This window comes from Rattus norvegicus, chromosome 1 (genome assembly GCF_021556685.1).
Source record: "Rattus norvegicus strain SHRSP/BbbUtx chromosome 1, alternate assembly SHRSP_T2T, whole genome shotgun sequence".
In the NCBI taxonomy this organism is placed as follows: domain Eukaryota; kingdom Metazoa; phylum Chordata; class Mammalia; order Rodentia; family Muridae; genus Rattus; species Rattus norvegicus.
The window spans coordinates 60,032,383-60,176,561 of NC_141534.1; the positions used below are offsets into that span (position 1 = coordinate 60,032,383).

General features: G+C 43.9%; 3 pseudogenes across 1 annotated transcript; all 3 read left to right on the top strand.

Annotated features, from left to right (window-relative positions):
* Window positions 1-6,261: 6,261 nt before the first annotated feature.
* Window positions 6,262-93,065, top strand: LOC148007050 (sperm motility kinase Y pseudogene; annotated as a pseudogene).
* Window positions 93,066-93,879: 814 nt separating this feature from the next.
* Window positions 93,880-98,019, top strand: LOC134485020 (sperm motility kinase Y-like; annotated as a pseudogene). Its single transcript, XR_015646144.1, has 4 exons — window positions 93,880-94,793; window positions 95,255-95,349; window positions 96,956-97,089; window positions 97,206-98,019. The product of XR_015646144.1 is annotated as a sperm motility kinase Y-like, transcript variant X1 (transcript).
* Window positions 98,020-105,414: 7,395 nt separating this feature from the next.
* LOC148007051 (sperm motility kinase Y pseudogene) lies at window positions 105,415-105,987 on the top strand (annotated as a pseudogene).
* The last annotated feature ends 38,192 nt before the right edge of the window (window positions 105,988-144,179 follow it).

The window sequence follows — 144,179 nt, forward strand, 5'->3', positions numbered from 1 at the left end:
ACACTGCACCAGCCTCAGGGATCCTGTCCCATTTTGCCCACCATGCTGCACTTTCCTGAGAGTACCTACTAACTGTCCCAAGGTGGCATTTTTCAAAATCTAATTCAAAGATCTTGCAAGTCAGAACCCATTGTCTTTGGTAACACCAAGTAGATATTTGCAGGGCTTCCTCACCTACACTTAATCAATCCCTTCTCTCAGTTGTCCATGTGGAAGCAAAGAAACTAGCAGCAGAACATGGATTATTCATCCAGGATATCAGCACCCCAAGAATTCTCATGAGATGGGCTGCTGTGACTGTGATACAGGGGTGGCAGGGAGGCTTTGACACTGAACAAGCCCAGAGTGCTGACCCTGCTCACATGTGTGCCAGCATCTTAGCCTACCTCTAGATGTCCTAAACTCTGAGAGGAAGAAGGAGATCTTCCTACATAGAAGCTGTTCTCTGAATCTGTGCTGGCCAAGGTCAAGCCAGAGTGTTTGAACATGCCAGTTCCAGCCCCTGAGTGTTCTCTGCCTGCCTGGTGTTTTGTTGTGCTTTACGTATGGCACGGTGAAGATGTGGTCCATACTAGGAATATCTTTGTAGACAACTGCCCTGGGTTCCCATGCTAAAATTCAATTAGGGACTGACAGGGACCTAAATACCAACAAGACAGTGCCAAGACCATGAGTTCCAAAATCAAGAGCAAATGGGGCCTTGATGTTATCCTGTGCTGATCTGACAGGAGTCAGCACACACAATTCTCCTGCACATCCAGTGCCCCTTGGAAAAATCCTCTGTCAAGGGCAGGTGATGCCTCATGAGAATGAACTGTCAGCGTAGGACAAGACACTTGGGACTACTGTCCTGAACTCACCAGTCTCAGAAGAATGGGCTTTGAAAAGTTTTCAGAACACAGGACATGGGTGTGTAAGCAAGTGCAGATAATCCTTGGGAAACACATAGTTCCTGAGGAGGTTCTGAGAGCTGTTGGATCCAATCCTGGAAAAGGCAGCATTGTGTTCAGGGGGGTAAGAAAGCATGAGCCTGCTGATGTTTTCACAGTATTGCATGGGAACAGTAACAATGCCCTTAGGAGCAGGATGTCCTAGCACTCTCAGATCAAGCAGACAGCCTAGAGCCTATTAGGCCCATATCCCAAGAGAATGCCGCTCATGTGTGTAGCTTCTATAGCCAGGAAGCTGAAGCAGGGAACATCGACATTGTCTCAGTTAGTGGTTTACTGCTGAGAACAGACACACCATAACCAATGAAGCTCTTATGAGGACAACATTAATGGACACAGGATTGCAGGTTCAGAGACTCAGTCCAGTATCATCAAGCTGGGAGCATGGCAGCATCCAGGCAGTCATGGTGCCAGAGTCAGTGAGAGGTCTACATATTCATCTGAAGACTGCTTGGGGAAGATTGGCTTGCATGTGGATAGGAAAATGGTTTTAAAGCCCATGCCCACAGTGACACACCTACTTTAACAAGACCACGCCTCCTAATATTGCCACTCCCTGAGCTAAGCATATACAAACCATCATAGACATCTTGCAGGAGGGTGGTACTGTTCTATCAGAGAAGAGCCTCTGCTCCCGTTAATAGACTGAGGTCAACCCTGGATAGGGCCCAGAGCCCTCCACGCATCCTGGGACTCAGGGAGGCATCCTATGAAAGAGCTTTTTCCTTGAAGGACACATGGGTGTTAAGGCCTCCCTTCCAGCCATGCCGTAGGGAGTGTCCAATGCTAAACTCTGTCTCTTTGCAGAAGTGAAACAATAAAAATTCACCCTTCACAGTACAGTGAGTAGCAAAAATGGTGAAAGTTGTAAATAGAACCAATTAGTACCTGAGCATGAGGATTGGTTTTATATGAAATGTGGGTGGGTGCAGTGCAGTATCCTCCTGCATGTACCTACATGTTCAGTAACTACCCTGTTCGATGCTGCTTTACACAGAACCATCTGGAATCCATTCACTGAGGGACTCCATCCCTGGACTGGAAGCTACAGGTGGGACTTTTGTATCCAGGTCTCCCAGCCCTGGGACAGGGATGCATAGATAAAGTGGAGAGAAGCAGACTGGAATGGTGCAGAGGTTATCCTGCCAACAACCCCAAGCCCCCAGCTGCATGACAATGTAGAATAGCGAGCAGTTTCCCAGACAGCCTCACTCCCCATAGACAGACTTCTTCCAGTCCCTCCTTATGCCAAGGGAAAGAAAAGCAAAAAAAGCAGGAGCACGGAAAGAAAAATGGCTCTACTCCCAGGAGCCAAGGACAAGCCCCCTCCCATCCTCTGATCTGACCCCATAACCATCCACAGCCAAGGCCTGGGCTCATCTCTAGAGGCACAGGGACCCAGGCAGATGAGCCCTTGAATCACAATCGGCTCCTCAAAAGCATCCTATGGGTGTCAGTCCTGAGTCCATGAATCGGAGGTGCTCTGCACAGCTATTCAGAGAAGCCTTCTCTTGATCTCTGTCAAAGATCTCTGTGTTGGATGTCAGAGGAGAGTGTCCACCCAGTATCAGTCCTGGGACTGTGGCCCTCTAATATGTTAGCCCATGTGAACCTCCCCACAGAGCACCACCTCTCCTTGTGCAACTCCTCCTTGATCGCCTTCTATAGGAAGATATTTAGAGTCCCTTGCACGAGGCAGGGAAAATGGCACACAGCTGAGGGTGGTAGACAAAGCTGGGAACACATCAAATATTGAGTTGGTGTGAGGCTCCCTAAGCCATGCTTGGGCCGGTCTGTGCCAGCGATCCCATAAGTCCCTTTGATTCTCCCCATGTACACAGCAAGAACCAATTGCCAGGCCTACCCTCTGCCCAGAGCAAAGGGAGATTGGGACTTGGATTCCAACCTTGGCCATTATTGTAATACCTGACCATGTAACCCTTGCTCCCTTTGGGGCTCGAACAGTCCCCCTCAAATGTAGACAGCAATGTCTAGATGGTGTTCACAGCTTTTCTTGCCTGAAACTGTGCTGTGTTTAATACTACAAACCAGGAAGTAGAGACTTGAACTTGAGATCACTGACTCGGGCTAGGGAGGACTCCAGGGCACCTGAGCTCAGCTGCAAAGGCAGAAGCTGAACCACAGTGAGCAGAGGTGGCACATTTTCCTGTTTCTTTCCTTTTCTGCTCTCAGGCCTTTCAATGAACTCCACAGATGAGGATCTTTCCTCCCAGGCTGAGTGTCTGCAGCCATGAGGGTCCTCTCCAGGGGATTCAAAACCCCAGAAGAGTCTTCAGAAGGAAAGCGCTACACACTGCTCTGCCCCCAGCACTCTGAAAAACAGAGACTCTTTCTGGGCTTGGGCCAGTCAGTGCTCAATAGTTAGCTTCTGGCTGCACTGGCTGCTCACAAATAACACAGCTGCCTGGGTCCTGTGACCTGGCTCTCACAGACTGTGATTGAGAATTTATTTCAACTGTGTCAGCAGAGCCACTCTGTTCCTTCTGGTCCCAGTTTGCACAGAGCTCCTTGTCCTCATACACGCCTGTTCCATCACTGGACCTTAATATTTAAAGTGAGCCCTACACTCAGGATGTACTTGGTTTTCTATACATCATGCCAACCTCTGTGTGAGAGGAAGTGTCTGCATGTGTATGCATACCCCCTTATGTGCCTAGGTGTCCATGCATACCACTACCCCATGTCCTGTCAGGGGCCATCCTCTGGACAGGTCCTCACGCCTGCATGTCAGACCACCTGTCTTCAAGCCCCAAATCCTCCCCACTGCACAGATGCTGAGCTTGTGGGCTTTGCTGATCCATCCAACATTGATGGGGGTTTTGGGTATTCAAACTCAAGTCCTCACCCTTGGGAGGCAAGTGCTCTGCCTATCCCTGCAGCTTTGTCTCAGGTGTTTGATGATAACCTAGAGCCTTTCTGAGGATTTATGAGAACAGTGTCACCTTGATGGGTCAGTTTAGAAACTCAGCTTTGTCTTTTTTCATTTTTTAAAATCTGTACCATCAGTTTGAGGCTAATCATTCAGAATTCAAAGAAAAAGTGACACAGCGAGCATAGACATGAGGACTTTAAAGCAGGAGGCACAGCAAATATTCAAAACAGAGAACTGAGGAGAGGTAAACATCTTACAGGCTTTGATTTCTAAAAGCCTAAAGTCTCTCCATAGCCCACAGAAGCCAGTGCCTTGAAGCCCTTCCCAACCATGTCATGACAGGTCCTATTGTGACCTCATGAGGAGCGACTGTGAGGAGGTCCTGCCAACAGATGTTAAGCTGTAGCCAGGCCTGGATTTCTTTGAGTGCTTTGAGAGGAGGTGTGGAGTGGAGCCCTCTGGGACTTGGTTGTATCTAGTGAGCTGTGTGTGGTTGTATCGGATTTTACTGTACTGTGTATATGTGTATGTGTCTATGTGTGTAGGATGATGTGTGTTGACAGATTTGCTTGTGTGTGACTGTGTGTACACTTTCGCCCGTGTTTGTCAGTATATGTAGGAGTGTGTGAGTTTTCAGGTTTGTTTGTTTGTATGTGTTTGTATGTGTGTACGTTTTCTTGTGCATGTGTGTGTCCCTGTGTGTATGTTTGTGTGTGTATGTGATGTGCGTTTTTATTGGTGTGCTTGTGTGGAGTATGTGTGTACCTGTTCATATGTGATTGGGTTTTGTGTGAATCTGGGTGTTTGTAAGAGTTTGTCTGTGTGAGTATAAGTACACTTTTGTGTATTTCTGTGTGTGCTTCTGTGTGTGCCTATGTGTGTGTGTGGGTGTGTGTGTGTACACACGTTCCCATCCCCTTTTGCCCCTTCTTGTATCTATATTACCTTCACCTCAGTGCAAGAGAGTGTAGAGGCCAGAAGTCAGCCCGGGCTCCTGTTCCTAAGGTAGGTCATCAACCTCATTTTCAAGACAGGCTCTCTCACTGGCCTGCTGCTGCCCAAGTACCTGTGTTGGCTGACCAGTGGCTCCCAGGATTTTGATATGCCAACCCCATAATATCAGATTAAAGGCCTATGTAGACGGCTGCCTGCTCATTTATGGTTTGATTTTTTTTTTCTGTGTTTAAGAGATAGAATTAGGCCATATATTCTCAAGACCACTGGCCATTTCCTTATTGTGGTTTTGATCTTTCTTTCTTTCTTTCTTTCTTTCTTCCTTTCTTTCTTTCTTTCTTTCTTCCTTTCTTTCTTTCTTTATTATGGATTGCTGGTTTCATTTTTTGGTGGTGGTTTTTATGTTCTCACATGCTATATTACTGCTTTGATTATATACATTTGTGCAGTCGGATGATTCACTCTATCTCCATTTTCAATGTCCTGCGGTTTCATCCTTTTACATTATTCCTGTTTCTCTATTTATTGAGTACAAGCAATCATTGGCTTAGTCTTGATACAAATTTGCCCTTTGTGACACTTTGACTCCCCAGCCTTTGCTTAAGGTTTACTGTTCACTGATATTTAACTGCCTTATTCCTTGTGGTTGGTTAATTTTAATTTTCAGTATTTTGCTCTGGAGAGTTGTGGAGATTTGTGGATCACTAGGTCCTGAAATTCAATGGAGTTTCCCTTAAGTGTTGGCTTTTTACATTTCTTTGTTTTGTCTTATACTAATTGTTTCTCCTCTCGTTTCTTTCATCTGACCTTTTTCTTCAAACTACATCCATTCACAGTATTGATCAGCTTTGGCTGCACAATCCTATTGTAGTATGACAATTTTTATTTTCATCATTGCATTTAGTATGTGTGTGCTCTTGGCTTTCTCTTTTGGGTTTGGTTATTTGGGTGGCTTTTACTTATGATTCTTCATATTTTCCCCCTTTTCATAATTTTATTCTATTTTTCTAGTCTAGTCTTTTCTTTGTTTTTATTTTTTTCTTTTTGTTTCGTTTGTTTCTTTTAGGTTCCACATGTGTAATTTTAGTTCCTGAATTGCTCCATCTTTTTCATTATTTGATTCCATTTTTTTTTGTTATTTTTAGGTAGCATTAGTACTGATAAAATGCCTACAGAGATTGAGAAGGAGTTATCCCCTCCTAGGCCCGATCCCAGTATCTCTCAGGAGGGAACCTTTCATTCCCAATATAAAGTACTGAAGACTATTGGAAAAGGAAGCCATGCCAAGTCCTCCTGGCCCACCACCAGCTCACAGGAACCCCAGTGGCGGTCAAAGTTCTCCGAAAGAACAAGCAGTGGTTCCGGCCAGCCATGACAGAAGCAAACATAATGAGAAAGATCAACCACCCCAACATTGTTTCTCTCTTACAAGTCATTGAAAACAAAACTAGAATATACCTCATAATGCAGCTGGTGGAAGGCCAACAACTCTACCAGTACATCAGAGAGTCAGGGCACATAGAGGAGGATGAGGCCCGGCAAATATTTGAACAGATATTACCAGCAGTGAGCTACTGCCATGGAAAGGGGATTGTTCACCGAGACCTGAAAGTGGACAATATAATGATCGATAAAAACAAAAAGGTCAAAGTCATCGACTTTCAGCTAAGCACCGAAACACAACCTGGACATATGCTAAACCAGCACTGCGGTGCGTAATCTTTTGGTTCCCCGTAACTCTTCCTTGGACTTCTGTATGACGGGATGAAGAATGACATGTGGACAATAGGAGTGGTCTTGTATTATATGGTAGTGGGAAAGCTTCCATTTGATTCAGTGATCATCCAAGAATTACAAAAACAAGTTGTTGCAGGGGTGTATCCTGCCCCCTGTGGGGTTTCAGAAGACCTGGAGAACCTCCTTAGTCAATTACTAACAGTAAATCCAATGTATAGACCAACAGCCAGTGAGGTGATGAAACACGCCTGGTTCAAAGAACACGGGAAGGGGTTCACAGGTCGTTGTGAAGAACTGCTTCCCCTCAGGCCAGACCCTGAAATTTTGGGTGCGAGGAAATGCATGGGATTTCAAGCCTCTGCAATAAAATACTCCCTAATAAAAAGAAAATATAATGAGGAAATGGCAACTTATTACTTCCTACAACAGCAGGCCCTCCCGGGGTATGACTGCACAGCCCAGGCACAGCAAGTGAGTCCCATTGCAGCCCCATTTCCTAGCCTTGATCCTGCAGGTGCTTTTAGATTACAAAGAAAGAGGAGTGGAAGCCTGCCAGTCCTTGACACCTTGCAGGTGTCATTCTCCCACGGTCAAGTATCAAAGTATGGCCAGAATGCTCATCCAAAAGGAGGAAGAAGGTCAACTGTGCCTGGTCCTCTCAGGGCACTACCACTATCACAAATGTGCCATGAGTGTCCCATGCATTCAAACAACAAGCATCTTCAGAGAGAAGAGTAGCAACAAGGAAATAAAAGAAGATAATCTACTCTCCCACAGAGCCCCATTAGAGGATAAGCCCATCTCCAGCAGGGTCCGGCACAGAGGTTTTAAGGTGTGGACCAGGAATATAGCAAATGCCCTGATTAATCTTTGTTGCTGCTTGCCAAGGAGAAAGAAACCTCGCCTGGGGCAGAACAGCATCTCACCCGAGAAATGAGCCACAGGGAGAGTCCAGAGAACAAGCAGCAGGCATAGCCCAGGTATCTTTGTGCTTTGTCCTTTCCAGTTTGCTCTATACTCCTCCTTCCTCTTGACTCTGGTTTCCATTTTCCCCACAATTCTTACCTTGTATCTTCTCTAAGTTCTTTATGAGGTTTCCCCAACGCCAAGCCTCCTGCCTCTTCTTGATTTCTCCTCTTCCCAGCAGGGACCCAATATGAATGATGAGTTCCCCACTCTACAGATTTGTCTTGTTGACCCATCCCTTCAGATGGACTCCATCCCCCCCTTAGGCCAATAGCTCCCACAGGGTGAGGACTAGAGGTTCATGGGATCTTGGACTCTTCCATGGGCTACTGGTCCTAGCACATGTGGTCATCAATTCCAAGTGCTGCAGAACAGAGTCTTATCTTTTCAAATGTGACGTCCCATTCCATTAAGCCTTAAAATTAATAACAAGGTTTGTCATTGAATAAGTATCAACAACCTAGTTTGTGGGTTATTGTTGATGGTCAGAATCCTGGATGCATGCATAGTTTTTTGCATACTGATTTTTTTTGTTCCTAAGGCCTACTGATTGGTAACATTTCTAAATGATTTCTTTCAAAAATCTTAACTGAGAAGTAGAAGAGAAGAAGTAATAAAATAATAAAGCAATCAACGCTCCAAATGGTAATCTAAGTATTCTACCTCATATTTTTTTTTGCTTAGAGTAAATTCTTTTTTTCTTTCACAGTGCCATCTTGAAATTCTGTCATATCCTGTGTATAAACAGGTGGTGATTTCAGACACATGGCCAATGAAAAGACACCAGCAGAAGCTACAGCACCAACAGGAGTAACAGCAATAGCACCAGCAGCATTAGCAGTAGCAGAAGGAGGAAGAGGAAGAAGAGGAGGAGGAGGAAGAGGAGGAGGAGGAGGAGGAGGATGAGGAGGAGGCAGAGCAGGAGGAGGAGGCAGAGCAGGAGGAGGAGGAGAAAAATCTGGAGGAGAAGGAATAGGAAAAGTGGAATATGAGGAGAAGAAGGAGGAGGAGAAGGAGGAGAAGGAGGAGGAGGAGGAGTAGAAGGAGGAGTAGGCAGACCAGGAGGAGGAGGCAGAGCAGGAGGAAGAGGAGAAAAATCTGGAGGAGAAGGAATAGGAAAAGTGGAATAGGAGGAGAAGAAGGAGGAGGAGAAGGAGGAGGAGGGGTAGGAGGAGGAGGAACAGGAGGAGGACTTTGTTTCCCTGTCCTGGGATAATTGCTGAATGACTTCTTTTGGAGACAGATACTATGCTGAGCAATGTTTATGAAACAAATTATCAGAATATTAACCATTCATAGAAGACATGTCAATATTCCTGAAGAGGATCACCCCTGGAAGACAGAGTTAGATGGCAGTGCAAGCTGTGCGGAAAGTCCTTAATGAGGACGACTTTCTCAAAGCTGATGATGTAATAGTTCTGAAGGAGCATTTTGTGGGAGTCAGGGTCCCATCTACCTCTGTCTGGGCACACAGAGCTCCTGGCCTTGCATCCTGCCTGAGAGGTGACCTGGATTATTGGCTTCCCTGGTCCACACAGGGTCCTGGATTGCTTGGTTGCCCCTCATTCCTGGTCTACCCTGTGCCCCATGGTGTTTGCAGCTTCTATGGGCTGAATTTAATCAGTGATTCACTGGAGCTGGATCTGAACCCAAACCACAGGGAAGCCCTGGTCACTGAGGACAATAAGAGCAACAGACAAGATCTCCTCCACTGCTTCTCTCTCTGCTCCACAAGGCAAGGCAGCTCTCACACAGGAGGCATCCAGCCTAACTCCCAGCAGGGAGAGTGTGAGATGTCTGTGGATGAGCCCACATTACAGTACGATTCTGTGGGAAGACATCTGGTAGCTTCTGGTGCAGCTGCAGCAGTCAGGACACATGGAACTACAGTGGAGGTGAGCTATAGGACCAGGTAGCAAAGAGTCTGATCTGGCCAATGCTGATCTGAATCCCTGGGTGCTCAGGGCTACACTGAATGCCAGTCATGGGCATGCAACGTGTCACTAACACTGTGTGTGACCACATTGTGAAAGTCTTGTCCAGAAAAAAAAAGTGGTCTTGAGCACTGAGTTTCAGTCCCGACTCATGGGGTACAGGATAGCAGATTGACCTGAGTATGAAATCGCATGAGTATGCCCTCTGGCTGCTCCCTGGGCTCAGGATAGATGGGCCCTGAGAAGGCACCATTCATGGGTCTGCAGGAGTAGGGGAGGTCTTGGCATTCATGAGGCACTCCTAACCCTTACTTGAGCCACTCTGGGGAGGAGATGGCATCATTTGTGAGATGGGCTTATGTGGGACACTATGCTTCGATGTATGGCACAGACAGCTCCCGTCCTCCTTGCTGACAGTTCAGATCCTCAGCTGGCCTCATCTCAGACAGTCCCATGAGGAGTGGTGTTTGGTTCCTGCTTCACAGTTAGGGCAGGAAAACACCTAGGATACGATGGGCCACTGCAGTGAGTACGGGCCATGTGCCTGTCTTGTCCTTGCTTACTTGTTTTTTCCTCTTCCTCCTCCTCCTCCCCCTCCTTCTTCTCTTCCTCTTCTTCTTCCTCCTCTTCCTCCTCCTCCTCTTCCTCCTCTTCCTCCTCCTCCTCCTCCTCCTCCTCCTCCTCCTCCTCCTCCTCCTCCTCCTCCTCCTTCTCCTCCTCTTCCTCCACCTAATTTCAGGAACCACCCAGAGACCTTCACAGGAGTGTAGTTCATGCTAATCAGAATGCAGGGCTGGAGATCAAATTCTGGGTAAGGTCTCCATCCAGCCCTGGTTGCTCCCCCACACACCCTGCCTACCTGAGATTTCCACATTGTGTTCTCAGGGTCGTGGAGAATCCTCTACAGTTAGCCCTGCTGATACAGCCAGTTTCTTGGGAACACTGGGTTTAGCAGGAGTCCTCTCCATCAGGCTCAGAACCTTAGAGTGAGTGAGAGGGCTTCCTGAGTGGCACACTAGAACCAGAAAGGTGTAGAGCCCTCCAGTGGTAGTCATGTAGTACTGCAGGAGTTTATTTCCTGATTTCTTCACCTCTACCTTGTTCTAAAGCCTATTCAGGGACCCCTAGGGACCTAAGAAACTTGACTTTGGACCCCCATAGCGCAACAGAGAGACTAAAGCAGCAGCCCTGTGAAACTTCTGCAGAGGACAGTGTGGGCTCTGTGTTGTAGAGTGGCTGTGGAGTGGCATGAAGGCTGACTGACCAGCCAGTCACAGAGAGCTAGGGACAGTTAGATTCTTGGAGGAGGGAGCATGAGCGGCAGACACAGCAGAGTTGAGGCCTTCAGAGGAGCCAGCTCATTTAATAGAGAAGCATATGCCCTCACAAAAGCCTGTCAGCTTAAGACACTGCACTGAAGACCTGACCCAGTAACATGCCTCATTTACACATCACCTACCTGTGCCTTGTGTATGGTCCTCAGGTTAGATCCTAAGTCCATCATGACTTAAAAGCAGAAGTTTGCACATCACGCAATGTGGAGGCTACTCTCAGCTGATGGGACCCACGCAGTCTGTGGACAAGTTTGCTTAAGTGAAAGTTGGCCGTCCTTGAACTCTCGGGTCTTCCAGGGTAGTGTGTGTTGACCACATGCAGAGTCATTCCTAAAGACATAAGTGCCAAAATTCAACAATAGGGAGAGAATCCTGTACTGGATGGAATCACTCGGCTCAGTGTGGACACAAAGATATCCTATGCCATGGCATGGAGGCTCCCAAGAACTTCTAGGATGAATGTGAGGCACACAAGAGCCCACAGTGCAGCCTGGGAGAACATTAAAGTATCTGGAATTATCAGGGACCCTAAGGTATGTTGGGCAGGATATGGAGCTGATGCATGCTGGAGAAGGTGTCATGAAGGGACATGGGCAGTAGAGGGAGGTCTATGACTGCAAGGCCTGCCTAGGCTCCAATAATCCAAACTGGGTACTGCAGAATTTCCGAGATCACAGCTCTGCAGTTACCCTTCTCATGTCCTGGTTTTCACTACTGCACCCAACACAAAGCCTCCCTTGCAGTATGTCTCAGATCCATTTGAGACTCTGCAAATCAGACATCTTTGTACGGAATGGAAAAGAACCCTTACTGCACAACTCAGGTTGTGGAGGCTGGTCCATCCTGTCTGACAGTGTTTCTGAGGCACTGGTATAGGGCTGTTTGGGGTCTCCTCTCCTCACCTTAGCCAAGGAGGTCCAGGGTCATCAAGCAGGTACAGTCCTGGGCTCTGATATGGTTCATGGTATGTTATCTACTCATGGAGCCCTCAAGATTTCTTTACTGCCCAGGCTCCAAAGAAGTATTTGATGTACCTTTACTTGGATGAGAGGAGACTTGAATGTCACTGCTGCTCACAGGTTCTTGGAGGTGAGCCCAATAGTGGATGCATTTTTGTGAGTCATATCTGCACCTCCTCCTAACATCTGTTAGAGTAGATAAAGTCTGTCTGGCTGGGTGGGGCAGTACCTCCTCATCTAGGCCTTCTTGTGTGCATCTTGACCTCGGCCAGAACATGTGGAGTTGGGACAACCATTCTGGATGTCAGCTGATGCAATGCCTCACACAGAGGTGCCGGCAGAACTGAGGGTTCTATTCCCTGGACATTGTGACACGAAACAGACTGGGAACAGTGGGAAGAGGAGGGTCCACAAGGCTAGCTCAGACTCCAATCTCTAAAGATCAGATTTCATCTTTCATACAAAATCTGGTGAACTAGCCCAGTACAAGACTCATATTACCTTCCATTAGAAAACCTTTGGGAACAAAAACCCTATTGTAAAGTGGTGTCTGTGCCAACTGTGGGTGCCTGGCATCAGTCAGGTCTGGTGTCAGGATAGGCCCATCCACAGACATACACAGGAACACACACACACACACACACACACACACACACACACACACACACACACACATCATTTCATGCAAGCCTACACCCCCCCCCAATCACCTGCTATCTTGGGATGTGTCCAGGCTGCCTCAACTTAGCTTCTTCCCACCACATATGTCCCTAAATTGTGTGAACCAGGGGTGGTCACTCCCCTTGCTGGGTTCCCTATTCCTCAAGTTCAGGTGAGGTCACTCTGCTCCTCCTGATCCTTTCCTGGTCTAGAGCTTGTCACCTGACCCTGTGGTTCACAAGTGCTCCCAAGGAAGAAATAATCCATGTCTCCATGTTTACGTGGTTGCCCATACTGCTGATTCCTGGCAGGAGTCATGTGTGGATGGGTACTTGACAGGGTCTTGGTCCTTAGTTTGTCAGTGTCTCCATGAACACAGCATTCCTGTGAGACCAAAGCACTCCAGACACAGCTTGGGATATGCTGAGTGGCATGGCAGAGTATGCCCATGAAGAGCAGGCAGGCCCAGCATGGCCACAGAACAGCCATGGATGTGCCTGTCTGCCTTTCCCACCAGAGCATGACCTGCTGTAACAGGTGCTTGTCATTATCTTGGGGAACACAGCAGTGAGAACCCTGTTGGGGCTTCTGGTCTCCATGGAGCAGGCAGGGGCCTTGTGCTCACTTGTCCCTCACTAGTCCCCTTGGCCCAGGGATTGTGGTTTTCAGGACTCCCAGAAGCATCAGAGGCCAGCACAAGTCATCCTTAGTGTGTGCAGCAGCTACAGGTGCATGCAGGTCAGGACCTGTGCCCTGTGTCTTCAGAGACAAGAAGGAGCCAAGAGTATTGGCTGACCCTGAGAAGCCACTTGGGTCTCATAAAGATTCTATTTATGTCCTTCCTCTGGGCCTGTGGAGACATTGTAGGGAACTATACCAATTTCCTTGGATGCCAGGCTGTGCAGAACTGCAGACTGTGGTCACAATCCATAGGGAATGGACAGGACAATTACAGGCCACGCTCTGCCATGCCTCTGCCTAAAAGTGTGAATCAGGGGTCAGGGTATGGGCATAAGGAGGAGCCCACACAGATTCGAGTCTCCTTCCAATATTCATCTGTGGGCTGGGTAAAGAAAGCCAGCACAAAATCACAGTAACTTTATATGATTGTCTTTTAAAAGAAACATCAAAGATAACAGGTGTAAATCATGAAAATGGCATCTGTGTGTGCGTCGACAGCTGTTTGCATGGAGAGTGTGTACCCACACTCCAAGCACAGACTACAGGCATGGGGAGTGTCTGTCTACACTTGGAGCAGAGCATACATGCTATCAAACACACAATAAAGGCCATCATGCCCAGGCCCTGGGTATATAAGCCACTGAAAGCCTCTCACTCCTCAGTGGGGTCTGATGTCCAATACCTTAGAGACATCTGCAGACTGTGCTGCCAGAACATGAAGAGCCATGAGAGTCTCCCCCGGAAACTCTGTAGTCTTGCTGGAAATGCAAGAGGAAAGCCCAGCCTCTAGGCCAACGTGTAGCATAGTTCATACAAGTATCACTGACACACAAACATGTTGAAGACAACATGGCAGGGCCTGGCAGAGCTGTAACTTGGCCAAAGGTGGAGTGTCTGGGACAAATGAACAATCATGGCTGTGGTAGCTCCCTAAAGCCTGGATTTATGCCCCCTCTATTATGAGGTCTCTGAAGAAGACAAACGGATGGACTCCTAGAGCATCCTGTTGATTAGCTTGCTGTTCAGATGTGGGATGTGGTCACAGTGCTCTGACAAGGCCACAAGAACATCCATGGGAGTGGAAACTAGCCTAGGTGTGTCCTACTGTGCCCAGGGATCTGCACTCTGGCTTATGGTGTGGAGGCTCAGGGTGCAATGGGTCAAGGTGTGGCATAAGGAGGAGCCCACGCAGCATAGCATGTGAGTCCTTGAACTCACTGCATTTAAGTCCTGGGGTGAGTCTCATGTGGTCAAACTCTGCATGACTCAGGTGACTGACATCTTACCTGCTGTGATTGACATCACCGGCTTTTACAATGTGGGTGTAGCCTTAAGAGCCATGTTATATACTTGTCAACTGGAAAACAGAACTTGTGTTTCACTTAGGATGGATGTGTGTCCTTCCAAAGTGTGAGTGTACCATACTTTTGTTTTCTTCCCTCCCTCTCCACTTCCAAAGTCTGGAAGGCCTCCTTGATGTGGGCTCTAGACCGCCAACGCTCACTGCAATGATCACTTGGGTTTGCCATGAATGAACTTCTGTACTGGGAACTGACCTGGCACAGGGCTAGGCTTCCCTTCCTTGCTGACCGAGCAGAAACCTGTGACAATCAAGTGACACCTGAAAGAGTTCCTGTGCACCAAGTTGGGGTGCAGTTCTCTGAGTTGCATGCCTCTGTGGATGAGTCCCACAAACGCCAAGGCACTGGTGACAGGCCTGGAAAAGGACAGCATAAGTCACAGGAGACCCCATGTTGATCTGGCAAGGGATAAGCACTCTTTGCTATGATTAACCTTATCTTGCTCATGGACAGACAATTCTCATGTGAACCAAGTGTGCTAAGTTTAAGAAAATGGTCTGGGGCTGGAGAGCAGGCTCAGTGGTTCAGAGCCTAGCTTGAAAAGCACTTTCAAAGGTCCTGAGTTTGATTCCAGTCACCATATTATGGATACTAACTAACTATAATCAGTTCTGATGCCCTCTTTGGACACACAGATGTACATGCAGATAGACCACTCAAATAATTGAATCTTAAAAGAAAGGAACAAAGGAATGAAAGAAGGAAGAAAAGAAAGTTAAAGAATGAAAGAAAGGAAGGAAAGTATGAAAGAACGAAAAATCAAGAAAGGCAGAGAGAGAGAGAGAGAGAGAGAGAGAGAGAGAGAGAGAGAGAGAAAGGAAGGAAGAATGAAAGAAAGAGAGAGAGAGATAGAAAGGAGAAGAAAAGAAAGGAGGAAGCAAGCAAGCTGGTCAGCTGTAGAGAAATGGGCCTGTAATACCAGACAATCAAGACACACAGTAGGAAGGGGGATCAGAAGTTCAAGGCTGGCCTGGTCTACAGCATGAGTTCAAGGTCACCATGGACAACTTAGTCACACCCTTTTTCTAAAGGTGAGGAGGGCTAAGGCTACTAACTCAGTGGTAGAGTACTCGTGGGGAAAGCAGACTGCTGTCCATTGATACCTCTCCTTCCTTGCTCTGAAATACACAATGGTATTAGAAGAGTCAAAGGTTCTTGGCCTAGTATCCACTATTCTATTTGCTACATCGTTAAGGGTGCAGTTTTTGGTATTTTGGTCAGGGATCAAATCTATGAAATAAAACTTAAGCAATACTCTTATTGCTGTCAGAGTGGCAGGTGGATGATAAATGCTTGACCACCTGCATCAGTACAAAGCTGGTTCCTTGGACTCCCTGCAAACACATCACTGCTAACTGTATGCCCTGTGTAGGCTTTTCCAGCACTGTACATAGCTTGAAATCCTTCCCTGCTATGGACCCTTGAGTGGGCATCCTGCCTCTCTCAGTCTCAGAATGGAGCACCTGGTCACCTCTAGGCTCACAGTTCAGGGACCTCTTCCATCCCATGGTGAACAAGACTGGCACGGCTGCACACACCTTGAAAAAAGAATATTTTGGCAACCCTTAATGAAAAAGATGGTTCTTACTTTCCATTATGGCATTCTATAAAATACGGGTATTTCCTGGTACAATTACACATGTCATTGATTGTGTGTGTGCGTATGTTTTTGGAGGTTGGAGGGGGATAATTCATTTCTCTAAGCCCCTTCCTCAATGCGAGGTGAAAAACATTGACTCTCATACAGACTTTTAATAATTACACAGTTATTTACATATTTTTAAGATTTGTTTATTTTTCCAACTTTTTTTAGCGCTCTCTCTCTCTCTCTCTCTCTCTCTCTCTCTCTGTGTGTGTGTGTGTGTGGGTATGTGTGTGTAATTAGATATAATACTCAGGGTCAGTACATCCTACACTTGAGCTACCCTATAATTTTTTATGTTTTAAACAGCTTTATTATGATATCTTTGACATATAAAGCTGATATGTGCTAGAGGTGAGCATATTGATGTTCTTAAAGACATGTTCTTTCTCAGATACAGAACGCAAGCTGGCTAAAATCCTTGCTGCTCTTGCAGATTAACCTTGTCATGCACTGAAGCAATGGGGCGCATACTAAGCACACTCCCTGAGATGCCTCCTAGGTCGGTAGCACTGGCTCCATCCCAGGCACAGCTGGAGTGGGCAGCTGTAAGGTTGAGGACCTGCATTTAGGACACTGGGCCCCAGGAGCACCTTACCTGCAGGTCATCCTTTGTACCTCTGAATGTCACTCCTGGGTTCTCACTGCCTGGCACTTAACCATAGACACCACTGTAGAACTGTCTAAGGCCAGAAGGGCAAAAACATTGTTGTTATAAATTTCTACTATGTAAACGTCAAATGTTGAGCTTCTTGAACAGTATTCTGAAATGAACCTGGGAGAAACACAAGAAATATGGTCTGAAGTCTCTTCTGGAACTGCCACTCCAGCATATTCTTCCACAGGCAGTCACTCTCCTCTGCACTACCGTCCCCCTTGTTTTGCAGCTCATGGATCTCCTTGCTTAGCATATCCACAAGGTGCATTTGCTGTTGCTTCTCCAGCTTCTCCCTGGCATCTTGTTTCCATGGGTCTGGAGACAGACTCCCCAGAGGACAACTCCTCTTTACTGATAGTTATGAACTGCAGATCCCTGTGCTCAATAGTGGGGGGCTGCTGCGGGGACTACAACACCAGAATGACTGTTTCTTGGGGCCTCTGCAGTGTGGAAGGTTTTCCTGGTTTGGTCGGTGTGGTCAAAGATGAGAAGGAAGCAGGTTCAGGGAATGAGAGTGCATCTGTCACCCATTCCTCTCCTGCTCCCTGTGCTTCCTCTCTGCTTCCTTGTCCAGGCAGGCCTTCTATATCTCAGACCACCGCTGCTGCTCCTCACTCTCTTTTGCTAGCCAGCAGCCACCTGAACAGACTGGGATCCTGCCTTGTTTGCAGAAGGTGGTGGGAGGGGCAAATCCACTAAAATGCCGCCAAAATCTGGTGTAGTGGACCTGTGGTAGAGGAGGTGGTGGAGGGAGGTCTGTTCATATGGGCTGGGAGACAGTGACAGTGGTGGGCAGCACCTCTGCTGGGGTTTCCCAATGGCCAGGACCACTCTTAGTCAGAGTGGAAGCAGGGGTAACTGACTTGGAGGAAGGGTTCAGGTGCTCCTGTCTGGATGTCATAGATTACAATGAGGAGCTCTGGATCCACATATTACTGTCACACTAGAGACCCTTGCCAGCCTCTACTCAATGGAGCTCAAGTAGGTAAAACTCTTCCTGAAGTTCTTCCTTGGAAGAGGTAAGAGGCTGAGAAAAGAAAAGAGGAAGCTCTACTACTTCAGGGACTCACCAGAGATGTTAGCAAAATTTCATGCATGTTTCTTCCTCACAGAGGAGGTAACAAAAACTGGGGAATGGGTGAATAACCAGACCTGACACTGCTTTATGGCTCACCTGCCAAGTAGCCAGCTGTTCCTGTGTCTATGAAGGAATAAAAAGATTTTTCTATACACTGATGCATGCTGTTTGTGGCACTGTCACTCCTGCAATTTAGCTCCTAACCAGGTCTAGGTTGAGGGGTCTGTTCTTGTGAAATGTAAAGAAATAAACAATCAGATGCTTGAAACTGCATAAAAGGCATACTTTTTCCTCAGGGATCTGTTTTACAATCTTTTAAAAAGCATTCAAGGGGGTTGAAACCCCGAAAGGAGCTTTGCCATTTCAGGAAAGGGCGATGGAGGGAAGATTTGTATGGTGGGTTACTGGGAAGACAGGAAGGGCTAATATTGGATTATAAAGGAAATAAATAAACGGTTTTCTAAAAAGCATGTATTTTAAATGCTGTGCTAAAAATGTAATGTTGACCCTATGCTTTCAATAAAAAACATTTCACATTTTCTTATTTACTCATTTATACTAATTCTCATTTTCCAGATTCATTAATTTAGTATTAGTTTACTTGAGTAGCGTAATAAAAATAAAACTTCAGTGAACAAAATTCAGGAATGATAGTTAATGTAATTTGTTGAGAACTGTATCAAAGAAGTCAGATATTTCACAAGTAAGAAAGTGTTCCAGCTCATCTCAGACCTCAGTGCAGAGGTCTCCAGTGGAGACAGATGTTAGCTGCTGTTCTAGTGGTATATGCACACTTCTCTCCAGGAATAGGAGGCTGATCTATTAGAAATAGTGTTAAAAACCTAAGTGTCACATTAAATGACAAGTAAATAAACATAACAATGTTCCTTTAAATGCAGGAGCCATGTCATACCCATCATACACTGAGGGCAGGATGTTTAGCACTGAGCCAGAGACAAAGATGAACCAGAAGTTGGCTTCACGCACCCCTACAAGTCTCCTGACACCACAGACCAGGATAAGGACTTTCTCCAGGACCAGATGAGATCTGTGCTAGAGACATGAGAGTAAATACGTGAAGCCTTTTGGAGGTTGGAGCCTTTTGGAGGTTGAAGCCTTTTGGAGGTTGGGGTCCCTATTCAGGATATTCCATCCTCACTACTTTGTTAGCCAGCCTTTTAAGTGTAAAAATGATCTCCACTACCTTGGAAACCTGACACTTTTTTGAAGACACATTTACAGTGCATTTTGATCTATAAGGTCAAGGGGTTTTCAAGTAAAATCCTAATTTTGGACTAATTTGAGACCTCTATGAAAACAACAATGATCGAAGTACAATGTGCCTCACTGGCTTCTGGGTTACAAGGTGACTTAGAGAGTGCCTCCTCTTGTCACATTGGGGCTGAAAAGGTGATCTGCTCTGTTTTTCATCAGCCTGTCTTTACCAGGCAGATTCGTTGGATCACTGTGCTCTGTCCAAGGCTTTTGAGGACTCTCTGGGGAGCCGTTTTGAGCTGAATTATTATAGAGCTCAAAACCTTTACTCTTCCACCTATCGATGATGGACAATGCCATCGTCTGCTACACATGTGGCTGGAGCCATGGATCCCTCCATGTGTACTCATTAGTTGATAGTTTGCTACCTGGTAGTTCTGGTGGGTTTTGGTTGGTTGATATTGTTGTTCTTCCTGTGGGGTTGCAAACCCCTTCAGCACCTTCAGTCCTTTCTCTAACTCCTCCATTGGGGTCCCCCTATTCAGTGCAATGGTTACATGCAAGCATCCTTATTCCAGAGCAGTGAGATGGGAATGGGTGGGTGGGAGCGGGAGCATCCACATAGAAGCAGAGGCAGGGGGTTGGGAGAGCATGGGACGGGGATAACGTTTGAAATGTGAATACATAAAATATCCAAGAAAAATAAAACTTACAAAAACTTCACCCTGTGCTCTGGGTTTACCTGAGCCATAATGATCTGAAACTGAAACCAAAGCCAATTCATTCATTCTCTCCCTCTCACTGGTTCTAAGACTTGAAGAGCTTCAAAGTATGCATCTAAAATTCTTATATTTAATAACTGCTCTTGGTACAATAGGGTGATCTTTATATACATTCTTTGACTAGCGTAAAAATGCAAAACCAACCAAGCAATCAGAAGAACATAGCCCAGGGTCTCACTATATATTTGAGGCTCAGACAGGGGCACCGGAAACTAACAGAAATCTGCCTCTTTCTGCATTCTTAGAGCTGGCATTAAATGCACATGCCACCACAAGTAGCTTTATATGAACATTTTCAAAAGCTTTTACATATATTGTGTCTAGAAAAACATTTCATTTAATTAGTAAGTATCTATGGGGGAAACAACTTATTTTTTTCTCAACACCTGAATAGTAATTTGTAAATAACAAAGTAACCTTTTTTAGAGTATTTTTTAAAAAGTACTCAACTTCTCTTCTCTCACCTGATAACACACATATTATTATCCATCAGAATGACAGCATCACATGGTGCTGTCACCTGGTGTGATTATCCACACCTGTTCATAGTTTAGTCTTCCTGTCTGCTCACCTGGGACTCATTCGTTACCCACGTCCCTCTTTGTGTTTGTAAATGGTGTTCTGCTTTAACATGCCAACACATGGTCTAGCCAGGATTGTTTCCTGTTCTACGCTTTAGTAAAGAGGATTCTAGGCTGTCAGATACTGATACTGTTGTTGATACTCTAGCTACAAAGGTCAGGGCTAGGGTGTGCAGGTTCCACAGCTGAGTCAGGGTCAGAAGAGTGTTCACAATACTGCACCTAACAGACTGTGAATATATCTAGGAAACTGTACCATCCGATCTGATCTGAATCATGATCCAGAAGTATTTCTCAGCATCATGCACTCAGTCTCAACTAACTTCTTCCTTGAAGAGCTGAGCAAGAGCTGTGGTAGGAGCTACTACATGGGACTTTTAGGGCCTCTCTTTATAAAAATAATTTATGTGTATGAGTGTTTGCCCAGCATGTGTGCACATGAATGTTTGACTGGTGTCCAAAGAACTTAGAAGAAGGTTTCAAATCCCCTGAAATTAGGGGCAATTGTGAGCTAACACTGGTGTTGTAAAATTCTGAACCATCTTTCTAGTCCCAGATTTTGATAACTTTTAGGAGGAGCCATATCTCAATACAGGATTACTATATGTTGGCTAACCTGGCTTGAGTCACTAGCTCTTACCTCTCTGCACCATGGAGGACAATGTCTGGGTAAGAAAGGTGGACAGGCAGTGAGAGAGGATGCCTTGATTTGCAACTTCCAGGGTAACCATGTAACTGGTACTAGTCATGAGTTCAGCTGCCTTAGGTAGAAAAGAAACAGCGGTCACTGTCACAGTAGAGTCTATGTTCAGAATACTTGTGCTTTGGTTCCTCAACCCGGTTGCTGTGTGGGAAATAAACTAGGCTTTCAGAAGATTATATGCTGTCCACATCACTTATGATAATTAATTATAAAACAGGTAAATATATTCTATTCTATAACATTAACATTAAGATATTTAAACATTTTACAAGCTCTAAGTATATGTGTACATATTTATATAATTATTTAAGGAAATACTCTAAAGAATATACATTCTTATGAGTGAACACAAATGAGATTCATGTGCTCTAACAACTAGGATTATAGGGGAAGATGAGTAAACACAAAGAGCTTTTACATCACTTCTTTTTGAATTCAAATTTCAAAATAAAAAGCAAAATATCACTTCAATACACTAAGACTAACCAATCAGCTTTAAAGTAACCAATTAGTCATACCTTTCCTGAGAAAGTCCAACCAGACTAAATCCATCCACAATGACGAGTTGGTCATGGGCACCTAGTTGTCCAACCTGAGCCACCAGAAGGATGCAGGAGTAGGGAGAAAAGAAAAAAGGCAGCGTCAATGCACATCAGCATTCCTCACACCACACAGTCAGTACACAGCAGCATTCCTCACACCACACAGTCAGTGCACAACAGCATTCCTCACACCACACAGTCAGTGCACAGCAGCATTCCTCACACCCTTGCTGATTTCCCTCTAGGACTAAATAGGAATAGAAGTGAACACAACTTAGACACATTGTTCTCCTCATCTTCCAATGGCCTAGTGTCTCCCTATGATCATAAGGCTAGTCACAGAAGAAGCAGAAGTACCATTGGGCATGCCCATCTTTTCAGGACACTCCCGACAACACCCACAGTGAACAAAGCATACATACACTCCAGAAGTATCCTGTGCCTTCACTCAACAATCAGCCACACTTAGAAGAGCTGTAGCAACGAGAAAACAGAGGACGACCTACTTTCCTGCTGTCTCTCAGCAGAGAGCAGGACATCCCCAGCTAGGGATTTCCCAGAGGCATTAAAGGATGAACCAATTCCAATGGGGAAATTCACTGATGAAGTTGTGTTGCTGTTTTCCTTCAAGAATGAAACCTTACAAGGGGGTGGGGGAAGAGTTTTCTCCCAGAAATGAGGACCAAGGAGATTGTCCAGAGAACACGCAGATGGCAAAACCCAAGTGCCTTTGTACTTTGTCCTTCCCAGTTTGCTCTGTGCTCATTCTTCCTCTGGCTCTGTTTTCCAGTTCCCCATAATTCTTACCTTCTTATATCCTCTAAGTATTTTATGATTCTTCCCCCAACCCAACCATCTCCCTCTTCTGGATTTCTTCTCTTCCCAGCAAGGACTCAATATGACTGCTGTGTAGCCCACTCTAGAGCGTGGTGCAGCTGAATGCATCCATTCACCTGAAGTTTATCACACTCTAAAAACACCAGCTTCCATAAAGTGAGGTGGAGAGTGGTATGAGCTCATGAAGGCTTCCATAGGTTACTGGTCCTAGCACACACGGCATTTATCACAAGAGCTATAGAACAAATTCTTATGCTTTCAAAAGTAACATCTCATTTCATTCAGCCTGAAATCTAATAACCAGCAATGACTTTGAAAAATTGAAATTACAGTTGCTGCAACAGTGCAGATCCTGTGAAGAGGTAGGTCCTGCGACAGTGGAGGCACTGAAATAGTGCCGGTTCTGTGACAGTGAAGGTCCTTTGAAAGTTTAGGCACTGAGATCGTGGCGGTCAATCTACTTACAGGGGAGCTGCTGCACAATTGAAGGTTCTGCTACAGTGGAGGTCCTGCAAAATTGGAATTGATGATACAGGGGTATTCCTGTCACTGTAGAGATCCTGTGGCAGTGAAGTTGAAGCATCATGGGAGATCTTGCTTCAGTTGATGTCCTGAAACACTGTAGTTGCTATGGGTGGTGCTACGACAGTGGAATTCCTGGGATAGTGGAGGTGATAGGACAGTGGGTGTCCTTAGACAGTTGTAGTGCTCCTACAGTGGAAGTCCTGTGACAGTGGAGGTCCCGCAATAGTAGTGTTGCTTGGACAGTCCAGTTCTTGGACAAAGGAGGTCCTGTAACACTTGAGATGCTGAGACTCTTGAGTTCCTGAACAGTAGAAGTGCTATGATAGTTGAAGTTCTGAGACACTTGTGGTCCTGTAACAGTGGAGTTGACACACAGACAGTGGACTTCCTGAGGTAGTGGTGGTGCTTAAACAGTGGATGTCCTGTGACAGAGGAGGTCCTGCAATAGAGGAAGAACAATATATGCTGGCTGATGACCCAGAGCTTCCAGAAAATAGACCACCAACCAATATATATCAGAGGATGGCATTATTTGAAACCAATGGGATGGAAGGCCCTTGGTCCTGTGGAGATGTGATGCTCGAATGTAGGAGGAGGCTGGAGTGGTGGGTTTCGAAAAGTTGGGTGAGTTTAGGAGCAGCATGATAGTGGCAAAATGGAGGGAGGAGGGAGAAGATTTAGGAGTGGGCATTTGTAGATTGGCACCTAGGACGTGGGACATCATTTGAGATGTTAAAAACAGTGGAAATGATAAGCTTTACATTGTCTGACCCAAACCTAAGGGATACTACATAAGGAACACAAAAACCTACAGGTGGTCACCAACAATCAGATAAAATTTGGCATTATGCGCTCTACTCCAAAGAAACTATTCCAAGAACACTGTTTTTTGTTTTTTCAAACAAAGTTTAAAACTCTTAACTGTACTCTCAAATCTGCCCTAATTTGCATAAATTGGTCAAAACTGTTGGCTTTGTAAATACTTCTATCTTGTCCCAATAGTCACATGCTGGTCATCCCAACAACATGATACTTGTCAAGGTGGGAGACAATCAACATGGGATCCTTGTTCCAACTGGGCCATGCAGACCCTGAGCTCACATTCAGTTTCTCATACACACCCACACACACACACACACACACACACACACACACACACACACACACAGAGAGAGAGAGAGAGAGAGAGAGAGAGAGAGAGAGAGAGAGAGAGAGAGAGAAGAGAGTGCTTATCATCTACTTTCTAAGGCATATTGTGTGCTCTTCGCGTTGAGCACAGAGACTTGCACATGTAAACCAGTCTTGTACACCTAGGAACATTTTCTGTTCCGTATTTTCTCTTTTCTATCCAGTTTTTAGGATATCTTTAAAAGCAAGTAGGGCATTGTCCTACCATGAAATCTTGGACGTAAAGGTACATTTTAATACAAATCTTACATGTCACTTACAGATGACTCTAGTAGGAAGTACATTAAGTTTAGAATCATTCAATCAGAAACCCTTAATGTGTATACACCATTCTCAATGCCTTCACTTAACCTCATGTTTGGACCACTGTTCCTAGCTGGAGATTCCTGTTTATCTCCCAGAATAAAAGGGAGGCTCCAGGCTCAAGTGGAACAGCAGATTCAAGGTGGGACTGTTGGGTGACATTACAGTGAACATCAGGGGCTGTCCCATGGAGGGAGGACGTGGCCCTTTCTTTCCTCCTGGGGAAGCAGTATCTACATTGTCCTGAGCAGGGAAGGATCCTCTCATTCTAGCAGATATTCTGGATGACACAAGGAATGTGAATAGATTATGAGATCACTTTACCACATTTCTTTCTGAGGCAGAGACCCTTGCGACCCTTGGCTCAGGAGTAACAGTTCCAGATAGCAAGGTGAGGTCAGTGTGGGCCCTGTGTTGACCTATGAATAGTTATTTATGTTAATCACCAAATCTTTAAAACTTACAGCATGTGAGAGAAAAGTCTCCCAGGAGTCTCAGCTAAAACTAATCAGTGAGTTTTTAAGAACAAGAACAACTAGGAAATTTAAATCCATGTGATTGCTACAAATAAAGCAAGACACTGTCACTAGGTCACCTTTGTGTAATGGCCCTGACGACATACACAACTTAAGATGTGAAGTGCTCAGCTAGCGTGCTTCATGGCATGAACCCAAGACACAGTTTCTCTGTGTCTCATCTCCTCTGAAGCATGGTCCACAAACAATGGCAACAAACCTTCTCTTCCTCAGAGTTCAAAGTTACCTTTACTGTTAGTGATAGTTTCCACAGTTAACTAACCTCTACTGGATAGACAGGTTTGACTAACCTTCTCTGAGCTTCTCCAAACCATGTACACATGATACATCCCTCTGCACATGAGGCCTGTTCCTCTCAGGCCTGCTGTTCTCCTTCCCAGATTAGAAACTGGATACCTTTCAAGCCTACATTCTTAAGTCATCTATCAACTTTGGGTACATGATAAGCACAACATGACATTGGGTGCCAAATAACACTTTCCTACCTGACAATGAATATGGTCCAGGGGTACCAAACATAGAAACTGGTCAGGTAAGGTCAGGTAACCCCCATACTATCTCCATGTGGAGATGAAGATTGACACACCTTCCCAAGCACACGTTCTCAGCTGTCTCAACCCACATAGCAATCATTTGCTGAGCTTCCTTACGCCCAGTGACTGATGAGAGTACATGAGAAGATGCCTGATTTCTGGAAAGCCCTGGGCCCCATGACCCACAGTAGCAGCAGCTTCTGATCACAGGTGATTTCAGGAACTGAAAATGCCTAATGTTCCTGTGTTGATTTGAAGATGCTCAGCCCAGGGAGTGGGACTATTTGCAGATGAGCCCTCATTGGATAGGTGTAGCCTTGATTGAGGAAGTGTGTCACTGTAGATGTGACCCTTATGTTCCTTGTTATAGCTGCATGAAAATCAGTTTTCTAGTAGCAGCCTTGAGATGATGATGTAGAACACCCAGCTCCTCCTGTACCATATCTGCCTAGATGGTGCCATGCTTCCACCTTGATGATAATGAACCAAACTACTGAACTTGTAAACCAAACCCAAAGCAGTGTTCTTCTTATAAGATTTGCATTGGTCATGGTGTCTGTTAATAGCAGGAAAACACTAAGTAAGTCACTTTCTACCACAGATTACGAGGTTAATTGAGTGATGTCTTCACCCGAGGAGACATGGCCCCTTATTAAGGTTCTAATCTCCTAAGTAATTGCAGGCTCTCTTCTGGCCTAGGCATTCACTATAATATTAATCTTCCCAGTGTCCTTTTCTCTGTAAACTATACATTTTGCATTTCTATTTGCCCCATTTGCTCTTTTTCATTGAAGACCTATAACCTCAATATAACAGAGGCCATACTGGGCTCTCTTCAAATTTTCATCGAAGAAATTTGTTTATTACTTTTTAATTTAGCCTCAGGTGGTTTTTACGATGTGGGCAGAAGGAAGCCACATTTTTGTAAAAGCATCATAGAAATTATCCCAGACCAGTTACAAATATTATTGCCTTCTGAATCCCCTTGTCCTGGGCTTCCACATTCTGAATAGGTCTTGGCATTCCTGACTCCCAAGCTCCTGCCAGTATACCCCATTAAAATCTTCTTAGAGCACTGGGCCAGGGTTCTAGTTCAAAGTTCTGAATTCTTGCATATTTTCCAAAACAAGTAACAAGCACAAACTGGCATGGTCAGGTATCACACAGCTCTATTACATCACCTTCTGCATTAGTTAACTTTGTATTTCTGTGACAGAAATGCCATGAGCACAGCAAATTATAAAACATGAAGGCGATTAGTGATCCTATTTCACAGACCACCTGTTACCATAGGTTAAGTTCCATGACTACAGGGCACAGTGGAAGGAGCAGGAAGCAAAGGACTCACATCTGGAATCACAAGTACAAAGCAGAGAGTGCACAGGGAGTGGTGCAGAGCACTAAAACCTCAAAGCCCAGCCCCACTGGCATTCTTTCTCCAGCAAGGGCACACCTCCTGAGTTTTCCCAAACAGAGTCACCAACTGGGAAAGGAGTACTCAAATGCCCGAGACAGTGGAGGATAGCTCATGCAAAATGTCATGATGATTCAGGAATTCGAATCAGTAACAGAGAGAACCTTCACTCTGGGTCAATGTGTGTTGCTGCAAAGCCAGCAAGCTGCTTTCCCTCCTCTTGAACATAAGATGTGGATTATGTAAAAATGTAAACAAGCATCTCCATGGAAAATCAACAGCCCTGTTAATCTGGTCATACTTATAGGATAAGTCCAGCGGTGCTGGATATTGAAATCAGAGAAGAAGCCAACACAAACTCAAACCCTTTAGTCTAATGGAATAAACATATGACAGAAGCCAAAATGGGTAACGATATGGAGCAAATGCTCACTCACTCAGCAGATAAAATTACACCTAGCCCTTACTCACAGACCTACTTCATAAACAGTGTACATTCTGCTGGTACCTACTCAACACAATCCTAAATGCTGCAATCAAACCAAATGCTTTCTTACTTTGTTGAGTATGACTTAAAAACACTAAAGTACTCTGAAGGAGGTGAATGGAATGTTCCCAGGGCCTGGGGAGGTCAGCTAAGGGAGTACAGATTAACAAAGCAACACAACCCAATTTCCCCACCAGCAAGAAGAAACCGGCCTGATGTCAGTTGCCAATTCCTGAGGGTTTAAGAGAAGCCTACAGACTGGAAGGACTGAGGTAGGTGAGGTTAAAATACAGTTACACTGAATGACTGAATGCTGGAAAGTGCTGTGTGTGTGTGTGTGTGTGTGTGTGTGTGTGTGTGTGTGCGTGTGTGTGTGTGTGTGTGTGTGTGTGTGTTCCATGCATGTGTTTCTGTGTGAGTGTGGTTGGGTTGTTGCTGTTGTGTGCTTAATTTGAGACAGAGTGTCACCACAAACTGAAGCTGTCCTAAAACTCACCCTGTACACAAGGGTGGTTTGGACAGTAAAGAGACCTTCTCTCTCCTGACAGGAGGATTAATGATGTGTAGCACAAGCTTTGTGTGAATGTAAATTTCAAAATCTGAAGATTTTATAAACCTCCTTTGGCTTGCTTTAAAAATGCTGGTGATTACAGCAATACATGGTACACTGAGGACAGAACAGAATATACAGTGTGAGCTTTTGAGATGGTTCAGAGGTGAAAGGAATAGCTGATGATCTGAGTTTAGTTCCAGAGGCACTATTAATAATCAAACACAAATGTAGCCGACTTTTATCCTGTGAAAAAATCAGTCAGGGCATCCAGTCAGAGTTTAAAGTATTTTTGGTGTTGTGATGCTACACAATCATAAGACTGATTCCTGTGGAACAGGCTAGTGAAGCAGACAGTAATCAACAGGACACGAGAAAACCTACAGAGCAGGAACTAGAGAGAAAGCTCAGGATTTCAGAGCATTGGCTGCATTTGCAGAGGACCTTCACTTGTTTTTCAACACTTCCAAGTCAGCTCACAGTCATGTGCAACTCAAGATCTAGAATATCTTACCCTCTTCGGGTTTTGTGGGCACTACATAACACACACAGTGCACATATACTCATGTACACCCTTTTTGGATGACCATAATCCAACACAGCAGAGATAGAGCTCGCCACCCTCAAGCCTGCCAATTTGAAGGAGGAAGCCTTCTTGTTAAAAGCACTGGAGAACAGCAGGCACAAGGACACCTGACTCACACATTCCACCCGAGATCTTGAGATGGAAGCCACACATAACTCTGGCCTTCTCACTGAAGAGAGGTCATTTTTGGTAAGGAGCTTTCATCTGATCCTGTTTTCCTCTTGGATCCCATTACAGAAAAGCATTTGTGTTTGTCCAAGTCTGCACAGGTTCCCAGCACCCTTCCTAGTCATGTCTGACAAATCCATATGGAAACCACTGTGTAACTGGAGTCCTAGTCTATAGCATCTCTCTCCTTCATGCTACCCTCCTTTTATAATGGAGATTTCATAGGAAATCATATTCTTTGTGTACTTACAAATCCCATGTTGTTTACATGTGGCTAAGGTTTCTTCCTCAGCATGCATGCCTGGAGACAAGGCTGGATGCAGGTATTCTGTAGACAAGGCAAGATGCAGCTGCTCTGGAAGCCATAGGACACCAGCATCACAGCTGTAGTTCAGTGCATGCATGGCATGCATTCACAAAGACTGTAGCCCCAAGGTCAGGTACATCCACAAGGTACTAAGGAGAGGGACCTGATTGCTACTGTTGATGTTGCATTTCCTCTTTGTTCTGACTATTTTAACTGGAATTGCCCCCACACAGCAAAATTCCTAAGATATCTGACAGCCACACACAGATGCACATCCAGGTAAAATACAAATGCATGTGAAATAAAAATAAATAATTTTAAACTGGTGAGAGAGAGAGAGAGAGAGAGAGAGAGAGAGAGAGAGAGAGAGAATGGTGTTTATAAAAGAGAAACTTACCCTCAAAATCTATTTACTGTCCTGAAACTTCTTTCTCATGCGCAGAGGAACATAGACATGAAATTCTTTCTCTCTACACTTCTCAGTGTGTGCTGGGGTACTCTAGATTACTGGTTATTTGGTGAAATGTTGAGAGGTTTAGAAAGATGAACATCATGTTGCAAGTCAGTGGTCTTTAGTCCCTCGTGAGTTCCGGGATTTCAGCTGAGGATCTCTTGCAATGGGTTCTGTATCCAGAGTTATAATCATGAGCTGTGGAACTTCATTTTCTACTTGGATACAGGGCCCCAGTGTAGTCATCTGTTACTTCCCCAACCCATGAGCATGACCCAGGCCCAGTCACAAGTCAGAATTGGGTCCTCAGAGATGCCACTAGGAATGTATGTAGACAAAAGTAAGAAGTCTGGGGAGGGTAAGGAGGAAGAGTGTCAGGTTGAAGCCTGTTTCAAATTCAGAATAGCAGAGTATGTATTTCAGTTAACTGCTTTCATATTTCCATAGTCGGTGCAATATTAGGATTTGTTAGATTAGATCTTTGAGCCATAGAGCTAACACCACTGAAGCCAAAAATTTATACAGACAGGCTATCAGGAGTGTCACCCATGTTTACTCTCTCTGCTTCCAGAAGAGGTACAGACACATATTTCCTCACTCATGGTGAGTACAGCACAAAGGAAACCAGTGCATGCTCCTTACACCCCTGAGGACTTCCCAGGGTAGGGGTCCCCAACACACTGGGATCTGACAGTGAAAGTGTCTGTGATTTGACTAGGGCACTAGGGACTACTTACATCACTTTTCCAGGGATGGCACTGCAGAGATCAGACAGTAGTTAAACTTGAAAGCTCATCACATTCAACTTCTTCCTGTGCTCCTAACACACCTGATCCCCACACCCTAAGAACTGGCATCCCTTTAAGCTGCTGCTGTACTTTCACACCCTGCCTCCCGGGACTCTGGACTCTTCTTCCTGATGCTCTGCTCCCAACTGCCTTACACCTAGCATTTTACTCCTTTCTTTTTATTTCTTGTTCCCATATCCTGCATGTGTTCTGAGTGGGTCAGCTATGCAGCTATGGGTAGGATCATGAAATATGTGGCTACACACACACACACACACACACACACACACACACACACACACACACACACACCAGGTACCAATTTAAGACAAGGCAGACTGTTTATCTTCAGGGGATGCAATGCCTTCAAGAATTGGGACCCTGAAAAAAGAGCACTACACTTCAAAACAAAAATCCAAGGAAAATAAACAACTGGAGTGTCAGTGGAGGTTCTGTAAGAAGAGTGTCATAAGAGCCTGTGAGAAGATGAAGGGTACACTGAACACCAAGCCAAACTGGAAACGTCTGCATCTGAACTGTGCAGCATCCACCCTGCAGTGTGGCATGCTGTGGGGGTGTCTGAGAAACCATATCTCATCACCTGAGTTTGCACGTATTTAGACCAAGTCTTTGGGTGTTGGAGGTGACTACTATATCTATAGATTAATTAAAATTAATATGGATGAATTCATCATGCATAAACAGTACAACAAAGTTGTCTAGACCCAACTGTTGGATGTATCATTAATGGATTATTCCTTAAATACTTCTGAGCACGAGGATGAAAAATTTAGGATTAATCTCAGTTCCACTAGTGGATGACTCACCAAATGTGCACCACACTGGAGGGGACCAACCATCAAAGGAAAGCTACGGTTCTTTTAATCTTTTGCAACTGCAGTAGCCTATGCAAAGCAAATACTCACATGTGTCTCATCAGTCAATCAGTCCACAGGACAGAGATTACCTATGCCAATCTCAGGGACAGAACAGCATTTTCTGTTTCCAGTTCAACTACCTTTTTTTCTTTAACCTGCAGCCAGGATCCAAAAAAATGCATCAAAACAGCATTTACCTGCTCACACTGAAACACCATTAATGAACAGAGAACAAGAAATGGTAGAAACAGTCTCAGCAAGGAGAAAGTCAACAGTCAGGTTGTGAAGACTCCATCACATACTACAGAGACAAGACAAGTCGGCCTCAGCAAGGCCCGGCCAGCTACCCACACACCCCATGGCTCTGAGCCCATCAGCAACAGACCTGAGGACTACCAGGGAAGCAAGCTTGACACTCGAGACTCTTTTATCTTTCGGTCAGTAAGGTGCCGTGGAAAGTAGCTGGGAAGCAGAGTTTACAGAGAAAGTCATAGAAACATTTCAGCATTAAAAATCAAAATCTGATCCCTTCAAAGCCAGGTGTGCATGTGTGTGTGTGTGTGTGTGTGTGTGTGTGTGTGTGTGTGTGTGTGTGTGTGTGTGTAGGGGCTCATAAGACATAGGTGGTTTGGAAAATCAAGCAGAGGAAGGATTTATTGAGAAGCTGAGATGGTGGGCAATGAAGGGTGGATGTTGTAAGGAAGCTAGAGCATGGTGGGATTTTATAAGCCAAAGAAGTGAAATTCGTATTTAATTCCCTTAGACAACTGGTCCAGGTGCAGTGTTCCTGATGGTGGCTCAGTGCTCCAGCTGTGGATTCAGGGAACTCAGAACATCATACTGAAAATAATCTCTCAGACTACAGAGTCAAATTCCTGCTGGTGCTCCAGTCCCATCAGAGAAGAAAGTAAGTCCCTCCTCCTATGGATCCTCTCATTTTTGTCATTCTCGCCTGCAGGAGATTCAGTCCTTCCTCTGAGGGGGCTACTCATACCTGCAGGTGATTTAGACCCTCTTGAAGGGAATTCTGTCTCCAGATTGGGACGCGGACCCTCCTGTTAGAGAATTAACTCTCTACATCTTCTCACAGAGTATGTGTGACTACCTGGAGACAGCATTATCTGCACTTCTAAACTCTGATTGGTAAAGAGAACCCACGATATGAGTTTGAAAACCTCTGAGTTATATACTGAGTAATGAAAACCTCTGAGTTCTATAATATTGATTTCTAAATTCATTCAGTTGATTATGAAAATCTCTGCAATATTTTGATGAAATTTACTTACTTCCTAGATTTCAAACAATAATAGAAGCTATAGTTAAAAGTTTAGTGTGTGTTTGGCCAAATTATTTACAAAATATTTTTGATTTTTATAAAAGTTGGTGTACGACATAGAAATTTTCCCCTATTTTGTTTTGTTTACTGCTAGGATATAGAAATGCTTTATTTCTGCTGACAGAGCTTATATTCATTGGTCTTGTATAACTCACTGTTCAGTGCTAAACTTTAGCAGATTCCTTAGGGTCTCTGCCATTTATAACAGGATTCCATCTACAAGTCGACTGCCTTGTTCTTCGTTTCTCATGGGATGCCTTTTGTTCAGTTTTCCCCCGTAAATGACAGAGCTATACTGTGAGAAAAATGATGGACAGCAGTGCCAGAAAGACCTGGGACACATTTACAAAGTCTGGTCCAATTAGAATGGGGCATGATGAGATAGTTCTGTTATGTTTGCTCTGACCCTATGAGTCTCTCTTCACTACCTTCACTTGGACAAGTTGTAACCCAATTAATATGGTGAAGGATGAAGTCCCTGACACTCAGTAGGTGACACTTAAAGACAGTGCCTCCCAGGTGATCCATTCAAGGAAACCTGAAAGGTGGGCTCTCTTGTAATGACATTGGTGTCCTTATGAAAGGAACCCTAAAGTCACAGACACTTGAAGGGTGTAGACAATGACCACAGGGCACCAAGAGGAACCAGCTACCTACAAACGGAGGAGAACTGGAGCCAACTCTTGGACCCCAGTCCTCCAAACGGAAGCCAACAGAAACCTCTGCTCAGTTCTGCCTGCAGCCCACAAACACTAGAGTGTGAATTCTTGGTGCCCTAGAGCCTGAAACTCGCTGCCTTAACCCCAGCTCTGTCTTGGGGTGGATGGAAGTCTTTTCTATCTTGGGGTGGATGGAAGTCTATCTCTCAAGGTGAGATAAAGTGGTCCTGAGTTAGGTGCCAAGGTACAGTCCCGGGGGAAGCTTCTCGATAGCTAAGCTGGAGCTTGAAGCAGGCAGAGCTGTGCTCTCCTTAAGGAACTTGCCACTTGTTGCTAGAACAGAGGTTTCTTCTTTCAATGTACACTTAGGCAAATTTGCAAAGATCCAAAATGCTGGCTGTGGCTCTCACCAGTTTCCTTGGAGTATGCCCACAGAGTTCCTTGTCTGCTACTGCCAATCCAAGCCTTGTCTTTTAAGGGGCTGCTCATGCCGTCATCTGACTTCTCTGGTCAGGAAGCACACCTGCTAAAAACTGAATTTTAGGAGGCAGATCAGATGAGAGAAAGGACTGAAAGAGATTGAAGGGGCTCGAGACCCCATATGAACAACAATGCCAAGCAACCAGAGCTTCCAGGGACTAAGCCACTTCCCAAAGACTAAACATGGACTGACCCTGGGCTCCAACCTCATAGGTAGCAATGAGTAGCCTAGTAAGAGCACCAGTGGAAAGGGAAGCCCTTGGTCCTGCCAAGACTCTACCCTCTAGTGAATGTGATTGTTGGGGGGAGGGCGGTAATGGGGGAGGATGGGGAGAGGAACACCCATAGAGAAGGGGAGTGGGAGGGATTAGGGGGATGTTGGCTCAGAAACTGGGAAAGTGAATAACAATCGAAATGTAAATAAGAAATACTCAAGTTAATAAAAAAAAAAAAAGACATAGTGACAGGAGGAACTGCATCCTGAACTTTTGTGTAGGAATTTTGGCTTGGACTGATCAAGTATCAGAAAGACCATGAATTCCCTATGGCCAAATTAGCTGGGGCTATGTTTATACCAAGAGAGCTCCTTGAAATACCTGATCTGCATTTTGCGCTCCCTTTTACAAGCAACTACTCAGTTGAATGTAAGTGACTACATCCAGGTTACTTAGCTGGCTGCTAAGTGTAAATCTACTTTTACCTGTATTTAAACATACGGTTCACATGCCATTAAATGGAAAAGCCCCAGTGGTATTAGTTATAAAGGTGCTCACATAATAAGTTTTTGCCAAGAAATTTTCAGTAATTTATGTAAAAATCTATATGGAGAATGCAGTATAGTACAGTCAAATCACAGGCTTCATAATCCTATATTTAAAGTTTGATATGATTACAAAAATTAAAGCAGGACTATTTTAAATATTCTATTATATTTAATTTAGAATTAATCTGTTTTTCGATGCACCAATCAGCCATAATGTAGGTTAGCTTGTTTCCTAAGTCATGTGTTTTAAGAGGCGTATCAGTCTACCAGTTGAATTTGAAACACCTTTGACAGGATTGTATTATTTAGGTACCAGGAATATTAAAGAAGATGAAAAGAATAGGAAAGTTAAATTGATTTAGTAAGCATTAAGTTTTATGGATGCATAACAGCTTAAATCTTGATGAGATATGTGTGAGAAAACTAGTAGGGGGAGCATAAGTAAAGGAATGATCCTATCACTGCCTCTAAACCATAAAATGCATTCCTACAGTTATCTGAACTCCATTGACTATGGAAATCATGGTGACCCAAAAAAAAAAAAAAAAAAAGAGGCAGATCAGATCATTTTTCTTTCTGATTATGTTCACAGCATAGTCTTCTTTATTTGTTTGTTTGTCTGTTTTTGGTTTTTAATTTTTTATTAGATACATTTCTTTACCTACACTTCAAATGTCATTCCCCTTCCCGGTTTCCTGTTCATAAATCTTAGGTGGGGCTTCTGTAAGGTTCAGACTCTCTGCTTGGGAGCCATTACCACACATGATGTTTATATTTTTGTTCACTTTTATCAATCTATTTGTTCTGCAGTGTGCTCTAAGAGGGCAATGAGTAGGGTTACATCCCAAATCCTACTCAGTATGGAGTCTGCTGATGTTCAGCATAAGGAGGTGCCAAGTCAGGGGACCTTGATGTGCTGATGCAGCAAATGAGAGTCCACAGAGGCCCCAAGCGGGAGATGGAGGAAGGAGCCATAAGGACAGTTGGGAAAAACAGGTCAACTTCCCTAAGATTCAGGAAAGAAGCAGTTGGTCTCCATCCCGAGGGAACTCAAGCTAAGACTCACAAAATAGTGCTACTAAGCCAACCCAAATTCTCTTATTTTTCCCAAATCCCTGAGAGCAGAAAGGAGTGGTTTCAAACTCCATGGGCTCCCGTCATACTCACTGGAATTCGATGCTGAAACTGCCATAATCTCTGTTCTGAAAAATCCCCTCAGGAACTAATGAAGGGCGTGGCTAAATACGAGAGGAGGTGCGGGTATTGTTCATTGGCCACTCATGCGCATGACCTCTATGCCCGTACACTGAAGTTTTCCAGGCTACCTTTCAGGATCCTTCGCATTTGCAGTGCTTGTAAAATACAAATCAATTTACTGTGGCATCGAATACCCATCTCACCTAGAGGCATCACTTTCCCAGCCCACTGGCGATCCTGCCCCCTGAGACTTGTAATGGAGGAGGCCCTTCCCCTTCCTCTCTACCATCTCAGGAGAGTCTACCACACAGACAATGTCTTACAGGGTCCTTCAATCAGGCCCCGCAGGTTCTGTGTTCATCTCACACTTTAACATTTATCCACACCTGTGGTCTGATGATGTCTCCTGATCCCCCAGCCTTTCCTGTATGTGACTGCCTGGGATCACAGGGTGAGTAGGGGCAGTACTATCTACATACTGTTTAAAACGTTTAGGCAATCTCAAGACTGGCACTTACCTCCCAGCGCTGTGAGTGAACAGGTTGAAAAAAAGTCTTATACAAACAAATCACTTGACACTTTAGGAGATGAAAATTTCTTCTGCCAAGTCAATCAACCACCCTATTCTGATTAATTGTATAATAAATTCATGAGTATAACTGTTTCTGAAATCACTTTATTACCTGGGAATGGGCAAAGGAAGACTCATGTAGGATTTGGCAGAAAATAAAGTGGTACAGAGACCAGGGGCCACAGTAGGCCTGAGCCACAAATCCCACACAGGACAGGGAGCACAAGAAGACATGGTCCTGGGTCAGCACCAAATCTAGTTTCTAAGGGATGTCTCTACAGAATTTTTAAAATAAAGTAAATTAAACTATACAAATCCAAACACTAATCCCAATATATAAGTTCTGTTCTTCCACAAAAGTTCCCCACAATCTTTTTAAACCCTCAAACATGCTTCCCCTTTCTTAAAGTTCCTTTGCATTATTTATAGGACACTGCTGAGTGTCATAGGCTACAGGTAACAGTACTCAAAGTCATTCCCTGTTCATCTGAACTTTACATCCTTTGACCAGCAACTTCCCAACTCCATCCTTACATTTCACCCAAACCCTGAGATTTGGACACTGTCCTGCTCCCCGTGCTAAAGCACAGTAGTCATGAGGGTGAGGGGACACAACATCCCACTGACCCTTCAGCCTGCTGGAACTGATCAGTGTATCTTGTGCCATGATAATAAAACATACCTTCCTTCCATCAGTACTGAGTGGCCACTTACATTTGAAACGTGAATGGCCAGAAGACCTTTAAGGCAATGGGCTTATCAGTGCGTAGTTTGGGGAGTCCAGGCCTTAGGAAAACATTTCCCAACAGTAGTGTACGCTATTCAATGTGCTCTTGCAACACTTATTCACATCTGACCTCACTGTCCAGGGATGGCCAAGTCTACTTCACTACAGGTCTCACAAACACACATGCAGTGTTTTCAGATGCTTGCAGGTTCTTGAGTGCATCTGTCTTCCCATAGACTAGGGACAGCAGGTACCTGCTCACCTTCGGGAGGTATTTTTATGCTATCGAAGGCTGCCCATGTGCTGCAGACACAAGGAGAATGCACTTCCTGGGCAAGACAATTGTGCAAATCCTTCATCAGCTCTCTGGGACATTCTATTCTCTTACAGAGGAAAAAGCAAAGACACGCTTTCAAATAGGAAATTCGATAAACGTAAAAAATACTAATGGTTGTATTTCAACAATTGATCGAACAGCTCTTATTAAAAAGAATTTTTAGGTTTCAAATGCTTCCGTTTTATTTAAAATTGTGATTATTTCCCTGAGGCACAGATTTCTATGGAACAGAAAGTTCTTCTGAAACCATATTAGAGATTCTGAAAAAGAAAATGTGTTGAAATCATAAAGTCACCTTTCACACAAAATAAGCAAACTGAGGCCTTTCTCCCATAGCTCAACTGAGGAATGAGGATGCAAAATTCAGGAATTAAAATTAAATAAATCTGTTACGCTGAGAAAGAGATGCAGACTCAACTGACACAAGTGTTCTTATAGCACTTAAGTCACAGCAGACACAGCAACACGCTTCTTCCTTTCCTGACAGTGTTTATAAATCTCTTTACTAAATTTACAACTTCTGAGATAGCTCTGCTTGACAGCCACCCATGAGCTCCCATTTATCTCGGACGTCTTTGTTCCTACCTGCAAGAATGCTGTGTAATGCTGTGAGAGTTCTAGAGCCTTTGGAACCTCTGAAGTATTAGTTAACTCTCTAACAGAACTGTCACCTTTGCTTTCCACCAATGATTAGTATTCTGGTGATTTGAATTGATAAAAATAAAATCCCTAGCATCAAATCTGAAGCCTTTCTCTAGAATTTTGGAAATTAAATTATGAATTAGATATTCAATCTCAAACATTTACATTGGATCAGGAGGCTCACATTTTAGATGAATGATGTGTTGTGCGCCTTACATAAAAAACTACTTGTAGCCCACTCATGTAAATTAAAGAACGTACAGGCAACATTTCACCTGCCCCAAGAGACCTGTCTCCTGCATACAGGGTCCCCAATGACACAGGAATGCCCTAGGCTGAGAGACCTGTCTCCTGCAGACAAGGTCCATTATGACACAGTAGTGCTCTGAAATTATCGGCTATCACTGTCTGGTAGGAAAATGGAGTTTGGAGAAAGAACAGAAAGATAATGTCTAGGCCTACTGCCCTTGGAATGACAATGGAAAAGGTAGGGTAGAGGAAACACCCTGTCATGTTTAAAGCCCTTCATTCTGCCCTCTGGGTCCAAGAGTGCCAAAGCTAACAAGAACGGGTAACTTCACCTTAGTCAGATCACTAAGAACTAGGCAGGATTTTTCTTGGTAAAGTAAGACAAAATTTCTTGGATGTGGAACATCTCTCAATTGCAACCATTTCAGAAAAAGAAATTAAACATCACTTAGAAGTACATTTGTTCCTTCCTCTTCAGGCCCACCCCACAAATCCACTGCCAAGGTCAGACCTGCTTGAGTACAGGTGACCTCTCTCTTCTCACTTAGTGTTCAGTTCATTCTCAAACTCTGTTACTTTACGAGAAGCTTCCACTTTGTCAGACACATCATGACTTTTTGAGAAGATGTGTGGACGCTCTTTAAACATCAGGTTTTCATGATCTCCAGAACTGCCAGATAAGTGTGCATCTTGGCTGGACAAGAGCAGAACACAAAAGATTATACATAAAAATACAACTAACTAGCCTAACTAAATTTTCATCTAAATTTTAATGTTTCAGTGAGAGCTGTTCATTTTTGCACATTATTTCAGTTATTTTATGTATTCTGGCTGAAACAAACTATACCTACTCTAGGGTCTGAGCAGAACTTTAAAATCCAATCTTTGCTCATCAACTAAATGTCAGTTCAAAGAAAAGGGCAGGATTTGTGGAATAACCCTATAACCAACCTGGCCAAAAAGGTATGAGTACAACTTAAAATATATCAAAAGAGTAATAAACCAAGAAAGAATTCCATGCAGAAAAGGGGCAAAATAAACTCTTGACTGTGACTTTCAAAAATAAATATGTGCACTACTGATGGCTCAGTGATCAACTGATGATTACATAAATGCTGGGAAGAACAGGCAGCCAGCTTAGCCATTGAGAGACTCTCTTTCATTGAGCAAGGGAGAGTAATTAGAGGATAATTTCCGTCAACCTCAGGGCAAGCCTCCACACGCACCTATGTACACAGATGTATATGGTGGTCCAACATAGCCACACTTATAAGGGAGAAAGAAAATAACAAAGTGAGGGTGCTCAATTTCATTAAGCATCAGAATTTAAATGTTTTGGCCATGTAAACCTGCTTAACTATGGGGGTAGTTTAAAAGTACACCATTTCCACAAACTTTTCCCCTTTATAATACTGAGAGCTAGAACAACCCTGATTAATGTAATTCAGTGTTACAAGGGCAGAGGACATATAACCTGAATGAATGTCCATACACACACACACACACACACACACACACACACACACACACACACATATATATATATATATATATATATATATATATATATATATATATATGTATTTGGTCATACACATTCATACTTACATAAATATATAACCATATACAACAAACAGCCAATACCAAACAAAAAGTAGAGAAACTTGAAGCAATCCCACCAAAATCAGGAACAAGGCAAGCCTGCCCACTCTGCCCCTATCTATACAATATATTACGAGAGTTTATAGACAGAGCAATAGGAGAACAAAAAGAGATCAAAGGGATACACATTGGGAAGGAGGAAGTTAAGATATCACTATTGGTGGATGAAATGGTAGTATAAACATGTGACCAGAAAAAATTGTACCAGAACTCCTCCAGCTGATAAACAACTTAAGCAGAGTGCCTGGATAGAAAATTCACTCTACCAAATCAGCTGTCTTCCCCTACTCAAAAAAATAATGGGCTGAGAAAAATTAGGGAAACAGCACCCTTCACATTAGTCACATATAATATAAAATACCTCAGCGTGACTCTAACCAAGCAAGTGAAACATCTGTACAACAGGGACAAGTCTCCGATGAAAGAAATTGGAGAAGACCCCAGAAGATGGAAAGATCTCCCATGCTCTTGGATCAGCGGGATAAAGAGAGTAAAATGGCCATCTTACCAAAAGTTGTCTATAGATTCAATTCAATCCCCGTCAAAATTCCAACTCACTTCCTCATAGAGTTAGAGCAATTCTCAAATTCATCTAGAATGACAAAAAAACACAGGATAGGGCAAATATTCTCAACAATAAAAGAAATTCTGGGAGATCAGCATTCCTGACTTCAACCTGTACTACAGAGTAATAATTTTAAAAAACAAACAGTTATTGGTACAGGGACAGGAAAGTAGATCAAAGTAATACAATGTACAACCCAGAAAATAACCCTACACATGGATGGGAACTTAATCTGTGACAAAGAAGCCAAATCCATCTGGCTTAAAAAAAACAGCATTTTCAACCAAAGGTGTTGGTTGAACTGTCGGTGAGCATGAAAAGAGTGCAAATTTACCTATTCTCAACTCTTGTACAATGTTCAAGTCCAAGTGGATCAAGAACCTCCATATAAAACCAGACATGCTGAATATAATAGAAGAGACCGTGGGAAAGAGCCTCAAACACATTGGCACAGGGGAAAATTTCTGACTAGAATGCCAATGGCTTATGTTCTAAAATCACCATTCGACAAATGGGACCTCATAAAATTGAAAAGTATCTGTACGGCAAAGGTCTTAATCATTAGGAGAAAATGGCAATCCAGAGATTGGGAAAAGATCTCTACTGATCCTACATTTGATAGAGAGCTAATATAAAAAATACACAAAAATTCAGAAGTTAGTCTCCAAAAATCCAAAAACAATATTTTTCAAACGGTGTACAGAGCTAAACAAAGAATTCTCAACTAAGGAGCCTTGAAAGGATGAGAAGCACTTAAAGAAGTGTTCAACATCCTTCCTCTTAAGGGAAGTGTAAATCAAAATGACCCTCACAATCCACAGCACAGCAATGACTAAGATCAAAACCACAGGTGACAGGAAATGCTGGCAAGGATGTGGAGAAAGAGCAACACTCTTCTACTGCTGGTAGAACTGCAAGCTGGTAAAATCACTTTAGAAATCAATTCAGTGCTTCCTCAGAAAACTAAAAATAGTTCTACATGAACAACTAGCTATAACACTACTAGACATAAATCCTCAAAGATGTTTCAACATATAACAAGGCCCCATGCTCCCTTATGTTTATATAAGCCTTATTTATACTATCTAGACGTTGTAACCAATCCACATGTACCTCAATGGAAGCATGGATATAGAAATTGAGATGCATTTGCACATTAGAGTACTACCAAGTTAGTATAAACAATGACTTCACGAAATTACAGGGAAATGAATAGATCTAAAATATATAAACTTGAGAGAGGTAACCCAGACACAAGCTGTGTACAAACTCATAAGTTGTTATTACCCCCAAAAGCTCAATATGCCACAATAAACCTCACAAACCATATGGAGCTTAAGAAGAAGGAAGACCGGGTTGGGGATTTAGCTCAGTGGTAGAGCCCTTGCCTAGGAAGCATAAGGCCCTGGGTTCGGTTCGGTCCCCAGCTCCGAAAAAAAAAAAAAAAGAAGAAGGAAGACCAAAGTGTGGATGTTCATTCCCACATAGTACAGGGAACAAAATAATCACAGGAGGTAGAGCAAGGCAGGGACCTGTGAGCAAGAGAGTAGTGGTAGATACATATGCAGGGTTTTGGGGAGGACAGGATCAGGTGATAGAAAAGACATGAGCGAATTAGAGTTTCAGGAAATTGATTAAAAGTATGTAGCAGTGGGGAATGATGAACTGGGTGTAGCCACTACAAAGTCCCAGATGTTAGGGTAGTGAGAGTCCCCCAGGATGCAAAAGGTTGACTTTATCTGACGTATGCAACAAGGGGGACCTGCAATCTGTATAGACACCTCCACTAGATAGACACAGCCCCACATAGGCAAAGGGGCCACACAATCATCCTAAATTTTTTTTTCTTTTTCTTCTTTTTCGGAGCTGGGGACCGAACTCAGGGCCTTGCACTTGCTAGGCAAGTGCTCTACCACTGAGCTAAAACCCCAACTCCTCATTTCAAATTTTTAACCTAGGTATGTTCAAGTCCAAAGAAAAGACAACAATAAAAAAATAGAACAGACACTGAAGGAAAGGCCATACCTTTCCTTCAGTGCTCCACTTAGGATTCCATCCCATGAGCAGATACCAAACTGAGACACTATTACTGATGTCAAGATGTGCTTACTGACAGAAGCCTGCTATTGCTATTCCCTGAGAGGTTGTACCAGCACTTGACCCTTACAGCTGTAGATAATTACAGCCAACAATCAGACTGTGCCTGGGGAACCCACTGGAAGAGCTAGGTGAAGGACTGAAGGACCTGAGGGAATTCAGCCCCATAAGAAAAACATTATCAGGTTAGTGGACACACAGAGCTCCGAAGAACAAAGCAAAAACTAAAGAATACACATGGAGGGAACCATGGCTCCAGATACATGGCTTTCACTGACATCAATGGGAGAGGAGGCCCCTGGTCCTGTGGAGGTTTGATATGCCAGCATAGGGGAATGTTAGAGTGGTCAGGCGGGAGTAGGGGAGAGAGTGGAGGAGCTCCCTCATAGACGCCAAGCTGAGGGGCATGGGGAGGATGGAATGGGTGATTGCGGAGGGGCAACAAGGAAGTGGATATCATTTGAAATTAAATGAATAAATTGATTAAGTTTAAAAAATCTCATGATCATCTCAGTAGATTCTGAAAAGGCCTTTGGCAAAACGTGACAGTCCATCATGTGAAACTTACACAGAGAGAAGGATACAGAAGAATACATGAACACAAAGTAATATACAGCAGTCCACTAGCCAATGTCAAACTAAATAGAGAGAAACTTAAAATAATTCCCATAAACTCTGGGGCAGGGCGTGGCTGGCCACCCTCCCCCTAACATTTCAATATAGTTCTTGAAGTTCAGGCTAGAGGAATAAGACAACTAAATGTGAAAAACGAGATATGCATTGGAAGGGAAGAAGATATCATATTGGCATTTGTGATGATATCATAGTATGTACAAGAGCCCCCAAAAATTCTATCACAGAACTCCTATATTTGATAAATACCTTCAGTAAAGTAGGTGGATACAACATTAACTAAAAAAAATCAGTACCATTCTTTTAAACAAACAATGAAGGGGCTGACAAATAAATTAGGGAAACATTGCTCTTTACAATAGCAACAAATAATATAAATGTCTTAGTGTAACTCTAAGAAAGTGAAAGATCTGTATGACAAAAATTTTAAATCTCTGAAAAAAAGCAATTGAAAGATATCAGAAACTGAATGCAATACCCATTAAAATACCAAAACAAGTCTTTACAAACCTTAACAGTGAAATTCTCAACTTCAAGTGAAAGATTTAATAAACCCAAGAAAGCTAAAACATTCCCGAACAATAACAGAATTTCGGGAGGAATCACCATCTCTGATTTACTGCTGTCCTACAGAGCTATAGCAATAAAACTACAGTATTGGTATAGGAACAGGCAGGCTGATCAATAAAATGAAATCCAAGACCCTGAAATAAACCCACACAAGTATAGATGCTTATTGTCAATAAAGTGGGCAAAATCATATGACAAAAAATAAGAAAGCATCTTGAACAGGTGGTGCTGGTCTAATTGGATATAGGCATAGGGAAGAATGCAATGAGCCTTATCTATAAACCTGTGCAAAACACATGTCCAAGTGGATCAAAGACCTCAAAATAAAACCTTATACATCAAATCTGATACAAGAAAAAGTGAGAAATAGGCTTGAGCACATTGGTACAGGAGACAACTTCCTGAGCAGAACACCAATGGCGCTCAGATATTGAGATCAACAATTAATAAATGAAACTTGATGAAACTGAAAAGCTTCTGTAAGTAAAACAAAACACTTAATAGAAATGTCTGCATACAGGTTGGAAGAGGATCTTCACCAACCCTATAGTGCACAAAAGGCTAATGTTAAAATTACATAAATAACAATTGAAACTACAAGAGACCAAATATCCTAACCTAATAATGTGGTGCAGAGATAAATTCATCAGCAGAACTTTGAATGGCCAAGAGCCACTTAAAGAACTGGTCACCATCCTTGGTCCTCAGGTATATCCAAATCAAAAGCACCCTGGGATTCCAACTTATGTGCATCAGTATGGATAAAATAAAAATCTAAAGTGACATCCAGCACATGGTGATGAGGATGTGGAATAGTGGGAACACTCCTCCATTGCTGCTTGGATTGAAAACTTGTACATCCATTTTCGAAATCATATTGGCAGTTTCTCAGAAAACTGGGAATCAGTTTTCATCTGGACTTAGCAAAACAACCCTGGGACACATAATCAAATGGTGACCCACCATCCCACAAGGACACTTGATGAACTATTTTAATAGTGGTTTTACCTGTAATGTCCAAGAACTGAAAACAACCTGTATGTCCCCCTACTGAAGAATGGATACAGGAAATATTGTATATCTACACAATGGAATACTCGTCAGCTATTAAGAATAAATACATTATGAATTTTGTAAGCAAATGGATGAACTTCAGAATGTTATCCTGAGTGAGGTAACCCAGAACCACAGAAAAATGTATGTCATTTATGAGTGGACATTAACCATAAAGTGCAGGATAACAGGTTGATAGGCATGAAGGAAGAAGGAGGACCTGAGTGAGGAGGTGTGGATCTCACAAGAAGGAGAAACAAAATAGTCTAAGAAGGATGAAATGATGGAACAGGGTAAGAGAAGAGGCAGGAAAGGAGATGGAAATGCTGGTCAGGTCTAGGGAGAGGGGTTTGGAAGAGGGCTAGGAGTGAGATTACAAATTGTCTGGGCAGGAGTGTCCAGGGATCTCTGGTGACTTGCTGGATGCCTGGTAAGGGAGAGGATGGGGGAGTCTACGGGGTGACTCTAGCTTAGATTCCTACTGGAGCAGAAGATGGAAATGGCCACCTCCTGTAGCAAGAAAGAACTTCTAGAAGAGGAAGAGGACATCAATGCACTCACAACACCTTCAACTCAAAATCTGTTTTGCCAATAAGTGTGCAGGGATAAAGGTAAAGCAGATATTGAGGGACCAACCAATCAATGACTGCCCCAAAGTGAGATCCATCTCATGTGACAGAGACAACCTCTGACAGTACTTACGTTACTCTGATTTACTTGCAGACAGAAAAGTAGCACACCTGTCTCTGGAGAGGCTTCACTCAGCAGCTAAAGGCCACAGTCAGTCCTCAGATGGAGCTTGGGAAGTCTTGTGGAAGAGTGGGGGAGAGTGGTGAGCAGACTAGAGGGGTTAAAAACACTTCAAGAAGTCCCCTATAGTCAGATACCTTGGACCATGGAGTATGCTAGAGCCTGGGCAACCAACCCCAGGGCCAGGTGTAGCTATCTGCAGTTGGTCTCCATGTGGGTCATCTGACAAGTAGATCCAGGACTGTTACAGTCTCTCTTGCCTGCCATGGGAACCCTTCCCCATACCTGGGCAGCCTGATTGTAAATCTGTGGGACAGGGGGTGCTTCATACTGTTGGGAGTAGATGCCCCAGGGCGGGGTGGTACCGAGGGAGTCTGCCCTTCTACAAAGAGAAGGGAGAGCATTATGATGAGAAGGATTTGTAAGGTGGCACTGGGAAAGGAGGAGGGAGAGTGGCTGGGATCAGGATGTAACCTAAATAAAGAATACAGTACTGGAATTAAGAAAGTTAGACTGGAAATTGGAAAGATTGCTCAGTGTTAAGAGAACTGATTGCTCTTCCAGAAGTCCTGAGTTCAAATGCCAGCAACCACATTGTGGCTCACAAATATCTCTGATGAGATTTGATGCCCTCTCTGGTATTTCTAAAGACAGCGACATTGTATATATGTATACAGACACACACACACACACACACACACACACACACACACACACACACACACACACACACACACACATATATATATATATCAAATGAATAAATGAATAAACAAACAAACGTAGGAATTACCTGGTCTTAGATTCAGAGCAGGGAATAAAGTGTAATGAGATTATATTCAAACCCATGTCATATACTGCCTGATTCTTTCAGATCTGCAGGAACCATCACAAGGAAGAACAAGAGAGGCTGGAAAAGGGGTCTGATCCCTGCAGCTCCTCAGTGTATACTAGCACAGCACTTGCCCTTGGGAGATGATGTCATTCATTCTTCCCGATGTTGCATCAATCAAAATTACATGCTCTGTGGATGAACCTGTAAAAGAGGACAGTTGCTTTTGGGCCAATATGGGGGCTCCTTTCCTCTCAGCAAGCTCACTGCTGCCTTTTGAGGTCTCTGGATAGTGAGCAAAATGAAGACACACAGAGTAGACTCAAGTTGAGTCAGCCAGGCCCAGGGGGCTCAGTGGTGTCTCTCAGATTCCCAGGCCCTCCCTGAGATTGAACACTCTACACAGTGTAAGAGGATTAGGGGATAACCAGGAAATGCAGTTGCTCAGGTGTCTGGCTCTGTAGGAGGGAAATAAATCACAGTGGGAAACTTCAGGACAGTCAGGTGACCTGAGCCCTCCACAGAGTCTAAGTCCAGACTCACAGACATTCATCTGTCCACAAGTCTCCTAAACACAGGCCTTGACTGACCTGCAGTCCAGAGTATCTTATTATACAATGTCGCTTAGAGAGAGGACATACTTTCCAATTAGGCCTTTTCTGTGTCACACTGAGACTGGGTTCATGGTACAGCTGATGCAGATGGGGACTGGCCACAAGTGGCAGTCTATCGCAGATCATGAAATAAATAAATAAATAAATAAATAAATAAATAAATAAATAAATAAATAAATATCCACTTATCTCACTGCCTGCAATCCTCATTGTCACCACAAGTGAGCGCTGCTTTGACCTTCTCAGGAATAAAAGCTGACTTCCCTCAGGGAAATGGAAGGATGGATGGATGGATGGGTGGGTGGATGGACAGACAGAGAAGTGATTTGACTTAATCAGTTTCTTCCAGTCCTACTTTTCAGGTCAAAAACACACTGAACATGTCTGCTGCAATTGCTTGTTCTTCATTTCTGCTTTCTTTGGCTGTTCATTCAAGGCAGCTCCCTTAGAATCTGCTCATCTCAATAAAGGTCCATCTGTGGAATGTATAGCTTCTCAGTTAGGAGCTAAGGGATTCTTGGAAGGAGTTCCCAAAATCCCCTCTGGGGCAGATGCCAGTGTTCTCTACTTCAGACAGCAGCTGCATGAAGCAAACACACACCTGTCTGAACATTCCAGCTTGGGTGCACGTCAGAGTGCACCTGCCCCAGGGTCCCTGTCTGTTGCACATGCCACAGGGCCACAACTACAAGATCCCTTCCCCAGGACTCATGCCCCCTTGCATCTCCCCCAGGATTCCTGCTCTGTTGTAACTGAACCAGGGTCCCTGCCCGGTTGTGCCTGGCTCACGTTTCCTACTCAGTTTTACCTGCCCCAACGACCCTGTCCCACTGCACCAGCCTCAGGGATCCTGTCCCATAGTGCCCACCATGCTGTACCTTCATGAGAGTACCTACTAACTGTTCCTAGGTGGCATTTTTCAAAATCTAATTCAAAGATCTTGCCAGTCAGAACCCATTGTCTTTGGTAACACCAAGTAGATATTTGCAGGGCTTCCTCACCTACACTAAATCAATCCCTTCTCTCAGTTATCCATGTGGAAGCAAAGAAACTAGCAGCAGAACATGGATTATTCATCCAGGATATCAGCAGCCCTAGAATTCTCATGAGATGGGCTGCTGTGACTGTGATACAGGGGTGGCAGGGAGGCTTTGACACTGAACAAGCCCAGAGTGCTGCCTCTGCTCACATTGTGCCAGCACCTTAGCCTAACTCTAGATGTCCTAAACTCTGAGAGGAGGAAGGAGATCTTCCTACATAGAAGATGTTCTCTGAATCTGTGCTGGCCAAGGTCAAGCCAGAGTGTTTGAACATTCCAGTTCCAGCCCCTGAGGGTTCTCTGCCTGCCTGGTGTTTTGTTGTGCTTTATGTCTGGCAAGGTGAAAATGTGGCCCATACTAGGAATATCTTTGAAGACAACTGCCCTGGGTTCCCATGCTAAAATTCAATTAGGGACTGACAGGGACCTAAATACCAACAAGACAGTGCCAAGACCATGAGTTCCAAAATCAAGAGCAAATGGGGCCTTGATGCTATCCTGTGCTGATCTGACAGGAGTCAGCACACACAATTCTCCTGCACATCCAATGCCCCTTCGAAAAATACTCTGTCAATTGTAAGTGATGCCTCATGAGAATGAACTGTCAGCGTAGGACAAGACACTTGGGACTACTGTCCTGAACTCACCAGTCTCAGATGAATGGGCTTTGAAAAGTTTTCAGGACACAGAATAGGGGTGTGTAAGCAAGTGCAGGTAATCCTTGGGAAACACATAGTTCCTGAGGAGGTTTTGAGATATGTTGGATCCACTCCTGGAAAAAGCAGCATTGTGTTCAGGGGGTAAGAAAGCAGGAGCCTGCTGATGTTTTCACAGTATTGCATGGGAACAGTAACAATGCCCTTAGGAGCAGGATGTCCTAACACTCTCAGATCAAGCAGACAGCCTAGAGCCTATTAGGCCCATATCCCAAGAGAATACCGGTCATGTGTGAAGCTTCTATAGCCAGGAAGCTGGAGTAGGGAACATTGACATTGTCTCAGTTAGGGGTTTACTGCTGAGAACAGACACTCCACGACCAATGCATTCTTATAAGGACAACATTAATGGACACAGGATTGCAGGTTCAGAGACTCAGTCCTGTATCATCAAGCTGGGAGCATGGCAGCATCCAGGCAGTCATGGTGCCAGAGTAAGTGAGAGGTCTACATATTCATCTGAAGGCTGCTTGGGGAAGATTGGCTTGCATGTGGATAGGAAAATGGTTTTAAAGCCCATGCCCACAGCGACACACCTACTTTAACAAGACCATGCCTCCTAATATTGCCACTCCCTGAGCTAAGCATATACAAACCATCATAGACATCTTGCAGGAGGGTGGTACTGTTCTATCAGAGAGAAGCCTCTGCTCCCGTTAATATACTGAGGTCAACCCTGGATAGGGCTCAGAGCCCTCCACACATCCTGGGACTCAGGGAGGCATCCTATGAAAGAGCTTTTTCCTAAGTTCACATGGGTGTAGGCCTCCCTTCCAGCCAGGCTGTAGGGAGTCTCCAATGCTAAACTCTGTCTTTTTGCAGAAGTGAAACAATGAAAATTCACCCTTCACAGTACAGTGAATAGCAAAAATGGTGAAAGGTATAAAAAGAACCAATTAGTACCTGAGCCTGAGGATTGGTTTTATATGAAATGTGGGTGGGTGCAGTGCAGTATCCTCCTCCATATGCCCACATGTTCAGTAACTACCCTGTTCGATGCAGCTTTACACATAACCATCTGGAATCCATTCACTGAGTGACTCCATCCCTGGACTGGAAGCTACAGGTGGGACTTTTGTATCCAGGTCTCCCAACGCAGGGACAGGGATGCATGGATAAAGTGGAGAGAAGCAGACTGGAATGGTGCAGAGGTTATCCTGCCAACCACCCCAAGCACCCAGCAGCATGACAATGTAGAACAGCGAGCAGTTTCCCAGCCAGCCTCACTCCCCATAGACAGACTTCTTCCAGTCCCTCCTTATGCCAAGGAAAGAAAAGCAAGAAAAGTAGGGGCAGGGAAAGAAAAATTGCTCTACTCCCAGGAGCCAAGGACAAGCCCCCTCCCATCCTCTGATCTGACTCCATAACCAGCCACAGCCAAGTCCTGGGCTCATCTCTAGAGGCACATGGACCCAGGCAGATGAGCCCTTGAATCACAATCGGCTCCTCAAAAGCATCCTATGGGTGTCAGTCCTAAGTGCATGAATCGGAGGTGCTCTGCACAGCTATTCAGAGAAGCCTTCTCTTGATCTCTGTGAAGATCTCTCTGTTGGATGTCAGAGGAGAGTGTCCATCCAGCATCAGTCCTGGGACTGTGGCCCTCTAATGTGTTAGCCCATGTGAACCTCCCCACAGAGCCCCACCTGTCCTTGTGCAACTCCTCCTTGATCGCTTTTATAGGAAGATATTTAGAGTCCCTTGCAGGAGGCAGGGAAAATGGCACACAGCTGAGGGTGGTAGACAAACCTGGGAACACATCAAATATTGAGTTGGTGTGAGGCTCCCTAAGCCATGCTTGGGCAGGTCTGTGCCAGCGATCCCATAAGACCCTTTGATTCTCCCCATGTACACAGCAGGAACCAATTGCCAGGCCTACCCTCTGCCCAGAGCAAAGGGAGATTGGAACTTGGATTCCAACCCTGGCCATTCCTATAATACCTGACCTTGTAACCCTTGCTCCCTTTGGGGCTCAACAGTCCCCCTCAAATGTAGACAACAATGTCTAGATGGCATTCACAGCTTTTCTTGCCTGAAACTGTGCTTTGTTTGATACTACAAACCAGGAAGTAGGGACTTAAACTTGAGATCACTGACTCAGGCTAGGGAGGACTCCAGGGCACCTGAGCTCAGCTGCAAAGGCAGAAGCTGAACCACAGTGAGCAGAGGTGGCACACTTTCCTGTTTCTTTCCTTTTCTGCTCTCAGGCCTTTCAGTGAACTCTACAGATGAGGATCTTTCCTCCCAGGCTTAGTGTCTGCAGCCATGAGAGTCCTCTACAGGGGACTCCAAACCCCAGAAGAGTCTTCAGAAGGAAAGCGCTACACACTGCACTGCCCCCAGCACTCTGAAAAACAGAGACCCTTTCTGGGCTTGGGCCAGTCAGTGCTCAATAGTTAGCTTCTGGCTGCACTGGCTGCTCACAAATAACACAGCAGACTGGGTCCTGTGACCTGGCTGTCACAGACTGTGATTGAGAATTCATTTCAACTGTGTCAGCATTGCCACTCTGTTCCTTCTGGCCCCAGGTTGCACAGAGCTCCTTGTCCTCATACATGCCTGTTCCATCACTGGACCTTAATATTTAAAGTGAGCCCTACACTCAGGATGGACTTGGTTTTCTATACATCATGCCAACCTCCGTGTGATAGGAAGTGTCTGCCTGTATATGCATACCCCCTTATGTGCCTAGGTGTCCATGCATACCACTACCCCCTGTTCTGTCAGAGGCCATCCTCTGGACAGGTCCTCACGCCTGCATGTCAGACCACCTGTCTTCAAGCCCCAACCCCTCCCCACTCCACAGATGCTGAGCTTATGGGCTTTGCTGATGCACCCAACATTGATGGGGGTTTTGGGGATTGAAACTCAATTCCTTACCCTTGGGAGGCAAGTGCTCTGCCTATCCCTGCATCTTTGTCTCAGGTGTTTGATGATAACCTAGAGCCTTTCTGAGGATTTATGAAATCAGTGTCATCTTGATCGGTCAGTTTAGAAACACAGCTTTGTTTTTTTTTTAATTTTTTTTAACAGTGTACCATTAGTTTGAGGCTAATCAATCAGAATTTAATGAAAAAGTGACACCCTGAGTGTAGACATGACGACTTTGAAGCAGGAGGCATAGAAAACATTCAAAACAGAGAACTGAGGAGAGGTAAACATCTTACAGGCTTTGATTTCTAAAAGCCTTAAATCTCTCCATAGCCCACAGAAGCCAGAGCCTTGAAGCCCTTCCCAACCATGTCATGACAGGTCCTATTGTGACCTCATGAGGAGCAACTGTGAGGCGTCCCAGCCAACAGATGTTAAGCTGTTGCCAGGCCTGGATTTCTTTGAGTGCTTTGAGAGGAGGTGTGGTGTGGAGCCCTCTGCGACTTGTTTGTATCTTGTGAGCTGTGTGTGGTTGTATTGGATTTTACTGTACTGTGTATATGTGTATGTATCAGTGTGTGTAAGAGAGTGTGTGCTGACAGATTTGCCTGTGTGTGAGTGTGTGTACACTTTCGCTTGTATGTTTGTCAGTATATGTAGGAGTGTGTGAGTTTACAGGTTTGTTTGTGTGTATGTTTGTATGTGTGTACCACCTCTTTTGCGTGTGTGTGTGTCCCTGTGTGTGTGTGTGTGTGTGTCTGTGATGTGCATTTTTCCAGGTTTACTTGTGTGTAAGTATGTGTGCCTGTTCCTACGTGATTGTGTTTTGTATGAATCTGGGCGTTTGTCTGTGTGTGTGCCTGTGTGTGTGTGTGTGTGTGTGTGTGTGTGTGTGTGTGTGTGTGTGTGTTTGTGTGTGCACGCACGTGCCCATCCCCTTTTGCCCCTTGTATCTATATTACCTGCACCTCAGTGCAAAAGAGTGTAGAGGTTAGAAGTCACCCCGGCTCCTGTTCCTGAGGAAGGTCCTCAACCTCATTTTCAAGACAGGCTCTCTCACTGGCCTGCAGCTGCCCAAGTACCTGTCTTGGGTCTCCAGTGGCTCCCAGGAATTTGATATGCCAACCCCATAATATCAGATTAAAGGCCTACGTAGACTGCTGGCTGCTTATTTATGGATTGATGTTTTTTCTATGTGTTTAAGAGATAGAATTAGGCCATATATTCTCAAGACCACTGACTATTTCCTTATTGTGGTTTTGTTTTATTTATTTATTTATTTATTTATTTATTTATTTATTAATTATGGATTGCTGGATTCATTTTGGTGGTGGTTTTTATGTTCTCACATGCTATATTATTGCTTTGATTATTTACGGTTCTGCAGTCGGATGATTCACTCTATCTCCATTTTCAATGTCCTGCAGTTTCATCCTTTTACATTATTTCTGTTTCTCTATTTATTGAGTACAAGCAATCATTGGCTTAGACTTGATACAAATTTGCCCTTTGTGACACCTTGACTCTTCGGCCTTTGTTTAAGGTTTACTGTTCACTGATATTTAACTGCCTTATTCCTTGTGGTTGGTTAATTTTAATGTTCAGTATTTTGCTCTGGAGAGTTGTGGATTTTTGTGGATCACTAGGTCCTGAAATTCAATGGAGTTTTCCCTTAAGTGTTGGCTTTTTACATTTGTTTGTTTTGTCTTATACTCAGTCTTTCTCCTCTCATTTCTTTCATCTGACCTTTTTCTTCAAACAATCCATTCACAGTATTGATCAGCTTTGGCCGCCCAATCCTATTGTAGTATGACGATTTTTATTTTCATCATTGCATTTAGTATTTGTGTGCTCTTGGCTTTCTCTTTTGGGGATGGTCATTTGGGTGGCTTTTACTTATGATTCTTCATATTTCCCCCTGTTCATAATTTTACTCTATTTTTCTAGTCTAGTCTTTTCTTTGTTATTATTTTTTCTTTTTGTTTCATTTGTTTATTTTAGGTTCCACATGTGTAATATTAGTTCCTGAATTGCTCCATCTTTTTCATTATTTGATTCCATTTGTTTGTTATTTTTAGGTAGCATTAGTACTGATAAAATTCCTACAGAGACTGAGGAGGAGTTACCACCTTCTAGTCCCGATCCCAGTATCTCTCAGGAGGGAACCTTTCATTCCCAATATAAAGTACTGAAGACTATTGGAAAAGGAAGCCATGCCAAGGTCCTCCTGGCCCACCACCAGCTCACAGGAACCCCAGTGGCGGTCAAAGTTCTCCGAAAGAACAAGCAGTGGTTCCAGCCAGCCATGACAGAAGCAAACATAATGAGAAAGATCAACCACCCCAACATTGTTTCTCTCTTACAAGTCATTGAAAACAAAACTAGAATATACCTCATAATGGAGATGGTGGAAGGCCAACAACTCTACCAGTACATCAGAGAGTCAGGGCACATAGAGGAGGATGAGGCCCGACTGTGCCTGGTCCTCTCAGGGCACTACCACTATCACAAATGTGCCATGAGTGTCCCATGCATTCAAACAACAAGCATCTTCAGTGAGAAGAGTAGCAACAAGGAAATAAAAGAAGATAATCTACTCTCCCACAGAGCCCCATTAGAGGATAAGCCCATCTCCAGCAGGGTCGGGCACAGAGGTTTTAAGGGGTGGACCAGGAATATAGCAAATGCCCTGATAAAGCTTTGTTGCTGCTTGCCAAGGAGAAAGAAACCTCGCCTGGGGCAGAACAGAATCTCACCCCAGAAATGAGCCACAGGGAGAGTCCAGATAACAAGCAGCAGGCACAGCCCAGGTACCTTCATGCTTTGTCCTTTCTAGTTTGCTCTATGCTGGTCCTTCCTCTTGTCTCTGGTTTCCATTTTCCCCGCAATTCTTACCTTGTATCTTCTGTAAGTTCTTTTATGAGGTTTCCCCAACACCAAGCCTTCTCCCTCTTCTTGATTTCTCCTCTTCCCAGCAGGGACTCAATATGAATTCCCCACTCTACAGAGTTTTCTTGTTGACCCATCCCTTCAGATGGACTCCAGCTCCCCCTTAGGCCAATAGCTCCCACAGGGTGAGGACTAGAGATTCATGGGCTCATGGACTCATCCATGGGCTACTGGTTCTAGCACATGTGGTCATCAATCACAAGTGCTGCAGAACAGAGTCTTATGTTTTCAAATGTAACATTCCACTCCAGTAAGCCTTAAAATTAATAACAAGGTTTGTCACTGAATAAGTATCAACAACCTAGTTTGTGGGTTATTGTTGATGGTCAGAATCCTGCATGCATGCATATTGTTTTGCGTACTGATTTTTTCATTCCTAAGACCTAGCAATTCATATATATTGTTACATATATATATATATATATATATATATGTAACATTTCTAAATGATTTCTTTCAAAAATCTTAAATGAGAAGTAGAAGAGAAGATTTAATAAAATAATAAGGCAATCAAAGCTCCAAATGGTAATCTAAGTATTCTACCACATAAGATTTTTGCTTAGAATAAATTGACTTTTTTTCTCTCACAGTGCCATCTTGAAATTCTGTCATGTCCTGAGAATAAACAGGAGGTGATTTCAGACACATGGCCAATGAAAAGACACCAGCAGAAGCTACAGCACCAACAGGAGAAACAGCAATAGCACCAGCAGCATTAGCAGCATTAGGAGGAGGAGGAGGAGAAATAGGAGGAAGAGGAGGATTCCCCAACACCAAGCCTCCTCCCTCCTCTTGATTTCTCCTCTTCCCAGCAGGGACCCAATATGAATGATGAGTTCCCCACTCTACAGAGTTGTCTTGTTGACCCATCCCTTCAGATGGACTCCATCTCCCCCTTAGGCCAATAGCTCCACAGGGTGAGAACTAGAGGGTCATGGGATCATGGACTCTTCCATGGGCTACTAATCCATAGAGAAACGGGCCTGTAATACCAGACACTCAAGACGCACAGTAGGTAGGGGGATCAGAACTTCAAGGCTTGCCTGGTCTACATCATGAGTTTAAGATCAGCTTGGACAACTTAGTGACACCCTTTTTCTAGAGGTGAGGAGGGCTAAGGCTACTAACTCAGTGGTAGAGTACTCGTGGGGAAACAGACTGCTGTCCATTGATAGCTCTCCTTCCTTGCTCGGAAATACACAATGGTATTAGAAGAGTCAAAGGTTCCTGGCCTAGCATCCACTATTCTATTTGCTACATCATTAAGGGTGCAGTCTTTGGGGTGGAGTTTTTGGTATTTTGGTCAGGGATCAAATCTATGAAATAAAACTTAAGCAATACTCTCATTGCTGTCAGAGTGGGAGGTGGATGATAAATGCTTGCCCACCTGCATCAGTACAAAGCTGGTTCCTTGGACTCCCTGCAAACACATCACTGCTAACTGTGTGCCTGGTATAGGCTTTTCCAGGACTATCCATAGCTTGAAAACCTTCCCTGCTATGGACCCTTGTGTGGGCATCCTGCCTTTCTCAGTCTCAGAATGGAGCAAAGATCCCCTGCTCACCTCTAGGCTCACAGGTCAGGGACCTCTTCCATCCCATAGTGAACAAGACTGGCACAGCTGCACACACCTTGGAAAAAGAATGTATTGGCAACCCTTAACAAAAGAGATGGTTCTTACTTTCGATTATGGCATTCTATAAAATACGGGTATTTCCTGGTATAATTACACATGTCATTGATTGTGTGTGTGCGTATGTTTTTTTGAGGTTGGAGGGGGATAATTCATTTCTCTAAGCCCCTTCCTCAATGCTGGGTGATAAACATTGACTCTCATATAGATTTTAATAATTATACATTTATTTATATATTTTTAAGATTCGTTTATTTTTCCAACTTTTGTAGCTCTTTCTGTGTGTGTGTGTGTGTGTGTGTGTGTGTGTGTGTGTGTGTGTGTAATTAGATATAATACTCAGGGTCAGTAATCCTACCCTTGAGCTACCTTATAACTTTTTATGTTTTAAACAGCTTTATTATGATATCTTTGATATATAAAGCTGATATGTGCTAGAGGTGAGCATCTTGATGTTCTTAAAGACATGTTCTTCCTCAGATACAGAACGAGAGCTGGCTAAAATCCTTGCTACTCCTGCAGATTAACCTTGTCATGCACTGAAGCAATGGGGCACATACTAAGCACACTCCCTGAGCTGCTTCCTAGGTTGGTAGCACTGGCTCCATCCCAGGCACAGCTGGAGTGGGCAGCTGTAAGGTTGAGGACCTGCACTCAGGACACTGGGCTTCAGGAGCACCTCACCTGCTGGTCATCCTGTGTACCTCTGAATGTCACTCATGGGTTCTCACTGCCTGGCACTTAACCATAGACAGCACTGTAGAACTGTCTAAGGCCAGAAGGGCAAAAACATTGTTGTTATAAATTTCTACTATGGAAACATCAAATGTTGTGCTTCTTGAACAGTTTTATGAAATGAACCTGGGAGAAACGCAAGAAATATGGCCTGAAGTCTCTTCTGGAACTGCCACTCCAGCATAAGCGTCCACAGGCAGTCAGTCGCCTCTGCGCTACCATCCCCCTTGTTTTGCAACTCATGGATCTCCTTGCTTAGCATATGCACAAGGTGCATTTGCTGTTGCTTCTCCAGCTTCTTCCTGACATCTTATTTTTATGGGTCTGGAGACAACTCCCCAGAGGACATCTCCTCTTTACTGATAGTTATGAACTGCAGATCCCTGTGCTCAATAGTGGGGGGCTGCTGCGGGGACTACAACACCAGAATGACTGTTTCTTGGGGCCTCTGCAGTGTGGAAGGTTTTCCTGGTTTGGTCCGTGTGGTCAAAGTTGAGAAGGAAGCAAGTTCAGGGAATGAGAGTGCATCTGTCGCCCTTCCCTCTCCTGCTCCCTGTGCTTCCTCTCTGCTTCCTTGTCCAGACAGTCCTTCTATATCTCAGACCACCACTGCTGCTCCACACTCTTTTTTCCCAGCCACCTGTGCAGACTGGGATGCTGCCTTGTTTGCAGAAGGAGGGGGGAGTGGCAAATCCACTGAAATGCCACCAATATCTGGTGTAGTGGACCTGTGGTAGAGGAGGTGGTGGAGGGAGGTCTGTTCATATGGGCTGGGAGACAGTGACAGTGGTGGGCAGCACCTCTGCTGGGGTTTCCCAATGGCCAGGACCACTCTTGGTCAGAGTGGAAGCAGGGGCAACTGACTTGGAGGAATGGTTCAGGTTCTCCTGGCTGCATGTGCTAGATTCCACTGAGGACCTCTGGATCCACATATCACTGTCACACTAGAGACCCTTGCCAGCCTCTACTCAATGGAGCTCAAGTAGGTAAAACTTCCTGAAGCTCTTCCTTGGAAGGGGTAAGAGGCTGAGAAAAGAAAAGAGGAAGCTATACTACTTCAGGGACTCACCAGAGATATTAGCAAAATTTCATGCATGTTTCTTCCTCACAGAAGAGGTAACAAAAACTGGGGAATGGTTATATAACCAGACCTGACACTGCTTTATGGCTCACTGGCCAAGTAGCCAGCTGTTCCTGTGTCTACAAAGGAATAAAAAGATTTTTTTCTATACACTGATGCATGCTGTTTGTTGCATTGTCACTCCTGAAATTTAGCTCCTAACTTCAGGTCTAGGTAGAGGGGTCTGTTCTTGTGAAATGTAAAGAAGTAAACAATCAGATGCTTAAAACTGCATAAAAGGCATACTTTTTCCTCAGGGATCTGTTTTACAATCTTTTAAAAAGCATTCAAGGGGTTTGAAACCCCGAAAGGAGCTTTGCCATTTCAGGAAAAGTGTGATGGAGGGAAGATTTGTATGGTGGGTTTCTGGGAAGACAGGATTGTAAAGGAAATAAATAAATGGTTTTCTAAAAAGCATGTATTTTAAATGCCGAGCTAAAAACTATAATTTTGACACTATGCTTTCAATAAAAAACATTTCACATTTTCTTATTTACTCATTTAAACTAATTCTCATTTTCCCAGATTCATTAATTTAGTATTAATTTACTTGAGTAGCGTAATAAAAATAAAACTGAAAAAATAAAAAGTAAAAATAAAAGCTGAGTCAGGGTCAGAAGAGGATTCACAATACTGCACCTAACAGACTGTGAATATTATCTAGTAAACCGTACCATCAGATCTGATCTGTATCATGATCCAGAAGTATTTCTCAGCATCATGAACTCAGTCTCAACTAACTTCTTCCTTGAAAAGCTGAGCAAGAGCTGTGGTAGGAGCTACTACATGGGACTTTTAGGGTCTCACTTTATAAAAATAATTTATGTGTATGAGTGTTTGCCCAGCATGTGTGCACATGAATGCTTGACTGGTGTCCAAAGAACTTAGAAGAAGGTTTCAAATCCCCTGAAATTAGAGGTTTAGGCAGTTGTGAGCTAACACTGGTGTTGTAAAATACTGAACCATCTTTCCAGGCCCAGATTTTGATAACTTTTAGGAGGAGCCATATCTCAATACAGGATTACTATATGTTGGCTAACCTGGCTTGAGTCACTAGCTCTTACCTCTCTGCACCATGGAGGACAATGGCTGGGTAAGAAAGGTGGACAGGCAGTGAGAGAGGATGCCTTGATTTGCAACTTCCAGTGTAACCATGGAACTGGTTGTAGTCATGAGTTCTGCTGCCCTAGGAAGAAAATATAAAGAAACAGCGCTCACTGTCATAGAGGAGTCTATGTTCAGAATACTTGTGCTTAGGTTCCTCAGCCTGGTTGCTGTTTGGGGAAATAAACCAGACTTTCAGAAGATTATGTCCTGTCCACATCACTTATGATAATTAATTATAAAACAGGTAAATATATTCTATTCTATAACATTAACATTAAGATATTTAAAGATTTTACAAGCTCTAAGTATATGTGTACATATTTATATAATTATTTAATAAAATGTTCTATACTAATATACATTCTTATGAGTGAACCCAAAATGAGATTCATGTGCTCTAAGAAATAGGGTTATAGTGAAGGTAAGCTTTTACCTTCACAAAGAGCTTTTACATCACTTCTTTTTGAATTCAAATTTCAAAATTAAATGCAAACTATCACTTCAATACACTAAAACTAACCAATTAGTTGACGCGTTTAAGTGACCAATTAGTCATACCTTTCCTGAGAAAGTCCAACCAGACTAAATTCATCCACAATGAGGAGTTGGTCATGGGCACCTAGTTGTCCAACCTGAGCCACCAGAAGGGTGTAGGGAGAAAAGAAAAAAGGCACCGTCACTGGTTGCTGCCGCTGCGGAGATCTCATAGGCAGCACCCCACGAGCAAACTTGAGCCTCGGGACCACAGGTAAGACCAACTTTTCTGCTGCAAGAGACCTGCCTGGTGAACTCAGGACACAGAGAGGCAAAAATCCTCTAGGACCAGGCACTTCCGGGGTTTACCGAGAGTCCCAAAACCGCGGATCCCGAAACGCAGCAGCTCTCTGCTCCCAAACCCCATGGGAGAGAGACCTCACTGCCTGGTCAGGTGAGAACTCCTGAGGCTGCAGAGCAGAAGAGACCACCAACACTGCTCACCCCTGCCCACATCCCTGGCCCAATACGAAACTGTTTAAGGCCTCTGTGTTCCCGCAGATGAGGGCCCAGATTCAGCTGGACCGCTGCGTCTGAGACACCACCAGAACCTGAAGGGACAGACCGGATAAACAGTTCTCTGCACCCAAATCCCGTGGGAGGGAGAGCTAAACCTTCAGAGAGGCAGACATGCCTGGGAAACCAGAAGAGACTGCACTCTGCACATATCTCTGACGCCAGAGGAAAACACCAAACTCCATCTGGAACCCTGGTGAACGGAAGCTCCCAGAAAGGGCACCCCAGATCTTCCTGGTTGCTGCCGCCGCAGAGAGCTCATAAGCAACAACCCAAGAGCAAACTTGAGCCCCAGGACCACAGGTAAGACCAACTTTTCTGCTGCAAGTGACCTGCCTGGTGAACTCCAGACACAGGCCCACAGGAACAGCTGAAGACCTATAGATAGGAAAAACTACACGCCCGAAGGCAGAACACTCTGTCCCCACAACTGGCTGAAAGAAAACAGGAAAACAGGTCTAGAGCACTCCTGACACACAGGCTTATAGGACAGTCTAGCCACTGTCAGAAATAGCAGAACAAAGTAACACTAGAGATAAACTGATGGCGAGGCAAGCACAGGAACCCAAGCAACAGAAACCAAGACTACATGGCACCATCGGAGCCCAATTCTCCCATCAAAACAAACATGGAATATCCAAACACACCAGAAAAGCAAGATCTAGTTTCAAAATCATATTTGATCATGATGCTGGAGGACTTCAAGAAAGACGTGAAGAACTCCCTTAGAGAAACACAGGAAAACATTAATAAACAAGTAGAAGCCTACAGAGAGGAATCGCAAAAATCCCTGAAAGAATTCCAGGAAAATATAAATAAACAAGTAGAAGCCCATAGAGAGGAGTCACAAAAATCCCTGAAAGAATTCCAGGAAAACACAATCAAACAGTTGAAGGAATTAAAAATGGAAATAGAAGCAATCAAGAAAGAACACATGGAAACAACCCTGGATATAGAAAACCAAAAGAAGAGACAAGGAGCTGTAGATACGAGCTTCACCAACAGAATACAAGAGATGGAAGAGAGAATCTCAGGAGCAGAAGATTCCATAGAAATCATTGACTCAACTGTCAAAGATAATGTAAAGCGGAAAAAGCTACTGGTCCAAAACATACAGGAAATCCAGGACTCAATGAGAAGATCAAACCTAAGGACAATAGGTATAGAAGAGAGTGAAGACTCCCAGCACAAAGGACCAGTAAATATCTTCAACAAAATCATAGAAGAAAACTTCCCTAACCTAAACAAAGAGATACCCATAGGCATACAAGAAGCCTACAGAACTCCAAATGGATTGGACCAGAAAAGAAACACCTCCCGTCACATAATAGTCAAAACACCAAACACACAAAATAAAGAAAGAATATTAAAAGCAGTAAGGGAAAAAGGTCAAGTAACATATAAAGGCAGACCTATCAGAATCACACCAGACTTTTCATCAGAAACTATGAAAGCCAGAAGATCCTGGACTGATGTGATACAGACCCTAAGAGAACACAAATGTCAGCCCAGGTTACTGTATCCTGCAAAACTCCCACTTAACATAGATGGAGAAACCAAGATATTCCAGGACAAAAACAAATTTACACAATATCTTTCTACAAATCCAGCACTACAAAGGATAATAAATGGTAAAGCCCAAAATAAGGAGGCAAGCTATACCATAGAAGAAGCAAGAAACTAATCGTCTTGGCAACAAAACAAAGAGAAGTAAAGCACAAAAACATAACCTCATATCCAAATATAAATATAACAGGAAGCAATAATCACTATTCATTAATATCTATCAACATCAGTGGCCTCAACTCCCCAATAAAAAGGCATAGATTAACAAACTGGATACGCAACGAGGACCCTGCATTCTGCTGCCTACAGGAAACACACCTCAGAGACAAAGACAGACACTACCTCAGAGTGAAAGGCTGGAAAACAACTTTCCAAGCAAATGGTCGGAAGAAGCAAGCTGGCATAGCCATTCTAATATCACATACAATCAATTTTCAACTAAAAGTCATCAAAAAAATAAGGAAGGACACTTCATATTCATCAAAGGAAAAATCCACCAAGATGAACTCTCAATCCTAACTATCTGGGCCCCAAATACAAGGGCACCTACATACGTAAAAGAAACCATACTAAAGCTCAAAACACACATTGCACCTCACACAATAATAGGAGATTTCAACACCCCCACTCTCATCAATGGACAGATCATGGAAACCGAAATTAAACAGAGACGTAGACAGACTAAGAGAAGTCATGAGCCAAATGGACTTAACAGATATTTATAGAACATTCTATCCTAAAGCAAAAGGATATACCTTCTTCTCAGCTCCTCATGGCACTTCCTCCAAAACTGACCATATAATTGGTCCAAAAACGGACCTCAACAGGTACACAAAGATAGAAATAATCCCATGCGTGCTATCGGAACACCACGGCCTAAAACTGGTCTTCAATAACAATAAAGGAAGAATGCGTGGAAATTGAACAATGCTCTATTCAATGATAACCTTGTCAAGGAAGAAATAAAGAAAGAAATTAAAGACTTTTTAGAATTTAATGAAAATGAAGGTACAACATACCCAATCTTATGGGACACAATGAAAGCTGTGCTATAGAGGAAAACTCATAGCGCTGAGTGCCTGCAGAAAGAAACAGGAAAGAGCATATGTCAGCACCTTGACAGCACACCTAAAAGCTCTAGAACAAAAAGAAGCAAATATACCCAGGAGGAGTAGAAGGCAGGAAATAATCAAGCTCAGAGCTGAAATCAACCAAATAGAAACAAAAAGGAAAATAGAAAGAATCAACAGAACCAAAAGTTGGTTCTTTGAGAAAATCAGCAAGATAGATAAACCCTTAGCCAGACTAACGAGAGGACACAGAGAGTGTGTCCAAATAAACAAAATCAGAAATGAAAAGGGAGACATAACTACAGATTCAGAGGGAATTCTAAAAATCATCAGATCTTATTATAAAAGCCTATATTCAACAAAACTTGAAAATCTGCAGGAAATGGACAATTTCCTAGACAGATACCAGGTACCGAAGTTAAATCAGGAACAGATAAACCAGTTAAACAACCCCATAACGCCTAAGGAAATAGAAGCAGTCATTAAAGGTCTCCCAACCAAAAAGAGCCCAGGTCCAGACGGGTTTAGTGCAGAATTCTATCAGACCTTCATAGAAGACCTCATACCAATATTATCCAAACTATTCCACAAAATTGAAACAGATGGATCACTACCGAATTCCTTCTATGAAGCCACATTTACTCTTATACCTAAACCACACAAAGTCCCAACAAAGAAAGAGAACTTCAGACCAATTTCCCTTATGAATATCGACGCAAAAATAATCAATAAATTTCTGGCAAACCGAATCCAAGAGCACATTAAAACAATCATCCACCATGATCAAGTAGGCTTCATCCCAGGCATGCAGGGATGGTTTAATATACGGAAAACCATCAACGTGATCCATTATATAAACAAACTGAAAGAACAAAACCACATGATCATTTCATTAGATGCTGAGAAAGCATTTGACAAAATTCAACACCCCTTCATGATAAAAGTCCTGGGAAGAATAGGAATTCAAGGCACATACATAAACATAGTAAAAGCCATATACAGCAAACCAGTTGCTAACATTAAACTAAATGGAGAGAAACTTGAAGCAATCCCACTAAAATCAGGGACTAGACAAGGCTGCCCACTCTCTGCCTACTTATTCAATATAGTTCTTGAAGTTCTAGCCAGAGCAATCAGACAACAAGAGGAGGTCAAGTGGATACAGGTTGGAAAAGAAGAAATCAAAATATCTCTATTTGCAGATGATATGATAGTATATTTAAGTGATCCCAAAAGCTCCACCAGAGAACTACTAAAGCTGATAAACAACTTCAGCAAAGTGGCTGGGTATAAAATTAACTCAAATAAATCAGTAGCCTTCCTCTACACAAAAGAGAAACAAGCCGAGAAAGAAATTAGGGAAACACCACCCTTCTTAATAGACCCAAATACCAAAGTACCTCGGTGTGACTTTAACCAAGCAAGTAAAAGATTTGTACAATAAGAACTTCAAGACGCTGAAGAAAGAAATTGAAGAAGACCACAGAAGATGGAAAGATCTCCCATGCTCATGGATTGGCAGGATTAATATAGTAAAAATTGCCATTTTACCAACAGCGATCTACAGATGCAATGCAATCCCCATCAAAATACCAATACAATTCTTCAAAGAGTTAGACAGAACAATTTTCAAATTCATCTGGAATAACAAAAAACCCAGGATAGCTAAAACTATCATCAACAATAAAAGGACTTCAGGGGGAATCACTATCCCTGAACTCAAGCAGTATTACAGAGCAATAGTGATAAAAACTGCATGGTATTGGTACAGAGACAGACAGATACACCAATGGAACAGATTTGAAGACCCAGAAATGAACCCACACACCTATGGGCACTTGATTTTTGACAAGGGAGCCAAAACCATCAAATGGAAAAAAGATAGCATTTTCAGCAAATGGTGCTGGTTCAACTGGAGGGCAACATGTAGAAGAATGCAGATCGATCCATGCTTATCACCCTGTACAAAGCTTAAGTCCAAGTGGATCAAGGACCTCCATATAAAACCAGATACACTCAAACTAATAGAAGAAAAACTAGGGAAGCATCTGGAACACATGGGCACTGGAAAAAATTTCCTGAACAAAACACCAATGGCTTATGCTCTAAGATCAAGAATCGACAAATGGGATCTCATAAAACTGCAAAGCTTCTGTACGGCAAAGGACACTGTGGTTAGGACAAAACGGCAACCAACAGATTGGGAAAAGATCTTTACCAATCCTACAACAGATAGAGGCCTTATATCCAAAATATACAAAGAACTCAAGAAATTAGACCGCAGGGAGACAAATAACCCTATTAAAAATGGGGTTCAGAGCTAAACAAAAAATTCACAGTTGAGGAATGCCGAATGGCTGAGAAACATCTAAAGAAATGTTCAACATTTTAGTCATAAGGGAAACGCAAATCAAAACAACCCTGAGATTTCACCTCACACCAGTGAGAATGGCTAAGATCAAAAACTCAGGTGACAGCAGATGCTGGCGAGGATGTGGAGAAAGAGGAACACTCCTCCATTGTTGGTGGGATTGCAGAATGGTAAACCATTCTGGAAATCAGTCTGGAGGTTCCTCAGAAAATTGGACATTGAACTGCCTGAGGATCCAGCTATACCTCTCTTGGGCATATACCCCAAAAATGCCCCAACATATAAAAAAGACACGTGCTCCACAATGTTCATCGCAGCCTTTATTTATAATAGCCAGAAGCTGGAAAGAACCCAGATGCCCTTCAACAGAGGAATGGATACAGAAAATGTGGTACATCTACACAATGGAATATCACTCAGCTATCAAAAACAATGACTTTATGAAATTCGTAGGCAAACGGGTGGAACTGGAAAATATCATCCTGAGTGAGGTAACCCAATCACAGAAAAACACACATGGTATGCACTCACTGAGAAGTGGCTATTAGCCCAAAGGCTTGAATTACCCTAGATGCCTAGAACAAATGAAACTCAAGACAGATGATCAAAATGTGAATGCTTCACTCCTTCTTTAAAAGGGGAACAAGAATACACTTGACAGGGAATAGAGAGACAAAGATTAAAGCAGACACAGAAGGAACACCCATTCAGAGCCTGCCCCACATGTGGCCCATACATATACAGCCATCCAATTAGACAAGATGGATGAAGCAAATAAGTGCAGGCTGACAGCCGGATGTAGATCGCTCCTGAGAGACACAGCCAGAATACAGCAAACACAGAGGCGAATGCCAGCAGCAAACCACTGAACTGAGAATAGGACCCCCGTTGAAGGAATCAGAGAAAGAATTGGAAGAGCTTGAAGTGGCTCGAGACCCCATATGAACAACCATGCCAAGCAACTAGAGCTTCCAGGGACTAAGCCACTACCTAAATACTATACATGGACTGACCCTGGACTCTGACCTCATAGGTAGCAATGAATATCCTAGTAAGAGCACCAATGGAAGGGGAAGCCCTGGGTCCTGCTAAGACTGAACCCCCGGTGAACTAGATTGTTGGGGGGAGGGTGGCAATGTGGGGAGGATGGGAAGGGGAACACCAATAAAGAAGGGAAGGGGGGAGGGGGATGTTTGCCCGGAAACCGGGAAAGGGAATAACACTAGAAATGTAAATAAGAAATACTCAAATTAATAAAAAAAAACAGTGGGGAAAAAAGGCAGCATCAATGCACAGCAGCATTCCTCACACCACACAGTCCATGCACAGCAGCATCCCTCACACCACACAGTCAGTACACAGCATCATTCCTCACACCACACAGTCAGTGCACAGCCGCATTCCTCACACCACACAGTCAGTGCACAGCAGCATTCCTCACACCACACAGTCAGTGCTCAGCAGTATTCCTCACACCACACAGTCAGTGCACAGCAGCATTCCTCACACAACACAGTCAGTGCACAGCAGCATTCCTCACACAACACAGTCAGTGCACAGCAGCATTCCTCACACCATATTCAATGAACTGCAGTGTTCTTCACACCACACGGCATCCACAGCCATGAGCATCTGCACACTTTTTCACAAAGCTCGAGTGCAGAATGCCCTTCACTGATTCCTTTAAAACAAATACTGGCCACATCTGCAACACTGCCTTGGACAACGACTTAACATACATTTCCAGTTTATACCGGCCAGCACCCTATGCAAAAACAAGGTCAGAACAGCACAATGAAATCACACAGCAGGAAATGACCAAAATCCTACCCACATATACCCTGGAATCTTGACTAGTTAGGAAAATTTCTATTTTATGGTTCCAAACTTCTAAGAAAAATACTCCTGTAAAATGGACAATTGGGTCAGAAAATGCCTATGGACTTGGAATACTCAAAATGATTATTTATAAAGTCTAAAACAGCTACAAATCTAAAGGAATGAGAAACATAACAAGTGACCAGCCCTTACCCACATCAGGACAGAAAACCAGCTTGGAACTATATAATCCAGCATCTGCCTTCTCTATCTTCCATTTAAACATAATTTATAAATTTTAAAACAAGAAATTAACTTCTTGGAGGAAGCAGTTAACAGCATTTTGTAAGGAAATATTATCAAGAAAGTACTCTACTGGAATTCATACCCTGGAACTGAACAGTCAAATGCACTTACAATAGCATTCTATGGAAAGCTAATGAAATGTTTGAGAAAAATCTTAGGTATTGTATATAATTTCAGGATCATCAATATTCTGCTTAGAGATCATAATATAACAACAAAAGAGTTTTTGGATCACATAGGGAAATATTATACAATGCAGTCATGTGCATGAAGCCTTACCCGGACATTACTGGAATTAGCAAACATTATGTGTATACTTTTGTACTAACAATAAAAATAACTTACCTTAATAACTGTGAGATAGTACATCATATAATAATGTATCATAAAAAGTGACTTCAAGAAATGAAGAAAAATTTCTAAAGAAGGAATCAAGAAGATGTTATTTTATATGCACACCATCTGTATTTCCACCCAGTAGTTAACATTTTAGTTTACCTTTTTCATTGGTGAGACTGGTCCATTTTCTCCCCTGCAGTAGGGAGTAGGGACAAGGCAGCAGTCATCAAGTATGCAGTGTGTTACTGTTTCATAGGCATACAACCTGTGTTTTATTTACATATAAATATATGGATGTGTGTAATAAAATTATGAATAAAATAATAAATTACATTGTACATTAATATATAAATAGAAATTATATATCATAAAAGAGAATTGTCTTATATAGGGTTCTTTAGAGTCACAGAACTTATGGGTAATCTCTGTACAGAGAGACAATTTGTTGATGACTTGCAGTCTGTAGTCCAACTCCCCAACCATGATCAGCAGCAGGTATGAATGGTAGTCCAAGGATCTAGCACCGGCTCAGTCCCACAAGGCAGGCAGACAGGCAGGTGAAAAAGAGAGACTCTTCCTTCTTCCAATGTCCTCATGTAAATCCCCAGCAGAAGGTGTGTCCCAGGTTAAAGGTGCATACAACCACAGCTGGATCTGGGACTTGCTTTGTCCCAGGTGACCTTGAACTCAGAGACCTCCTTGCCTTAAGCTCCTGAGATTCCTAGCCACTTTGCCTCATGATCTCCATGCCAAGATGCAGTTCAGAAACTTGTATCTCCCAGCCTCAACATCAGGATCAAAGGTGAGCTTTACAATTCTGGGTTGTAGTTCATTCCACTTATAGTCAAGTTCACAACCAGGAATAGCCACTACGAGTATATACGATGTGTCATTATACATGCACAATATATATATATATATATATATATATATATACATATACATATACATATATATGTATACATATAAATTTGAAAACACCACAACATTTTATTAGTATATGTTAACCGAGTAAAGTGACAGATGTGGCATTTGTCTGCACATCATGCATGGGTGGGAGAAGAAATTATAAGCCCTTGCATCAAATGAGGAGCTGCAGTTAACAGCAGCTGATAGAAATTCATTCTTCCTTGGGGGAAGGCCATTGGTACGACTCCCAGTGAACAGCTGTATACACAGTATGCAAGCCCGACAAGGTCTAACAGGGCTTAATGAGATACAAAAAATGTGTTTATGTGTATTTCTGTACACACACACACACACACACACACACACACACACACACACACACAGAGGGGTGGTTTAGTGGTGCTGACTTTTAACCCAGGATCTGATTCCGGTGGACCTCTGTGAGTTCTAGACTAATCTGATTTACACAGCCAGTCCCAGACTAACCAGGGCTATAGAGTCAAAAGGGGGATTCTGAGAGGAATCTTTTAGAATTTGGAGGAGAGAAGTTAGGGTTGATAAGACCATATTTTACTGTATAGATGTATGGAAATTTAAATAAGTGAGAAAATACATGAAGTAACTGAGAGGAAAAAAGTACACTCAATAATGGCAACTTTTTGAACTGACTTTTGTCCAGTTACTTGGCAAAGCAGAAATAAATATGCCTTTAACTGATTTCATCTATGGCAATGCCACTTTCCTTGAGTCAAAACACTTAACATAGATGATTGGAAATGACCTTGAAATCACAGTTACCCTCAGCATCCATGGGCTACATTGAAAATTTATAGTTCTGATTAAGAAGCTGGAAGATATTTCATAACTTTGTATTATCCACTGCGGATTATTTTATAGATCTATAGAATTCCACAACTCAGCTGTTAATTCATTCAATTCTCCCAGTAAACATCCATGATACAGTAATGATGCCCTAATCTCTTTGAACAGGTGCTCTGGTGCAGAGTTTGCCTGAGATAGCCCAACAGCTGCATCCTCTCTTGTCTCCTTCTAGAGAGCTTCATGACTCTGCTGAACAGAATATAAAGTTGGTTATTTGTTTGGATTTTACTTGGGATTTTTGTTTTTAGCCTTTTCCCTGATATCTTTCCATGATATATATTCTATTTTTCTAACTTTGATTTTAGTTCATTTCAAGCACATTATGCTACATGCAATTTTAAAATAACCCAGCACTAAGTCTGGCTAAACACAGGCATCAGAGTTTCACGCCTCCATGGCTACTTCTATGCACTTGTTACTCTGCATCCTAAGGCTCGATTGCTAAGCCGATTGTGAACCAGTTTAACATAAAATACCTTGACTACTCAAGATGAAATTGCTCTTTGTTTGAGCATGTGAAAAGATAGTCTTTTTATGAGCCAAATTTAATAATAAACAATCATAAGTCTTTGCTCATGCCTTGTGAAGGATGGCATAAGGAATCTTTACCTTTCTTGTTTGGTTCCCTAGAATTTTCTAGTTCTTCAGGGTGGCTCCCTCTGCCCTTTCTGATCCAGAGAAGTCTGGAAGGAGTCCATGGCCTAATTACTTTTCCTATAAGCAGAAACATAAGGTCTTTCTCCCAAACTAGCATGTCCTTTAGCCAGTAACCAGAAAGATTTTTAGCTTGACATCTTTCCCAGGAAAATAGTAAAATAACCAGAAAATTCAAAATCACACACATTTTGAAAATTAACTCCTCAACAAAGTAACTAAACCAAACAAGCACAGTAGAAACCTTTCTTTCCGGCCTTTTCTAATCTGCCAGGCCAGGATATTGAACCCACTTTTGAGAGAACAGGAGGATCCTGTGAGACACTGAGACTTTCCTAGAGGATTTTATCCTCATCCAATCTCTGTTGTCTGCTTTGCAGGTTGTAGTTTTTCTGTTAGCTCAGCTTCTCTCTGCACAGCAGGAGCTCCCAGATAATCTGGGCCCATTTTCCCTGAGTTAGCTCTGAACCTCAGGAGGAATTCCCCAGGTGACTGAGGCCAAAATTGTGTCCTCTTCTATCCAATTAATCCAAATTAGCAACAAATAAACCAAACTTTATTAAAAACAGGCACCCTTTACTTTCCCTCTCTGCCTGGAGCCATTCATTATACTGACTCTTTTTACAGGAGGAGAACTCAGAGCCTGATTTGGGTCTGTCTATCCCTGTGTTTAAGATTCCAATGTGTTGGAGTCCCTTGACTCATCTCTGCTCATTCAGGAATCTAATTCTCTCATCCCTAGGACAAGAATCCTAACTCCCTAGTGGATTGTTGACTACCACACTCGACGTCATCTATTGCATGTAATTTTAAATTAAACCCATGCTAATTCATTCTATGCTCTGGTATCAGTGGTTAGGTTCACCCTACATGGCTAGTTCTATGCAGCCATCTTGTCTTGGTTCCTGCTGTTAGTTTGCTACTTTAACCAATCAAATTTTTACTGAAGTGCCTGGAGTGCTGTTGCATTTCTCATCCCACCCACACCCTCTGGCTGGCCTGCAGAAGGCTGGGTAAAGTTCCTCTCACAGGACATGCCTTAGTCATTTGAAATGAAAATACCAGAGGTTTATACTAACCAGATTTACATGGGTAAATCTCCAAACCAAAAACGCCAATGCAAGGAACAGAAAACTCAATAATATAACGACAAAGTGTGCGATTAGATTGGACAAATACAACTCTACACTACTCTATTGCCCATTTATGAAATCTCTAGCTACTTGTGGCTCCTCCAGGCCACAGGGGTCTGCTCCATTTTCAACCTCTTCCTCCTCCATCTACTTCTTGCCCACATCCTCCATCTCTATTTTTCTTTCTCTCCCTTTTCCAATGCATTCTGCTCTACCTTTTCCTTCCATTGTCCAATCAGAGGAAGTAACCTTTATTTGGCTAATTACTATTTCACCTGACATCATCTGAATATGTAATCTATTTATTGCACTACAGGTCCACCCTGTTGGGAAAGCAAAAATACAAAGAGCAATCCACAAGACATTTTGCTCATTTTGAGTTAACACATATAGTAATTTCACTACATCTTTTTCATCATTTTTATTCTATTCTTATTAAGTTATTTCTAGGGAATATTTGTAGTTTTTAACTACAATGCTTACACATAGTAAGGAGGAGTTACAATACCCTAGACCTGAGCAGAATCTCTGAGGAGGTATACTTCCACTGTCAATACAAAGACTTAAGGACCATGGGACACAGGAGCAACCCCAAGGTCCCAATACCACACCATCAGCTCCCTGGCAGCCCCATGACCATCAAACTGCTTCTAAAGAAGCAATGGTGCCAGCCACTCATGACCAAGGCAGAGACAATGATGATGGTCGACCACCTGAACAGCATCTTATTTCCCCAAGTAAGAGCTCATTGAAGGACAACAGTTTTATGAAAACACCAGAAAATGGGGGTAAGGTAGAGGAGGATAAAGTCAGGCAAATATTTAGGCAAATTAGAGCAACTGTGAGCTAATGCATGAGCACGGTATAGTACACAGGGAACTCAAACCATATAACATTATGTTGGACATAAATGGATAAGTTAAAATCATAGACTTTCTTTCGCCTTAGAACACAAGTTGAACCAGGGCAATGCTGAACTGGCACTGTGGTGCTTTGTCTTTTGGAACTCCTGAACTCTTGCCCAGCAAACTTTATGATAGTCCACAAAATGACATTTGGACCTTAGTTTTACATGGTACTTAAAAAGTTAAGATCTTTACTCTGTATTCATACTAGATTTGAAAAGACTTGTTGTGGCAATTGTATTCTGCCACCTGTTGGGTGTTAGAAGAGATGGATAACCTGCTTAGCCTCTTAATGATACTCAACATGAAATATAGGATGACAGTCACTGATGTGATGATGTACCGCTGGTTAAAGGAAGACCGGAAGGCTTTCTCAAATCCCTATGAGGACTGAGCTCCATCACACAAGACCCTGTAATTGTGGACGACATGGAACATATTGAGTCCAGAGCCTAAGATATTACAATGTATAATCAACCCATGGGATCATGTTGCTTACTGTCCTGGCAAGTTCTCCAGGTACAAGGCTGAACAACAGAGGCTCACACATTGAGTTCAGTTATTCCCTACCCTTGATGATAACGATTCATTCCCTTTGGGCTCAAGAGGAGTGGAAGCTACACCACCCTAAGCACACTGGTCTCATCATCCTCCAATGGCTTTCTGTTTCCCTGCGGCCATAAACTGGTCCATGATTAGGCATAAGAGCTGGTGCTGCCCTTCTCTCTTCAGGCCACTCCAGATGACACCCACACTGGAGAAACATGCATCCATGCCTCCAGTGTCACCTGAATACACTAAATAATCAGCCTCACTGAGAAGAACAATGGCAATAAGAACACAGAAGCCAATCTACTCTCCTGGTATGCCTCAGTAGGGAGAAAGTCTGTCCTCAGCTAGTGCCAGCCCAGAGGCTTTAGGGACAGACCAAGCAAAAGTGGTGTTCCTGACACAATGAGGTCCATTGTCAATGGAGGTCCTGGGACAGTGGATGTGCTTCAACAGTTGAGGTCCTCAGAATATAGAGTAGAAGCTATGGAGGTCCCAGGACAGGCAAAGTGTAATATCAATGGTGCTTCGACAACTGTGGAGGTGCAGCAACATTCGAGTTCCTTCAAATTGGAAGACTTGTGACAGTGGAGTGGCTGAGTTTTTGGAGGTACTGCAAGAGTGGAGGTACTGTGACAGTTGAGGTGCTTCATCAGTTGAGGTCCTGTAACAGTGGAGTTCCTAAGACAGTTCAGGTCCTGTGACAGTGGAGTAGCAGCTGGGACAGTGGATATGCTGCTACAGTGGAGGTCTTGAAAAACTTCAATTGATGCACGAGTCAGGATCTTTGACCTAGGAGGTGATGGGACAGTACAGGTGTAGGAGAGCCAGTAGAGGTGTGGCGACAATAGAAATGCTATAATAGTGAAAGCCTTGCAGCACTAGAGGTCCTGTGATAGTGGAACTGCTTCGACAGTAGACATACTGTGACAAAGGAGGTCCTGCCAATTCTAGTTTCAGAGGAAATAGATGTCCTGAAAAGTGGAGGTCATTCAATAGTGGGCTTCATGTGATAGTTGAGGTGCTACCACAGTGAAAGTCCAACATCAGTGGGTGGACACGCTGTGCCAGTTGAGGTAATGGAACTTGGATTTCCTGAGTTATTGGAGGTCCTGTGATTGTGGGGTCCTGGGAGAGTAGAGGTGCTGAGACATTGCTCTGTGACACTGGATGACCTTGTGACAGTTTAGGTGCAGTGACAATGAAAGTCCAGCAACAGTACACATACTGTGACAGTAGATGTCCTGAAAATTGAGGGTCCTGACAATGCAGCCGCTGTTAGTGAGAAGGTCCTATGACACTGGAGGTCCAGTGATAGTGGAGGTACTGGGACAGAAGCCACAATGGAACAGTGGATGTCCTGCTACAGTGCACATCAAAGTGCTTGTAACGATGATGATTTTTGACCACTCTAACTTCATTTCACTACGCAAGTAATTGAGTCTGAGACAAGATAATACCTTGTCATGGTGCTACTTGAATGCCACTAGTTTTACAGTTAAGTCTGAAGGTCTAGGCTGTGACAGAGGAGGTCCTTTGACAGTGATGGCCCTGCAAAATTGGACATCCTACAACACTGGAGCTCCTGCAACAGTGGAGGTCTTGAGACTCTAGATTTACATTGACATTGCAGGTCCTGCGGCAGTGGAATTTCTCTGCGAGCTGAGGTCCTGCAACATACTAGTTGCTGAGAGAATCAATTTTCTGCAACAGTGAAGGTCCTACAATAGTTCAGGTCCTGAAAAGTTGAGACTCTGTGAGAGTAGAAGTACAGGGAAAGTGTATGTCCTGTGCCAGGAGAGGCCCTGCAATTTGGAGGCCCTGAGAATGTGGAGTTGATTTGACAACAGAGTTTCTACCACACTGGTGTTCCTGTGACAGTGTCCAACAAAGTCCTTGTATTAGAGAAGAAATAATGCCAGCCAGCAATGACCATGGAAGTGATGATGATGGCTGATCACCCCAACATCATCTCGATTCTTCAAGTAATTTAGACCAAAACAATACATCTATTCATGGAGCTGGTTGAAGGGCAACAGCTTTACAAATACACCCAAAAGTATGGCTATCTAGAGCAAGGCAAGGCCAGCAAAATATTGTGTAAATAATAGCTGTGATGAGCTACTGCTATGGGCACACAATATTTCACAGGCTCCTAAAGCCAAAGAATATTGTGTTGTACATCAATGGGAAAGTCAAAATTACCAACTTTGGCCTTAGTATCCCATTCCAATCAGGGTAAATGATGAACCAGCACTGCAGTGCTTATACTTTTTGTGTTCCTGAACTCTTCTTTGGCAAATTTTATGACGTTCCAAAGAACTAAATTTGACGCTTAGGTGGAGTTTTATATTTCATGGCAGTCAGAAAGTTTACATTTGACTCTCTCTTCATTCTAGAGTTGAGAAGACAGGTTGTAGCAGGAGTGTGTGGTGCCTCTGGTGTGGTGTCAGAAGGACCAACTTAGCCTCCTAATGACAGCCAACCCTAGATATAGGCCAATAGTCACTGTGGTCATGATGCAACCCTAGTTCAACTAAGGATAGACGCAGTTCCCAAATCCCTATGAGCAACAGATCCCCCTCAGGCCAGACCCTGTAAGTATAAGAGCAATGGAATATATAGGATTCCAAGTGCTGGAAACTAAGGACACTTCAACTGAACAAAATTATAACCAGACCATGGCATCCTACTTCCTTCTGCAAAGGCAGGAAGTTCACAGGCAAGACAGCACAAAATAGGCTTGGACAGTCAGCACAGTGGAGGTGTGGGGAAAAAGCAGGTGCTAAGACAGTGGATGTCCTGCTACAGTGGCCTCCAAGTCCTTGTGATGAAGAAGCACTTATGCCATCCAATAATGACCATGGCAATGATGACAATTGTGGTTAACCACTCCAACATCATCTTCAATAATTGAGACGAAAACAAGTAGATACCTTGTCATGGAGCTGTGTGAGATTCAATGTCTTCATAAATGTATCTGAAAGTATGGCTACATAGTGAAAGACAAGGCATGGGAAATACTTATGCAGATATTAGCAGCCTGGATCTACTGTCAGGGGCACAGAATAAATACAGGACTTCAAAACAAATAAAATGGTGGATAAGAACAATAAAGTCAAAATCATCGACATTGGCCTTAGTACCCAAGACAAACCAGAGCAAATGCTGAACCTGTACTATGGTGCTAACACTTTTGATGCCCCTGAACTCTTCCTGGGTTATACTTATGATGGTCCAAAGAACCACATATGAATGTTAGTCTTACATTTTATGGTAGCTGAAAAAGTTACCTCTGTTTTAATATAAGAGCTGAAAAGACAGGTTGTGGCAGGTGTGCATCTTGACCACTGTGGGGTGTCAAGAGAGCTAGATGACCTGTTTAGCATTTAATAACAGTCAAACCCAGAAATATCAGTCATAGACATGATAATGCACCCCTGTTTCAAAGAAGATTGGGAGCGTTTCCCAAATCCCTATGAAGAAATGATACCTCTCAGGCCACACCCTGGAATTTTGGAAGTAGTGCAACATGTTCCATTCAAAACACAAGACAAAGATTCTTTACATCAAAGAAAGTCTAAGCGGATCATGGCATCCAACTGCTTACTGGAAGGACAGGCAATTCTGATGCCTGGCTTCATACCCAGGCTCAGACAGTGAGTCTAGTAATGGCTCCATTCCCTACCCTTAATGATTATGCTGCTGTCCCTCTAGGACTGGACTGCAGAGGAGTGGAAACCAACCCACCATTGACACATTGGACTTGTCAACCCCATGGCCTCATTTATGCCTTTGTCCATATTCTAGTCATAGAGCTTTCAGAAGAACCACTGGGACTGGCTTTCTTCTCAGGCCACTACAGATGACCTGGACAAAACATACATGGCAGAGTGTCTTCTTCCTTCATTCAACAAGCAGCCTCAGGCCGAACAGAAGCATCAATGATAACACAGAACACAACCTATTATCTCTCTGTGCATGAGGAGAGGGCGAGTCTGTCCCCATCAGTGGCTGGCTAAGAGGATTCAAGGGATGGTCCAAGAAATTAGGAATATCCAAATGAAGCAGTGTTCCTGTGCTCAATCAAGCAAGAAAACTCTCCGGGGACAGGACAGTATCTCTCCTGAGAAATGAGGGCTGGAGACAGCATCCAAAAAATAAGCGGCAGGCAGGCAAGGACAGGTACCTTTGTGCTTTGTTCTACCCAGTTTGCTCTGTGTTGCTTAGCTCTGTCTCTGGTATCCATTTCTGCAAAATCGTTTCTGTCTTAACTTTTTAAGTACTGTATGATTCTTCTGCCAATTCTTCTCCCTCTTCTAGATTTCTCCTCTTCCGAACAAGGACTCAATATGACTGATGTGTACCCCAGACTTCAGAGTTGTCCTGTTACCCCATTCCTTTACCAGGACGGTATCACCACCAAAAGGAAACGGTTCCCACAAGGTGAGGTCTAGAGGCCTATGGATTCATGCAATCTTCTAGGGGCAACTGATCCTTGCACATATGGCAATTAATCACAAGCGGTTTGGAACAAATTCTTATTTTGTCAAAAGTAACATCATTCTCCATTAAGCTTCAAAATAAATAACCAGCAAAGCCTTGTAATAAGTGATAGTGGTGTTGATAAAACAGTGCAGCACCCGTGACATTGTAGGTCCTTCAACAGTGGAGGCACTGAGAGACATTGTAGTTCGTGCAACAGTGGAGGCACTGAGATAGCGAAGGTCCTTTTACATTCAAGATCATGCAACAGTGGAGGTCCTGAAAGAGTGGGCATCCTGAGACATTGGAGATGGGATTGGTACAGAGGAGGTCCTGAGACAATGCAGGTGTTGCAAGAATGGATGTCCTGCAACAGTGGAGTTCTTTGCACAGTAAAGGTCCTGCAATAGGGGTTGTCTTTAGACAGAGGAGGTCCTGCTACAGTGGAATTCCTGTGATAGCTGAAGTTTTGAAACAATGTCAGACCAGGCACAATGGAGATGCTGTGCCAGGAGAGGTTCTACACAAGTCCAGTTGGTGATAGAGTGGATGTTCTAAGACAGTGGAGATCTGGTGACAGTGGAGGTCCTGCACCATTGGAGGTTCTGGAACAATCGAGGTCCTGAGACAGTGCAGTTGCTCGGACATTGGAGTTTGTGCACCATGGTAGGTCATGTGAGAGTGGAGGTGCTGGGACAGTAAAGGTGATGGGACAATGGAGGTCCTGTGACTGTTTTGGTGCTGCGATATTGGACATCCTTCATCAGTTGAGGTCCTGGCACATTTGAGGTCCTGAAATATTGGATGTCCTGCATTATTGGAGGTCCTCAGTCAGTGGAGATGGGCCTGGGACAGCTGAGATCTGGTAAAAATGGGGGTGTTTCCACACTACAGGTCATGCAACAGTAAATGTCCTGATACAATGCAGTTGTTCCAACACTGTAGGTTCTGCAATAGTTGGTTTGCTAGAACAGTGAAAGTGGAGATCCCGCATCAACAGAGGTCCTTTGACAGGGAATGCCCTGCAACAGTGAACATCCTTCAACATTGAAGGTCCTGCAACAGTGGATGTCATGAGTCAGTGCCATTGAACTGACGGTGGAGGTCCAACAACAGAGGAATTATTGTGCCAGTAGAGGTCCTGCAAAAGTCTGGCTGCTAAAAGAGTGCATGTTCTAAATTGGAGGTCCTGCAACAGTTAAGGTACTGCAACAGTCTAAGTATAGATCCTGTGCATATCCTGTGCTAGTAGATATCTTGCACATTGGTGTTGCTCACCGTGAAGTTGATGAGACACTGAAGGTCCTGCCACAGTGGAGGTCCTTATAACAGTTGAGGTCCTGCAACAGTGGAAAAGCAGTGTCAATGGATAACCTGTGCCAGTAGAGTTCCTGCAGCTTGGAGGTCCTGAGAAAGTGGAAGGGCTGAGACAATGGAGGTCTTTTGACAATGCAGGTCCTTATAACCGTGATATAGGAGGTCTTGCGACAACAGAGGTCCTTGAAACAGTTGAAGTGCTGTGACAGTGGATGTTCAGGGACAGTAGAATTCCTGTGCCAGTAGAGATCTTGCAGTTTGGAGGTACTGAGTCTGTGGAGTTTCCTGACAGCCGAGGTACTACCACAGTGGATGTCCTGTGACAAGGGAGTTCTTAGGGTAGTGCAGGTTCTGGGACAGTGGAAGTACTGCTACAATGGTTATCAAAATGCATGGAAAGAAGCAGCAAGGATGCCATCCAGACCAGACCATGGCAAATATAATGAAGATATTAATCCACCCCAACATCATATTGCTTCACCAAGGAATTGAGTCTGAGACACGTCTATACCTTCTCACGGAGCTCTTTGAAGTTCTACAGCTTTACAAATTCATCTGAAAGTCTGTGATAGTGGAGGCCTTAGACAATGTAAGACCAGCCACAATGGAGATCCTCTTCCAGTAGAAGTTCTGCAAAAGTCTAGTTGGTGATAGAGTGGATGTGCTGAGACAGTTGAAGTCTGGTGACAGTGGAGGTCCGGCACCATTAGAGGTTCTGGATCATTCGAGGTCCTGAGACATGCAGGTGCTCAGACAATGGAGTTCCTGCAACAGTGTAGGTCCTGTGAGAGTGGAGGTGCTAGGAAAGTGAATGTGATGGACAGTGTAGGTCCAGTGTAGGAATATTGTGTTCCTACAACATTGGAGGTCCTGCAACAGTTGAGGCTCTCATACCGTGCAGTTCTTCCAACTTTGGAGGTCATGCAACTGAATAGGTCGTGGGAAAATTGAGGTTTTGGGACAGTAAGGGTGTTGGGACAATGGAGGTGCTATGTCACCTGAGGTCCTGGGACATTAAGGTCCTGCAATATTGGAGGTCCTAAGACAGTGTAGATGACCTTGGAATAGTTGAAGTCTGGAATAAAGGGAGGCTCTGCACCAGTAAATGTCCTGAGACACTGGAGATCCTACAGTTTGCCTGGACAGTGAAGGTCCTACAAAAGTGGAGGTCCTGTGACAATGGAGGTCATGAATCGGTGCATTGGCACTGACCGTAGAGAGCCAGCAGCAGTGGACTGTCTTTGCCAGTAGAGGTCCTGCAAGATTCTAGCTGTTGTGAAAGTGGATATCCTACAACATTGGAGAGCTGGCATTAGTGAATGCCCTGAGACAATGGAGATCCTGCAGGAGTTGGTTTGCTTGGACAGTGAAGGTGCTACAAAAGTGGAAGTCTTGCGTCAGTGGAGGGGCTTGGCAAAAATGAATGTGCTGCCACACTACTGGTCCAGCAACAGTGAATATCATGAGACAGTGCATTTGCAGTGACAGTGGAGCTCCAGCAACTGTGGAATTTTTGTGCCAGTAGAGGTCCTGCAAATTCTAGCTGCTGAGAGGGTCTATGTCCTGCAACCTTGTTGGTCCTGCAACAGTTGAGGTACTGCAACAGTGTAAGTCCAGCTACAGTGGATATCCTGTTATAGTAGAGGTCCTTTAAATTGGCCTTGGTGAGACAGTGGACGTCCTGTGATAGTGGAGGTCCTATGACACTGGAGGGGCTGGAATACTGGAGGTCATGCCAAAATTGCAGTTCTTGTAATGGTTGCGGTGTTGTGACAGTGGAAATCTAGCAACAGTGGACATTCTGTAGGACAGTAGAGGTCCTAAAATATAAAAGTCCTTGGACAGTGGAGGTACTGACGCACTGGAGGTCCTGTGAGAACGGAGGTTCTTATAACAGCTGTGACACTGGAAGTACAGAAAATGTAAATGTCCTCTGATAGGAGAGCTCCAACAAACTGAAGTTGCTGAGAGACAGGAGGTCCTCCAACAGCAGTGGTCCTAAGACAGTAGAGATCCTGTAACAGTGGAGAGGCTGAGACCCTGGAGGTCCTTTGACAGAGGACTACTTTGTAACAATACACGTGCTATGACAAGGGGGTTGTACAATAGTAGAGGTCCTTGTTATAGTTGAGGTATTCCAACAGTGGAAGTTTATGGACAGTGACTTCCAGTGCCCGTAAAGGTCTTGCAATTTGGAGGGTCTGAGACAGCGGAGTTGCCTGACCACAGATGCCCTTCCACAATATTGGTCCTTTGACTGTAGAGGTCTTGGGATAGTTCAGGTGCTGGGACAGTGGAAGTTCTGCTACAGGGGTTATCAAAGTGCATGCAAAGAAGAAGAAATGGTGCCAGCCAAACATGACCATGGCAAATATAATGAAGTTTTTCATCCACCCCAACATCATCTTGCTTCTCCAATTGAGTCTGAGACAATTCTAATAACGTATCGTGAAACTGGTTGAAATTTTAGAGCTTTACAAATACATCTGAAATTCTTTCCACCGAGAGGAGGAAGGAGCCAAGGAAATATTTAGGCAAATGTTAGCAGGCTTTATCTATGGCTATGGGCACTGTATAAGTTCACAGTGACCTGAAACCAGATTATATTTTGTTAGAGAAGAACGGAAAAGTCAAAAGCATCGACTTTGGCCTTCAACTCAAGACAAACCTGGGCAAATGCTGAACTGGCAGCATGGTGCTTACCCTATTGGTGCACCTGATCTCTTCCTAGGACAACTTTATGATGGTGCAAAAAAAAAAAAAAAAAACAACAACGTATGGATCTTAGGAGTAGGCTTATATTTCACTGTTGTATTTGACTCTGTTGTCATACAACAGTTCAGAAGACAGGTTGTAGCAGGTGTGTACCCTGCTCACCGTGGGGTGTCAGAAGAGGCAGCTTAGCCTCTTAATAAAAGTCAATCCGAACTATGGGCTGACAGTCTCAGAGGTGATGATGTACCCCTGGTCAATGAAAACTGGAAGAGGTTCACAAATCCTTATGAAGAAGTGATCCCTCCCATGCCAGATACTCCAAAAGAGGAAGAAACGTAATATATTGAGGTTTGAGGTAAAATATTATAGATTCATTGCATCAAAAAGGTATAACCAGAACATGGCATCCTATTGCTTAATGTAACAGCAAGGAATTGCTTCACAACACAGGCTCAGCAGCTTTGTCCAGTTACGGTCCCATTCTATACCCTTGCTGATTTCCCTCTAGGACTAAATAGGAATAGAAGTGAACACAACATAGACACATTGTTCTCCTCATCTTCCAATGGCCTAGTGTATCCCTATGATCATAAGGCTAGTCAAAGAGGAAGCAAAGAGCCATTGGGCATGCCCTTCTTCTTTTCAGGACACTCGCGACAACACCCACAGTGAACAAAGCATACATACACACAAGAAGTGTCCTGTGTCTTCACTCAACAATCAGCCACACTTAGAAGAGCTGTAGCAACGAGAAAACAGAGGACAACGTACTTTCCTGCTGTCTCTCAGCAGAGAGCAGGACATTCCCCAGCTGGGGATTTCCCAGAGGCATTAAAGGATGAACCAATTCCAATGGGGAAATTCACTGATGAAGTTGTGTTGCTGCTTTCCTTCAAGAATGAAACATTACAAGGGGGTGGAGGAAGAGTTTTCTCCCAGAAATGAGGCCAAGGGAGATTGTCCAGAGAACACGCAGATGGCAAAACACACGTGCCTTTGTACTTTGTCCTTCCCAGTTTGCTCTGTGCTCATTCTTCCTCTGGCTCTGTTTTCCAGTTCCCCATAATTCTTACCTTCTTATATCCTCTAAATATTTTATGATTCTTCCCCCAACCCAACCATCTCCCTCTTCTGGATTTCTTCTCTTCCCAGCAAGGACTCAATATGACTGCTGTGTAGCCCACTCTAGAGCGTGGTGCAGCTGAATGCATCCATTCACCTGAAGTTTATCACACTCTAAAAACACCAGCTTCCACAAAGTGAGGTGGAGAGTGGTATGAGCTCATGAAGTCTTCCATAGGTTACTGGTCCTAGCACACACGGCATTTATCACAAGAGCTATAGAACAAATTCTTATGCGGTCAAAAGTAGCATCACATTTCATTCAGCCTTAAATCTAATAACCAGCAATGACTTTGAAAAATTGAAATTACAGTTGCTGCAACAGTGCAGATCCTGTGAAGAGGTAGGTCCTGCGACAGTGGAGGCACTGAATTAGCGCCGGTTCTGTGACAGTGAAGGTCCTTTGAAAGTGGAGGCACTGATGTCGTGGCGGTCAATCTACTTACAGGGGAGCTGCTGCACAATTGAAGGTTCTGCTACTGTGGAGGTCCTGCAAAATTGGAATTGCTGATTCAGGGGTATTCCTGTCACTGTAGAGATCCTGTGGCAGTGAAGTTGCAGAATCATGGGAGATCTTGCTTCAGTTGATGTCCTGAAACACTTTAGTTGCTACGGGTGGTGCTACGACAGTGGAATTCCTGGGATAGTGGAGGTTATAGGACAGTGGGTGTCCTGAGACAGTTGTAGTGCTCCTACAGTGGAAGTCCTGCAATAGTAGTGTTGCTTGGACAGTCCAGTTCTTGGACAAAGGAGGTCCTGTGACACTTGAGATGCTGAGACTCTTGAGCTCCTGAACAGTAGAAGTGCTGTGATAGTTGAAGTGCTGAGACACTTGTGGTCCTGTAACAGTGGAGTTGACACACAGACAGTGGACTTCCTGAGGTAGTGGTGGTGCTTAAACAGTGGATGTCCTGTGACAGAGGAGGTCCTGCAATAGAGGAAGAACAATATATGCTGGCTGATGACCCAGAGCTTCCAGAAAATAGACCACCAACCAATATATATCAGAGGATGGCATTATTTGAAACCAATGGGATGGAAGGCCCTTGGTCCTGTGGAGATGTGATGCTCGAACATAGGAGGAGGCTGGAGTGGTGGGTTTCGAAAAGTTGGGTGAGTTTAGGAGCAGCATCATAGTGGGAAAATGGAGGGAGGAGGGAGAAGATTTAGGAGTGGGCATTTGTGGATTGGCACCTAGGACGTTGGACATCATTTGAGATGTTAAAAAGAGTGGAAATGATAAGGTTTACATTGTCTGACCCAAACCTAAGGGATACTACATAAGGAACACAAAAACCCACAGGTGCTCACCAACATTCAGATAAAATTTGGCCTTTCGCGGTCTACTCCAAAGAAACGCTTCCAAGAACACTGTTTAGTTTTTTCAAACAATGTTTAAAACTCTTAAGTGTACTCTCAAATCTGCCCTAATTTGCATAAATCGGTCAAAACTGTTGGCTTTGTAAATACTTCTATCTTGTCCCAATAGTCACATGCTGGTCATCCCAACAACAAGATACTTGTCAAGGTGGGAGTCAATCAACATGGGATCCTTTTTCCAACTCGGCATGCAGACCCTCAGCTCACCTTCACACACACACACACACACACACACACACACAGAGAGAGAGAGAGAGAGAGAGAGAGAAAGAGAGAGAGAGAGAGACAGACAGACAGACAGACACACAGACACAGATTCACAAACACATGCACACACACACACAGACACACACACCCATGAGAGAGTGATAGATCGAAAGTGAGGTAGAGAGAGAGAGAGAGAGAGAGAGAGAGAGAGAGAGAGAGAGAAAGAGAGTTCTTATCATCTACTTTCTAATGCATATTGTGTGCTCTTGGAGTTGAGCACAGAGACTTGCACATGTAAACCAGTCCTGTATACCTAGGAACATTTTCTGATCAGTATTTCCTCTTCTTTATGCAGTTCTTAAATTATCTTTAAGAGAGTGTAGGGCATTGACCTACCATGAAATCTTGGACCTAAAGGTACATTTTAATACAAAGCTTACATATCACTTACAGATGACTCTAGTAGGATGTACATTAAGTTCAGAATCATTCAATCAGAAACCCTTAATGTATATACCCCATTCTAACTGCCTTCACTTAACCTCATGTTTGGACCACTGTTCCTAGCTGGAGATTCCTGTTTATCTCCCAGAATAAAAGGGAGGCTCCATGCTCAAGTGGAACAGCAGATTCAAGGTGGGACTGTTGGGTGACATTACAGTGAACACCAGGGACTGCCCCACAGAGGCAGGTAGTGGCCCTTTCTTTCCTCCTGGGGAATCATTAGCTACATTGTCCTGAGCAGAGAAGGATCCTCTCATTCTAGCAGATGTTCTGGATGACACAAGGAATGTGAATAGATTATGAAATCACTTTACCACATTTCTTTCTGAGGCAGAGACCCTTGAGACCCTTGGCTCAGGAGTAACAGTTCCAGATAGCAAGGTGAGGTCAGTGTGGGCCCTGTGTTCACCTATGAATAGTTATTTATGTTAATCACCAAATCTTTAAAACTTACAGCATGTGAGAGAAAAGTCTCCCAGGAGTCTCAGCTAAAACTAATCAGTGAGTTTTTAAGAACAAGAACAACTAGGAAATTTAAATTCATGTGATTGCTACAAATAAAGCAAGACACTGTCACTAGATCACCTTTGTGTAAGGGCCCTGACGACATACACAACTTAAGATGTGTAGTGCTCAGCTAGCACGCTTCGTGGCATGAACCCAAGACACAGTATCTCTGTGTCTCATCACCTCTGAAGCATGGTCCACAAACAATGGCAACAAACCTTCTCTTCCTCAGAGTTCAAAGTTACCTTTACTGTGAGTGATAGTTTCACAGTTAACTAACCTCTACTGGATAGACAGGTTTGACTAACCTTCTCTGAGCTTCTCCCAACCATGTACAGATGGTACATCCCTCTGCACATGAGGCCTGTTCCTCTCAGGCCTGCTGTTCTCCTTCCCAGATTAGAAACTGGATACCTTTCAAGCCTACATTCTTAAGTCATCTATCAACTTTGGGTACATGATAAGCACAACATGACATTGGGTGCCAAATAACACTTTCCTACCTGACAATGAATATGATCCAGGGGTACCAAACATGGAAACTGGTCAGGTAAGGTCAGGTAACCCCCATGCTATCTCCATGTGGAGATGAAGATTGACACACCTTCCCAAGCAGACTTTCTCAGTTTTCTCAGCCCACACAGCAGTCCTTTGCTGAGCTTCCTTACTCCCAGTGACTGATGAGAGTACATGAGAAGATGCCTGATTTCTGGAAAGCCCTGGGCCCCATGACCCACAGTAGCAGCAGCTTCTGATCACAGGTGATTTCAGGAACTGAAAATGCCTAATGTTCCTGTGTTGATTTGAATATGCTCAGCCCAGGGAGTGGGACTATTTGCAGATGAGCCCTCATTGGATAGGTGTAGCCTTGATTGAGGAAGTTTGTCACTGTTGATGTGACCCTTATGTTTCTTGTCCTAGCTGCATGAAAATCAGTTTTCTAGTAGCGGCCTTCAGATGATGATGTAGAACACCCAGCTCCTCCTGTACCATGTCTGCCTAGATGCTGCCATGCTCCCACCTTGATGATAATGAACCAAACTGCTGAACTTGTAAGCCAAACCCAAAGCTGTGTTCTTCTTATAAGATTTGCGTTGGTCATGGTGTCTGTTAATAGCAGGAAAACACTAAGTAAGTCACTTTCTACCACAGATTATGAGGTTAATTGAGTGATGTCATCACCTGAGGAGATATGGCCTCTTATTAAGGTTCTAATCTCCTAAGTAATTGCAGGCTCTCTTCTGGCCTAGGCATTGGCTATAATATTAATCTTCCCAGTGTCTTTTTCTCTGTAAACTGTACATTTTGCATTTCTATTTGCCCCATTTGCTCTTTTTCATTGAAGTCCTATACCTCAGTATAACAGAGGCCATACTGGGCTCTCTTCAAATTTTCATCGAAGAAATTTGTTTATTACTTTTTAATTTAGCCTCAGGTAGATTTTTACGATGTGGGCGGAAGGAAGCCACATTTTTGTAAAAGCATCATACAAATTATCCCAGACCAGTTACAAATATTATTGCCTTCTGAATCCCCTTGTCCTGGGCTTCCACATTCTGGATAGATCTTGGCACTCCTGACTCCCAAGATCCTGCCAGTATACCCCATTAAACTCTTCTTAGAGCACTGGGCCACTTCTAGTTCAAAGTTCTGAATTCTTGCATATTTTCCAAAACAAGTAACAAGCACAAACTGGCATAGTCAGGTATCACAGAACAAGAGTCCGCTCTATTACATCCCCTTCTGCATTAGTTACCTTTGTATTTCTGTGACAGAAATGCCATGAGCACAGCAAACTATAAAACATGTAGACGATTAGTGATCCTATTTCACAGACCACCTGTTACCACAGGTTAAGTTCCATGACTACAGGGCACAGTGGAAGGAGCAGGAAGCAGAGGACTCACATCTGGAATCACAAGTACAAAGCAGAGAGTGCACAGGGAGTGGTGCAGAGCACTAAAACCTCAAAGCCCAGCCCCACTGGCATTCTTTCTCCAGCAAGGGCACACCTCCTGAGTCTTCCCAAACAGAGTCACCAACTGGGAAAGGAGTACTCAAATGCCCGAGACAGTGGAGGATAGCTCATGCAAAATGTCATGATGATTCAGGAATTCGAATCAGTAACAGAGAGAACCTTCACTCTGGGTCAATGTGTGTTGCTGCAAAGCCAGCAAGCTGCTCTCCCTCCTTTGAGCATAAGATGTGGATTAAGTACAAATGTAAACAAGCATCTCCATGGAAAATCAACAGCCCTGTTAATCTGGTAATACTTATAGGATAAGTCCAGGGGTGCTGGATACTGAAATCACAGAAGAAGCCAACACAAACTCAAACCGTTTAGTCTATAGGAATAAAAATACCAAAGAAGCCAAAATTGGTAACGATATGGAGCAAACGCTCACTCACTCAGCAGATAAAATTACACCTATCCCTTACTCACAGACCTACTTCTTAAACAGTGTACATTCTGCTGGTACCTACTCAACACAATCCTAAATGCTGCAATCAAACCAAATGGTTTCTTACTTTGTTGAGTATGACTTAAAAACACTGAAGTACTCTGAAGGAGGTTAATGGAAACTTCTCAGGGCCTGGGGAAGTTGGCTGAGGGAGTACAGATTAACAAAGCAACACAACCCAATTTCCCCACCAGCAAGCAGAAACCGGCCTGATGTCAGTTGCCAATTCCTGAGGGTTTAGGACAAGCCTACAGACTGGAAGGACTGAGGTAGGTGAGATTAAAGTACAGTTACACTGAATGTTCACTTGAGGAATGGGAAGGGTAGCAACTGGAAAGTGCTCTGTGTGTGTGTGTGTGTGTGTGTGTGTGTGTGTGTGTGTGTGTGTGTTCCATGCATGTGTTTCTGTGTGAGTGTGGTTGGGTTGTTGCTGTTGTGTGCTTAATTTGAGACAGAGTGTTACCACAAACTGAAGCTGTCCTAAAACTCACCCTGTACACAAGGGTGGTTTGGACAGTAAAGAGACCTTCTCTCTCATGAAAGGGGGATTAATGATGTGTAGCACAAGCTATGTGTGAATGTAAATTTCAAAATCTGAAGATTTTATAAATCTCCTTTGGCTTGCTTTAACAATGCTGGTGATTATAGCAATACATGGTACACTGAGGACAGAACAGAATATATAGTGTGAGCTTTTGAGATGGTTCAGAGGTGAAAGGAATAGCTGATGATCTGAGTTTAGTTCCAGAGGCACTGTTAATAATCAAACACAAATGTAGCCGACTTTTATCCTGTGTAAAAATCAGTCAGGGCATCCAGTCATCTAAAGTCTGGAAGCTGGGGAAGGGAACATGGAAAATGAATATCCTAGTAAGATCACCATTGGAAGGGGAAGCCCTGGGTCCTGCTAAGACTGAACCCCCAGTGAACTAGATTGTTGGGAGGAGGGCGACAAGGGGGGGGGGAGGATGGCGAGGAGGGAAGGGGATGTTTGCACGGAAACTGGGAAAGGGAATACTGGAAATGTATATAAAAAATACTCAAGTTAATATATATATATACACACACACACACACTGAGGTCAACCCTAGATAGGGCATAGAGCAATCCACACATCATGGGATTCAACGGGGCGTTTTATGAAAGAGCTATTTCCCAGGAGCACACCTGTGTGTCAAGGCCTCCCTTCCAGCTTGGCCTTTGGAATCTCCAGTGCTAAACACTGTCTCTTCCTTTGCAGAAGTGAAACATAATAAAAATTCACACTTCACAGTACAGTGAATAGCAGTAATCACGAAAGGTGTAAATAGAACCGATGAGTACCAGAGTATGTGGATTGATGTAATATGAAATGTGTTTGGATGCCGTGCAGTATCCTCTTCCATGTTCCTACATACTGAGCAACGACCCTGTACAATTTCTCTCTAGACAGAACCATCTGGAATTCACTCACTGAGGGACTTATGCCCTGGAGTGGCAGCTACAGGTAGGACTTGTGCAACCATGTCACGAAGCGAAGAGACAGAGATGCATGGATTAAATGGAGAGAAGCAGATTGGAATGGTGGAGAGGCTAACCTGCCAACAACTCCAAACCCCCAGCAGGATGACAATGGAGAACAGCGAGCAGTTTCCCAGCCAGCCTCACTCTCCATAGCCAGACTTCTTCCAGTCCTTCCATTTTCCCAAGGAAAGAAAAGTTCAAAAAGCAGGGACAGGGAAAGAAAAACTGCTCTACTCCCAGGAGCCAAGGGCAAACCCCCTGGCACCTCCCTGTCTGAGCCCATAAGCAGCCACAGCCCAGTCCTGGGATCATCTCTAGAGGCTCAGGGACCCAGGCAGATGAGCCCTTGAATCACAAAGGGTTCCTCTACAGCATTCTTTGGGTGTCAGTCCTGAGTCCCTGAGCCTGAGGTGCTCTGCACAGCTATTCAGAGAAGCCTTCTCCTGATTTCTGTACAAAGATCTCTGTGTTGGATGTCAGAGGAGAGTGTCCACCCAGCATGGGTTGGGGCTCTGGCCCTCTAATCTGTTGGTCCATGTTAAATTCTCCACAGAGAAAGCTTATGAGCTTTGCTGATGCATCCATTAGGCGTTTGTGGGATTCAAACTCAAGTCTCTGCCTAGTCCTGCAGCTTTGTTTCAGGTGTTTGATGATAACGTAGAGCCTTTCTGAGGACTTATGAGAACAGTGTCCTCTTGATGGGTCAGTTTAGAAACAGCTTTGTCTTTAAAAATGAAAACTATACCATCAGTTTGAGGCTAATCCTTCAGAATTCAAAGATAACGTGACACCCTGAGTGTAGACATGAGGACTTTAAAGCAGGATGCAAAGTAAACATTCAAAACAGAGAACTATGGACAGCTAAACATCTTACAGGGTTTTATTTCTAACAGCCTAAAGTCTTTTCATAGCCCATAGAAGCCACGGTCTCAGAGTCCTTCCCAACCATGTTGACAGGTCCTGTTGTGACCTCATGAGGAGCGATTGTGAGGCGGCCCAGCAAACACATATTAAGCTGTTGCCAGGCCTGGAATTCTTTGAGTGCTTTGAGAGGAGGTGTGGAGTGGAGCCCTCTGCGACTTGGTTGTATCCAGTGAGCTGTGTGTGGTTGTATCGAATTTTACTGTACTGTGTATATGTGTATGTATCAGTGTGTGTAAGAGAGTGTGTGTTGACAGATTGGCCTGTGTGTGAGTGCGTGTACACTTTTGCCTGTGTGTTTGTCAGTATATGTAGGAGTGTGTGAGTTTACAGGTTTGTATGTGTGTATGTGTTTGTATGTGTGTATGTCTTCTTGTGTGTATGTATATCCCTGTGTGTATGTGTGTATGTGTCTGACGTGTGTTTTTCCAGCTTTGCTTGTGTGTAAGTATGCGTGTTTTGTGTGAATCTGGGTGTTTGTAAGAGTTTGTGTGAGTATAAGTTCACTTCTGTGTATTTCTGTGTGTGTGCCTGTGTGTGTGCCTGTGCCTGTGTGAGTGCCCGTGTGTGTGTGTGTGTGTGTGTGTCTGTGTGTGCACGTGCCCATCCCCCTTTGCCCCTTGTATCTATATTACCTGCACCTCAGTGCAAGAGAGTGTAGAGGCCAGAAGTCACCCCGGCTGCTGTTCCTGAGGTAGGTTCTCAACCTTATTTTCAAGACAGGCTCTCTCACTGGCCTGCAGCTGCCCAAGTATCTGGGCTGGCTGACCAGTCGCTCCCAGGCATTTGGTATGCCAACCCCATAATATCAGTTTAAAGGCCTATGGAGATGGCTGGCTGCCTATTTCTTGATTTATTGATTGATTTTTGGATGACTTCAAGAGAAAGAATTAGGTCACATATTGCCACGCCACTGGCTATTTCCTTATTGGGGTTTTGTTTTTTGTTTTATTTATTTATTTATTTATTATGGATTGCTGGTTTCATTTTTTAGTGGTTTTTATGTTCTCACATGCTATATTACTGCTTTGATTATTTACGGTTCTGCAGTCGGATGATTAACTCTATCTCCATTTTCAATGTCCTGCGGTTTCATCCTTTTACATTATTCCTGTTTCTCTATTTATTGAGTACAAGCAATCATTGGCTTAGACTTGATTTAAATTTGCCCTTTGTGACACTTTGACTCTTCGGCCTTTGTTTAAGGTTTACTGTTCACTGATATTTAACTGCCTTATTCCTTGTGGTTGGTTAATTTTAATTTTCAGTATTTTGCTCTGGAGAGTTGTGGATTTTTGTGGATCACTAGGTACTGAAATTCAATGGAGTTTTCCCTTAAATGTTGGCTTTTTACATTTGTTTGTTTTGTCTTATACTCAGTCTTTCTCCTCTCGTTTCTTTCATCTGTTTTTTTTTCTTCAATGAACATCTATTCATAGTATTGACCAACTTTGGCCGCCCAATCCTATTGTAGTATGACAATTTTATTTTCATCATTGCATTTAGTATGTGTGTGCTCTTGGCTTTTTCTTTTGGGGTTGGTTATTTGGGTGGCTTTTACCTATGACTCTTCATATTTTCCCCTTAACTTTTTCATAATTTTGCTCTATTTTTCTAGTCTAGTTTTTACTTTGTCTTTGTTTGTTTTTTTTTTCTTTTTCTTTTGTTTGTTTCTTTTAGGTACCACAAGTGTAATTTTAGCTCCTATATTGCTCCATCTTTTTCATTATTTGATTCCATTTTTGTTATTTTTAGGTAGCATTAGTACTGATAAAATGCCTACAGAGACTTAGGAGGAGTTACCAACCCCTACACCCGAGCCCAGTATCTCTGAGGAGGGCAACTTCCATTCCCAATACCAAGTACTGGGGACAATTGGGCAAGGGGGCAACGCCAAAGTCCTCCTGGCCCACCACCGGCTCACAGGAACCCCGGTGGCTGTCAAAGTTCTGCGAAAGGACAAGCAGCGGTTCCAGCCAGCCATGATGGAAGCAAACATAATGAGAAAGATCAACCACCCCAACATAGTGTCTCTCATACAAGTTATTGAAAAGGAAACGAGAATATACCTCATAATGGAGCTGGTGGAAGGCCAAGAACTCTACCAGTACATCAGAGAGTCAGGGCACATAGAGGAGGATGAGGCCCGGCAAATATTTGAACAGATATTGTCAGCAGTGAGCTACTGCCATGGAAAGGGGATTGTTCACCGAGACCTCAAACTGGACAATATAATGATTGATAAAAACAAAAAGGTCAAAGTCATCGACTTTGGGCTTAGCACCCAATTTCAACCTGGAAAAATGCTAAACCACCACTGCGGCACGTACTCCTTTGGTTCCCCTGAACTCCTCCTTGGCCATCGGTATGACGGGCCGAAGAATGATATGTGGATTATAGGAGTGGTCTTGTACTGTATGGTAGCGGGAAAGCTCCCATTTGATTCAGTGATCATCCAAGAACTGCAAAGACAAGTAGTGGCAGGGGTATATCCTGCTCCCTGTGGGGTTTCAAAAGAACTGGAGGACCTCCTTAGTAAATTACTGAGGGTAAATCCCAACTTTAGACCAACAGCAAGAAAGGCGATGAAACACCCTTGGTTCAAAGAACACTGGAACGGATTGATAGGTCCCTATAAAGAACTGCTTCCCCTCACACCAGACCCGGCCATTTTGGATGCCATGAAAAGCATTGGATTCCAAGCCTCTGTAGTAAAACACTCTTTAAAACAAAGAAAATATAATGAGGAAATGGCAACTTATTTCTTTCTACAAAAGCAGGCTCTCCAGGCGGATGGCTGCACAGCCCAGGCACAGCAAGTGAGTCCCGTTGCAGCCCCATTCCCTAGCCTTGATCCTGCTGCTGCTTTTAGATTAGAACCAAAGAGGAGTGGAAGCCTGCCAGTCCTTGGCACCTTGCGGGTGTCATCCTCCCATGGTCACGTATCTCACTATGGCCAGAATGCTCATCCAAAAGGAGGCAAAAGATCCACTGTGGCTGGTCGTCTCAGGCCTCTACCGATGACACCAACACAGGACCACTATCACAAATGTGCCGTGAGTGTCCCATGCATTCAAACAACAAGCATCTTCAGTGAGAAGAGTAGCAATAAGGAAATCAAAGAAGACAACCCACTCTCCCACAGAGCCCCATTTGAGGATAAGCCCATCCCCAGCAGGGTCCAGCACAGAGGTTTTAAGGGGTGGACCAGGAATATAGCAAATGCCCTGATAAAGCTGTGTTGCTGCATGCCAAGGAGAAAGAAACCTCGCCTGGGGCAGAACAGAATCTCCCCCCAGAAATGAGCCACAGGCAGAGTCCAGAGAACAAGCAGCAGGCATAGCCCAGGTACCTTTGTGCTTTGTCCTTTTCAGTTTGCTCTATGCTGGTCCTTCCTCTTGTCTCTGGTTTCCATTTTCCCCACAATTCTTACCTTGTATCTGCTCTAAGTTCTTTATGAGGTTTCCCCAACACTCAAGCCTTCTCCCTCTTTTGATTTCTCCTCTTTCCAGCAGGGACCCAATAGGATTGATGAGTTCCACACTCTACAGAGTTTTCTAGTTGGCCCATCCCTTCAGATGGACTCCATCTCCCCCTTAGGCCAATAGCTCCCACAGGGTGAGGACAAGAGGTTCATGGGCTCATGGACTCCTCCAGGGGCTACTGATCTTTTCACATGTGGTCATCAATCACAAGTGCTGCAGAACAGAGTCTTATGTTTTCAAATGTAACATCCCATTCCATTAAGCCTCAAAACTAATTAACAAGGTTTGTCATTGAATAAGTATCAACAACCTAGTTTGTGGGTTATTGTTGATGGTCAGAATCCTGCATGCATGCATATTGTTTTGCATACTGGTATTTTTTTTGTTGCTAAGACCTAGTGATCTATTGAATTTTATAGGTAGTAGTTCTAAATGGTTTCTTTCAAAGACCTCAACTGAGAAGTAGAAAAAAGAAGTTATAATATAGTAAGGCAAATCAAAGCCCCAAATGGTAAGCTAAGAATTCTACCTCACTGTCTTTTTTGCTTGGAATAAATTGTCTTGTCTATTTCACAGTGTCATCTGGAAATTCTTTCATGTCCTCAGTATAAACAGTAGGTGATTTCAGACACATGGCAATGGAAAAGACACGAGCAGAAACTACAGCAGCAACAGGAGTAGCAACAATACCAGAAGCAGCATTAGGCACAGCAGCAGCAGGAGGAGAAGAATGAGGAGGGTAGGAGGAGGAGGAGGAGGAGGAAGATGAAGAGAGGAGGAGAAAGTAGAGGAGGAGGAGTAAGAGAAGGAAGAGGAGGAGAAAGAGTAGGACGAAGAGCAGGGGGAATATTTTGATTCCCTGTCCCCGTGAGAATTGCTGATGACTACTTCTGGACACAGATATCATGCTGAGAACTGTTTATCAAAATGATTTAACAGAATATTAATTTTCATAGAAGACATGTCAATGTTCCTAAGGGCATGCAGCCCTGGAAAAGAGAGCAAGATGGCAGAGGCAAGCAGTGTGGAATGTTCTTACTGAGGAAGACCTTCTCAAAGCTGATGATGTAATAGGTATGAAGGAGCATTTCATGGGAGTCACGGTCCCATGCCCCTGTGTCAGGGCACACAGAGCTCCTAGCCTTGCATCCTGCGTGAGAGGGGTCCTGGAATATTCCCTGATCCTAACAGGGTCCTGGATTGCATGGTTCCCCCTCAGTTATGGTCCTCCCTGTGCCTCATGGGGTACGCAGCTTCTACGGGCTGAATTTATATCAGTGATTAACTGGAGCTGGACCACAACCACACCACAGGCAAGCCCTGGGCACTGAGGACATTAAGAGCAGCAGACAACATCTCCTCCACTGCTTCTGACTCTGCTCCACAAGCCAAGGCAGCTCCCACACAGCAGGCATCCAGCCTAACTCCCAGCAGGGAGAGTGTGAGATGTCTGTTTATGAGCCCACAGGGACTACAGGATTCTGTGGGAAGACATCTGGTAGCTTCTGGAGCAGCTGCAGCATCCAGGACACATGAACTACAGTGGAGGTGAGCTATAGGAACAGGTAGCAAAGAGCCTGATCTGGCCAATGCTGATCTGAATCCCTGGGTGCAGGCTGGAATGGTCACTCAGGGCTATTAGAGTGAAGGCCAGCCAAGGGCATACAATGTGTCACTAACATTCTCAAAGTCTTGTCCAGGAAATAAACCACTGGCCTTGACCACTAAAGTTGAGTGCAGACTCATGGGCTACAGGATAGCAGATTGAACTGAGTCTGAATTCCCATGAGTATGACCTCTGGCTGCTCCCTAGGCTCAGTATAGATGAGCATGAGAAGGCACCATTGCTGAGTTTGCAGGAGTAGCAGAGAGCTCGGAATACATGACCCACTCCTAACCCAGACTGGAGCCACTCTGGGGAGGAGATGGCATCATTTGAGAGATGGGCTTATGCGGGACACTGTGCTCTGGTTTGTGGCACATACAGCTCCTGTCTTTCTTGCTGACAGTTCAGATCCTCAGCTGGCCTCATCACGGACAGTCCCATGAGGAGTGGGTGTTTGTTTCCTGCTTCACAGTTAGGGCAGGAACAAGCCCAGACGCAGTGAGTAAGGACAGTGCTTCTGTCTTGACCCAGCTTCCTTGTCCTCTCCCCTCCCCCAACTCATATCAGGAGCCACCCAGAGACCTTCATAGGAGTGTGGGTCATGTTAATCGGAATGCACAGCTGGAGATTAAATTCTGGGTAAGGTCTCCATACAGCCCTGGTGGCTCCCACACCCTGCCTACCTAAGTTTTCCAACTGAGTCCTCAGGGTCGTGGAGAATCTTCTACAGGCTGCCATGAAGATACAGCCAGTTTCTTGGTAACATTGTGTTTAGCAGAGGTTCTCTGCTTCAGGCACAGAGCCTTCCAGTGAGAGGGTTTGCTGAGTAGCACACCAGGACCAGAAAAGTGTAGAGCCCTCCAGTGGTAGACATGAAGTACTGCAGGAGTTTATTTCCTGATTTCTTCACATCTACCTTGTTCTAAAGGCTTTTTGTCAGACACATAGGGACCTAAGAAACTTGAGTTTGCACCCCCATAGGGAACCCAGGACACTAAACCAGCAGCCCTGTTAAACGTCGGCAGAGGACAGTCTGGGATCTGTGTTTGTAGAATGGATCTAGAGTAGAATGAAGACTGATTGACCAGCCAGTCAAGGAGAGTTAGGGACAGTTAGAGACTTGGAGGAGAGCATGAGCGGCAGACACAGCAGAGTCCAGGCCAACAGTGGAACCAGTTCATTTAATAGAGACGCATATGCCCTCCCAAAAGGCTATCAGCTTAAGGCACTGCACTGAAGACCTGACCCAATAACATGCCCAATTTACCCATCACCCACCTGTGGCTTGTGTAGGGTCCTCAGGGTATATCCTAAAGTCCATCATGGCTGAAAGGCAGAAGTTTGCACATCATTGCAATGTGGAGGCTACTCTCTGCTGATGGGACCCACACAGTGTGTGAAAAAGTTTGCTTAAGTGAAAGTTGGCCGTCCTTGAACTCTCTGGTCTTCCAGGGTAGTTTGTGTTGACCACATGCAGAGTCATTCCTGAAAAACATAAGTGCCAAAATTCAACAATAGGGAGAGAATCCTGTGCCAGATGGAATCCCTCAGGCCAGTGCGGATTCAGAGACATCCTATGCCATGGCATGGAGGCTCCCAAGGACTTCTAGGATCAATGTGATCCACACAAGAGCCCACAGTCCATCCTGGGAGAACATTAAAGTATCTGGAATTATCAGGGACCCTAAGGTAGGTTCGTCAGTATATGGAGGTGATGCATGGTGGGATGCTTGGAGGATACAGCCTAAGACAACGTAGAGGAAAGTATGTTATGAGAGCTAAGACAGAGCAACCACACAGTCTGAGAACAAGTTTGCTTAAGTGAAATTTGGCCGTCCTTGAACTCTCTGTTCTTCCAGGGTAGGATGGCCTATTGGGCCCAGCACAGAGCGACTATGCCAGAATTACAATGGTCTGTAATAGAGATGGAGAAGGTGTCAGGATGGGACTTGGGCAGTGGATGGAGCTCTATGACTGTAAAGCCTGCCTAGGCTCCAAGGACCCAGAGCTGGCTGCTGCAGGAAGTCCTAGATCACAACTCTGCAGTTCCTCTTCCCAGGTCTTGCTTTTAACTACTGGACCCAACACAAAGCCTCCCTTGCAGGCTTACCAGAGCATGAAAATGAAATGGCCACCTCCTGTAACAAGAAAGACTTCTAGAAGAGGAAGGAGACATCAATACATTCACAAAACCTTCAACTCGAAATCTGTCTTGCCAATAAGTGTGCAGGGATAAAGGTAAAGCAGATATTGAGGGACCAACCAATCAATGACTGACACAAAGTGAGATCTGTCTCATGTGACAGACACAACCTCTGACGCTATTTATGATATTCTTTCTGATTTACTTGCAGACAGAAAAGTAGCACACCTGTCTCCAGAGGCTTCACTCAGCAGGTGAAAGCCACAGCCAATCCTCAGATGGAGCTCGGGAAGTCTTGTGGAAGAGTGGGGGAGAGTGCCAAGCAAACTGGTAGGGTTAAAACACTACAAGAAGTCCCCTACCGTCAGATACCTTGGACCATGGAGTATGCTAGAGCCTGTGCAACCAACCCCAGAGCCGGGTTATTTATCTGCCGTTGGTCTCCATGTGGGTCATCTGACAAGTAGATCCAGGACTGTCTGTTTGTGTTGCCTGCATTGGATCTGTTCCCCATACCCGGACTGCCTGATTGTAAATCTGTGGGGCAGAATGTGCTCGGTCCACCTGGGACTAGAAGTCCCGGGGTGGTGTGGTACCCAAGGGACTCTCCCCTTGTCCAAAGAGAAGGGAGAGCATTATGGTAGAAAGGATTTTAAGGTGGGACTGGGAAGGGAAGAGGGAGAGTGACTGGGATCAGGATGTAACCTGAATAAAGAAGAAATTATTGGAACTAAAAAAGTTAGCCTGGAAAATGGAAAGATTGGTAAGTTGCTAAGAGCACTGAATGCTCTTCCAGAGGTCCTAAGTTCAAATCCCAGCAAACATGGAGGATCACAAATGTCTCTAATGACATCTGATGCCCTCTCTGGTCTTTCTAAATACAGCTACCCTGTACGTATGTATAACAAAATGAATGAATAAATAAATAAATAAATAAATAAATAAATAAATAAATAAATAAATAAATTTTACCCTGTCTTAGTTATCAGGCAATGAATAAAATGTCGAGAAAATGTTCAAACCCATGTCATGGATTGCCTGGATCTTTTAGATCTGCAGGAAACATCTCAAGGAAGAACAAGAGAGGGTGGAGAAGAATGGGGAAGGGTTTGATCCCTGAAGTTCCTCAGTGTCCACTATCACAGCACTTGTCTTTGGGAGGTGACATCTTTCACTCTTCCAGACTGTCTCACCAATCAGAATTACAAGCTCTGTGGATTAACCTGTAAAAAGGACAGTTGCTCTTGGGCCAATATGGAGGTTCCTGACCTCTCAGCAAGCTGACGGCTGACTTTTGAGGTCTCTGGAGGGTGAGCAAAATGAAGGCACACAGAGTAGCCTCAGGTTGAGTCAGCCAGGCCCAGGGGGGCTCAGTGGTGTCTCTCAGATTCCCAGGCCCTCCCTGAGATTGAACACTCTACACAGTGTAAGAGGATTAGGGGATAACCAGGAAATGCAGTTGCTCAGGTGGCTGACTCTGTAGGAGGGAAATAAATCACAGTGGGAAGCTTCAGGACAGTCAGGTGACCTGAGCCCTCCACAGAGTCTAAGTCCAGACTCACGGACATTCATCTGTCCACAAGTCTCCTAAACACAGGCCTTGTCTGACCTGCAGTCCAGAGTATGTTATCGTACAGTGTCCCTTAGAGAGAGGACATACTTTCCAGTTAGGCCTCTTCTGTGTCACACTGAGACTGGGTTTGTTGTACAGGTGATGCAGATGGGGACTGGACACAAGTGGCAGTCTATCACAGATCATGCAATAAGTAAATACATAAATAAATAAATAAATAAATAAATAAATAAATAAATAAATACCCACTTCTCACTGCCTGCAATCCTCATTGTCACCACAAGGTAGAGCTGCTTTGACCTTCTCAGAAAGAAAAGCTGACTTCCCTCAGGGAAATGGATGGATGGATGGATGGATGGATGGATGGATGGATGGATAAACAGATAAGTGAATTGACTTAATCAGTTTCTTCCAGTCCTACTTTTCTGAGCTAAACACCTTGGACATGGCTGCTGCAATTGCTTGTTCTACATTTCTGCTTTCCTTGGCTGTTCATTGAAGGGAGCCCCCTTAGAATCTGCTAATCTAAATAAAGGCCCATCTGTGGAATGTATAGCTTCTCAGTTAGGAGCTGAGGGATTCTTGGAAGGACTTCCCGAAATCCCCTCTGGGGCAGTTGCCAGTGTCCTCTACTTCAGACAGAAGCTGCATGAAGCAAACACACACCTGTCTGAACATTCCAGCTTGGGTGCACGTCACATTGCACCTGCCCCAGGGTCCCTGTCAGTTGCACATGCCACAGGGCCACTACTACAAGATCCCTTCCCCAGGACTCCTGCCCCATTGCATCTCCCCCAGGATCCCTGCTCTGTTGTAACTGAACCAGGGTCCCTGCCCTGTTGTTCCTGGCTCAGGGTTCCTACTCAGTTTTACCTGCCCCAACGACCCTGTCCCACTGCACCAGCCTCAGGGATCCTGTCCCATTGTGCCCACCATGCTGCACTTTCCTGAGAGTACCTACTAACTGTCCCGAGGTAGCATTTTTCAAAATCTAATTCAAAGATCTTGCCAGTCAGAACCCATTGTCTTTGGTAACACCAAGTAGATATTTGCAGGGCTTCCTCACCTACACTTAATCAATCCCTTCTCTCAGTTGTCCACGTGGAAGCAAAGAAACTAGCAGCAGAACATGGATTATTCATCCAGGATATCAGCAGCCCTAGAATTCTCATGAGATGGGCTGCTGTGACTGTGACACACGGGTGGCAGGGAGGCTTTGATACTGAACAAGCCCAGAGTGCTGACCCTGCTCACATGTGTGCCAGCACCTTAGCCTACCTCTAGATGTCCTAAACTCTGAGAGGAGGAAGGAGATCTTCCTACATAGAAGCTGTTCTCTGAATCTCTGCTGGCCAAGGTCAAGCCAGAGTGTTTGAACATGCCAGTTCCAGCCCCTGAGGGTTCTCTGCCTGCCTGGTGTTTTGTTGTGCTTTACGTATGGCACGGTGAAGATGTGGTCCATACTAGGAATATCTTTGTAGACAACTGCCCTGGGTTCCCATGCTAAAATTCAATTAGGGACTGACAGGGAACTAAATACCAACAAGACAGTGCCAAGTCTATGAGTTCCAAAATCAAGAGCAAATGGGGCCTTGATGGTATCCTGTGCTGATCTGACAGGAGTCAGCACACACAATTCTCCTGCACATCCAATGCCCCTTGGAAAAATCCTCTGTCAAGGGTAAGTGATGCCTCATGAGAATGAACTGTCAGCATAGGACAAGACACTTGGGACTACTGTCCTGAACTCACCAGTCTCAGAAGAATGGGCTTTGAAAAGTTTTCAGAACACAGGATAGGGGTGTGTAAGCAAGTGCAGGTAATCCTTGGGAAACACATAGTTCCTGAGGAGGTTCTGAGAGCTGTTGGATCCAATCCTGGAAAAGGCAGCATTGTGTTCAGGGGGGTAAGAAAGCAGGAGCCTGCTGATGTTTTCACAGTATTGCATGGGAACAGTAACAATGCCCTTAGGAGCAGGATGTCCTAGCACTCTCAGATCAAGCAGACAGCCTAGAGCCTATTAGGCCCATATCCCAAGAGAATGCTGCTCATGTGTGAAGCTTCTATAGCCAGGAAGCTGAAGCAGGGAACATCGACATTGTCTCAGTTAGGGGTTTACTGCTGAGAACAGACACACCATGACCAATGCAGCTCTTATGAGGACAACATTAATGGACACAGGATTGCAGGTTCAGAGACTCAGTCCAGTATCATCAAGCTGGGAGCATGGCAGCATCCAGGCAGTCATGGTGCCAGAGTAAGTGAGAGGTCTACATATTCATCTGAAGGCTGCTTGGGGAAGATTGGCTTGCATGTGGATAGGAAAAGGGTTTTAAAGCCCATGCCCACAGTGACACACCTACTTTAACAAGACCACGCCTCCTAATATTGCCACTCCCTGAGCTAAGCATACACAAACCATCATAGACATATTGCAGGAGGGTGGTACTGTTCTATCAGAGAGAAGCCTCTGCTCCCGTTAATATACTCAACCCTGGATAGGGCCCAGAGCCCTCCACGCATCCTGGGACTCAGGGAGGCATTCTATGAAAGAGCTTTTTCCTAGAAGGACACATGGGTGTTAAGGCCTCCCTTCCAGCCATGCCGTAGGGAGTGTCCAATGCTAAACTCTGTCTCTTTGCAGAAGTGAAACAATAAAAATTCACCCTTCACAGTACAGTGAGTAGCAAAAATGGTGAAAGGTGTAAATAGAACCAATTTGTACCTGAGCATGAGGATTGGTTTTATATGAAATGTGGGTGGGTGCAGTGCAGTATCCTCCTGCATGTACCCACATGTTCAGTAACTACCCTGTTCGATGCTGCTTTTCACAGAACCATCTGGAATCCATTCACTGAGGGACTCCATCCCTGGACTGGAAGCTACAGGTGGGACTTTTGTATCCAGGTCTCCCAGCCCTGGGACAGGGATGCATGGATAAAGTGGGGAGAAGCAGACTGGAATGGTGCAGAGGTTATCCTGCCAACAACCCCAAGCCCCCAGCTGCATGAAAATGTAGAATAGCGAGCAGTTTCCCAGACAGCCTCACTCCCCATAGACAGACTTCTTCCAGTCCCTCCTTATGCCAAGGGAAAGAAAAGCAAAAAAAGCAGGAGCACGGAAAGAAAAATTGCACTACTCCCAGGAGCCAAGGACAAGCCCCCTCCCATCCTCTGATCTGACCCCATAACCATCCACAGCCAAGTCCTGGGCTCATCTCTAGAGGCACAGGGACCCAGGCAGATGAGCCCTTGAATCACAATCGGCTCCTCAAAAGCATCCTATGGGTGTCAGTCCTGAGTCCATGAATCGGAGGTGCTCTGCACAGCTATTCAGAGAAGCCTTCTCTTGATCTCTGTCAAAGATCTCTGTGTTGGATGTCAGAGGAGAGTGTCCACCCAGTATCAGTTCTGGGAATGTGGCCCTCTAATATGTTAGCCCATGTGAACCTCCCCACAGAGCGCCACCTCTCCTTGTGCAACTCCTCCTTGATTAGCTTCTATAGGAAGATATTTAGAGTCCCTTGCACGAGGCAGGGAAAATGGCACACAGCTGAGGGTGGTAGACAAAGCTGGGAACACATCAAATATTGAGTTGGTGTGAGGCTCCCTAAGCCATGCTTGGGCCGGTCTGTGCCAGCGATCCCATAAGTCCCTTTGATTCTCCCCATGTACACAGCAAGAACCAATTGCCAGGCCTACCCTCTGCCCAGAGCAAAGGGAGATTGGGACTTGGATTCCAACCTTGGCCATTATTGTAATACCTGACCTTGTAACCCTTGCTCCCTTTGGGGCGCAACAGTCCCCCTCAAATGTAGACAGCAATGTCTAGATGGTGTTCACAGCTTTTCTTGCCTGAAACTGTGCTGTGTTTGATACTACAAACCAGGAAGTAGGGACTTGAACTTTAGATCACTGACTCAGGCTAGGGAGGACTCCAGGACACCTGAGCTCAGCTGCAAAGGCAGAAGCTGAACCACAGTGAGTAGAGGTGGCACATTTTCCTGTTTCTTTCCTTTTCTGCTCTCAGGTCTTTCAATGAACTCCACAGATGAGGATCTTTCCTCCTAGGCTGAGTGTCTGCAGCCATGAGGGTCCTCTCCAGGGGATTCAAAACCCCAGAAGAGTCTTCAGAAGGAAAGCGCTACACACTGCTCTGCCCCAAGCACTCTGAAAAACAGAGACCCTTTCTGGGCTTGGGCCAGTCAGTGCTCAATAGTTAGCTTCTGGCTGCACTGGCTGCTCACAAATAACACAGCTGCCTGGGTCCTGTGACCTGGCTCTCACAGACTGTGATTGAGAATTTATTTCAACTGTGTCAGCACAGCCACTCTGTTCCTTCTGGTCCCAGGTTGCACAGAGCTCCTTGTCCTCATACACGCCTGTTCCATCACTGGAACTTAATATTTAAAGTGAGCCCTACACTCAGGATGTACTTGGTTTTCTATACATTATGCCAACCTCTGTGTGAGAGGAAGTGTCTGCATGTGTATGCATACCCCCTTATGTGCCTAGGTGTCCATGCATACCACTACCCCATGTCCTGTCAGGGGCCATCCTCTGGACAGGTCCTCACGCCTGCATGTCAGACCACCTGTCTTCAAGCCCCAACCCCTCCCCACTCCACAGATGCTGAGCTTGTGGGCTTTGCTGATGCATCCAACATTGATGGGGGTTTTGGGGATTCAAACTCAAGTCCTCACCCTTGGGAGGCAAGTGCTCTGCCTATCCCTGCAGCTTTGTCTCAGGTGTTTGATGATAACCTAGAGCTTTTCTAAGGATTTATGAGAACAGTGTCATCTTGATGGGTCAGTTTAGAAACACAGCTTTGTCTTTTTTCATTTTTTAAAATCTGTACCATCAGTTTGAGGCTAATCATTCAGAATTCAAAGAAAAAGTGACACAGCGAGCATAGAAATGAGGACTTTAAAGCAGGAGGCACAGCAAATATTCAAAACAGAGAACTGAGGAGAGGTAAACATCTTACAGGCTTTGATTTCTAAAAGCCTAAAGTCTCTTCATAGCCCACAGAAGCCAGAGCCTTGAAGCCCTTCCCAACCATGTCATGACAGGTCCTATTGTGACCTCATGAGGAGCGACTGTGAGGAGGTCCAGCCAACAGATATTAAGCTGTAGCCAGGCCTGGATTTCTTTGAGTGCTTTGAGAGGAGGTGTGGAGTGGAGCCCTCTGGGACTTGGTTGTATCTAGTGAGCTGTGTGTGGTTGTATCGGATTTTACTGTACTTTGTATATGTGTATGTGTCTATGTGTGTACGAGATGTGTGTTGACAGATTTGCTTGTGTGTGACTGTGTGTACACTTTTGCCCGTGTTTGTCAGTATATGTAGGAGTGTGTGAGTTTACAGGTTTGTTTGTGTGTATGTGTTTGTATGTGTGTACGTTTTCTTGTGCATGTGTGTGTCCCTGTGTGTATGTTTGTGTGTGTCTGTGATGTGCGTTTTTATTGGTGTGCTTGTGTATAAATATGTGTGTACCTGTTCATATGTGATTGGGTTTTGTGTGAAAATGGGTGTTTGTAAGAGTTTGTCTGTGTGAGTATAAGTACACTTTTGTGTATTTCTGTGTGTGCTTCTGTGTGTGCCTATGTGTGTGTGTGTGTGTGTGTGTGTGTGTGTGTGTGTGTGTACACACGTTCCCATCCCCTTTTGCCCCTTCTTGTATCTATATTACCTTCACCTCAGTGCAAGAGAGTGTAGAGGCCAGAAGTCAGCCCGGGCTCCTGTTCCTAAGGTAGGTCATCAACCTCATTTTCAAGACAGGCTCTCTCACTGGCCTGCAGCTGCCCAAGTACCTGTGTTGGCTGACCAGTGGCTCCCAGGATTTTGATATGCCAACCCCATAATATCAGATTAAAGGCCTACGTAGACGGCTGCCTGCTCATTTATGGTTTGATTTTTTTTTTTTTTCTGTCTTTAAGAGATAGAATTAGGCCATATATTCCCAAGACCACTGGCTATTTCCTTATTGTGGTTTTGATCTTTCTTTCTTTCTTTCTTTCTTTCTTTCTTTCTTCCTTTCTTTCTTTATTATGGATTGCTGGTTTCATTTTTTGGTGGTGGTTTTTATGTTCTCACATGCTATATTACTGCTTTGATTATATACATTTGTGCAGTCGGATGATTCACTCTATCTCCATTTTCAATGTCCTGTGGTTTCATCCTTTTACATTATTCCTGTTTCTCTATTTATTGAGTACAAGCAATCATTGGCTTGGACTTGATACAAATTTGCCCTTTGTGACACTTTGACTCTTCGGCCTTTGTTTAAGGTTTACTGTTCACTGATATTTAACTGCCTTATTCCTTGTGGTTGGTTAATTTTAATTTTCAGTATTTTGCTCTGGAGAGTTGTGGAGATTTGTGGATCACTAGGTCCTGAAATTCAATGGAGTTTCCCTTAAGTGTTGGCTTTTTACATTTCTTTGTTTTGTCTTATACTATTTGTTTCTCCTCTCGTTTCTTTCATCTGACCTTTTTCTTCAAACTACATCCATTCACAGTATTGATCAGCTTTGGCTGCCCAATCCTATTGTAGTATGACAATTTTTATTTTCATCATTGCATTTAGTATGTGTGTGCTCTTGGCTTTCTCTTTTGCGGTTGATTATTTGGGTGGCTTTTACTTATGATTCTTCATATTTTCCCCCTTTTCATAATTTTATTCTATTTTTCTAGTCTAGTCTTTTATTTGTTTTTATTTTTTTCTTTTTGTTTCATTTGTTTCTTTTAGGTTCCACATGTGTAATTTTAGTTCCTGAATTGCTCCATCTTTTTCATTATTTGATTCCAGTTTTTTTGTTATTTTTAGGTAGCATTAGTACTGATAAAATGCCTACAGAGATTGAGAAGGTTTTACCCCCTCCTAGGCCCGATCCCAGTATCTCTCAGGAGGGAACCTTTCATTCCCAATATAAAGTACTGAAGACTATTGGAAAAGGAAGCCATGCCAAGGTCCTCCTGGCCCACCACCAGCTCACAGGAACCCCAGTGGCGGTCAAAGTTCTCCGAAAGAACAAGCAGTGGTTCCGGCCAGTCATGACAGAAGCAAACATAATGAGAAAGATCAACCACCCCAACATTGTTTCTCTCTTACAAGTCATTGAAAACAAAACTAGAATATACCTCATAATGGAGCTGGTGGAAGGCCAACAACTCTACCAGTACATCAGAGAGTCAGGGCACATAGAGGAGGATGAGGCCCGGCAAATATTTGAAAAGATATTGTCAGCAGTGAGCTACTGCCATGGAAAGGGGATTGTTCACCGAGACCTGAAAGTGGACAATATAATGATCGATAAAAACAAAAAGGTCAAAGTCATCGACTTTCAGCTTAGCACCGAAACACAACCTGGACATATGCTAAACCAGCACTGCGGTGCGTACTCTTTTGGTTCCCCGTAACTCTTCCTTGGACTTCTGTATGACGGGATGAAGAATGACATGTGGACAATAGGAGTGGTCTTGTATTATATGGTAGTGGGAAAGCTTCCATTTGATTCTGTGATCATCCAAGAATTACAAATACAAGTTGTTGCAGGGGTGTATCCTGCCCCCTGTGGGGTTTTAGAAGAACTGGAGAACCTCCTTAGTCAATTACTAACAGTAAATCCAATGTATAGACCAACAGCCAGTGAGGTGATGAAACATGCCTGGTTCAAAGAACACGGGAAGGGGTTCACAGGTCGTTGTGAAGAACTGCTTCCCCTCAGGTCAGACCCTGAAATTTTGGGTGCGATGAAATGCATGGGATTTCAAGCCTCTGTAATAAAATACTCCCTAATAAAAAGAAAATATGATGAGGAAATGGCAACTTATTACTTCCTACAACAGCAGGCCCTCCCGGGGTATGGCTGCACAGCCCAGGCACAGCAAGTGCGTCCCATTGCAGCCCCATTTCCTAGCCTTGATCCTGCAGGTGCTTTTAGATTACAAAGAAAGAGGAGTGGAAGCCTGCCAGTCCTTGACACCTTGCAGGTGTCATTCTCCCACGGTCAAATATCTCAGTATGGCCAGAAGGCTCATCCAAAAGGAGGAAGAAGGTCTACTGTGCCTGGTCCTCTCAGGGCACTACCACTATCACAAATGTGCCATGAGTGTCCCATGCATTCAAACAACAAGCATCTTCAGTGAGAAGAGTAGCAACAAGGAAATAAAAGAAGATAATCTACTCTCCCACAGAGCCCCATTAGAGGATAAGCCCATCTCCAGCAGGGTCCGGCACAGAGGTTTTAAGGTGTGGACCATGAATATAGCAAATGCCCTGATTAATCTTTGTTGCTGCTTGCCAAGGAGAAAGAAACCTCGCCTGGGGCAGAACAGCATCTCACCCGAGAAATGAGCCACAGGGAGAGTCCAGAGAACAAGCAGCAGGCATAGCCCAGGTATCTTTGTGCTTTGTCCTTTCCAGTTTGCTCTATGCTCCTCCTTCCTCTTGTCTCTGGTTTCCATTTTCCCCACAATTCTTACCTTGTATCTTCTCTAAGTTCTTTATGAGGTTTCCCCAACACCAAGCCTCCTGCCTCTTCTTGATTTCTCCTCTTCCCAGCAGGGACCCAATATGAATGATGAGTTCCCCACTCTACAGAGTTGTCTTGTTGACCCATCCCTTCAGATGGACTCCATCCCCCCCTTAGGCCAATAGCTCCCACAGGGTGAGGACTAGAGGTTCATGGGATCTTGGACTCTTCCATGGGCTACTGGTCCTAGCACATGTGGTCATCAATTCCAAGTGCTGCAGAACAGAGTCTTATCTTTTCAAATGTGACGTCCCATTCCATTAAGCCTTAAAATTAATAACAAGGTTTGTCATTGAATAAGTATCAACAACCTAGTTTGTGGGTTATTGTTGATGGTCAGAATCCTGGATGCATGCATAGTTTTTTGCATACTGATTTTTTTTGTTCCTAAGGCCTACTGATTGGTAACATTTCTAAATGATTTCTTTCAAAAATCTTAACTGAGAAGTAGAAGAGAAGAAGTAATAAAATAATAAAGCAATCAAAGCTCCAAATGGTAATCTAAGTATTCTACCTCATATTTTTTTTGCTTAGAATAAATTCTTTTTTTCTTTCACAGTGCCATCTTGAAATTCTGTCATATCCTGTGTATAAACAGGTGGTGATTTCAGACACATGGCCAATGAAAAGACACCAGCAGAAGCTACAGCACCAACAGGAGTAACAGCAATAGCACCAGCAGCATTAGCAGTAGCAGAAGGAGGAAGAGGAGGAGGAGGAGGAGGAGGAGGAGGAGGAGGAGGAGGAGGAGGAGGAGGAGGCAGAACAGGAGGAGGAGGCAGAGCAGGAGGAGGAGGAGAAAAATCTGGAGGAGAAGGAATAGGAAAAGTGGAATAGGAGGAGAAGAAGGAGGAGGAGAAGGAGGAGAAGGAGGAGGAGGAGGAGGAGGAGGAGGAGTAGGCAGAGCAGGAGGAGGAGGCAGAGCAGGAGGAGGAGGAGAAAAATCTGGAGGAGAAGGAATAGGAGACGTGGAATAGGAGGAGAAGAAGGAGGAGGAGAAGGAGGAGGAGGGGGAGGAGGAGGAGGAGGAAGAGGAGGAGGACTTTGCTTCCCTGTCCTGGGATAATTGCTGAATGACTTCTTTTGGAGACAGATACTATGCTGAGCAATGTTTATGAAACAAATTATCAGAATATTAACCATTCATAGAAGACATGTCAATATTCCTGAAGAGGATCACCCCTGGAAGACAGAGTTAGATGGCAGTGCAAGCTGTGCGGAAAGTCCTTAATGAGGACGACTTTCTCAAAGCTGATGATGTAATAGTTCTGAAGGAGCATTCTGTGGGAGTCAGGGTCCCATCTACCTCTGTCTGGGCACACAGAGCTCCTGGCCTTGCATCCTGCCTGAGAGGTGACCTGGATTATTGGCTTCCCTGGTCCACACAGGGTCCTGGATTGCTTGGTAGTCCCTCATTCCTGGTCTACCCTGTGCCCCATGGTGTTTGCAGCTTCTATGGGCTGAATTTAATCAGTGATTCACTGGAGCTGGATCTGAACCCAAACCACAGGGAAGCCCTGGGCACTGAGGACAATAAGAGCAACAGACAACATCTCCTCCACTGCTTCTCTCTCTGCTCCACAAGGCAAGGCAGTTCTCACACAGCAGGCATCCAGCCTAACTCCCAGCAGGGAGAGTGTGAGATGTCTATGGATGAGCCCACATTACAGTACGATTCTGTGGGAAGACATCTGGTAGCTTCTGGTGCAGCTGCAGCAGTCAGGACACATGGAACTACAGTGGAGGTGAGCTATAGGACCAGGTAGCAAAGAGTCTGATCTGGCCAATGCTGATCTGAATCCCTGGGTGCTCAGGGCTACACTGAATGCCAGTCATGGGCATGCAACGTGTCACTAACACTGTGTGTGACCACATTCTGAAAGTTTTGTCCAGAAAAAAAAAGTGGTCTTGAGCACTGAGTTTCAGTCCCGACTCATGGGGTACAGGATAGCAGATTGACCTGAGTATGAAATCGCATGAGTATGCCCTCTGGCTGCTCCCTGGGCTCAGGATAGATGGGCCCTGAGAAGGCACCATTCATGGGTCTGCAGGAGTAGGGGAGGTCTTGGCATTCATGAGGCACTCCTAACCCTTACTTGAGCCACTCTGGGGAGGAGATGGCATCATTTGTGAGATGGGCTTATGTGGGACACTATGCTTTGATGTATGGCACAGACAGCTACTCCTTGCTGACTGTTCAGACCCACAGCTGGCCTCATCTCAGACAGTCCCATGAGGAGTGGTGTTTGGTTCCTGCTTCACAGTTAGGGCAGGAAAACACCTAGGATACGATGGGCCACTGCAGTGAGTACAGGCCATGTGCCTGTCTTGTCCTTGCTTACTTGTTTTTTCCTCTTCCTCCTCCTCCTCCCCCTCCTTCTTCTCTTACTCTTCTTCTTCTTCCTTCTCCTTCTCCTCCTCCTCCTCCTTCTCCTCCTCTTACTCCACCTAATTTCAGGAACCACCCAGAGACCTTCACAGGAGTGTAGTTCATGCTAATCAGAATGCAGGGCTGGAGATCAAATTCTGGGTAAGGTCTCCATCCAGCCCTGGTTGCTCCCCCACACACCCTGCCTACCTGAGATTTCCAAATTGTGTTCTCAGGGTCGTGGAGAATCCTCTACAGTTAGCCCTGCCGATACAGCCAGTTTCTTGAGAACACTGGGTTTAGCAGGAGTCCTCTCCATCAGGCTCAGAACCTTAGAGTGAGTGAGAGGGCTTGCTGAGTGGCACACTAAGACCAGAAAGGTGTAGAGCCCTCCAGTGGTAGTCATGAAGTACTGCAGGAGTTTATTTCCTGATTTCTTCACCTCTACCTTGTTCTAAAGCCTTTTCAGGGACCCCTAGGGACCTAAGAAACTTGACTTTGGACCCCCATAGCGCAACAGAGAGACTAAAGCAGCAGCCCTGTGAAACTTCTGCAGAGGACAGTGTGGGCTCTGTGTTGTAGAGTGGCTGTGGAGTGGCATGAAGGCTGACTGACCAGCCAGTCACAGAGAGCTAGGGACAGTTAGATTCTTGGAGGAGGGAGCATGAGCGGCAGACACAGCAGAGTTGAGGCCTTCAGAGGAGCCAGCTCATTTAATAGAGAAGCATATGCCCTCCCAAAAGCCTGTCAGCTTAAGACACTGCACTGAAGACCTGACCCAGTAACATGCCTCATTTACACATCACCTACCTGTGCCTTGTGTATGGTCCTCAGGTTAGATCCTAAGTCCATCATGACTTAAAAGCAGAAGTTTGCACATCACTGCAATGTGGAGGCTACTCTCAGCTGATGGGACCCACGCAGTCTGTGGACAAGTTTGCTTAAGTGAAAGTTGGCCGTCCTTGAACTCTCGGGTCTTCCAGGGTAGTGTGTGTTGACCACATGCAGAGTCATTCCTAAAGACATAAGTGCCAAAATTCAACCATAGGGAGAGAATCCTGTACTGGATGGAATCACTCGGCTCAGTGTGGACACAAAGATATCCTATGCCATGGCATGGAGGCTCCCAACAACTTCTAGGATGAATGTGAGGCACACAAGAGCCCACAGTGCAACCTGGGAGAACATTAAAGTATCTGGAATTATCAGGGACCCTAAGGTATGTTGGGCAGGATATGGAGCTGATGCATGCTGGAGAAGGTGTCATGAAGGGACATGGGCAGTAGAGGGAGGTCTATGACTGCAAGGCCTGCCTAGGCTCCAATAATCCAAACTGGGTACTGCAGAATTTCCGAGATCACAGCTCTGCAGTTACCCTTCTCATGTCCTGGTTTTAACTACTGCACCCAACACAAAGCCTCCCTTGCAGTATGTCTCAGATCCATTTGAGACTCTGCAAACCAGACATCTTTGTATGGAATGGAAAAGAACCCTTACTGCACATCTCAGGTTGTGGAGGCTGGTCCATCCTGTCTGACAGTGTTTCTGAGGCACTGGTATAGGGCTGTTTGGGGTCTCCTCTCCTCACGTTAGCCAAGGAGGTCCAGGGTCATCAAGCAGGTACAGTCCATGGGCTCTGATATGGTTCATGGTATGTTATCTACTCATGGAGCCCTCAAGATTTCTTTACTGCCCAGGCTCCAAAGAAGTATTTGATGTACCTTTACTTGGATGAGAGGAGACTTGAATGTCACTGCTGCTCACAGGTTCTTGGTAGTTGAGCCCAATAGTGGATGCATTTTTGTGAGTCATATCTGCACCTCCTCCTAACATCTGTTAGAGTAGATAAAGTCTGTCTGGCTGGGTGGGGCAGTACCTCCTCATCTAGGCCTTCTTGTGTGCATCTTGACCTCGGCCAGAACATGTGGAGTTGGGACAACCATTCTGGATGTCAGCTGATGTGATGCCTCACACAGAGGTGCTGGCAGAACTGAGGGTTCTATTCCCTGGACATTGTGACACGAAACAGACTGGGAACAGTGGGAAGAGGAGGGTCCACAAGGCTAGCTCAGACTCCAATCTCTAAAGATCAGATTTCACCTTTCGTACAAAATCTGGTGAACTAGCCCTGTACGAGACGCATATTACCTTCCATTAGAAAACCTTTGGGAACAAAAACCCTATTGTAAAGTGGTGTCTGTGCCAACTGTGGGTGCCTGGCATCAGTCAGGTCTGGTGTCAGGATAGGCCCATCCACAGACATACACAGGCACACACACACACACACACACACACACACACACACACACACACACACACACATCATTTCATGCAAGCCTACACCGCCCCCCCCAATCACCTGCTATCTTGGGATGTGTCCAGGCTGCCTCAACTTAGCTTCTTCCCACCACATATGTCCCTAAATTGTGTGAACCAGGGGTGGTCACTCCCCTTGCTGGGTTCCCTATTCCTCAAGTTCAGGTGAGGTCACTCTGCTCCTCCTGATCCTTTCCTGGTCTAGAGCTTGTCACCTGACCCTGTGGTTCACAAGTGCTCCCAAGGAAGAAATAATCCATGTCTCCATGTTTACGTGGTTGCCCATACTGCTGATTCCTGGCAGGAGTCATGTGTGGATGGGTACTTGACAGGGTCTTGGTCCTTAGTTTGTCAGTGTCTCCATGAACACAGCATTCCTGTGAGACCAAAGCACTCCAGACACAGCTTGGGATATGCTGAGTGGCATGGCAGAGTATGCCCCTGAAGAGCAGGCAGGCCCAGCATGGCCACAGAACAGCCTTGGATGTGCCTGTCTTCCTTTCCCACCAGAGCATGACCTGCTGTAACAGGTGCTTGTCATTATCTTGGGGAACACAGCAGTGAGAACCCTGCTGGGGCTTCTGGTCTCCAGGGAGCAGGCAGGGGCCTTGTGCTCACTTGTCCCTCACCAGTCCCCTTGGCCCAGGGATTGTGGTTTTCAGGACTCCCAGAAGCATCAGAGGCCAGCACAAGTCATCCTTAGTGTGTGCAGCAGCTACAGGTGCATGCAGGTCAGGACCTGTGCCCTGTGTCTTCAGAGACAAGAAGGAGCCAAGAGTATTGGCTGACCCTGAGAAGCCACTTGGGTCTCATAAAGATTCTATTTATGTCCTTCCTCTGGGCCTGTGGAGACATTGTAGGGAACTATAACAATTTCCTTGGATGCCAGGCTGTGCAGAACTGCAGACTGTGGTCACAATCCATAGGGAATGGACAGGACAATTACAGGCCACGCTCTGCCATGCCTCTGCCTAAAAGTGTGCAATGGGGTCAGGGTATGGGCATAAGGAGGAGCCCACGCAGATTCGAGTCTCATTCCAATATTCATCTGTGGGCTGGGTAAAGAAAGCCAGCACAAAATCACAGTAACTTTATATGATTGTCTTTTAAAAGAAACATCAAAGATAACAGGTGTAAATCATGAAAATGGCATCTGTGTGTGCGTAGACAGATGTTTGCATGGAGAGTGTGTACCCACACTCCAAGCAGGGACTACAGGCATGGGGAGTGTCTGTCTACACTTGGAGCAGAGCATACATGCTATCAAACACACAATAAAGGCCATCATGCCCAGGCCCTGGGTCTATAAGCCAATGAAAGCCTCTCACTCCTCAGTGGGGTCTGATGTCCAATACCTTAGAGACATCTGCAGACTGTGCTGCCAGAACATGAAGAGCCATGAGAGTCTCCCCCGGGAACTCTGTAGTCTTGCTGGAAATGCAAGAGGAAAGCCCAGCCTCTAGGCCAACGTGTAGCATAGTTCATACAAGTATCACTGACACACAAACATGTTGACGACAACATGGCAGGGCCTGGCAGAGATGTAACTTGGCCAAGGGTGGAGTGGCTGGGACAAATGAACAATCATGGCTGTGGTAGCTCCCTAAAGCCTGGATTTCTGCCCCCTCTATTATGGGGTCTCTGAAGAAGACAAACGGATGGACTCCTAGAGCATCCTGTTGATTAGCTTGCTGTTCAGATGTGGGATGTGGTCACAGTGCTCTGACAAGGCCACAAGAACATCCATGGGAGTGGAAACTAGCCTAGGTGTGTCCTACTGTGCCCAGGGATCTGCACTCTGGCTTATGGTGTGGAGGCCCAGGGTGCAATGGGGTCAAGGTGTGGCATAAGGAGGAGCCCACGCAGCATAGCATGTGAGTCCTTGAACTCACTGCATTTAAGTCCTGGGGTGAGTCTCATGTGGTCAAACTCTGCATGACTCAGGTGACTGACATCTTACCTGCTGTGATTGACATCACCGGCTTTTACAATGTGGGTGTAGCCTTAAGAGCCATGTTATATACTTGTCAACTGGAAAACAGAACTTGTGTTTCACTTAGGATGGATGTGTGTCCTTCCAAAGTGTGAGTGTGCTATACTTTTGTTTTCTTCCCTCCCTCTCCACTTCCAAAGTCTGGAAGGCCTCCTTGATGTGGGCTCTAGACCGCCAACGCTCACTGCAATGATCACTTGGGTTTGTCATGAATGAACTTCTGTACTGGGAACTGACCTGGCACAGGGCTAGGCTTCCCTTCCTTGCTGACCGAGCAGAAACCTGTGACAATCAAGTGACACCTGAAAGAGTTCCTGTGCACCAAGTTGGGGTGCAGTTCTCTGAGTTGCATGCCTCTGTGGATGAGTCCCACAAACGCCAAGGCACTGGTGACAGGCCTGGAAAAGGACAGCATAAGTCACAGGAGACCCCATGTTGATCTGGCAAGGGATAAGCACTCTTTGCTATGATTAACCTTATCTTGCTCATGGACAGACAATTCTCATGTGAACCAAGTGTGCTAAGTTTAAGAAAATGGGCTGGGGCTGGAGAGCAGGCTCAGTGGTTCAGAGCCTGGCTTTCAAAGCACTTTCAAAGGTCCTGAGTTTGATTCCAGTCACCATATTATGGATACTAACTAATTATAATCAGATCTGACACCCTCTTTGGACACACAGATGTACATGCAGATAGACCACTCAAATAATTGAATCTTAAAAGAAAGGAAAAAAGGAATGAAAGAAGGAAGAAAAGAAAGTTAAAGAATGAAAGACAGGAAGGAAAGTATGAAAGAACGAACGAAAGAAAGAATGAAAAATCAAGAAAGGCAGAGAGAGAGAGAGAGAGAGAGAGAGAGAGAGAGAGAGAGAGAGAGAGAGAGAGAGAGAGAAAGGAAGGAAGAATGAAAGAAAGAGAGAGAGAGATAGAAAGGAGAAGAAAAGAAAGGAGGAAGCAAGCAAGCTGGTCAGCTGTAGAGAAATGGGCCTGTAATAACAGACAATCAAGACACACAGTAGGAAGGGGGATCAGAAGTTCAAGGCTAGCCTGGTCTACAGCATGAGTTCAAGGTCACCATGGACAACTTAGTCACACCCTTTTTCTAAAGCTGAGGAGGGCTAAGGCTACTAACTCAGTGGTAGAGCACTCGTGGGGAAAGCAGACTGCTGTCCATTGATACCTCTCCTTCCTTGCTCTGAAATACACAATGGTATTAGAAGAGTCAAAGGTTCTTGGCCTAGTATCCACTATTCTATTTGCTACATCGTTAAGGGTGCAGTTTTTGGTATTTTGGTCAGGGATCAAATCTATGAAATAAAACTTAAGCAATACTCTTATTGCTGTCAGAGTGGCAGGTGGATGATAAATGCTTGCCCACCTGCATCAGTACAAAGCTGGTTCCTTGGACTCCCTGCAAACACATCACTGCTAACTGTATGCCCTGTGTAGGCTTTTCCAGCACTGTACATAGCTTGAAAACCTTCCCTGCTATGGACCCTTGAGTGGGCATCCTGCCTTTCTCAGTCTCAGAATGGAGCACCTGGTCACCTCTAGGCTCACAGGTCAGGGACCTCTTCCATCCCATGGTGTACAAGACTGGCACGGCTGCACACACCTTGAAAAAAGAATATTTTGGCAACCCTTAATGAAAAAGATGGTTCTTACTTTCCATTATGGCATTCTATAAAATAGGGGTATTTCCTGGTACAATTACACATGTCATTGATTGTGTGTGTGCGTATGTTTTTGGAGGTTGGAGGGGGATAATTCATTTCTCTAAGCCCCTTCCTCAATGCGAGGCGAAAAACATTGACTCTCATACAGACTTTTAATAATTACAGTTATTTACATATTTTTAAGATTTGTTTATTTTTCCAACTTTTTTAGCGCTCTCTCTCTCTCTCTCTCACTCTTTCTCTCTCTCTGTGTGTGTGTGGGTATGTGTGTGTAATTAGATATAATACTCAGGGTCAGTACATCCTACACTTGAGCTACCCTATAACTTTTTATGTTTTAAACAGCTTTATTATGATATCTTTGACATATAAAGCTGATATGTGCTAGAGGTGAGCATATTGATGTTCTTAAAGACATGTTCTTTCTCAGATACAGAACGCGAGCTGGCTAAAATCCTTGCTGCTCTTGCAGATTAACCTTGTCATGCACTGAAGCAATGGGGCACATACTAAGCACACTCCCTGAGATGCCTCCTAGGTCAGTAGCACTGGCTCCATCCCAGGCACAGCTGGAGTGGGCAGCTGTAAGTTTGAGGACCTGCATTTAGGACACTGGGCCCCATGAGCACCTTACCTGCAGGTCATCCTTTGTACCTCTGAATGTCACTCCTGGGTTCTCACTGCCTGGCACTTAACCATAGACACCATTGTAGAACTGTCTAAGGCCAGAAGGGCAAAAACATTGTTGTTATAAATTTCTACTATGTAAACGTCAAATGTTGAGCTTCTTGAACAGTATTCTGAAATGAACCTGGGAGAAATACAAGAAATATGGTCTGAAGTCTCTTCTGGAACTGACACTCCAGCATATTCTTCCACAGGCAGTCACTCTACTCTGCACTACCATCCCCCTTGTTTTGCAGCTCATGGATCTCCTTGCTTAGCATATCCACAAGGTGCATTTGCTGTTGCTTCTCCAGCTTCTCCCTGGCATCTTGTTTCCATGGGTCTGGAGACAGACTCCCCAGAGGACAACTCCTCTTTACTGATAGTTATGAACTGCAGATCCCTGTGCTCAATAGTGGGGGGCTGCTGCGGGGACTACAACACCAGAATGACTGTTTCTTGGGGCCTCTGCAGTGTGGAAGATTTTCCTGGTTTGGTCGGTGTGATCAAAGAAGAGAAGGAAGCAGGTTCAGGGAATGAGAGTGCATCTGTCACCCATTCCTCTCCTGCTCCCTGTGCTTTCTCTCTGCTTCCTTGTCCAGGCAGGCCTTCTATATCTCAGACCACCGCTGCTGCTCCTCACTCTTTTTTGCTAGCCAGCAGCCACCTGAACAGACTGGGATCCTGCCTTGTTTGCAGAAGGTGTTGGGAGGGGCAAATCCACTAAAATGCCGCCAAAATCTGGTGTAGTGGACCTGTGGTAGAGGAGGTGGTGGAGGGAGGTCTGTTCATATGGGCTGGGAGACAGTGACAGTGGTGGGCAGCACCTCTGCTGGGGTTTCCCAATGGCCAGGACCACTCTTAGTCAGAGTGGAAGCAGGGGTAACTGACTTGGAGGAAGGGTTCAGGTGCTCCTGTCTGGATGTCATAGATTCCAATGAGGAGCTCTGGATCCACATATTACTGTCACACTAGAGACCCTTGCCAGCCTCTACTCAATGGAGCTCAAGTAGGTAAAACTCTTCCTGAAGTTCTTCCTTGGAAGAGGTAAGAGGCTGAGAAAAGAAAAGAGGAAGCTCTACTACTTCAGGGACTCACCAGAGATGTTAGCAAAATTTCATGCATGTTTCTTCCTCACAGAGGAGGTAACAAAAACTGGGGAATGGGTGAATAACCAGACCTGACACTGCTTTATTGCTCACCCGCCAAGTAGCCAGCTGTTCCTGTGTCTATGAAGGAATAAAAAGATTTTTCTATACACTGATGCATGCTGTTTGTGGCACTGTCACTCCTGCAATTTAGCTCCTAACCAGGTCTAGGTTGAGGGGTCTGTTCTTGTGAAATGTAAAGAAATAAACAATCAGATGCTTGAAACTGCATAAAATGCATACTTTTTCCTCAGGGATCTGTTTTACAATCTTTTAAAAAGCATTCAAGGGGGTTGAAACCCCGAAAGGAGCTTTGCCATTTCAGGAAAGGGCGATGGAGGGAAGATTTGTATGGTGGGTTACTGGGAAGACAGGAAGGGCTAATATTGGATTATAAAGGAAATAAATAAACGGTTTTCTAAAAAGCATGTATTTTAAATGCTGTGCTAAAAATGTAATGTTGACCCTATGCCTTCAATAAAAAACATTTCACATTTTCTTATTTACTCATTTACACTAATTCTCATTTTCCAGATTCATTAATTTAGTATTAGTTTACTTGAGTAGCGTAATAAAAATAAAACTTCAGTGAACAAAATTCAGGAATGATAGTTAATGTAATTTGTTGAGAACTGTATCAAAGAAGTCAGATATTTCACAAGTAAGAAAGTGTTCCAGCTCATCTCAGACCTCAGTGCAGAGGTCTCCAGTGGAGACAGATGTTAGCTGCTGTTCTAGTGGTATATGCACACTTCTCTCTAGGAATAGGAGGCTGATCTATTAGAAATCGTGTTAAAAACCCAAGTGTCACATTAAATGACAAGTAAAATAAACATAACAACGTTCCTTTAAATGCAGGAGCCATGTCATACCCATCATACACTGAGGGCAGGATGTTTAGCACTGAGCCAGAGACAAAAATGTACCAGAAGTCGGCTTCACGCACCCCTACAAGTCTCCTGACGCCACAGACCAGGATAAGGACTTTCTCCAGGACCAGATGAGATCTGTGCTAGAGACTTGAGAGTAAATACGTGAAGCCTTTTGGAGGTTCAAGCCTTTTGGAGGTTGGGGTCTCTATTCAGTATACTCCATCCTCACTACTTTCTTAGCAAATCTTTTAAGTGTAAAAATGATCTCAACTACCTTGGAGACCTGACACTTTTTTGAAGACACATTTACAGTGCATTTAGATCTATAAGGTCAAGGGTTTTTCAAGTAAAATCCTAATTTTGGACTAATTTGAGACCTTTATGAAAACAACAATGATCAAAGTACAATGTGCCTCACTGGCTTCTGGGTTACAAGGTGACTTAAGAGAGTGCCTCCTCTTGTCACATTGGGGCTGAAAAGGTGATCTGCTCTGTTTTTCATCAGCCTGTCTTTACCAGGCAGTTTCCTTGGATCACTGTGCTCTGTCCAAGGCTTTTGAGGACTCTCTGGGGAGCCGTTTTGAGCTGAATTATTATAGAGCTCAAAACCTTTACTCTTCCACCTATCGATGCTGGACAATGCCATCGTCTGCTACACATGTGGCTGGAGCCATGGATCCCTCCATGTGTACTCATTAGTTGATAGTTTGCTACCTGGTAGTTCTGGTGGGTTGTGGTTGGTTGATATTGTTGTTCTTCCTGTGGGGTTGCAAACCCCTTCAGCACCTTCAGTCCTTTCTCTAACTCCTCCATTGGGGTCCCCCTATTCAGTGCAATGGTTACATGCAAGCATCCTTATTCCAGAGCACTGAGATGGGAATGGGTGTGTGGGAGCGGGAGCATCCACATAGAAGCAGAGGCAGGGGGTTGGGAGAGCATGGGAAGGGGATAACGTTTGAAATGTCAATACATAAAATATCCAAGAAAAATAAAACTTACAAAAACTTCACTCTGTGCTCTGGGTTTACCTGAGCCATAATGATCTGAAACTGAAACCAAAGCCAATTCATTCATTCTCTCCCTCTCACTGGTTCTAAGACTTGAAGAGCTTCAAAGTATGCATCTAATATTCTTATATTTAATAACTGCTCTTGGTACAATAGGGTGATCTTTATATACATTCTTTGACTAGCGTAAAAATGCAAAACCAACCAAGCAATCAGAAGAAACCATAGCCCAGGGTCTCACTATATATTTGAAGCTCAGACAGGGGCACCGGAAACTAACAGAAATCTGCCTCTTTCTGCATTCTTAGAGCTGGCATTAAATGCACATGCCAACACAAGTAGCTTTATATGAACATTTTCAAAAGCTATTACATATATTGTGTCTAGAAAAACATTTCATTTAATTAGTAAGTATCTATGGGAGAAACAAATTATTTTTTCTCAACACCTGAATTGTAATTTGTAAATAACAAAGTAACCTTTTTTAGATTATTTTTTAAAAAGCACTCAACTTCTCTTCTCTCACCTGATAACACACATATTATTATCCATCAGAATGACAGCATCACATGGTGCTGTCACCTGGTGTCATTATCCACACCTGTTCACAGTTTAGTCTTCCTGTCTGCTCACCTGGGACTCATTCGTTAACCACGTCCCTCTTTGTGTTTGTAAATGGTGTTCTGCTTTAACATGCCAACACATGGTCTAGCCAGGATTGTTTCCTGTTCTACGCTTTAGTAAAGAGGATTCTAGGCTGTCAGATACTGATACTGTTGTTGATACTCTAGCTACAAAGGTCAGGGCTAGGGTGTGCAGGTTCCACAGCTGAGTCAGGGTCAGAAGAGGGTTCACAATACTGCACCTAACAGACTGTGAATATATCTAGGAAACTGTACCATCCGATCTGATCTGAATCATGATCCAGAAGTATTTCTCAGCATCATGCACTCAGTCTCAACTAACTTCTTCCTTGAAGAGCTGAGCAAGAGCTGTGGTAGGAGCTACTACATGGGACTTTTAGGGCCTCTCTTTATAAAAATAATTTATGTGTATGAGTGTTTGCCCAGCATGTGTGCACATGAATGCTTGACTGGTGTCCAAAGAACTTAGAAGAAGGTTTCAAATCCCCTGAAATTAGAGGTTTAGGCAGTTGTGAGCTAACACTGGTGTTGTAAAATACTGAACCATCTTTCCAGCCCCAGATTTTGATAACTTTTAGGAGGAGCTATATCTCAATACAGGATTACTATATGTTGGCTAACCTGGCTTGAGTCACTAGCTCTTACCTCTCTGCACCATGGAGGACAATGTCTGGGTAAGAAAGGTGGACAGGAAGTGAGAGAGGATGCCTTGATTTGCAACTTCCAGGGTAACCATGGAACTGGTACTAGTCATGAGTTCAGCTGCCTTAGGTAGAAAAGAAACAGCGGTCACTGTCACAGTAGAGTCTATGTTCAGAATACTTGTGCTTAGGTTCCTCAACCCAGTTGCTGTGTGGGAAATAAACTAGGCTTTCAGAAGATTATGTCCTGTCCACATCACTTATGATAATTAATTATAAAACAGGTAAATATATTCTATTCTATAACATTAACATTAAGATATTTAAAATTTTACAAGCTCTAAGTATATGTGTACATATTTATATAATTATTTAAGGAAATACTCTAAAGAATATACATTCTTATGAGTGAACACAAATGAGATTCATGTGCTCTAACAACTAGGATTATAGGGGAAGATGAGTAAACACAAAGAGCTTTTACATCACTTCTTTTTGAATTCAAATTTCAAAATAAAAAGCAAAATATCACTTCAATACACTAAGACTAACCAATCAGCTTTAAAGTAACCAATTAGTCATACCTTTCCTGAGAAAGTCCAACCAGACTAAATCCATCCACAATGACGAGTTGGTCATGGGCACCTAGTTGTCCAACCTGAGCCACCAGAAGTATGCAGGAGTAGGGAGAAAAGAAAAAAAAGGCAGCGTCAATGCACATCAGCATTCCTCACACCACACAGTCAGTACACAGCAGCATTCCTCACACCACACAGTCAGTGCACAGCAGCATTCCTCACACCACACAGTCAGTGCACAGCAGCATTCCTCACACCCTTGCTGATTTCCCTCTAGGACTAAATAGGAATAGAAGTGAACACAACTTAGACACATTGTTCTCATCATCTTCCAAAGGCCTAGTGTCTCCCTATGATCATAAGGCTAGTCACAGAAGAAGCAGAAGTACCATTGGGCATGCCCATCTTTTCAGGACACTCCCGACAACACCCACAGTGAACAAAGCATACATACACTCCAGAAGTATCCTGTGTCTTCACTCAACAATCAGCCACACTTAGAAGAGCTGTAGCAACGACAAAACAGAGGACGACCTACTTTCCTGCTGTCTCTCAGCAGAGAGCAGGACATCCCCAGCTAGGGATTTCCCAGAGGCATTAAAGGATGAACCAATTCCAATGGGGAAATTTACTGATGAAGTTGTGTTGCTGCTTTCCTTCAAGAATGAAACCTTACAAGGGAGTGGGGGAAGAGTTTTCTCCCAGAAATGAGGACCAAGGAGATTGTCCAGAGAACACGCAGATGGCAAAACCCAAGTGCCTTTGTACTTTGTCCTTCCCAGTTTGCTCTGTGCTCATTCTTCCTTTGGCTCTGTTTCCAGTTCCCCATAATTCTTACCTTCTTATATCCTCTAAGTATTTTATGATTCTTCCCCCAACCCAAGCCTTCTCCCTCTTCTGGATTTCTTCTCTTCCCAGCAAGGACTCAATATGACTGCTGTGTAGCCCACACTAGAGCGTGGTGCAGCTGACTGCATCCATTCACCTGAAGTTTATCACACTCTAAAAACACCAGCTTCCACAAAGGGGTGGAGAGTGGTATGAGCTCATGAAGGCTTCCATAGGTCCTAGCACACACGGCATTTATCACAAGAGCTATAGAACAAATTCTTATGCTTTCAAAAGTAACATCTCATTTCTTTTAGCCTGAAATCTAATAACCAGCAATGACTTTGAAAAATTGAAATTACAGTTGCTGCAACAGTGCAGATCCTGTGAAGAGGTAGGTCCTGCGACAGTGGAGGCACTGAAATAGTGCCGGTTCTGTGACAGTGAAGGTCCTTTGAAAGTGTAGGCACTGAGATCGTGGCGGTCAATCTACCTACAGGGGAGCTGCTGCACAATTGAAGGTTCTGCTACAGTGGAGGTCCTGCAAAATTGGAATTGATGATACAGGGGTATTCCTGTCACTGTAGAGATCCTGTGGCAGTGAAGTTGAAGCATCATGGGAGATCTTGCTTCAGTTGATGTCCTGAAACACTGTAGTTGCTATGGGTGGTGCTACGACAGTGGATTTCCTGGGATAGTGGAGGTGATAGGACAGTGGGTGTCCTTAGACAGTTGTAGTGCTCCTACAGTGGAAGTCCTGTGACAGTGGAGGTCCCGCAATAGTAGTGTTGCTTGGACAGTCCAGTTCTTGGACAAAGGAGGTCCTGTGACACTTGAGATGCTGAGACTCTTGAGCTCCTGAACAGTAGAAGTGCTGTGATAGTTGAAGTGCTGAGACACTTGTGGTCCTGTAACAGTGGAGTTGACACACAGACAGTGGACTTCCTGAGGTAGTGGTGGTGCTTAAACAGTGGATGTCCTGTGACAGAGGAGGTCCTGCAATGGAGGAAGAACAATATATGCTGGCTGATGACCCAGAGCTTCCAGAAAATAGACCACCAACCAATATATATCAGAGGATGGCATTATTTGAAACCAATGGGATGGAAGGCCCTTGGTCCTGTGGAGATGTGATGCTCGAACGTAGGAGGAGGCTGGAGTCGTGGGTTTCGAAAAGTTGGGTGAGTTTAGGAGCAGCATCTTAGTGGCAAAATGGAGGGAGGAGGGAGAAGATGTAGGAGTGGGCATTTGTAGATTGGCACCTAGGACGTTGGACATCATTTGAGATGTTAAAAACAGTGGAAATGATAAGGTTTACATTGTCTGACCCAAACCTAAGGGATACTACATAAGGAACACAAAAACCTACAGGTGCTCACCAACAATCAGATAAAATTTGGCTTTATGCGCTCTACTCCAAAGAAACTATTCCAAGAACACTGTTTTTTGTTTTTTCAAACAAAGTTTAAAACTCTTAACTGTACTCTCAAATCTGCCCTAATTCGCATAAATTGGTCAAAACTGTTGTCTTTGTAAATACTTCTATCTTGTCCCAATAGTCACATGCTGGTCATCCCAACAACATGATACTTGTCAAGGTGGGAGACAATCAACATGGGATCCTTGTTCCAACTGGGCAATGCAGACCCTGAGCTCACCTTCAGTTTCTCATACACACTCACCCACACACACACACACACACACACACACACACACACACACACAGAGAGAGAGAGAGAGAGAGAGAGAGAGAGAGAGAGAGAGAAGAGACTGCTTATCATCTACTTTCTAAGGCATATTGTGTGCTCTTTGCGTTGAGCACAGAGACTTGCACATGTAAACCAGTCTTGTACACCTAGGAACATTTTCTGTTCCGTATTTTCTCTTTTCTATCCAGTTTTTAGGATATCTTTAAAAGCAAGTAGGGCATTGTCCTACCATGAAATCTTGGACGTAAAGGTACATTTTAATACAAAGCTTACATGTCACTTACAGATGACTCTAGTAGGAAGTACATTAAGTTCAGAATCAGTCAATCAGAAACCCTTAATGTGTATACACCATTCTCAATGCCTTCACTTAACCTCATGTTTGGACCACTGTTCCTAGCTGGAGATTCCTGTTTATCTCCCAGAATAAAAGGGAGGCTCCAGGCTCAAGTGGAACAGCAGATTCAAGGTGGGACTGTTGGGTGACATTACAGTGAACATCAGGGACTGTCCCATGGAGGGAGGACATGGCCCTTTCTTTCCTCCTGGGGAAGCAGTATCTACATTGTCCTGAGCAGGGAAGGATCCTCTCATTCTAGCAGATATTCTGGATGACACAAGGAATGTGAATAGATTATGAGATAACTTTACCACATTTCTTTCTGAGGCAGAGACCCTTGCGACCCTTGGCTCACGAGTAACAGTTCCAGATAGCAAGGTGAGGTCAGTGTGGCCCCTGTGTTGACCTATGAATAGTTATTTATGTTAATCACCAAATCTTTAAAACTTACAGCATGTGAGAGAAAAGTCTCCCAGAATCTCAGCTAAAACTAATCAGTGAGTTTTTAAGAACAAGAACAACTAGGAAATTTAAATCCATGTGATTGCTACAAATAAAGCAAGACACTGTCACTAGGTCACCTTTGTGTAAGGGCCCTGACGACATACACAACTTAAGATGTGAAGTGCTCAGCTAGCATGTTTCGTGGCATGAACCCAAGACACAGTTTCTCTGTGTCTCATCACCTCTGAAGCATGGTCCACAAACAATGGCAACAAACCTTCTCTTCCTCAGAGTTCAAAGTTACCTTTACTGTTAGTGATAGTTTCCACAGTTAACTAACCTCTACTGGATAGACAGGTTTGACTAACCATCTCTGAGCTTCTCCAAACCATGTACACATGGTACATCCCTCTGCACATGAGGCCTGTTCCTCTCAGGCCTGCTGTTCTCCTTCCCAGATTAGAAACTGGATACCTTTCAAGCCTACATTCTTAAGTCATCTATCAACTTTGGGTACATGATAATCACAACATGACATTGGGTGCCAAATAACACTTTCCTACCTGACAATGAATATGGTCCAGGGGTACCAAACATGGAAACTGGTCAGGTAAGGTCAGGTAACACCCATACTATCTCCATGTGGAGATGAAGATTGACACACCTTCCCAAGCACACGTTCTCAGCTGTCTCAGCCCACACAGCAATCCTTTGCTGAGCTTCCTTACTCCCAGTGACTGATGAGAGTACATGAGAAGATGCCTGATTTCTGGAAAGCCCTGGGCCTTATGACCCACAGTAGCAGCAGCTTCTGATCACAGGTGATTTCAGGAACTGAAAATGCCTAATGTTCCCGTGTTGATTTGAATATGCTGAGCCCAGGGAGTGGGACTATTTGCAGATGAGCCCTCATTGGATAGGTGTAGCCTTGATTGAGGAAGTGTGTCACTGTAGATGTGACCCTTATGTTCCTTGTCCTAGCTGCATGAAAATCAGTTTTCTAGTAGCGGCCTTCAGATGATGATGTAGAACACTCAGCTCCTCCTGTACCATATCTGCCTAGATGCTGCCATGCTCCCACCTTGATGATAATGAACCAAAATGCTGAACTTGTAAACCAAACCCAAAGCAGTGTTCTTCTTATAAGATTTGCATTGGTCATGGTGTCTGCTAATAGCAGGAAAACACTAAGTAAGTCACTTTCTACCACAGATTACGAGGTTAATTGAGTGATGTCATCACCTGAGGAGACATGGCCTCTTATTAAGGTTCTAATCTCCTAAGTAATTGCAGGCTCTCTTCTGGCCTAGGCATTCGCTATAATATTAATCTTCCCAGTGTCCTTTTCTCTGTAAACTATACATTTTGCATTTCTATTTGCCCCATTTGCTCTTTTTCATTGAAGACCTATAACCTCAGTATAACGGAGGCCATACTGGGCTCTCTTCAAATTTTCATCGAAGAAATTTGTTTATTACTTTTTAATTTAGCCTCAGGTGGTTTTTACTATGTGGGCGGAAGGAAGCCACATTTTTTGTAAAAGCATCATAGAAATTATCCCAGACCAGTTACAAATATTATTGCCTTCTGAATCCCCTTGTCCTGGGCTTCCACCTTCTGAATAGGTCCTGGCACTCCTGACTCCCAAGCTCCTGCCAGTATACCCCATTAAAATCTTCTTAGAGCACTGGGCCAGGGTTCTAGTTCAAAGTTCTGAATTCTTGCATATTTTCCAAAACAAGTAACAAGCACAAACTGGCATGGTCAGGTATCACACAGCTCTATTACATCCCCTTCTGCATTAGTTAACTTTGTATTTCTGTGACAGAAATGCCATGAGCACAGCAAACTATAAAACATGTAGGCGATTAGTGATCCTATTTCACAGACCACCTGTTACCATAGGTTAAGTTCTATGACGACAGGGCACGGTGGAAGGAGCAGGAAGCAGAGGACTCACATCTGGAATCACAAGTACAAAGCAGAGAGTGCACAGGGAGTGGTGCAGAGCACTAAAACCTCAAAGCCCAGCCCCACTGGCATTCTTTCTCCAGCAAGTGCACACCTCCTGAGTCTTCCCAAACAGAGTCACCAACTGGGAAAGGAGTACTCAAATGCCCGAGACAGTGGAGGATAGCTCATGCAAAATGTCATGGTGATTCAGGAATTTGAATAAGTAACAGAGAGACCCTTCACCCTGGGTCAATGTGTGTTGCTGCAAAGCCAGCAAGCTGCTCTCCCTCCTCTTGAACATAAGATGTGGATTATGTAAAAATGTAAACAAGCATCTCCATGGAAAATCAACAGCCCTGTTAATCTGGTCATACTTATAGGATAAGTCCAGAGGTGCTGGATATTGAAATCAGAGAAGAAGCCAACACGAACTCAAACCCTTTAATCTAATGGAATAAACGTACGACAGAAGCCAAAATGGGTAACGATATGGAGCAAATGCTCACTCACTCAGCAGATAAAATTACACCTAGCCCTTACTCACAGACCTACTTCATAAACAGTGTACATTCTGCTGGTACCTACTCAACAAAATCCTAAATGCTGCAATCAAACCAAATGGTTTCTTACTTTGTTGAGTATGACTTAAAAACACTAAAGTACTCTGAAGGAGGTGAATGGAATGTTCCCAGGGCCTGGGGAGGTCAGCTAAGGGAGTACAGAATAAGAAAGCAACACAACCCAATTTCCCCACCAGCAAGAAGAAACCGGCCTGATGTCAGTTGCCAATTCCTGAGGGTTTAAGAGAAGCCTACAGACTGGAAGGACTGAGGTAGGTGAGGTTAAAATACAGTTACACTGAATGCTGGAAAGTGCTGTGTGTGTGTGTGTGTGTGTGTGTGTGTGTGTGTGTGTGTGTGTGCGTGTGTGTGTGTGTGTGTTCCATGCATGTGTTTCTGTGTGAGTGTGGTTGGGTTGTTGCTGTTGTGTGCTTAATTTGAGACAGAGTGTTACCACAAACTGAAGCTGTCCTAAAACTCACCCTGTACACAAGGGTGGTTTGGACAGTAAAGAGACCTTCTCTCTCCTGACAGGAGGATTAATGATGTGTAGCACAAGCTTTGTGTGAATGTAAATTTCAAAATCTGAAGATTTTATAAACCTCCTTTGGCTTGCTTTAAAAATGCTGGTGATTGGGCCTGGGGATTTAGCTCAGTGGTAGAGCGCTTACCTAGGAAGCGCAAGGCCCTGGGTTCGGTCCCCAGCTCCGAAAAAAAGAACCAAAAAAAAATGCTGGTGATTACAGCAATACATGGTACACTGAGGACAGAACAGAATATACAGTGTGAGCTTTTGAGAGGGTTCAGAGGTGAAAGGAATAGCTGATGATCTGAGTTTAGTTCCAGAGGCAATGTTAATAATCAAACACAAATGTAGCCAACTTTTATCCTGTGTAATAATCAGTCAGGGCATCCAGTCAGAGTTTAAAGTATTTTTGGTGTTGTGGTGCTACACAATCATAAGACTGATTCCTGTGGAACAGGCTAGTGAAGCAGACAGTAATCAACAGGACACGAGAAAACCTACAGAGCAGGAACTAGAGAGAAAGCTCAGGATTTCAGAGCATTGGCTGCATTTGCAGAGGACCTTCACTTGTTTTTCAACACTTCCAAGTCAGCTCACAGTCATGTGCAACTCAAGATCTAGAATAACTTACCCTCTTCGGGTTTTGTGGGCACTATATAACACACACAGTGCACATATACTCATGTACACCCTTGTTGGATGACCATAATCCAACACAGCAGGGACAGAGCTCGCCACCCTCAAGCTTGCCAATTTGAAGGAGGAAGCCTTCTTGTTAAAAGCACTGGAGAACAGCAGGCACAAGGACACCTGACTCACACATTCCACCCGAGATCTTGAGATGGAAGCCACACATAACTCTGGCCTTCTCACTGAAGAGAGTTCATCTTTGGATAAGGAGCTTTCATCTGATCCTGTTTTCCTCTTGGATCCCATTACAGAAAAGCATTTGTGTTTGTCCAAGTCTGCACAGGTTCCCAGCACCCTTCCTAGTCATGTCTGACAAATCCATTTGGAAACCACTGTGTAACTGGAGTCCTAGTCTATAGCATCTCTCTCCTTCATGCTACCCTCCTTTTATAATGCAGATTTCATAGGAAATCATATTCTTTGTGTACTTACAAATCCCATGTTGTTTACATGTGGCTAAGGTTTCTTCCTCAGCATGCATGCCTGGAGACAAGGCTGGATGCAGGTATTCTGTAGACAAGGCAAGATGCAGCTGCTCTGGAAGCCATAGGACACCAGCATCACAGCTATAGTTCAGTGCATGCATGGCATGCATTCACAAAGACTGTAGCCCCAAGGGCAGGTACATCCACAAGGTACTAAGGAGAGGGACCTGATTGCTACTGTTGATGTTGCATTTCCTCTTTGTTCTGACTGTTTTAACTGGAATTGCCCCCACACAGCAAAATTCCTAAGATATCTGACAGCCACACACAGATGCACATCCAGGTAAAATACAAATGCATGTGAAATAAAAATAAATAATTTTAAACTGGTGAGAGAGAGAGAGAGAGAGAGAGAGAGAGAGAGAGAGAGAGAGAGAGAGAGAGAGAGAGAGAGAATGGTGTTTATAAAAGAGAAACTTGGGGCTGGGGATTTAGCTCAGTGGTAGAGCGCTTACCTAGGAAGCGCAAGGCCCTGGGTTCGGTCCCCAGCTCCGAAAAAAAGAACCAAAAAAAAAAAAAAAAAAAGAGAAACTTACCCTCAAAACATATTTACTGTCCTGAAACTTCTTTCTCATGGGCAGAGGAACATAGACATGAAATTCTTTCTCTCTACACTTCTCCGTGTGTGCTGGGGTACTCTAGATTACTGGTTATTTGGTGAAATGTTGAGAGGTTTAGAAAGATGAACATCATGTTGCAAGTCAGTGGTCTTTAGTCCCTCGTGAGTTCCGTGATTTCAGCTGAGGATCTCTTGCAATGGGTTCTGTATCCAGAGTTATAATCATGAGCTGTGGAACTTCATTTTCTACATGGATACAGGGGCCCCAGTGTAGTCATCTGTTACTTCCCCAACCCATGAGCATGACCCAGGCCCAGTCACAAGTCAGAATTGGGTCCTCAGAGATGCCACTAGGAATGTATGTAGACAAAAGTAAGAAGTCTGGGGAGGGTAAGGAGGAAGAGTGTCAGGTTGAAGCCTGTTTCAAATTCAGAATAGCAGAGTATGTGTTTCAGTTAACTGCTTTCATATTTCCCTAGTCGGTGCAATATTAGGATTTGTTAGATTAGATCTTTGAGCCAGAGAGCTAACACCACTGAAGCCAAAAATTTATACAGACAGGCTATCAGGAGTGTCACCCATGTTTACTCTCTCTGCTTCCAGAAGAGGTACAGACACATATTTCCTCACTCATGGTGAGTACAGCACAAAGGAAACCAGTGCATGCTCCTTACACCCCTGAGGACTTCCCAGAGTAGGGGTCCCCAACACACTGGGATCTGACAGTGAAAGTGTCTGTGATTTGACTAGGGCACTAGGGACTACTTACATCACTTTTCCAGGGATGGCACTGCAGAGATCAGACAGTAGTTAAACTTGAAATCTCATCACATTCAACTTCTTCCTGTGCTCCTAACACACCTGATCCCCACACCCTAAGAACTGGCATCCCTTTAGGCTGCTGCTGTACTTTCACACCCTGCCTCCCGGGAATCTGGACTCTTCCTCCTGATGCTCTGCTCCCAACTGCCTTACACCTAGCATTTTACTCCTTTCTTTTTATTTCTTGTTCCCATCTCCTGCATGTGTTCTGAGTGGGTCAGCTATGCAGCTATGGGTAGGATCATGAAATATGTGGCTACACACACACACACACACACACACACACACACACACACACACACACACACACCAGGTACCAATTTAAGACAAGGCAGACTGTTTATCTTCAGGGGATGCAATGGGACCCTGAAAAAAGAGCAGTACACTTCAAAACAAAAATCCAAGGAAAATAAACAACTGGAGTGTCAGTGGAGGTTGTGTAAGAAGAGTGTCAGAAGAGCCTGTGAGAAGATGAAGGGTATACTGAACACCAAGCCAAACTGGAAACGTCTGCACCTGAACTGTGCAGCATCCACCCTGCAGTGTGGCGTGCTGTGGGGGTGTCTGAGAAACCATATCTCATCACCTGAGTTTGCACGTATTTAGACCAAGTCTTTGGGTGTTGGAGGTGACTACTATATCTATAGATTAATTAAAATTAAGATGGATGAATTCATCATGCATAAACAGTACAACAGAGTTGTCTAGACTCAACTGTTGGATGTATCATTAATGGATTATTCCTTAAATACTTCTGAGCACGAGGATGAAAAATTTAGGATTAATCTCAGTTCCACTAGTGGATGACTCACCAAATGTGTACCACACTGGAGGGGACCAACCATCAAAGGAAAGCTACGGTTCTTTTAATCTTTTGCAACTGCAGTAGCCCATGCAAAGCAAACACTCACATGTGTCTCATCAGTCAATCAGTCTACAGGACAGAGATTACCTATGCCAATCTCAGGGACAGAACAGCATTTTCTGTTTCCAGTTCAACTACCTTTTTTTCTTTAACCTGCAGCCAGGATCCAAAAAAATGCATCAAAACAGCATTTACCTGCTCACACTGAAACACCATTAATGAACAGAGAACAAGAAATGGTAGAAACAGTCTCAGCAAGGAGAAAGTCAACAGTCAGGTTGTGAAGACTCCTTCACATACTGCAGAGACAAGACAAGTCGGGCCTCAGCAAGGTCCGGCAGGCTACCCACACACCCCATGATTCTGAGCCCATCAGCAACAGACCTGAGGACTACCAGGGAAGCAAGCTTGACACTCGAGACTCTTTTATCTTTCGGTCAGTAAGGTGCCGGGGAAAGTAGCTGGGAAGCAGAGTTTACAGAGAAAGTCATAGAAACATTTCAGCATTAAAAATCAAAATCTGATCCCTTCAAAGCCAGGTGTGCGTGTGTGTGTGTGTGTGTGTGTGTGTGTGTGTGTGTGTGTGTGTGTGTGTGTGTGTGTCTGTGTGTGTAGGGGCTCATAAGACATAGGTGGTTTGGAAAATCAAGCAGAGGAAGGATTTATTGAGAAGCTGAGATGGTGGGCAATGAAGGGTGGATGTTGTAAGGAAGCTAGAGCATGGTGGGATTTTATAAGCCAAAGAAGTGAAATTCGTATTTAATTCCCTTGGACAACTGGTCCAGGTGCAGTGTTCCTGATGGTGGCTCAGTGCTCCAGCTGTGGATTCAGGGAACTCAGAACATCATACTGAAAATAATCTCTCAGACTACAGAGTCAAATTCCTGCTGGTGCTCCAGTCCAATCAGAGAAGAAAGTAAGTCCCTCCTCCTATGGATCCTCTCATTTTTGTCATTCTCGCCTGCAGGAGATTCAGTCCTTCCTCTGAGGGGGCTACTCATACCTGCAGGTGATTTAGACCCTCTTGAAGGGAATTCTGTCTCCAGATTTGGATGCGGACCCTCCTGTTAGAGAATTAACTCTCTACATCTTCTCACAGAGTATGTGTGACTACCTGGAGACAGCATTATCTGCACTTCTAAACTCTGATTGGTAAAGAGAAACCACGATATGAGTTTGAAAACCTCTGAGTTATATACTGAGTAATGAAAACCTCTGAGTTCTATAATATTGATTTCTAAATGTATTCAGTTGATTATGAAAATCTCTGCAATATTTTGATGAAATTTACTTACTTCCTAGATTTCAAACAATAATAGAAGCTATAGTTAAAAGTTTAGTGTGTGTTTGGCCAAATTATTTACAAAATATTTTTGATTTTTATAAAAGTTGGTGTACGACATAGAAATTTTCCCCTATTTTGTTTTGTTTACTGCTAGGATATAGAAATACTTTATTTCTGCTGACAGAGCTTATATTCATTGGTCTTGTATAACTCACTGTTCAGTGCTAAACTTTAGCAGATTCCTTAGGGTCTCTGCCATTTATAACAGGATTCCATCTACAAGTCGACTGCCTTGTTCTTCGTTTCTCATGGGATGCCTTTTGTTCAGTTTTCCCCCGTAAATGACAGAGCTATACTGTGAGAAAAATGATGGACAGCAGTGCCAGAAAGACCTGGGACACATTTACAAAGTCTGGTCCAATTAGAATCGGGCATGGTGAGATAGTTCTGTTATGTTTGCTCTGACCCTATGAGTTTCTCTTCACTACCTTCACTTGGACAAGTTGTAACCCAATTAATATGGTGAAGGATGAAGTCCCTGACACTCAGTAGGTGACACTTAAAGACAGTGCCTCCCAGGTGATCCATTCAAGGAAACCTGAAAGGTGGGCTCTCTTGTAATGACATTGGTGTCCTTTTGAAAGGAACCCTAAAGTCACAGACACTTGAAGGGTGTGGACAATGACCACAGGGCACCACGAGGAACCAGCTACCTACAAACGGAGGAGAACTTGAGCCAACTCTTGGACCCCAGTCCTCCAAACGGAAGCCAACAGAAACCTCTGCTCAGTTCTGCCTACAGCCCACAAACACTAGAGTGTGAATTCTTGGTGCCATAGAGCCTGAAACTCGCTGCCTTAACCCCAGCTCTGTCTTGGGGTGGATGGAAGTCTTTTCTATCTTGGGGTGGATGGAAGTCTATCTCTCAAGGTGAGATAAAGTGGTCCTGAGTTAGGTGCCAAGGTACAGTCCCGGGGGAAGCTTCTCGATAGCTAAGCTAGAGCTTGAAGCAGGCAGAGCTGTGCTCTCCTTAAGGAACTTGGCACTTGTTGCTAGAACAGAGGTTTCTTCTTTCAATGTACACTTAGGCAAATTTGCAAAGATCCAAAATGCTGGCTGCTGCTCTCACCAGTTTCCTTGGAGTATGCCCACAGAGTTCCTTGTCTGCTACTGCCAATCCAAGCCTTGTCTTTTAAGGGGCTGCTCATGCCGTCATCTGACTTCTCTGGTCAGGAAGCACACCTGCTAAAAACTGAATTTTAGGAGGCAGATCAGATGAGAGAAAGGACTGAAAGAGATTGAAGGGGCTCGAGACCCCATATGAACAGCAATGCCAAGCAACCAGAGCTTCCAGGGACTAAGCCACTTCCCAAAGACTAAACATGGACTGACCCTGGGCTCCAACCTCATAGGTAGCAATGAGTAGCCTAGTAAGAGCACCAGTGGAAAGGGAAGCCCTTGGTCCTGCCAAGACTCTACCCTCTAGTGAATGTGATTGTTGGGGGGAGGGCGGTAATGGGGGAGGATGGGGAGAGGAACACCCATAGAGAAGGGGAGTGGGAGGGATTAGGGGGATGTTGGCTCAGAAACTGGGAAAGGGAATAACAATCGAAATGTAAATAAGAAATACTCAAGTTAATAAAAAAAAAAAGACATAGGGACAGGAGGAACTGCATCCTGAACTTTTGTGTAAGAATTTTGGCTTGGACTGATCAAGTATCAGAAAGACCATGAATTCCCTATGGCCAAATTAGCTAGGGCTATGTTTATACCAAGAGAGCTCCTTGAAATACCTGATCTGCAGTTTGCGCTCCCTTTTACAAGCAACTACTCAGTTGAATGTAAGTGACTACATCCAGGTTACTTAGTTGGCTGCTAAGTGTAAATCTACTTTTACCTGTATTTAAACATACGGTTCACATGCCATTAAATGGAAAAGCCCCAGTGGTATTAGTTATAAAGGTGCTCACATAATAAGTTTTTGCCAAGAAATGTTCAGTAATTTATGTAAAAATCTATATGGAGAATGCAGTATAGTATAGTCAAATCACAGGCTTCATAATCCTATATTTAAAGTTTGATATGATTACAAAAATTAAAGCAGGACTATTTTAAATATTCTACTATATTTAATTTAGAATTAATCTGTTTTTCGATGCACCAATCAGCCATAATGTAGGTTAGCTTGTTTCCTAAGTCATGTGTTTTAAGAGGCGTATCAGTCTACCAGTTGAATTTGAAACACCTTTGACAGGATTGTATTATTTAGGTACCAGGAATATTAAAGAAGATGAAAAGAATAAGAAAGTTAAAATGATTTAGTAAGCATTAACTTTTATGGATGCATAACAGCTTAAATCTTGATGAGATATGTGTGAGAAAACTAGTAGGGGGAGCATAAGTAAAGGAATGATCCTATCACTGCCTCTAAACCATAAAATGCATTCCTACAGTTATCTGAACTCCATTGACTATGGAAATCATGGTGACCCAAAAAAAAAAAAAAAAAAAAAAGAGGCAGATCAGATCATTTTTCTTTCTGATTATGTTGACAGCATAGTCTTCTTTATTTGTTTGTTTGTCTGTTTTTGGTTTTTAATTTTTTATTAGATACATTTCTTTACCTACACTTCAAATGTCATTCCCCTTCCCGGTTTCCTGTTCATAAATCTTAGGTGGGGCTTCTGTAAGGTTCAGACTCTCTGCTTGGGAGCCATTACCACACATGATGTTTATATTTTTGTTCACTTTTATCAATCTATTTGTTTTGCAGTGTGCTCTAAGAGGGCAAGGAGTAGGGTTACATCCCAAATCCTACTCAGTATGGAGTCTGCTGATGTTCAGCATAAGGAGGTGCCAAGTCAGGGGACCTTGATGTGCTGATGCAGCAAATGAGAGTCCACAGAGGCCCCAAGCGGGAGATGGAGGAAGGAGCCATAAGGACAGTTGGGAAAAACAGGTCAACTTCCCTAAGATTCAGAAAAGAAGCACTTGGTCTCCATCCCGAGGGAACTCAAGCTAAGACTCACAAAATAGTGCTACTAAGCCAACCCAAATTCTCTTATTTTTCCCAAATCCCTGAGAGCAGAAAGGAGTGGTTTCAAACTCCATGGGCTCCCGTCATACTCACTGGAATTCGATGCTGAAACTGCCATAATCTCTGTTCTGAAAAATCCCCTCAGGAACTAATGAAGGGCGTGGCTAAATCCGAGAGGAGGGGCGGGTATTGTTCATTGGCCACTCATGAGCATGAGCTCTATGCCCGTACACTCAAGTTTTCCAGGCTACCTTTCAGGATCCTTCACATTTACAGTGCTTGTAAAATACAAATTAATTTACTGTGGCATCGAATACCCATCTCACCTAGAGGCATCCCTTTCCCAGCCCACTGGCGATCCTGCCCCCTGAGACTTGTAATGGAGGAGGCCCTTCCCCTTCCACTCTACCATCTCAGGAGAGTCTACCACACAGACAATGTCTTATAGGGTCCTTCAATCAGGCCCCGCAGGTTCTGTGTTCATCTCACACTTTAACATTTATCCACACCTGTGGTCTGATGATGTCTCCTGATCCCCCAGCCTTTCCTGTATGTGACTGCCTGGGATCACAGGGTGAGTAGGGGCAGTACTATCTACATACTGTTTAAAACGTTTAGGCAATCTCAAGACTGGCACTTACCTCCCAGCGCTGTGAGTGAACAGGTTGAAAAAAATTCTTATACAAACAAATCACTTGACACTTTAGGAGATGAAAATTTCTTCTGCCAAGTCAATCAACCACCCTATTCTGCTTAATTGTATAATAAATTCATGAGTATAACTGTTTCTGAAATCACTTTATTACCTGGGAATGGGCAAAGGAAGACTCATGTAGGATTTGGCAGAAAATGAAGTGGTACAGAGACCAGGGGCCACAGTAGGCCTGAGCCACAAATCCCACACAGGACAGGGAGCACAAGAAGACATGGTCCTGGGTCAGCACCAAATCTAGTTTCTAAGGGATGTCTCTACAGAATTTTTAAAATAAAGTAAATTAAACTATACAAATCCAAACACTAATCCCAATATATAAGTTCTGTTCTTCCACAAAAGTTCCCGACAAGCTTTTTAAACCCTCAAACATGCTTCCCCTTTCTTAAAGTTCCTTTGCATTATTTATAGGACACTGCTGAGTGTCATAGGCTACAGGTAACAGTACTCAAAGTCATTCCCTGTTCATCTGAACTTTACATCCTTTGACCAGCAACTTCCCAACTCCATCCTTACATTTCACCCAAACCCTGAGATTTCGACACTGTCCTGCTCCCCGTGCTAAAGCACAGTAGTCATGAGGGTGAGGGGACACAACATCCCACTGACCCTTCAGCCTGCTGGAACTGATCAGTGTATCTTGTGCCATGATAATAAAACATACCTTCCTTCCATCAGTACTGAGTGGCCACTTACATTTGAAACGTGAATGACCAGAAGATCTTTAAGGCAATGGGCTTATCAGTGCGTAGTTTGGGGAGTCCAGGCCTTAGGAAAACATTTCCCAACAGTAGTGTACGCTATTCAATGTGCTCTTGCAACACTTATTCACATCTGACCTCACTGTCCAGGGATGGCCAAGTCTACTTCACTACAGGTCTCACAAACACACATGCAGTGTTTTCAGATGCTTGCAGGTTCTTGAGTGCATCTGTCTTCCCATAGACTAGGGACAGCAGGTACTTGCTCACCTTCGGGAGGTATTTTTATGCTATCGAAGGCTGCCCATGTGCTGCAGACACAAGGAGAATGCACTTCCTGGGCAAGACAATTGTGCAAATCCTTCATCAGCTCTCTGGGACATTCTATTCTCTTACAGAGGAAAAAGCAAAGACACGCTTTCAAATAGGAAACTCGATAAACGTAAAAAATACTAATGGTTGTATTTCAACAATTGATCGAACAGCTCTTATTAAAAAGAATTTTTAGGTTTCAAATGCTTCCGTTTTTTTAAAAATTGTGATTATTTCCCTGATGCACAGATTTCTATGGAACGGAAAGTTCTTCTGAAACCACATTAGAGATTCTGAAAAAGAAAATGTGTTGAAATCATAAAGTCACCTTTCACACAAAATAAGCAAACTGAGGCCTTTCTCCCATAGCTCAACTGAGGAGTGAGGATGCAAAATACAGGAATTAAAATTAAATAAATCTGTTAGGCTGAGAAAGAGATGCAGACTCAACTGACACAAGTTTTCTTATAGCACTTAAGTCACAGGGGGCAGAGCAACACGCTTCTTCCTTTCCTGACAGTTTTTATAAATCTCTTTACTAAATTTACAACTTCTGAGATAGCTGTGCTTGACAGCCACCCATGAGCTCCCATTTATCTCAGACTTCTTTGTTCCTACCTGCAGGAATGCTGTGTAATGCTGTGAGAGTTCTAGAGCCTTTGGAACCTCTGAAGTATTAGTTAACTCTCTAACAGAACTGTCACCTTTGCTTTCCACCAATGATTAGTGTTCTGGTGATTTGAATTGATAAAAATAAAATCCCTAGCATCAAATCTGAAGCCTTTCTCTAGAATTTTGGAAATTAAATTATGAATTAGATATTCAATCTCAAACATTTACATTGGATCAGGAGGCTCACATTTTAGATGAATGATGTGTTGTGCGCCTTACATAAAAAACTACTTGTAGCCCACTCATGTAACTTAAAGAACGTACAGGCAACATTTCACCTGCCCCAAGAGACCTGTCTCCTGCATACAGGGTCCCCAATGACACAGGAATGCCCTAGGCTGAGAGGCCTGTCTCCTGCAGACAAGGTCCATTATGACACAGTAGTGCTCTGAAATTTTCGGCTATCACTGTCTGGTAGGAAAATGGAGTTTGGAGAAAGAACAGAAAGATAATATCTAGGCCTACTGCCCTTGGAATGACAATGGAAAAGGTAGGGTAGAGGAAACACCCTGTCATCTTTAAAGCCCTTCATTCTGCCTTCTGGGTCCAAGAGTGCCAAAGCTAACAAGAACGGGTAACTTCACCTTAGTCAGATCACTAAGAACTAGGCAGGATTTTTCTTGGTAAAGTAAGACAAAATTTCTTGGATGTGGAACATCTCTCAATTGCAACCATTTCAGAAAAAGAAATTAAACATCACTTAGAAGTACATTTGTTCCTTCCTCTTCAGGCCCACCCCACAAATCCACTGCCAAGGTCAGACCTGCTTGAGTACAGGTGACCTCTCTCTTCTCACTTAGTGTTCAGTTCATTCTCAAACTCTGTTACTTTACGAGAAGCTTCCACTTTGTCAGACACATCATGACTTTTTGAGAAGATGTGTGGACGCTCTTTAAACATCAGGTTTTCATGATCTCCAGAACTGCCAGATAAGTGTGCATCTTGGCTGGACAAGAGCAGAACACAAAAGATTATACATAAAAATACAACTAACTAGCCTAACTAAATTTTCATCTAAATTTTAATGTTTCAGTGAGAGCTGTTCATTTTTGCACATTATTTCAGTTATTTTATGTATTCTGGCTGAAACAAACTATACCTACTCTACGGTCTGAGCAGAACTTTAAAATCCAATCTTTGCTCATCAACTAAATGTCAGTTCAAAGAAAAGGGCAGGATTTGTGGAATAACCCTATAACCAACCTGGCCAAAAAGGTATGAGTACAACTTAAAATATATCAAAAGAGTAATGAACCAATAAAGAATTCCATGCAGAAAAGGGGCAAAATAAACTCTTGACTGTGACTTTCAAAAATAAATATGTGCACTACTGATGGCTCAGTGATCAACTGATGATTACATAAATGCTAGGAAGAACAGGCAGCCAGCTTAGTCATTGAGAGACTCTCTTTCATTGAGCAAGGGAGAGTAATTAGAGGATAATTTCCGTCAACCTCAGGGCAAGCCTCCACACGCACCTATGTACACAGATGTATATGGTGGTCCAACATAGCCACACTTATAAGGGAGAAAGAAAATAACAAAGTGAGGGTGCTCAATTTCATTAATCATCAGAATTTAAATGTTTTGGCCATGTAAACCGGCTTAACTATGGGGGTAGTTTAAAAGTACACCATTTCCACAAACTTTTCCCCTTTATAATACTGAAAGCTAGAACAACCCTGATTAATGTAATTCAGTGTTACAAGGGCAGAGGACATATAACCTGAATGAATGTCCATACACACACACACACACACACACACACACACATATATATATATATATATATATATATATATGTATTTGGTCATACACATTCATACTTACGTAAATATATAACCATATACAACAAATAGCCAATACCAAACAAAAAGTAGAGAAACTTGAAGCAATCCCACCAAAATCAGGAACAAGGCAAGCCTGCACACTCTGCCCCTATCTATACAATATATTACGAGAGTTTATAGACAGAGCAATAGGAGAACAAAAAGAGATCAAAGGGATACACATTGGGAAGGAGGAAGTTAAGATATCACTATTGGTGGATGAAATGGTAGTATAAACATGTGACCAGAAAAAATTGTACCAGAACTCCTCCAGCTGATAAACAACTTAAGCAGAGTGCCTGGATAGAAAATTCACTCTACCAAATCAGCTGTCTTCCCCTACTCAAAAAAATAATGGGCTGAGAAAAATTAGGGAAACAGCACCCTTTACATTAGTCACATATAATATAAAATACCTCAGCGTGACTCTAACCAAGCAAGTGAAAGATCTGTACAACAGGGACAAGTCTCCGATGAAAGAAATTGGAGAAGACCCCAGAAGATGGAAAGATCTCCCATGCTCTTGGATCAGCAGGATAAAGAGAGTAAAATGGCCATCTTACCAAAAGCAGTCTATAGATTCAATGCAATCCCCGTCAAAATTCCAACTCACTTCCTCATAGAGTTAGAGCAATTCTCAAATTCATCTAGAATGACAAAAAAACACAGGATAGGGCAAATATTCTCAACAATAAAAGAAATTCTGGGAGATCAGCATTCCTGACTTCAACCTGTACTACAGAGTAATAATTTTAAAAAACAAACAGTTATTGGTACAGGGACAGGAAAGTAGATCAAAGTAATACAATGTACAACCCAGAAAATAACCCTACACATGGATGGGAACTTAATCTGTGACAAAGAAGCCAAATCCATCTGGCATAAAAAAGAACAGCATTTTCAACCTAAGGTGTTGGTTGAACTGTCGGTGAGCATGAAAAGAGTGCAAATTTACCTACTCTCAACTCCTTGTACAATGTTCAAGTCCAAGTGGATCAAGAACCTCCATATAAAACAAGACATGCTGAATATAATAGAAGAGACCGTGGGAAAGAGCCTCAAACACATTGGCACAGGGGGAAATTTCTGACTAGAATGCCAATGGCTTATGTTCTAAAATCACCATTCGACAAATGGGACCTCATAAAATTGAAAAGTATCTGTAAGGCAAAGGTCTTAATCATTAGGAGAAAATGGCAATCCAGAGATTGGGAAAAGATCTCTACTGATCCTACATTTGATAGAGAGCTAATATAAAAAATACACAAAATTCAGAAGTTAGTCTCCAAAAATCCAAAAACAATATTTTTCAAACGGTGTACAGAGCTAAACAAAGAATTCTCAACTAAGGAGCCTTGAAAGGATGAGAAGCACTTAAAGAAGTGTTCAACATCCTTCCTCTTCAGGGAAGTGTAAATCAAAATGACCCTCACAATCCACAGCACAGCAATGACTAAGATCAAAACCACAGGTGACAGGAAATGCTGGCAAGGATGTGGAGAAAGAGCAACACTCTTCTACTGCTGGTAGAACTGCAAGCTGGTAAAATCACTTTAGAAATCAATTCAGTGCTTCCTCGGAAAATTAAAAATAGTTCTACATGAACAACTAGCTATAACACTACTAGACATAAATCCCCAAAGATGTTCCAACATATAACGAGGCCCCATGCTCCCTTATGTTTATATAAACCTTATTTATAATATCTAGACGTTGTAACCAATCCACATGTACCTCAATGGAAGCATGGATATAGAAATTGAGATGCATTTGCACATTAGAGTACTACCAAGTTAGTATAAACAATGACTTCACGAAATTACAGGGAAATGAATAGATCTAAAATATATAAACTTGAGAGAGGTAACCCAGACACAAGCTGTGTACAAACTCATAAGTTGTTATTACCCCCAAAAGCTCAATATGCCACAATAAACCTCACAAACCATATGGAGCTTAAGAAGAAGGAAGACCGGGTTGGGGATTTAGCTCAGTGGTAGAGCCCTTGCCTAGGAAGCGTAAGGCCCTGGGTTCGGTTCGGTCCCCAGCTCCGAAAAAAAAAAAAAAAAAGAAGAAGGAAGACCAAAGTGTGGATGTTCATTCCCATATAGTACAGGGAACAAAATAATCACAGGAGGTAGAACAAGGCAGGGACCTGTGAGCAAGAGAGTAGTGGTAGATACATATTCAGGGTTGTGGGGAGGACAGGATCAGGTGATAGAAAAGACATGAGCGAATTAGAGTTTCAGGAAATTGATTAAAAGTATGTAGCAGTGGGGAATGATGAACTGGGTGTAGCCACTACAAAGTCCCAGATGTTAGGGAAGTGAGAGTCCCCCAGGATGCAAAAGGTTGACTTTATCTGACGTATGCAACAAGGGGTACCTGCAATCTGTATAGACACCTCCACTAGATAGACACAGCCCCACATAGGCAAAGGGGCCACACAATCATCCTAAATTTTTTTTCTTTTTCTTTTTTTTCGGAGCTGGGGACCGAACTCAGGGCCTTGCACTTGCTAGGCAAGCGCTCTACCACTGAGCTAAATCCCCAACTCCTCATTTCAAATTTTTAACCTAGGTATGTTCAAGTCCAAAGTAAAGACAGCAATAAAAAAAATAGAACAGACACTGAAGAAAAGGCCATACCTTTCCTTCAGTGCTCCACCTAGGATTCCATCCCATGAGCAGATACCAAACTGAGACACTATTACTGATGTCAAGATGTGCTTACTGACAGAAGCCTGCTATTGCTATTCCCTGAGAGGTTGTACCAGCACTTGACCCATACAGCTGTAGATACTTACAGCCAACAATCAGACTGTGCCTGGGGACCCCACTGGAAGAGCTAGGTGAAGGACTGAAGGACCTGAGGGAATTCAGCCCCATAAGAAAAACATTATAAGGTTACTGGACACACAGACCTCCGAAGAACAAAGCAAAAACTAAAGAATACACATGGAGGGAACCATGGCTCCAGATACATGGCTTTCACTGACATCAATGGGAGAGGAGGCCCCTGGTCCTGTGGAGGTTTGATATGCCAGCATAGGGGAATGTTAGAGTGGTCAGGCGGGAGTAGGGGAGAGAGTGGAGGAGCTCCCTCATAGACGCCAAGCTGAGGAGCATGGGGAGGATGGAATGGGTGATTGCGGAGGGGCAACAAGGAAGTGGATATCATTTGAAATTAAATGAATAAATTGATTAATTTAAAAAAATCTCATGATCATCTCAGTAGATTCTGAAAAGGCCTTTGGCAAAACGTGACAGTCCATCATGTGAACCTTACAGAGAGAGAAGGATACAGAAGAATACATGAACACAAAGTAATATACAGCAGTCCACTAGCCAACGTCAAACTAAATAGAGAGAAACTTAAAATAATTCCCATAAACTCTGGGGCAGGGCAGGGCTGGCCACCCTCTCCCTAACATTTCAATATAGTTCTTGAAGTTCAGGCTAGAGGAATAAGACAACTAAATGTGAAAAACGAGATATGCATTGGAAGGGAAGAAGATATCATATTGGCATTTGTGATGATATCATAGTATGTACAAGAGCCCCCAAAAATTCTATCACAGAACTCCTTTATTTGATAAATACCTTCAGTAAAGTGGGTGGATACAACATTAACTAAAAAAATCAGTACCATTCTTTTAAACAAACAATGAAGGGGCTGACAAATAAATTAGGGAAACATTGCTCTTTACAATAGCAACAAATAATATAAATGTCTTAGTGTAACTCTAAGAAAGTGAAAGATCTGTATGACAAAAATTTTAAATCTCTGAAAAAAGCAATTGAAAGATATCAGAAAGTGAATGCAATACCCATTAAAATACCAAAACAAGTCTTTACAAACCTTAACAGTGAAATTCTCAACATCAAGTGAAAGATTTAATAAACCCAAGAAAGCTAAAACATTCCTGAACAATAACAGAATTTCGGGAGGAATCACCATCGCTGATTTACTGCTGTCCTACAGAGCTATAGCAATAAAACTACAGTATTGGCATAGGAACAGGCAGGCTGATCAATAAAATGAAATCCAAGACCCTGAAATAAACCCACACAAGTATGGATGCTTATTGTCAATAAAGTGGGCAAAATCATATGACAAAAAATAAGAAAGAATCTTGAACAGGTGGTGCTGGTCTAATTGGATATAGGCATAGGGAAGAATGCAATGAGCCTTATCTATAAACCTGTGCAAAACACATGTCCAAGTGGATCAAAGACCTCAAAAGAAAACCTTATACATCAAATCTGATACAAGAAAAAGTGAGAAATAGGCTTGAGCACATTGGTACAGGAGACAACTTCCTGAGCAGAACACCAATGGCCCTCAGATATTGAGATCAACAATTAATAAATGAAACTTGATGAAACTGAAAAGCTTCTGTAAGTAAAACAAAACATTTAATAGAAATGTCTGCATACAGGTTGGAAGAGGATCTTCACCAACCCTATAGTGCACAAAAGGCTAATATTAAAATTACATAAATAACAATTGAAACTACAAGAGACCAAACATCCTAACCTAATAATGTGGTGCAGAGATAAATTCATCAGCAGAACTTTGAAGGGCCAAGAGCCACATAAAGAACTGGTCACCATCCTTGGTCATCAGGTATATCCAAATAAAAAGCACCCTGGGATTCCAACTTATGTGCATCAGTATGGATAAAATAAAAATCTAAATTGACATCCAGCACATGCTGATGAGGATGTGGAATAGTGGGAACACTCCTCCATTGCTGCTTGGATTGAAAACTTGTACATCCATTTTCGAAATCATATTGGCAGTTTCTCAGAAAACTGGGAATCAGTTTTCATCTGGACT